Below are 131,097 nucleotides of genomic sequence, written 5' to 3'. Positions count from 1 at the left end.
TAGGTCCAGACTTCGTGCACATTCAGCATCAGCAAAAAGATGATTTATAATTAGTTGCTTAAGCAACAAGTGAAAAACATGGCTGGATGTATTGCACTCTAGTTTGTGTTTCAGCTAAAATTGCATCACTGTCCTTAGTCATCTAAGGCATAACCTGCTGGGATCTTCCATTTAAGCACTGCAATGAGTCTCATCAGGCAGAGATGCTGCATCTTTGAAAATCCTGCTCCCCCTCCCCAAAGATTGGCATGTAGTAGATGCTCACTAAATGTTTATCAACTGAATCTCTAAAGACTAAATACTCTTTGTACCCTTCTCCCTTACAAAATAAGATCTTATAATCCAAGAAGCAGGTTTGGCATGGAGGTGATATCTGTAAAATTTGGCATAAGAACTCAGTGAGTCATACCTTCACTGTGGTGTCCAGCTCTGGCTTTGTTGAACTCTGCCTGCGGCTGGTAACTGTATGTCATGACTACAGAAGCAACTGTATAGATAGTGGAAGCACTGTCATTGAGGTACGGCTCAGCTGTGGGACAGGAAGTGGCCAATGATGTGTGAATGAATGGAGTAAACACAGTAGAGGATAGAATCTGAAAAGGAAACAGGGCTGATGGAGGACAGCCAAGAGCTGAGCTGAGCAGTATGAATTCAACCCTAGAGAAATCAGAGGCTTCCGCAGTTCTTGAAAAAGACTGTAACAGTGTTCCTAGAAATTCAAGGGATCACAGGTGGAATAAGTGGTACAAGTCATTTTGAAACCAGTCTGGTCCTTCTTAGGAGGTTCAACACGTTCCTACCATGCAACCATTAGTCCTAGGTGTTTGACCCAAAGACGTGGTAACAGTTCACAAAAGACTCATTTACTTATATATTCCTGTTGCTTGGAAGAACAGACTAACTCTCAAGACATGCTGGCTTCTGCTTCAGTGTATAACTTCACGGTCATGGACAATTGTCCCCATCTGTCGGATGAACTTTTAGGTTCTGCTATTCTTGGAATCTAAAGATTAAAAAAAAAAAATGACTTAGTCCTGTGCTTTTAGCTTTCTTTAAATAACACTTTTAAAACATTTTATGTTTTGTCCACACAATAGCTTATAGTTTCTACCAAGTGTGTCAGGCTTCTTATTAAGAATTGAGTTTATGGGAGGGAATAAGGGAGAGGGATACAGCTGGGATACAGAGTTAATAAAATGTAACTAATAATAAAAAAAAATAAAATTAAATAAAAAAGGATTGAGTTTAAGTCCCGTTTACATTACAGTCTGTTTCCATCATGCATTATCTAAGCTTTATACAGCAGCTAATTTTTAGGGCATGATTTTTTCGTCAGTGCCACTGTAACTAGCCATCTGGGTGTTTAGTAGCCACACTTAAAGGCCTAAGTTTAACAGAAGAACAAAAAGGACAGCCAGGAGTTTAGTCCTTGCCCGCCAAGGTCAAGTAGGGAACCATGGTATGTCTTGAAAGGTCCTGCAATACAGCTCCAACTAGTCACCTGTCCTCTTGAGCAGGACGGCCTTGGCATGCAGATTCAGAAAGGACACTGTAACCCTGTGGTTCCCAACCTGTGCTGTGACCCATTCAGGGTTGGATGACTCTTCCATAAGGGTCACCCAAGACCATCGGAAAACACAGATATTTACATTACAATTCATAACAGTAGCAAAGTTGCAGGTATGAAGTAGCAACAAATGGTAAGGGGTCATCACAACATAAGAAACTGTATTAAATGGTGGCAGCACTAGGAAGTTTGAGAGCCACTGCTATAATGAATGCACATTCTTCAAAGGAGAGAGACAATCCAGAGAGTGTTCTCTGCAAGAAGGCCTTGGCTCATCCCAGCAGATGGCACACTAGCAAAAGAAAGACTAAAGGAACCAGAGGCACTTACCAAGCCCAAGGGATCTCTGAGGACCAGACCTTAAATGCCTTTAACAAAACAAAACAAAACAAACCTAGGTTTTGGCTATCTACATGGTTTTAAATACCCAAGTAACCAAAGATTAAAATTATTGGTAAAAATATAAAACAAACAAAATCTAAACCAGACTTTTAAAAAGACAGCTAATGATATACGTCTTAAAGGCTTCCCCATTAAACCTTGTGTGGGGGCTAGCTGACATGCTGGACAGAGTTATCAGCCTCCCTGGATGTAATCAGATTACTGACTCTTTTGCCTTTCCTAACTGTAAAACAAAATGACATTTGTAATGTTTCTGGTAATTCTGCTAATATCTCCTTTGTTTTTCAACATCTACAAAATCAGGCCGAGGTTCCCCGGAATACTATCTACCGTTCTATCAGCAAACAGCTTTGGAGACAGAGGTCTGGATTCTCACCTGGAAATGAGTTACATCTGTTATAATTTTAATAGTGATTGTATTAATCTTTGGACCATGTGCACTTAACACTGTTTAACTTTATCTCTTCACTCTCCCATTCAGATGGTCCTATGACAATCCAACTCCCACTATCTGGGTCCCCTTGACTTCCCTCCAAGGCTTGAAAGTCCACAAGAATGGTAACCCTAAACCTTTCTGCACCCCAAATTACTCAATGCAAACTTAATCCTCACTCCTTTCGCTTTGACTCTTCTTCCCTCATACCTCTATCTAAGCACCAGTCACAGACTTCTCTTCCTCACCGCACCTGGGTTTTATTCAAATAAAAGCACCCACATACTTTCAATGCTGGTTAGATGCTCACTTAGATAGGCATTCTTCCACACACCCAACAACTCTACCTAGCAAAAAAAAAAAAAAAAAAAAAAAAAAAAAAGCCAGATGTGTCATCATCTAAATCCCTCCTAGCAGACAGGGTTACCTTTTCAGAGAGGGAATGATGAGAAAAGGACACACAAATGAGACAGGCAGTTTAGGGAGAAGGGCTTTCATTCGTCTTTGGTCTGAAATGTCAGACCAAAGCCAGAAATGTCCTCAGTACTGTCCTGACTGAAGGCCAGAAATGCCAGAAGTATGTCAGAGCTCTGCCCCCCTGCCCCAGTCTGGTTCTTGCATGATTATTGGGCTTCAACTCTTGACAGGGTAATAGTTCAGAATGTACCCCTCTCCCTCATTGTCAGCTTTGGACTCTACCTCCCATTGCCTCTTGTAACTCCAGAAAGGTAAATACCAACTTTGCCCCTTCTTAGACTTTAACTTACCCATTGTCTCCTCCTTTTAAGAGTTAATAATAGTGGCCCTGACAATCACTTGACCACATCTATCCTTCAGTACCTAAAAATAGGCTAAAGAAGGAAAGGATTAAGCATCCCTTTAATAAGGAAATATGCTGGTCCTTTCCAGAAGCCCCTCCCCAAGGGCAGTTGCTGAAGGAGCTTCCATCAATGTAGCATTGCAAAATCTGCCCATGTAAAGTTTCCTTTTTCTTTTATCTCTTTTTCTTTGGGATACTAGCCTAGAGTCCAAGCATAATTTCTCAGACACTCTTGTCTTTCTCATACTTTATCTGAAACCCTTTACCCTCCTCTTGTGCTATGCGATTGCTTGTCAGCATCAGTGGAAAAGGCACTCTTTTCCTCTCTTTCATTTCCCTCCTCTACACAGCTGCCAAAATTTATAACGTGAATAATCTGTTGTTTTTCTCTGGAAGTCTAATAAATTTGTCCCTAAGCTTCATTCTAAGTTAGTTATAAAGTTGGTGGGGGTTTTGTTTGTTTGTTTGTTTGTTTTGTTTTTGTTAATGAGACTAAGAGCCCAAATGGAAACGTTAGTTTCTCAAGAAAGTTTTTTTTCCATAATTTTATTTTTCTCATTAGTTACATTTTGTTAATTCTGTATCCCAGCTGTATTCCTCATTCCCTCCCCAATCCCACCCTCCCTCCCTCATCTCCTCCCTGCCCCTTTCCAAGTCCACTAATAGGGGAGGACCTCCTCCCCTTTCATATGACTCCCTTTTGTCAGGTATTTTCAAGACTGGCTGCAAAGTCCTCCTCTGTGGCCTAACAGTACTGCTCCTCCCTTGGGAGGTGGGGAGGTCAAAGAGCCAGTCATTGAGTTCCTGTTAGAAATAGTCCTTGTTCCCCTTACTATGGGAAACCAATTGATTACTGAGCTATCACGGGTCACATCCGCGCAGAGGTTCTAGGTTTTATCCTCTCATGGTCTTTGGTTGAGTGTCCATCTCAGAAAAGACCCTGTGCCCAGATACGTTTGGTCCTTGTGGAGCTCCTATCCTTTCCACATCAAACTCCCCTTCTTTCATATGATTCTCAAGAAATAGTTTTTAATCCGTAAAACTAGAAACACCCCAAGCCTCCATGTTACGGTCTGTAATCCCAGCATTTGGAAGGCTGAGGTAGAAAGATGGTTGTGAGTTTAAAGCCAATCATGGCTACAGAGTGAGACTGTGTTTCAAGACGAAACAAACAAAGGAGACCTGGGTTGAGGTGTTTATGATTTAGGGACGAGGTCAGACACACTCATGTCCTCACGTTGTAGGACAGAATGAATTAAGCGGCAACAAGACATATGTACAAGAAGAAGAGGAGAGAAACAGAAAAAGAGAAGAGAGGGAGGACAAAGATGGGAGAGAGAGCATTTGCTTCTTGTAGTTACTGATACATCTTTTTTTTTTTTTTTTACGATACTTCGTTTTGATGGAGGTCTCTTGATCCCACTACTCCATGAAGACCTGTTCGCTTTGTCAGCGCTCATGTTGTTAGGCCTTTCTCCTTTCCCTCTTTTAAAAGCACGTACTAAGTTCTGTCTGCAAATCTTACAGTTTCCTTCACAAACTGCTTCGTGTTACTTAATTTTAAAAGTACTTATGCTTACTTGCAACAGAAGCAAGAGACCTCGGATCTCTTATAGGTCCTTCACGTACAACTAGGCAGGCCCAGGCGTTCTTCAGTCATCTGGATTGTCAGTTTCCAAAACGGATCTGGGTAAACAATTCAGAAGTAAGGAGAAGCTATCTACAACTCTATAGCTCTACTTAGGCACCAAGGAGGGGGTACTGTAGATTCACTCTGTTTAACTGGCAGAACATACTCTCAAGCACAGCACCAAGAGTCTCTTCAGGAAGTGTCTTTTAGAGAAAAACTGGTGTTGGTGTAGGAAGTTACACAAGGGTTTTGCGTCTCTGAGCTCTCTTTTTTTCCAATAAGGCATTTCAGCCAGGGCAGTCACATTTGTATTCGAAGCCTGCCATCTCTGACCAGAAATCGGGTCTCCATTTAAAGACACACCTTGACAAGTGGATTAGATGTTCTAGTGAAAAGCAGATAAATGTCACTCATGTCACTAAATAAAAGTCAGGGCTGGCTTATCAGCTTGTAGGGTTGAGGTCTTACCTTCGACATTTTTCAGAGTGCTTTACACTTGATTATCCCTTAGCCGAGGTCTTTTCCATTGAGCTTCTTCCATTTATACCACAGAGGGAATTACACCGTTCAGTCTTAGCAATGTGTGATTTCTGTCAACTTCCTGTCTTCCTTCAAGAGACAATACAACCTGGGGCCTTAAATGGAAATCTGCCAGAATTTCCTCCAATGTCATATTACAGAAAGGGATGGAGTAGGCTCCTTTCATTGTACTGCATCTAGGGCATCTTGCACCTGCTTTACAAGCAAATCCTGTCATAGCGGGCTCTGATCACTTAGCTTATAGTTTAGACTCAAGCATAGGATTTGTCATCTAAACCTATGTAGTACCAAGTATGGATTTAGGTTTCTGGGTTTGATCATATCTTTCTCTATAAGATCTAGTACATGTAGCCAAACTTTCTAAATGTGTCAGTAGTAGCGGATTCATATATATATATATATATATATAGCATCATTTCTCAAACAGCTAAGGAATGCAAGTGTTTTGCACAAAGAGTATTCTCACTGTCAGAGACATTTAGAGATTGACTAAGGTGACACCAGAAATGTAATCTGCTTAGTTCCAAGTACCAGGTTATTTCACATACATTTTTTTTTCTCACAAACTTTAGACTACATTACTCATTGTTATGTTTTTGTGGCTGGAAATGCTATGCAGTCTTAATTGACTTAAGCTGTGAATGTAAACAGTAGAACCTTAGAATTAAATAATCGCTCTGATTAAATGTATTAATGTATACTTACTGAAACTTTAAAATGCATCTTTTAATTATCTATATTTCTGTACTACACTTCTGTTCTTATATTTCTGAGCTACATTGTAAAAATCAATAAGAATAGAATTGTATATGAACAAACATGGTCTGAATACTTGCTCTCCAAGGTCATTTTTATTTTTTTCTTTGAAGTACACTTGACAATTATGATGCTTAATCTTCATTGTCACCTTGGCTAATCTTAGAATCATCTAGAACAGTTGTTCTCAACCTTCCTAATTACTGTGACCCTTTAATATAGTTCCTCCAATTGTGATGATCCTCAGACAAAAAATTACTGCATTGCTACTTCATATCTGGAATTTTGCTACTGTTCTGTATCATAGTGTAGATATCTGATATGTGACCCCGGGTGTCATGACCCACGGATTGAGAACTGCTGATCTAGACTCCATACTTTCAGGACTGTCTGTGAGTCAGAGTCTTGAGTGGTTTAACTGTAGAGGGAAATCTCAGCTTAAATGTAGGTAGTAATTCTCAAAGGCTGAGGGCCCACTCTGAATAAAGAGGCAAAAAGGCGAAAGCCCAATGAATGCATTCCTCTCTCTCCACTTCCTGCACTGCCCAGATGTAAATGCCCCCAACACAAGGCCTTCCCTGCTCTGATAGACTGTAACTTCTCTTCTATTTTGGTTGTGAGCCTAGTCTTTAACGGCTAAGCCATCTCTCCAGCCCAGGACTATAATATCTCCAACTATAAATAAAATAAATCCTTTCTCCTTTAAGTAGTTATTAGGATTTTGTTGCCAAAATGAGAAAGAGACTGAGTGCTGTCAACTACACTGAGAAGTGGCATACTCACATGAGAAGCCTGACCATGTGCTTCACAGGGCTGTTGGTATAATGTTCTTTTGGAATGCACACACCTTACCCTTGTTCGTTCAAATGCTGATTTCTCCCCCACCTCTGGTTTCAATCCGGACACTGCATTGTGATACTCATTCTAAGCGTCACCTGCCTCAACTTTGTGTAAACATCCAAATAAAGCAACCAGCCACACTGTTGAGCAAGAGAAAGAGAGGGAGGAGCCAGAGGACAGGAAGGTTGGAGGCAGAGGAGAGATGGGAGACAGAGGCAGGAGGAGAGATCATGGTGGTACATTTCTGTAATCCCAGCTCTCAGGGAGGCAGAGGCAGGTGGATATGTGTGAGTTTGAGGCCACCCTGGTCTACACAGTGAGCCCAAGACAGCCAAGGCTACACAGAGAAACCCTGTCTCGAAAAACAAAAATAAAACCAAAAAAACAAGTGTTTAATTGGGCTTATAGTTTCACAGGGTTAGAGTCCAGTATGATGGGATGAATGTGTGGTATTAGAAACAGCTGAGAGTTTACATCTTGATCCAGGGACAGGAGGCAGAGATCACACTAGAAATGGCAAGAGTCGTTTTAAAGCTAAAAGCTTGCTCCCACTGACAGACCTCATCTAACACTTCCATTTGTTTGTGTGAGAATCACACAGACAGCTGGTCAAGGTAAACAAGTTTGACTTCTTGATGAACCCCTTCAATGTACTGAAGTGCTTTGCTCTGACTATAAAAAGGGATTTTGGAATAAACCGGAACAACAGTTTCTACTGGCAGTCCTCTCAAACAGATCCCATGTGTAATGTGTTGGTTTTTAAATTTTCTTTCAATCCTCACTCCCTACTCAGGCACTGTTTGACTCTGCTAGCGGTTCTCTGGCACGCAAGTGAAAGGGAAAGAAGAATGATGTGATAGTGGAAAGTTTCCAGCCACATATCACGGCTAAAAAACCGAGATACCAGGAGTAGGCCTGAATGTCTCTGATGACTTTGGAGTCATGATGCTACCTATCAGACCAAGGTTCATTTCATACTGGAACTGAAACACTGTTCATAAGTCCTCAACTCAACCAGTATGCTAAGTCATTAGCAAGAGAGTCCTGTTTTCTACTGTGATACCAAGGAGGTCACATGTTTTCTTCTGAAATATATAGTTCATAAGGATAAAATACCAACTGTGGAAAAAAAAGAGAAAAATTGAAATACAAAGGCTGGCATGGTGGCACAGGCTGTTAATCCCAACACCCAGGATTTCAAGTTCAAAGCCAATCTGGTGTGTGTGGGGGTACTGCCTCAATAAATTAAAAAAAAAAAAAAAGCCCAAAGAAGAGAAGAACAGTTTGCCAATGCCCTAATCTCTACCATCTCAGAATGTGAATGTATTTGAAGATAGACATCTACTGAGCTAACTCAATGGGGCCATTAGGTCTTAAGCCATTATGCTTGGCTTCCCTAATAGAAGGGGAAGTTTGTTGCTGGATGAGGTAGAGCACACATGTAATCCAAGCAACTGGAGTGGCTGATGCAAGAGGTTTTTGAGTTAGGTCTGCCTGTGCTATACAGTTATACCTTGTATCTTTAAAAAGTCCCTGAATTGGACTCAGACACCCAAGAAGGAGAATGGCAAGATGTCATAGGAAGAAAAGAGCAAGGAAGAGAACACAGAGACAATACTTATTAGCACCTTGATCTTGGACTTTTGAAACTGAACGAAAAAAAAAAGTAGCTGCATTAATTTCAAGAGTATTTTGCAGCTATGGGCTGGAGGGATGGTGAAATGGTTAAAAAGAGCACAGAAGATCCATGTTTGGTTCCCATCACCCATATCAGACAGCTCATAGCCATGTATAAGAGCAGCTTCCATATATCTGAGGACAGTTGCATATACATACCTCTCCCCCCACACATACACAAAATTAAGATACTTTTTAGATCTTAAGGAAGAGAAAAAGAGTGTATCTCACCTGGAAATAGTGGTGTATGCCCACAATTCCAGCAGTTAGGTGAAAGGAGGAGGACCAGAAGTTCAAGGTCACTCTTGCTACAAAAGATTTTGTGTCAGGCCTGGGCTACATGAGACTGGCAAACAAAACAGAGTATGCTCTGGAGATCTAAACTGAGCAAAGCTGATAAGGATCAAGAAAGAAAGAAAGCGTTCAATAATCTAGAAACCAATAATAGGCAAAAACAAATAAAATATTTTCTATGATAATTACAATGTTATGGGAATTAAAATCAATTTTTAAAATGTTCATGAACCTTTCGGGGGTCTATTTCCACCCAATCTCCTACGTCCAGAGAACTCAGTGATCTGTCCTTCACGATTTGCATTGCTTACAAAATCCCCCCGAAAAGCTGGAGTGTTCATCTGTTCTGACATGTACTGTGGTAGCTTTTCATCTTTAGTCTGTTTTCAAGAGCTGCTCCTACTTGTCCAGTCAGATGACTCATCCAGTAAAGGTCACTCTTGCCAAGCCTGAAGACCCAGGTTTGAATCCAGGGACTCTATGGTAGGATAACTTGTCCTTTGACCTCCACACAAAAATTATGGCATATACACCACCTCAAATAAATAAATCAGTGTAATAAAAGAGTTGCCTTTGAGTCAAAGGCCCACTTCCCAGTAGTGGGGGCCACTATGATGTGGCTGTGCAGCTGTGGCTGGCCAGCTGTGCGTCTATTGCTGTGCAGCTGCAGGGGTCTGTGTTGATGTCTGTGGCTCATCTTACCACCAAAGGCCATGCTGATGTCCCTGGTCTGGGCTGCCACCTGGGACTACCGATCGAGGACGGTTTGGAGCTGGTCCCACCCCCAACTAGCTGCACCACTCGGGTAGCACAGTAGAGCTGGCAGAAGGCAGGGGGAGGTGAGCCTGTCCTGAGGGTATGAGATGGCTGGCCCTGCCACTCATCTGCTGTGTGGTGGTGTAGGAGAGGGAGAGATGCCCTCCCTCAGATTCAACCCTTGCTGCCTGTGGCAGGCAGGAGAGCTGGCCCCACGGTCATGAGTGAGGGGCATGTCCCTGCCTCTTGCTGGCTGCAGCATTGGACATTGGGTGAGCTAGCCAGGGCCATGCTGGAGAGCTTGCCCTAGTGTTGTGGGTATAGCAGAGCTGTCAGGTTCACCAGCTCAGCTACTATTCAGGCCCAGGTCCAGGGCTTTGAGTTAGCCTACCCAGGATCTCCATGACAAAGGGCAACAACAGGATACCCATTATTGACAGTGTGGCGGAAGCCAGAGGCCTTGAACCAGACCAATGACTTACTGCAATGAACATTTACAAGTAAAGATGTGTGGACAAAAGGGTGTACTGTGGGATACACTGTGACATATTGTAGCTTCTACGACAAGAGGGTTTTTGTTTGGTTTGTTTTGCCTTGCTTCATGGGAAAACCTTGTTATTCCCACCACTGATCAGACCACATAACACTTCCACTCTTCACCCAGAGCATCAGTAACTACTGTGGTCGTGTGCTTCCCCTAGAACATACTGAGCTTAAGTTTCTGACAGCCCATGGCAGGGAAGCAGATACTCAACTCTATCTTGACAGCTGACTGCCTAGGAGGCATCTAGGTTTAAAAAAAAAATAAATTTTTTTTGTGGGGGAGGTGTTGTAAGGGTGGAGGTGGATACAGAGGGATGAGGAGATGAGTTGGATTGGGATAATGTGAAATTCACCAAGAATCAATAAAAAGTTTTAAAAGTTGCCTTTATTGAGTTATATTCTGAAAAGTATATTTTCATGGCAATTTTTCAGCTCCTGAAAAAAAAAATCTAGATTTATATGGTATAATGAAAAAATACTGTTCTATATATTATCCTTTACATTAATATAATTGGATGTTAGCTGAGAGCTTTCGCGTGAAGTCTAGGTGAATGTTTCAAAACCTCTGGCTTCTAAATCTGTAGACTACAGACTTAGTTAATATTTCTGTGTACTTTCAATACTCAAACTCTCATAACCTCTTCTGTTCCTGAGCTGTAATGTTGCCTACACTTGTGATTCCAGACTGCAGTGACTCAACATGAGACTCAATTTATATAAGACAAATCCAAGCTTGAATATTAAAAGACTTCATAGGACACACTAGGCTGAAGAAAGTGTCCTAACACTTAGGCCATTCCCTCCTGCCACTGTCTGGATTCCATCTCTTTATTTTCTCCACTTTTTTTTCCTGAGTGCCAAACACACAAATTTTAAGGAGATTTATTAATTTTTCTTGTTTTATGTGCATGGCTGTTTTGTCCACATATATGTCTGTGTACCACGTTCATGCCTTGTGCCTGAGAAAGTCATGAGGACACTGGATCCCTGAAACTAGTGAGGATGTTGGGAACTGAACCTAGGTCCTCTGAAGGAGCAGTTCAGTGTTCTTAACTGCTGAGCTATTAGTCCAGCTCCCAAATGTCCAATTTTTCTATCTCTTCTATGTAAACCATTTCAATATGCAAGTGAATGGGCTAGGTATTTCCCTAAATTCTGTAACTGGTTTGTTAGGAGAGGTCTTTAGAACAGACAGGAACTTAGCACAAAATTGCTTAGGGTAAAAGTGCTTTTTTGCTTATGTGTGTGGGGTGATGTGGAAGAGAGAGGTTTCTAGCTGGGTCTCAAAAACCCCTGGAACCAGATTTAGGCCTGTTGCTCCTACTGTAGACTAGCAGAAGTTTCTCTGTTTTTCCTTTGTTTTTTGAGACAAGTTCTGACCAAGGCTAGCCTCCTGCCTCTTCAACCTCTTCAGTGCTAGGATTACTGGTTTGTGTCTCCTTGCCAGACCAGGAAGTTTCAGTGCTTATCATCTTATACAGCTTTGACTGTCTTTACATTTCAAAGTTCAAAACTGTCTGTGATGGACTCTGGTGGGGCTCAACATAGCAAGCTGCCTGATCCTAGCAAACTTCCTATGAATTTATGTTCTTATAAGAACATAGCACATCCTAGGGGAACCAAACTCTTGAGAAGGGGTTATTTCCAATTAAAATGAGAAATTCACCACAGGCATTAATGTATATATATAAATATATATATATTTACTATCCTTAAGTTTAAACATGGGCTAACAACTTCTCTACGTTCCACACTAGTATTTAAATGAAGTCATTGAACCACTGGGGAAGGGGCAACATTTACTGCCTGACTGGTAGCAGAGAAACTGTTTACAGAGGACTCTTAAGGTGAGCCTTTGGGATTGAGTGTGCTTTATCAGGCCAAGGGGGATTCAGGGAAAAGAGACCTCTAAGCTAGAGCAAATGGGCACAAACAACTCTTTCGTACGATAGAAGCTGGGGAGGGGGAAGATGGCAAGCCACCAGAAAACAAGTGATAAAAATATCATGTTACCTGAAGTGAAACAGAAGCTGAATGAATAAGCAAGCGATTTAACCCTGACAACCTGACTTTATCTCTTGTTACAAAAATGGTACAGCAAGACCGCAGGATGGGTAGAGTTGTTACACTGTTCCTGCTTAGGGCAAACAATCATTGCCTCAAGGTCAGGCGGTTACTTGCTCTTGTAGAAACTGGCTCCCACAAAAGCAGCTCTTTACAGCTTTTACTTTGTTGCCTGCTGCATGCACTGAATCTAATAAACTGTTTTTTTTCTCTCTCTCTCTTTCTGGAGAATTCTTTCACATTGGAGTCACCAGCCTGACACAGCCAGCCAGCACAGAAGGCTCAACTAGTGATTAAATAAGACATGTCCCTCGCCTTTGTAGGTGTTCAATAAGTTCTAGAACGTGATATTAGCAAATGCTGATACACTGAGTATAGCGGCAAGGCTGTTTAACATCAAATTTTTCGCTAGATTCTGCAACTATTTTAAGTGACTTTTTGGGCTGAGTAATGCATTCATGCTGCTTTTCCAAAGGAGGAAAGTTCAGTTCCTGGTACAGCAGTTTGACTCCAGCTCCAGAAGATCTGACGCCTCTGGCCTCCAGAGGTACCAGCATTCGTGCACATACCCACACGTAGACATGAACACATATGCATATTAAAAATAAATCTTAAAACATACCATTAACAGTTGCTCATGAAAGCAGAATGTTTTAAATTGTAAAACATGTTATGTTGCTTTTTCGTAGTTCTGGTACAGCAAGCATAAAAATGAGAGAAACCAGGAAATGGAAACTTAATGTAAGCACTTCTGTTAAGCCCAAGACCGATCTGTGAGAAAGAAAACAAGATAGGCCACGCCCTTCCAAAGTCGTGACCAGAGGCAAGGACCTGCTGCCGCCGGCCGGCCTGCTGTGCCCCGCGCTCGGGAGACTACCGCGAGCGAGGGCTCTCCGGGGGAGCGCAGCACGCCGGGTCTCACCACCCAGCTCTCCAGCCTGCCCAGACCGACCACCGCTCGTGTAGTCCAGGCAAACCCTCGCTTAAGGGAGCGCCCTTCCCGGCGGCCCCCGCGGTGGGGGGAGTGACGCCACTTCCGGTCCTGAACGCACGTGGGAGGAAGTGCTGGTGCCCGCGGCTGCCGCTCCCGCCAGTCTCGTTGGTTACACTCTCTCGCTGACCCAGCCGCTGCCCCGAGCCGCCCGCTGGTCATGGGAGTCCCGGCGTTCTTCCGCTGGCTCAGCCGCAAGTATCCGTCCATCATTGTCAACTGCGTGGAGGAGAAGGTGAGGAGGCGGCCGGTACGCCGGAGCGGGGACTCGGCGCGCCACGTCTAGGCCTTGACCCTCGGGCCCGGGCGCGCGCCCCGGGCAGCCTCGCGGGCCGCTTCTCTGGTTCGCGGTTCTGGAGACGGTCTGGGCGGGGCGAGGGCGAGTCGGGGGTCCGCGGGGTCCTGGACGGCTCCTCCCCCGCCTGATAAGCGGGGCACCCCAGGCTCCGCCCACGGCTTTGTTTCCTTGGCTGCCCGCGCAGTTCTGGGCTCGAACGGGCGCCCTGGTTGGGCAGCCACCTAACGCGGGCTGCAGGGTCGGCAGGGTAGGGATTGCTTGCTGATGCTCACGTTTCGCATGTTTTTCACCCGAGCCTGGCCATTTGTTGCAGTTAACTGTACTGGGATAGCGGCTTGGACTAGGATTGGGGAAACGGTCTGTCTGCCGGCCGGCTCTGCTGTACGGGACAGCTCGCTGCTTGCTAATTTATAGGTAGACTTTTAGCCGTTCCGATTCGTGAGTTTTGCTTTCATCGTTCTCGTAGTTTTGTTTGAGTTCGACTTCGTACTCTCAATTAGAATTGCTAGATTGGAAAAGTTCCGGGCACATGTGTCCCCTCCCACTTCTGGCTTTAGAACGAGTACCCTGTCTGTCTCCAAGAACCTGCTTCTCGTTCTTAGATTTTTACTCTCTTCCTGTTTTAGAAGAAACCAGAAGCTTTGTTTTGGTGACATTCCCAGTATTTTTTGTGTTCTCAAACAAATTGCCAAGCTAAATCATTGTTTCCTTTGTAAAATTTAGCTTACCCCTGGGCCAAAGGGAAAGGTACAGTTTCTCATTCTGTCCTTGCCCGTCCTGTCTTCTCTCCGAAGATAGACGCTTCAACCTGTTTTGGTTCGATCTCGAAATATGCTTAAACTTGATTCTTACTGGTTTTAGGTCTGTCTCGTTCTAGGTAGAAGAATTAGACATTTATTCACCACCGCCCCCTCTTCCTAATGCTAATCCATTTATTGTTAAATTTTGTAACTTAACAGAGAACTTCTTTAAACTTTTATCGCGTCTAGGTGTGGCACATTCCTTTAAACCCAGCACTTGGGAGGCAGAGACAGGCTGATATCTTGAGTTTGGAGGTCAGACTGGTCTACATAGTGAGTTCAAAGCAAACTAAGGCTTTACATAGTGAGACCCTCTCTCAAAACAAAAATTCTGTCGCCTATACAAACTATCCTTTTCTACTTTCTAAGACTGATTTTAGCTGCCACCCCCAAGCTCTTAGGCCCCCCTGTACTTTCTAGTTCTCATTCAATCAAGATTGTCAAACTTTGACGGTAGAAGCTTCGAGAGAAGTGGCACTTGTTGACCGTTACACACATGATTCTAGTTTAGGCTGCTTATCTTTTATTAGAGAGTTATCCCCTCCCCATCCTACGCCGAACACACACTTTTGGCCTTCCTGCTCCGATGGAAAGGTGTCCTGGGAAGCCCAAGCACCGCACAGCTGTGAGAGGAAGCCTCAGCAGAGGTGAGGAGGGTATCCCCAGCTGAGCTGAGGAGCTTAACCTCGGCCTCTCTTCCACCTCCTCACTTCCCTTCCCTGCTTCATACCTTCTTGGCTTCTTCTGATGAGAGAGTCACACCAGGTAGCGAATCTCATGAAAAAGATTTATTGGGAGGGTCTGGGGTTAAATATTAATTGTCAGTTTGCTGTTAAGACAGGGTCTCACTGGTTGGCCTGGAACTCAAAAGATTCTGCCCGCCTCTGCCTCCCAAGTGCTGGGATTAAAGGTGCTGGTCTCTAGGCCTGACAGTTTTTGTGATATAATTGAAACAGGGTTCTTTAAATTATTTTTTGATTTTTTTGAAAAATTTCAATATTTCTGGACAACTTACCCCACTTAATAAATGTCAGTATCAGTGTGAAAACTAGAAAGGTTATGCTTCTAATTTATGATCCTTCCCTTTCATTCTTTTGGCGTTGATCAGTTTTTTGATTGCATGTGTTATACATAATGTTTTCTTTTCATACATTACATAATATATGTAGATCCCATTTACCTTTCCTATACTTTGTCTTGCTCCCCTCCTGCTAATCCCTTTTTTCCCAACAGGCTACCCTTCTGCTTTGACTTTTTCTGTGGATGAACTGGTCACAGTTTAATTAGTGTTTAGAAGAGTGGGTGGGTAAGAGCTTTTTCTTGTTTGTTTTTTGAGACAGGGTTTCTCTGTGTAGCTCTGGCTATCTTGGAACTTGCTTTGTAGACCAGGATGGCCTCAAACACAGTTCCATCTGCCTCTGCTTCCTGAGTACTAGTATTAAAGGCATACACCATCACCACCTGGTGAAAGTTTTTGAGTATGTATATGTATGTGCGGACACAGGTGTGTACCTGCTCTCAGGACAGGAGTGGAGGGACAGTGACATGTATGCATGTGTATGGAGTTCAGAGGACAACTTTGGGAAGTCAATTCTTTTTTCATTATCATATTCTCATATGTGTGTATGCACTTTGCTCTTTACTCCTTCCCATTACCTTCTTTCTGCAGAGGTCTAAAAGCTTCATATGAGAATCCATGCATTATTTGTCTGAGTCTGGTTGTTTAGCATAATGATTTCCAGTTCCATCCATTTTTCTGCAAATGGCATAATTTCAGTCATCTTTATGGCTTAATGTTCCAGTGTGTGTGTATGTACACATCTTTCTTTTGTGTACATGGAATTCTTAGGCTATTTTTATAAACTAGACACTGAATGTTAATAATGTCTCAGTAAATATGGATGTACAAATATTTCTGTTAAATGCTCACTTGGATTCCGTCTAGTATATATTCAGGAGTATACTCTAGCTAGATCATATCATATGGTAATTCTGTCTCTTCCTTCCTTCCTTCCTTCCTTCCTTCCTTCCTTCCTTCCTTTTTTTTTTTAAGACCCTTGATGCTCATTCCTGTAATGGCTGCAGCCATACACTTCCCCCCTAGTGTGTGTCACCGCTTCCTAGGATCTCTGCCAGCATATGAGGCTGGATTTTTTTTTTTTTTTAATGATAGTTATTCTCACTGGAGTGAAATATCACTATAGTTTTAATTTGCATTTCTTGATGACTAAGGATACTTGTTCATATTATTGTTCACTTTATCTTTTAAAAGGTGTTACTTAACTTTCTTATTAATTAGATTGTGTGTGTGTGTAAAATTTTCATTTCTTAGTGCCCTGTCGGATAAATAGCTGGTAAGGATGTTTTTCATTCTGTGTGCTCTCTTATTACCAGTTACTTGCTTTTTTATGAAGAGACTTAATTTCATGGTATCTCATTTGTTAATTCCTTTTTTTTTTTTCTTTAAATTTTATTTTTATTTGTGTGTGCGAGTGCCCTCTGAGGCATTGGATTTCCTCAAAAGCTGGAGTTACAGGCAGTTGTAAGCCACCTCATGTTGCTACTGGAAACTAAACTTAAACTTGGGCCCTCTAAAAGAGCAAAGCATATTCTCTACCACTGAGAGTCTCTTCATCTTCTCATTGGTCTGTTTTTCTATAAATTTCCTGGACAATTAGAGTCTTTGCTTGTGCTTTTATCTTGAAGTGTTTTCCTTACATTTTCTTTTCGTAGTTGAGAGTTTCAGGTCTAATATTTAAAATCTTGGTTCTTTTTTGAGTTTATTTTGTGATGAACAGGGAGAGATCTATGTAGTTTGACTCTTTTGCATGTGAATATTCAGTTCTGCAGCGTTGTTTGTTGAAGGGACTTTCTCTGGCATGTTTTTAGCACTTTTGCCAAATGCATGATGGTTATTGCTGTTTATTTCTGGGTCTTCTATATTACTTATTGTTTACATGTCTTTTTGTGGTCTATAACTGCTGTTTTTGTTACTGTGGCACTGTGGTATAATTTGAGATGGAGTGTAGTGACAGCTCTGGTGGTGTTCTTTTTGCTTAGGATTGCTTTGGCTTTTTGTATGAATTTTTTTCTCTCCTAGTGGAGAATGTCATTGGAAATTTGATAGGGACTATATTGAATCTGTAGGTTGCTTTTGGGCTGATCCAAAGCATGGGAGGTTTCTGCCTTCTGCTGTCTACATCCATTTCTTCAGTGTTTTACTGTCTTTTTTTTTTTTTTTAAAGATTTATTTATTATTTATACAACATTCTGCCTGCACACCAGATCTTACTATAGATGGTTATGAGCCACCATGTGGTTGCTGGGAATTGAACTCGGGACCTTTGGAAGAACAGCGAGTGTTCTTAACCTCTGAGCCATCTCTCCAGCCTGTTTTACTGTCTTTTATTTGGGGATTATATGCTTGGTGCATGCCTATAGAGAAAAACATAAGTATCTTCCTTCTTTTTTTTTTTTTTTTCCTTCCAGCCAGGGTTTCTCTGTGTAACATTGGCTGTCCTGGACTTGGTTTATAACCAGGCTGGCCTCAAACTCACTGCATCCCTGAGTGCTGCGATTAAAGGCATGAGTGTGCCCCTCACCTGGCTCTTCCTTATTCTTTTAGGACAAGGTTTCTCACTGAACTGGAAGCTCATTTATTAGGTGAGGCTAACTGACTAGCAAACTTCCAAGCTGTCCGTGTCTCACTCTCTCAACTCAGGGTTACGGGCACGCATAGCCATGGCCTGCTTTTTACATACAGATCCTGGGATTCACACTTACATGCTCAGTGCTCACAGATCAAGCACGCTTATGTATTGAGGCATCTCCCCAGCTTTCAACTTTCATTATAGAGTTCTTTTTACCTCCTAGATCATATTTGATATAGGATGGCTTTTATTGTTTGGTTGGTTGGTTGGCAGGCTTTGTTTTTGAAACTGTTGTGAATGGGATTTTTTCCCTAGTTGCTCAGCATGTTCATTATTTGTATATAGAAAAACTGCTATTATTTGAGACATTCTTGTTCTATAGACCAAGCTGACCTCTAACTCACTAGAGATCTATCTGCCTTCCTAGTGCCTGGATGCATTTGCTACTTGTCTTGCTTTGTCTTTTTAAATTATAAGTCACTGACTGAGCCCATTTAGGGCTGTTCACTTATATGGTTGTTGGGCTACCCATTGGAGCACTAACAATGTACTGGGGGCTAACCCCCCAAAGAATATTGACTCTTTGCTAGCTAGGGGCAGGGCTTTGTGACTTCCTCCCTTATTCATGCTCAGTGCTGACTGGCTTGATTTTGTGTAGGTTTTGAACAGGTAATCCCAGCTTCTGTGAGTTCATGAGTGCAATAGCCATGTCATGTCCAGAAGACAGCATTTCCACTCTTTAGAACTTAGATTGTTTCTGCTTCTTCTTCTATGATCTTCCCCCAACACTGGCGTGGAAGTTGATACAGATGTTCCATTTAGGGTTAAACAATTACGGGTTAAAAATGTTCTTGGCTGTTGCTGATTAAAAACAAACTTTATTTTGTATGCATATCTATGTGGGGTGTGCGTTGGTGTGCCTGTGGAGGGTATTTTGTGTGCATATCTGTGTGGGGTGTGCGTTGGTGTGCCTGTGGAGGGTATTTTGTGTGCATATCTGTGTGGGGTGTGCGCTGGTGTGCCTGTGGAGGGTATTTTGTGTGCATATCTGTGTGGGGTGTGCGCTGGTGTGCCTGTGGAGGGTATTTTGTGTGCATATCTGTGTGAGGTGTGCGTTGGTGTGCCTGTGGAGGGTAGAGAACAGATCTGGTTCTCTCCTACTGTATGGGTCCTCAGGCTTGTTATAGTTACCTTTACCCCATGAGCTGTCTTGTTGGTCCTTTTACTGATTGTATTTTAATGTTGATTTTTTTTTTTTAAATATCATGCTACTTCACTGAAAATGTTTATTAGCTCTAAGGGTTGGTAGAACAACTGAGCCTGTTCAATCAGGTTAGGTGCACCTAGGGGAGGGAGTGAAGATTGAGAAAAGACAAGATAAGAGAGAAGAAAAGAAAAACGAGACAGAGATTGGGAGGTTCTCGGCCAATGCTGAGACAAGTTTATTTTTCCAGTCATCTCTTTATACCCAACAGCCCTTACATAAGCTTTTTGTAGGAGTACACTTAATACAATAAGTAAAGTCAAAGCCAAGATGAAAAAATGTAGAACTGTATACAGAAAATTAACCAACTTTCCTATTGCACTTTTTATGATGCGTCTTAAAGTCTGTGGAGTGTTTCACTCTGTACTTTCTCAGGCAACAAGAGTAGGCCAAGAATCAATCTTCTCATGTGTAAAGGCAAATGATTCGTCAAGCCTTCAATAGCTCTCATATTATTTGAACAGCTTCCAAACGGTAGGGTCTTTAGGGTATTGTTGTAGGTGGCTATTAATATTTACTATTGATATATCTTCTGGTAAAGCTGCTGTTAATCCTAAACAGCTCTATACCCAAATCACCACACAGACACTGGGATTTATTTAATTAACCTAGAGTACAAGGCTGGGCAATAGTTAAACCATCCTAAACCTGCAAGCCCTCATAATTTCTTAACAATTAGATTTCCCACATTATACTTGCTTTTAGTGATATATTGGGTCCAATCCATCTCTCCATGTCATTCCAAGACCTTTCCTCCTGCTTCTGTCTTCCAGCTCCCCTCTGCCCCTCTCTCCTCCTCCTCTGCATCTTACCTTCCTGTCCTCTGGCTCTTCCCTCTCTTTCTGCTTACTTTCTATTGCTCAACATTGTGGCTAGTTGCTTTATTTTGGCATGTTTACACAAAGTTGAGAATAAGTATCACAATGCAGTGTCCGGATTGGAACCAGAGAGTGGGGGAGAGAAATCAGCATTTGAATGAACAAGGGTAAGGTGTATACATTTCAAAAGAACATTATACCAACAGAGTATTCTTAAAATTATTTGTTTATGTATGCCATGGCAATAGCTTTTATCCACTGAGCCATCTCAATTAACCTATCCCTAGAATATTTTAAGTACAAAACATTCAGTCTGCAAATAGGAATAATTTACTTCTTTTCTATTTATACCAAGTTTCTCTTTCTCTTTTGCCTTTTCACTCCAGCTAAGAGTTTCAGTGCTATATTGTGGATAAGAGTGAGTAGAGTAGATATTCTTGTCACATTTCTGTTTTTAGAGAAAATGCCCAACCCCAGTTTACTATTGGCTGTGTTGCTCATACATGATATTTCATTATGTTGAGGTATGCTCTTTCTATTCCTAATTTCTTGTGGGATTTATCATAAAGGAGTGTTGAACTTTGTTGGAGTCTTTTCTGTATCTAAGATCATGTGGTTTTTCCTACTTTGCTCTATTTATGTAGTGTATTAGATTTCTATATTAGATTTCTGTATTAGATTTGTGTATATTGAATAATCCCCGTGTGCCTGGAATTGAAACACTTAATTATAAGAGCTTTTTAATGTGTTGTTGAATTTAGTTTGAAAGTGTTTTAATGAGAATTTTGTGTCTGTTCACAGGGAGAAATGATCTATCTGTAATTTTGTTGTTGTGTTCATATTCCCTTGTGGTATCATCAGAGTGATAATGTGTTTTTGTTTTGTTTTGTATTTGATCCCAAAATGTGTTTATTGGGATGGTTCCCACTCAGCTTGAATCAGGTACTTTCAGTGCTGCTTTCTTCTGAAGGAGTAGCCTTCTGTCAGCCTTGCTTTTTTGCCTGTAGACTGACAAGGAACAGTGGGTCAGCCAACACACAAGACTGTGCATGGCTAAAGACCATGGTGATTTTAAAGCATCCTGAGCATTTCATATCCATAAAGTAGGAATTGGGGCTCTGCACCAGGCCCTTTTTCTTGTGTTTCCTCTTTTCTCTGTGGAGGGATGAAGGAGAGAGAGCCTTTGTGAGAGGCATGTTCTCTTGTAGGAAAGTTGTCACCACTGGACAAGTGATAATGTTTTTTGAGAATGAGGTTGTTGTTTTTAAAATTTTTATTATTTTTAAAAAGTTTTGGTTTTGCAAGACAGGGTTTCTCTGTGTAGCCTTGGCTGTCCTTTGTAGACCAGGCTGGCTTTGAACTCACAGATAATCACTGCTTGCCTCTGCCTCCCAAGTGCTGGGATTAAAGACTGCACCACTGTGTCCGCCTTGTCTTTCTGTTTTGTGGAACAGTTTGAGGAACACTGGTGTCATTTCTTATTTAAAGATCTGGTAGAATTTTAACAGTGGAATCTGTCCTGGCCTGGCTTTTCCTTTTATCAGGAGATTCTATTACTGCTTCACTTTCACTGTGCATTATAGTTCTGTTTAAACATAAATTTTAAATTTGGTAGGTCATATATGTCTAGGAATTTTTACACTTCTAGGTTTTCCAGTTTACTGGAATAGAGTTTTCAAAGTAGTCTCTCATGGACCTCTGAATTTCATTAGTATCTATTTGATGTGCTCTTTTTGTTTGTTTGTTCCTAGCTTTATCAATTTGAATCTTCTCTCTTTTGGCTAATTTGGTTGATCATTCTTTTGCTGCGGTTGTGTAATCCAGCCTGTTTGACTTTGAGTGCATGCTGCTGCAGCAAGCATAGGATCAGCCAGTCTGGTTAATCCTTTCAAGATTGGTAGCGTATTGTTACGGCTGAGGTTTTTCATTCTCAGCGAGGAAGACTGTTAGAGAAAGCCCAGGAGCATCTGTCTACATCTTGTGTCATGGACACATATACTTCTATTTATGTGTAGAAATCTAAAGTGAAATGATGAGATTATGTTGTAGGCTCAGGGTTTAGCAATAAGATCAGTTCTCCAAGCCTATGGTTTCAAATAAGGGTGGGTCACTTTGACTTCAGCAGTACGTGAGAGTTCTTAGGTGCTTCCCTTCATTACCAATGATTAGTGTTCCGAGGTTTAGAGACTCTAGATATTCGAATAATGTTATTTGAGTGTGGTTTCTGGTAACAAATGATAGTAGAGCACTTTATCAAGCTTTATGTATCCTCTTAGGCAAGAGGTCTGTTCCAATTTTTTTGACCATATATGAATTAAGATTATGTTCAGTTTTATTTAGATATTCTAGATAGAAGTCCAGGTTGATAAATATTTGTACATACTTTCTGTTAATTTTCAGATTACTGTCTTGAAGAATATCTTTTAAAAACTTGTCATTTTAATTTTATGTTTTGCTTACATGTCTGTGCACCATGGGTGTGCAGTACCTGTAGACACCAGAAGAGGGAGTCGGAACCCCTGGAACTGGAGTTACAGAGTGGAGAGCCCCATGTGGGTGCTGAGAACAAACCCAGGTCCTCTGAGGGAGCCCAGTGGCCTTACTTACTAAGCCTTCTCTCCAGCCCCTTAGATTTTTAAATTTCAGTGATGGGTTTAGTAAGCTTTTTCTTTTGATTTTCTGCTTTTTGTTGTTAAAGTTAAGTTTTGCCAAGGTCATTTGAACTCTTTTCAAGTTTTCCTAAAGAAGTTTTAGTCTTCGTTTGTTGATTTTTATTTATTTTTTAGTGTGTTAAACCTTCCATTCCTTGAAAGACCCCAGAGATCATGTTGTATTGGAATTTTTTGGTTTTTGTTTTGTTTTAATTTTTTTGGATTCAGTTCAGTAAATTTTTCTTTTTACATATATATTTACAAAAAAATACTTGTAGCATTCTTGCAATGTCTTTTAGTGGCTCATTTGTATTTTATTTTTTGAGATGGGGGCCTCTCTTATTATGTAGCCCTGGTTGGCTTTGGTATTAGTATGATAAACTGAATTGATTTTTGAAGGTTAAATTGAATTTGCATTCTTGGGCTAAATTTCACTTGGTCCTGTTGTTCTCTCTCTCTCTCTCTCTCTCTCTCTCTCTCTCTCTTTCTCTCTCTTTCTGTATATACGTGTGTGTTTTGCTGGCTTCATTTGCTAGTATTTTGTTGAGGATATTTGCATTGATATTCCCCTGAGGTGCTCATATGTAGCATTTTTCTTGTTATGGTATGCTTTGTCTTGATTTGATGTTAACATACACTCGCCTTGTATAATGAATTAGGAAGTATTGGAAAGGGTTGATGAATAGCTTCAGTTTAAAAGTTTATTATGTGTGTGTAGCATAATATGGCGACTGTGTGTCATGGCATTTACATGGTGGTCAGAGGACCATTTTTCAGAGTTGGGTCTTTGTCTACCTTTATATGGTTTCTGGGGAATGAATTCAAGTAGCCAGGATTGCTCAGGGAGTGCCTCACCCTCTGAGCCATCTCACTGGCCTAAATGTTTTTAAATTACATTTATTTTATTTGCTTGGGGCTATGAATATATGCCATGTTGTCCATTTGGTGGTCAGTTTTCTCTACCATGTGGGTTCCAGAGGTTGAACTCAAGTCATTAGGCTTGGCAGCATGGCCTGTCCCTTCTGAGCTGTCTTGCTGACCTTAATCTTCATTATTTAATGATAACTGTCCTCAATTCCTAGATAAAAGTTTTCTTTGCTTAATACTTTTTGTTTCTATATTATCCTTCTTCCCTGAGAAGTAAGGTGTTGAAAGTTACTAAGCATTTACTATTTATTTATTTAAATTTTTAGATTTAGTATATTATGTGAATGTTTTACTCTATGCATGCATGTGGTGCCCTTTGGAGTTCAGAAGAAGGCATCAGATTCGCTGCCATGTAAGTGCTAAAAATCAAATCTGAGTAATTCCTACTTTTCCCCCCTCACAAAAGAACACCAAGCCACACAACCATAACGTATATGCAGAGGACCTATCTCAGACCCATATGGGGACTGTGATTGCCACTTCAGTCTTTGTGAGTCCCTATGAACCCTGCTTAGTTGACTCTGTGAGCTGTGTTCTCATGTTGTCCTTGAGCCCTCTGACTCCTACAGTCCTTCATTCCCCCTTCTGAGGGGTTGCCCTGGCTCCACCTAGTGTTTGTTTTTGGATCTATACATGTGCTTCCATCAGTTGCTGGATGACGCCCCTTTGATGACAGTTGGGCTAGGCACCAATCTATGAGTGTAACAGAATATCATTAGGAATCATTTAATTTCATTTTATGTTTTAAATTTGGCTAGTCATGTTTGGTTCTATACAGGGTCTCTGGGCTGTCCTGCCTCTGGTTCCTGGCCATCCAGGCAGTAGTGTCAGGCATGGGTTCCCTCTCAAGGCATGATCCCCAGGTTGGACCGGTCATGGGTTTGCTATTTGCACAAGTTCGGTGCCACTTGCCACCATTGCCCCAGCACATCTTGCAGTCAGGGTGGTGTGGAGGCTGAAGGGTTTGTGGCTAGGTTGAGTGTCCCAGTTTCACTGCTGGGAGCCTTACCTGGTCATAGAAGATGTCTGGTCCCGGCTTCATATCCCCATTACTAGGAGACTTCTCTAGGATCACTCTGGTAGATTTCCAGGGAGTTTCCATTGCACTAGGTTCCCCCAACCCCCACCCTCATATTGCAGTTCTCTCTCCCAGTGCTCTCTCCCCCCATCCTTCCCGCATTGTGTAAAATGTACCGCATTTTCTTTATCTGGCCTTTGGTTGAGGGACTTCTCAGTTGTTTCCAGTTTCTGGCTGTTAGGAATAAAGCTGCAGTGAACATGGTTGAACAAGCGTCCTTGTGGTACAGCTGTGTCTTGAGGTAGATCATTTTCCAATTTTCTGAGAAACTGCCATACTGATTTCCAAAGTGGTTGTACAAGTTTGCACTCCCACCAGCAATGGAGGAATGTTCCTCTTGCTTCATATCTTTGCCAGCATAAGCTGTCACTTGTGTTTTTGACCTTAGTCATTCTGATGGCTGTGAGGTGGAATCTCAGAGTCATTTTCATTAGCATTTCCCTGATGGCTAAGGATGTTGAACATTTCTTTAAGTACTTAGCTATTTGAGATTTCTCTGTTGAGAATTCTCTGTTTAGATCTGTACCCCATTTTTTAATTGGATTATTTGGTTTGTTGATATCTAGTTTCTTGAGTTCTTTATATATTAGCCCTCTGTCAGATGTGAAATTGGCGAAAACATTGTCCCATTCTGTAGGCTATTGTTTTGTCATATTGATGGTGACCTTTGCCTTACAGAAGCTTATCAGTTTCTTGAGGTCCCATTTATTGTTGATCTTAGTGCCTGAGCTGCTGGTGTTCTGTTCAGAAAGTTGTCTTCTGTACCAGTGTGTTCAAGGCTGTTCTCCACATTCTCCTCTTTCAGGTTCAGTGTGTGTGGTTTTATGTTGATGTCTTTGATCCACTTGTACTTTAGTTTTGTGCAGGGTGTTAGATAATAAAGATCTATTTGAATTCTTCTACATGCGGACATCCAGTTAGACCAGCACCATTTATTGAAGATGCTCTCTTTTTTTCCATTATAATAATTCTAGCTTCTTAATAAAAAACCAGGTGTCCACAGGAGTGTGGGATTTACTTGTGGGTCTTTCATTAGATTCCATTGATCAACCTGTCTGTTTTTATGCTATTGCTGTGTAGATTTTATTTCAGTAGCTCTGTGGACAGCTTGAACTCAGGGATGGTGATACCTCTGGATTTTCTTTTATTGTACAGGATGCAATATATTTAAAGAGGATAATTTTAGTATTTGTTCGTTGAATATTTTTTTCTGCTCCATCTTTTTTCCTTTCCTTACTATTATATGTATGTACATTTTTCATACATCTTCATGGGTTTCCTTGGTAAAGTTACTGTTTGTACTTAGAACAATTTCAAATTTCAGACATATATATATATATGTATACACACATACATACATACATATATTTATTGTTTGTTTTTTTGAGACAGAGTGTTTATGTGTATCTCTGGCTGTCCTGGAACTCTAATTGAGCTCTCTTGATTCAGCATATATCTATGTAGAACTGTCTAAAGTTCTCTCCTTCCATATCCCTTACCCTCACTTACAATATATATTGAGGCTTGTTTTCATGCTCTTCCCTCCCTCTGGGTAACCACTTTTCTGAAGTAGTGTTTGTCATCATTCCCTTGCTAGTCTCTGTGCTTTCAATGAATGTGTATTCAGCCCTGAACAATATCTAATTAATGTGTATTTTCTGCCTCTTAAATTTTTTGTTCAGTGGTATTTTTATAACTACTCAGCTCACTTTTTAGATCTTACTTGGCGTGGCAGGCCAGTATATAGATATACTACAGTCTTCATGAGCGTTTTCCTCACCTAACTTAGCTTCTGAATTTTATTCTTAAATAGCTTTATTGGAATAATAACTTTTTATTTGCATATTAAGTACACATGATAATAGGCTTCACTGTGACATTGTCATACATACAAAATTATTTTGATCATGTTCATTCCCTGTAGGTGCTACTTTTAAACTCTCTTTTACTTGGGGTTCCTTAAGCCTCTACTTCTCTTCCAACCCCCAGCCCTAGGTATGAGAGAATGAAGATCAGAAGGGACAAAGTTCTGCCTGGCTAGGGTCATTGGGTTCTTTGGGGTCATACCACTCTCAGTCATCTGGATATCCAGCAGCAGACTTCTTGCTTCTCCAGCTGTCTCCGTGAGCCCCCCGCTCCCCCTTGGAGTCTCCTTGAAGCCTCCTTCCTCTATCTGGGCTCTGGTATTTATACCCTCTGAGAGTCCTCAGAATTAAACTAACTGCAGCTGGCAGTTATCAGCTGTGGACAAACTAAGGCAGTTCACATTTCATGCTTGGAATTAAAACAAAACCCTGTTTGTAGAACATAACTGAGTTTTTAAAGAAACCAAAACTTTCACTACAATTCCCCATTCTTCTTGAGGTATAAATTCTATATTATGAAATTTACATTCTTGAAATACCACTTTTTTGTTTATTTGATTATTTGCTATGCAGTCTTGACTGGCCTGAAACTCACTACATAAGACCAGTCTGGCTTCAGATGGGTAGAGCACTACCTGTCTCTGCCTCCCACATGCTGGGACCAGTGGCATGCACCGTTGTGCCCAGTAGTGTCAGTAGTTTTTGTGTATTATAGTTGTGTGGTCATTGCTGTTATGTAATTTTAGAAGTGAATACACATCAGTAGTCACTTTTGTTTCTCTCACCCTTTCCCGAGCCCTCAGCTTGACACAACCATTTTCTGCTTTCTGTTTCTACAGATTTCTAGAGACTTTTTCATATAATCTTAGAGGATGTGGTCTTTGGTAACTATTATCTTTAGCATAATGTTTTAAGATTACCCATGACTTAGCATGTACATGATGGGCTTTTAAATTATGTCCCCTTTTTTTTTTCCCTCTCTTGCTTTGTGTGTGTTTAAGGATTCATACTATTAGTAAAACAAAGACTGGGTCTTGTGCTAATCTTTTGCTGAAGCTCTGGAAGAAAAAGGCAAAAAGCACTGTCATTATAAAAGTATAATTGAGAACCTTTGAGAGTACAGCCCTACTTTTTGAAGATTCACAGTGTAGTTGGGTAGAAATAACAAATTAATCTGAAAATTATGATGATGTTATAAGAGGATAAGCAAAATTCTAAGGAAATTCAGGAAGGAAACAGTTCATGTCTTTAGGGTGATATGTTACAGATACTGTGAAGTGATTGACATTTGATTTGAATCTGGGCTCTAAAGAGTTATTAAGATTTTAGGAAGTGAGTGTTGGTAGAGAGGAAGAACACTTTCAACCAAAAGGTGTAATAGAGAGAAATAGTGAGATGACAGTGTTTTCTTGGAACTTTTGTTTGTGTTTTGTTTTTAGGTGTTCTTTTGAGATGGGGTCCTACTCTTATCACTGTGGAACTAACTATCTAGCCTTGAACTCTGGACACTCCTTTCTCAGCTCCTGGGTGCTATGCTCAGGTGTTGGCTACCATTCCTGGCCTGTAGGAGCTTTTGAGAAATGAACTGGGGCTCTGTAATACTGTTGCAGGTCAGGCTCATTGTTTAGCGGTTTAGTATGGGAATCATTGGGAAAGTAGGCAAGGCACAGATGCTTTTGTGTTTTACTGAGTCATCTCTGGACTGGAAATGAGATGGTGTGACAGTAGTTGTGACTTTCTAGGTATCATGTGATAGCATGCTCATGGCAGGGAAGGAGATGAAATAGAACTTTGAATGATATGGGAAGTGATGAAGATGACTCCCTTCACCTTACTTGGATACCTCAGTGATCTCACATAATTAACTTTTGAACTAGAAGTTGTTCACATTTTAATGGGTTAAGGGTTAATTTGATTTGCACTTGAAGTGTTTTATTTCCAGTTTTAAAATTAAATTGGTTTAAACTGTGCTTAGTAGTTGCTTTGTTTAGATATAAACAATCAAACTATTACTTATCACTTCTTCATAGCCAAAAGAATGCAATGGTGTAAAGATTCCAGTTGATGCCAGTAAACCTAATCCAAATGATGTGGAGTTTGATAATCTGTATTTGGATATGAATGGAATCATTCATCCTTGTACTCATCCTGAAGACAAGTATGTATCTATTTTTGTCATTGATAGCACCAGTCACAAAAGAAGTACTATATTCTATTACATTATTTGCTTATCATTATAGACCAGCACCAAAAAATGAAGATGAAATGATGGTTGCAATTTTTGAGTACATTGATAGACTTTTCAATATTGTAAGACCAAGAAGACTCCTCTACATGGCAATAGATGGAGTGGTAAGTGCTAAAATCATTTACAAGTCCCTATTTTTGTTCTTGCTGTTTTCTGACTCAAGTTAAGTCTGCTGAATAGTAAAAAATGTTGACTGTGGTTATTTTCAGGAAAAAAGGCTCATACTTAAGTAATTCATTGACATTGTCTTTTAATACTTACTCTGATTCATTTTCTGTGCAGTGCTAGGCTTATTGATGATACCCCTTTGGAATGACAGACCAGTAAGCGAATTTAGTTACTTAAAAGTACTAGGTGATACATGCAAAGGTGTTGAGAGGAGAGGCAGTTTGAATTTACTATGGGGATAAAAGAGAATGTTGAAAATAATGTATAGATTTGTTGTGAATATTTTGAAAGCATTATGTAAACATGAGATACATGTTTTTAGGCACCACGTGCCAAAATGAACCAACAGCGTTCAAGGAGGTTTAGAGCATCAAAGGAAGGAATGGAAGCAGCCGTTGAGAAGCAGCGAGTCAGAGAAGAAATACTTGCCAAAGGTAGGGAGAGTGTATCTTTAAGTTAAACCTTTTCCCTTTCTCTGCAGTTCTCAATGCTTTAAAATTCCTTGGTGCATACTAGGTTACAGCTAAGTCTCAGAGAAGAGGAAAGTGGGAGAAGGAGGCTGAGGCCAACTGGAACTGGTTCCTCCAACTCAGTGTGTATGGGGTGACATTTGATTGGTTTTATCAGGTTTATTTGTTTGTGTGTGCTACCCACAGCAGTATAATAGAAAAGTCATGATTTTTTGGGGGGAGGGCAAAAGGGGTCATAAAATTGCTTTTTACATCTGTTGAAAAAGATGTGATGGACCTGCATTTTAAATTTTACTATGCTATCTTAATTTGTTTAGAGGTGTGAAGTGTATAAGTGTATAGTTATTTTAGCTATAGCTTATAATTAAGACTTTCCCCAACCCTCAGGGTTTCTCTGTAGCCATAAACTCATTCTGCAGACTGGCTGACCTCACACTCAGAAATTTCCCTGCCTCTGCCTCTCGAGTGCTGGGATTAAAGGCATACACCACCACAGCTGGTTGTAATTAAGACTCTTACAGCTTGTTGATGATAAAATATTTTAGTGATTTATTAAGAACTATTGTCAGAATTAAAACTATTGACCAATGCTTATGCTATTATAGAGGAAGGACCTCATGATTTTTGTTTCTGTGTTGTAGCATCTTTTATATGCTATGTATTGTAAGACAGTCTTGTTAAAAAAGTGGTTCTGAACCTGTGGGTTGTGACTCGTTTGGGGGATTAAAAGACCCTTTTTCAGAGGTCTGCATATGAGATATTCTGCATATCAGATATTTACATTATGATTCATAACAGCAAAATTACGAATTATGAGGTAGCAATGAGAATAACTTTATGGTTGGGGGTCACTACAACATGAGGAAATGTATTAAAGGGTCGCTGCAAGATAGGTTGAGAGCCACTGTGTTAAAGCTTAATTTAAATTGAAAAGGGAGGAATGCTATTTTCCTCTCAGAGAGGGTGTGATCTTTTTCTTAGATGAAAACATCTTTTTTTCATATTTGAATTTTCTTTATTACCGTTTTGCCTTAATTTTGATTAATTTACTTCACTTTTTATGGGGAAAACAAAACCTTGCCTCTTTTGTCTAGGTGGCTTTCTTCCTCCAGAAGAAATAAAAGAAAGATTTGACAGCAACTGTATTACACCAGTAAGTAGTCTCAGGCTTTGCTAGCTATTGCTAACTCTTAAATGATAGGTTAATTTCTTTCTTTCTATCATTTTAGGGAACTGAGTTCATGGACAATCTTGCTAAATGCCTTCGCTATTACATAGCTGATCGTTTAAATAATGACCCTGGGTGGAAAAATTTGACAGTAAGTTTCACACTTTGGTACTTCAGAAAGATTAGAGTGATCATTCGAGGCTGTACTTTGATATGGCTGATATTATTTATCCCTTTCCTCTATAAAATGCTAGTTGACTGTCAGAGAAAAGTGAAGGTCTCCAGATCATTGGACTTGGGCTATCTTGCATGGTCAGGTTTATATAGCTGAATTTTCTCTTAATGCCAATTTTGGTCTCTTACCTCACTGTGAAGCTGTAAAAATGGGACTCATAATTTTTAAAAATACACATAAAAGAATAAAGTTTTAACTAGAAAGTAGGTGTGTCATCAGATATCAGAATGTAGCAGATTTAAGTTATGGGACTGTATTTACAAATGGATATTTCTCAGGAAGATATAAGTAAAACTTGAGTGAACTTTTCTGTGATTGTAGCTTAAGGTGTTTCCCTTTAATTAGCCTTTGTAAATCTTTTATTGATAGTTCTTGGGGTTTGAATGATTTGGTACTGTATCTTTGATAATACAAAGTCAGAACTTAGGAACTGGTCAGTAGCACTAATGCCATCTGACTGTAGTCATTTTGTTCTTTCCCATTTTGTGTGGTAACTTTGTTATCAGTGGTGTAGTGCTAGTGTTTAGCACACACCTTCTTTAGACATTGTTTTGCCTACTAAACCATAGTAATGAAATTGTCTCTTTTTTCTTAAGTCAGTCAGCTCTTTTCCTTGTTCTGGTAGAAACTGGGGAGGTGAACTAAACATACAAACCTTTTTTAATAGGTTATATTATCTGATGCTAGTGCGCCTGGTGAAGGAGAACATAAAATCATGGATTACATTAGAAGACAAAGAGGTAAAATTCAAAAGTGTTTGATTGTATGGTCTGTTTTAATGAATACAACTCAAACTGGGGATGTAGCTTAATGGTAGAATATTTACTTAGCACATGGGGTACTTTGGGTATTATTTCCACCGCTGCCTGACAATGAACAGGCCATTAGCTAGAAAACTACATGGCAAGTTGTGGTACTTCTGTTGCATATGGTATTTTTCTATAAATATGTATTTCTCTCTTTTTTAGCCCAGCCTAACCATGACCCAAATACGCATCACTGTTTGTGTGGAGCTGATGGTAAGTGTCTTCTTGAGGATTTACTATTCTTGGGTTAAACGAGAATATGTTGGTGGCTTGTTGTCTGGTGGGTATTTCAGGGATGATTGATAATTCTTGGATGCCTTGCTTAAGATTAGAAGGAACTTCTGCTGATTTGATATTTTACCCTGGTCAGTGATCATCTGTCAAACTTTAGAAAACATGTCATTGACTTTACATTTGGCAGTTTCCCACATACAATTCCTGAGTGGTGGTTTATTGTAGGTCCATGTCTTTGAACTACTTTGTAGACAGAACTACTGCTAGGCTGGACAGCTTTTTTATTTATTTCTATGCTCTGTGATCAGTAGGGCTTTTTCTTGTGTCATTGTTTAGTAGTTCTTTGATTATGGTAAAGGACGCTTCCAAAGTACCATTCATTTGTTGTTTTCTTATTGATTGATAGCTGATCTCATTATGCTTGGCCTTGCTACACATGAACCTAACTTCACCATAATCAGAGAAGAATTCAAACCAAACAAACCCAAACCATGTGCTCTTTGTAATCAGTTTGGACATGAGGTCAAGGATTGTGAAGGTTTGCCAAGAGAAAAGAAGGGAAAGGTAAGAGCTTTAAGATGGACATTTCCCTATTTGAAAGATCTGTCATCATGGGGAATGTCCACTGCCACAAGGTGTGCATTCCAACCACTTTAAAATGTGCCGTTAACCACTGAGTCTGGCCACACCGCCTCATAAAATGTTTCACAGAGACGCGGCTTTTGAATTAGTGCGGGATAAACTTGTGTTCACAAGCTCGTACTTGTTCATTCCTTCTACTTTATGTTTCTCCAATGTAATTTATGTTTTTGTTACACTAAGTTTTTAGCTATTGATGCTCATTGAATGTGAATTGTTAATGGTAGCTATTTTGAAAGATTAGTTTTTTTAAGGAACTACAGATATATTAATCATATACGCTAATATATATTAATCATAATACTTGTTTGTTTGTTTTTTCCTGTTTTCTGTTTGTTTGAGCTTATGTGGTTGATTGTAGTACCTTCTACTTGTGTTTTTACTTAAGAATTTGGTGCTTAGGGAAAAGGTGAAAAATATTAAAGTATAGTATACTATATGATTTCAGGCAAGCATTTGAGTACGTGAAGTATACATGTATCTGAGTGCAAATGCTCACAGAGAATAGTTATCAAAATACTAATATTGAACCAGAGGAATAGTTATCAAAATACTAATATTGAACCAGAGGAATAGTTATCAAAATACTAATATTGAACCAGAGGAATAGTTATCAAAATACTAATATTGAACCAGAGGAATAGTTATCAAAATACTAATATTGGCTGGATACAGTGCTGTATTGGCAAACAAGTCTTTCATAGTGACCTATGAAAGATTTTCTGCTTTTCTTTAAAGGTTTTAATTTGTGTGTGTGTGTTTGTGTGTGTGTGTGTGTGTGTGTGAGAGAGAGAGAGAGAGAGAGAGACAGGCAGACTGGCTGACTGACTGACTGACTGGAGCTGGAGTTCCAGGTTGTGAGCTTCTTGGTGTGAGTGCTGGAAACTGAATTTGGGTTCACTGAAAGGTCATCAAATGCTCTTAACCACTGGGGCATCTCTCCATTTTTTTTTTAAAAGGAGTTTAAAATTATTCTAGAACATGAAAGAATATTCATTTATATGTGTCATCCCAAAAGTAAAATATGTAACGGCTGGCTCTTCATACCAAATAATTGCTTACTTCTGGTCTAGATGTGATTATTGTAAAGTGATTTGGTGAACTTTTTAAATTTCAGTACTTAAATATAAATGGGTCTTGCATTAGAAAAACTCAAGATTTGTATGGCTGGAAAAAAAAATAGCAGGATTAGTTTGGACATGATCTCCACGGCTTTTCTTACAGCATGATGAACTTGCAGATAGTCTTCCTTGTGCAGAAGGAGAGTTTATCTTCCTTCGTCTGAATGTCCTTCGGGAGGTATGTTTCAATGGTTATTGGAACTGGCATTCCTAAAATATGTTCGTTTCATTGCTTTCATGTGAGCATTGTCTTTTGGTTGTAGTATCTAGAAAGAGAACTCACCATGGCCAGCTTACCATTCCCGTTTGATGTGGAGAGGAGCATTGATGACTGGGTGTTCATGTGCTTCTTTGTGGGGAATGATTTCCTTCCTCATTTGCCGTCATTAGAGATTAGGTATGTCTATCTGGGATGTGCCAGTGGCCCTCTTAGCCTTCTTGACTTTACAGAGCCCACTAGTCCTAATGAATAATGTTTATCTCCTGGTGGCAGGGAAGGTGCAATTGACCGTTTGGTTAACATATACAAAAACGTGGTACACAAAACTGGGGTAAGTTTATTCTTGAATAATTTAAAAACAGAAATACTTGGTTTTCTAAGAAGATCATTTTACATGTATTTTATCACTTACAGGGTTACCTTACAGAAAGTGGTTATGTCAATCTGCAAAGAGTACAGATGATCATGTTAGCAGTTGGTGAAGTTGAGGATAGCATTTTTAAAAAGAGAAAAGATGATGAGGTAAATACATTGCAGTAGCTGAAATTGTTCCTGTTTCTCATAGGCTGTGATGTACATTGTACCTGTCTGGGTGTGTTGTAATATCACTGTAGTGTGTTGTCATTCATATAACCCCAAACCTTGGTTCTTAGTTACTTTATAAAGGTTGTGCTGCTTGCTTGTGGAATTGTGTTTTTTACATTATTTGAGTTGTGTTGCAATTTTTCTTTTCCTAAACTTTTTTAGGGTATAAATCTAAAAACTTGAAGTCTAAGTTAACACTGAGATAGTGCTGTCATGTTTTATAGGAACTGTTTATATTATAAAAACAAGGTAAGCTTAGGAGTTTGTATTCTAGGAGTCCAGGTGTAGGATCTGAGTTGGATGTCACCAGTTAGGGCAATATGAATGAAGAATGTAGGCTCAGTGGAGGGTGATAGCTCCTAAGTAAATTGAAACATAAAGGAAGGAACTAAAGAAACAAAACACCTGGAAGTTGATTATGTAGGACACACAATTGCTTGTAGAGAAGTCCAGGTTTCTATCTTGGGCAATTCCGAGTTTGTTCATTACTTTCACTGAGATAGCAGATACTGTGGGTATAGGAAATTGGGGTGAGGGATAGATGCAAATTAAAGTTCACTTTGGAGATGAGTATGGGGACTACAGGATGTCTGACATGGGGAAAGGTTTGAAAACAGCTTAGAACATTGATTGATGGGAAGAAGAGATACTTGAGAGCATGAGTGGGAATGTGAAATTTTATGGGAGTTTGTTTTTTGTGTGAAAGTGGCCCACAAGAGCATGATAAACACTGACTTTTTTTTTGTTGATTTTGCTTCTTTAATATATTTTAATTGTATTTTTTTCTTTTTATTATTATTATTATTATTATTTTTATCACTTACATTTTATTAACTCTGTACCCCAGCCGTGTCCTGATCCCTCATTCCCTCCCAGTTCCTCCCTCCCTCATCTCCTCCGTGCCCCTTTCCAAGTCCACTGATAGGGGGGACCTCCTCCCCATTCATCTGATCCTGTTTTATCAGGTATCTTCAGGACTGGCTGCAAAGCTCTCCTCTGTGGCCTAACAGGACTGCTCCTCCCTTCGGGGGTGGGGAGACCAAAGAGCCAGTCATTGAGTTCCTGTTAGAAATAGTCCTTGTTCCCCTCACTTTGGGAAACCAATTGGTTACTGAGCTACCACAGGCTACATCTGAGAGTGGAGGTTCTAGGTTATATCCATACATGGTCCTTGGTTGAATGTCAGTCTCAGAAAAGACCCTGTTCCCAGATATATTTGGTCCTTGAAACACTGACTTTTTAATAAGAATGAGGAACCAGTTCTAGAGAAGTAGAAGGATATCCCCAAATAGAGCTGCAGATTAGAATGACTTAGTCAAGTCACCTAGCGCTATAACGGGGGTTCAAAGCTTCAGGAAGCTGGTAGGCTGGAAGGGCAGCAACCTAGTGGTAGAGTGTCGATTGATTGTAGGGGGCAGCAAAGGAGACCAGAATGAGGGAAATGGGCTGATTGTAGCTTCTTACAGAGAAAGAAATTCTTTTGTAAGCTGATTTTATAAAAAGAACACATGGCTGTATTGAGCAAAGAGCAAGTAATAATTATATTGTTTCTGTTTCCTTCAACTTTGTATACCACAATTCTGCACTCTTAGTTTTAGGACTTTGGACCTCTCTTATATAATATTATGAATTGACTAAGTAGCCCCCCCCCATTTTCTTCAGTACTTAGTCTTTTCTTCAAGTATCTACTGGAGCAGCTGTTTTGGAATTGGTGTGTGTGTGTGTGTGTGTGTGTGTGTGTGTGTGTGTGTTGACTGTATCTTTAACATTTACAGTGTTTTCTTTTTATTGATACTGATTCTTAATAAAATATTTTTTTTTAATTAATACTGATACTATGTTACAGCTTAGTATAAAAATCCCTGTAAGGGCAATCTTTATGTATGGCTTTGGCAGGTGCTATAGCATTAAATATTGATGATTACTTAGCATTAAAGGGGAAGGGATTTGATTTCTACCTCAGTGTTTCAGACTTAATATGGTTTCTGGCTGACCTATCGGAGAAGTTGTTTTAAGCTTTGGTATTTCCAAAGTCATATTGTTTTTCTCCATGACTGTACAACAGGGGAAACATTAGAATTTCAGCATAAAACTTCTAGAAAGTATGTTTGTTTGTGGCTTTTGGCAAATTTACAAAGGTGTTCACAGCACATAAAAATTAAAGGCCACTAAGGTTCACGCCAGCAGTGTGTTGTTCTGTTTGTGTGTGACTACCAACCCTTAGAGCCAGGTATCCATCAGGCAGCAGAGTGGAAGGCTTCAGAAAAGGATGTGTCAGGAGTTATTAAAATGGAGCAGTTAAGTCTTAAGAGCGTTGGTAATCCTTACTATGAGCCTAGCACTATATGCCAGGGTTGATTGCCAGTGATAAGGCAGCAGACAAAAACTAGACAAAACTTTCTACCCTCTGGAAGCTTTCATTCTTTAGGGGAATATGCACAACAAACATAGTAGCCAGCTCACCCTTGTAATGTGGTAGAGTTTTAAATGCCATTAAGGTAAAAACCAGCTGAGACAGTATCTGACAAAGTGGTAATGGCAAGATTGCTGTTCTAGAAAACACAGCAAGAAGGCCTTACTGACAGATGGGTGTGAGTAAAGACATGAATAATATGAAGGCATATGTCTTGTAGATAGTTAAGGAAAGCACTTAAAACCCAGAGAACAGCAGTGCCAAGGCTTATGACAGGAGCTGCCTTGTATGTGCACTGAACAGCAAGGAGCCCACAGTATGTGTCAGGAGCAGAGGCGGCAAAGCAGCTGAGGGTATTGGTATGAAGTTCCAAAAAGTGATGGAGGGTCAGATCTGGGAACCACTAAGGCTCTTTTAAGAACTTTTATTATACATCAATGGAGGGTTCTGGGTAGAAAATTTACAAGATCTGACATTTCTCCTACCTAGTTTTGATTAACTATGGAGGGCATAGGTTCATGCAAATGAAGCCAGAGAGGGATTCTGAACATGTTTTGGAAGTAGTGCCAATGGGGCTGACGAATGGGGTTGGTAAGAGAGAAATAACCCTAAGAGTATTCCCAAGCAGTTAGAAAACATTTGGACCTGCTCCTCTAAAAAAGGTTATGGTGAAGGAAGGTTTTAGAGATAGAAGTGAGAATTCCATTTTGGACATAATATCCAGATATATATCCAGATGGGGATTTGAAAGAGGGAGAGGTCCTGGTTGTTAGTATATAGATAGTAGTGTTTAAAGCCAAGAGATCAGTTGCTCATTCCCTTGGGGAGAGAGAAGTGAGGAAGTCCAAGTATTTGGCCCAAAGGAACAATAACATTGAACAAAGGTAGGGAGCAAGAAGAGAGGAAAGCCAGGTGAAGAGTGTGATTCTAGGAAGTTCTGAAAAGAACTGACAGATTTCATAGTCTGCAGATGGCTGAGAGAGAAACTTCTTTGACGAGAGAGTGGGGAAAGGCTTTCTTAGTGAAACCAGTGAGGGAGCCAGCTAGATAGCTCAGTGGGTAAAAGCACTTGCTGCCAAGCTCCGTGGCCTGCATCTGACTTCTGGAACCCACATTCTAGGAGAGAACAGACTCCTAGAAGTTGTTCTCTGACCTGCTTGTGTGCGCATGTACACACACACTACACATCAGACACACCCCTCATCCTTCTCCCTCTGATACAAATTAAGAAAAGAAGTTATTGAGAACTAGGGATATAGCCAAGTGTATAGAATGCTGACATCATGTGAGAAGCCCTAAGCTGGATTTTCAGAACCACAGAAAGAAATCAAAGAGAAGAAACCAACAATTTCAATACCATTGGAGGTTTCATAGACTCATCCTCGGGTATGTTTGTTAAACCCATTTTCTGAGCTGGGTGTGGTGGTGCACACTTGTAATCCCAGCAGAGGCAAGTAGATTTCTGAGTTCCAGGACAGCCCGGGCTACACAGGGAAACTCTTGAAAATCAACAACAAAAATGCTTTGTTGACAAGAAAACACCAATTTCAAATCTCATTTAAGTTTTACATTGTGCTTGGCAAGATGCACTTAGAGATATAAGTGCTGAGGGTAACCAATATGGTACCTGCTGGCTTCTATTTTAGGCTGTAGCAGCAGCCAGGACCATTTTATTTTAGCTCTTGTTTCATGGGCATGGGCATGTATTTGCAAACCTGTGGAATAAAACATTGTTAATGGGGAGCAATATCAGCCCCAAATTCTGGAGAATTGAAATCATGGCTATCCTTTGAGGACAGAGAAAGAACCCTACCTAATACATTAACTTGGTCTAGAATAAACAGTAAATCTGAATCCCTTTTTTTCCTGTTGATTTCTTTTTGGAAACTAGGGGTTAGTGTGTGTGGACTCCCACTTGCCATTCATACTAGAATTAGGAGTGATTAGGCTTTAGTAATGTAGCTCAGTGTCTTTACTCCACTCTTGTGGAGGTTTTAGATGGCAATTATATTTTACAACTTAGGATTTGTTGTTTTCTTACTTGCATTTTCTCTCTCCATATTGAAAAGCTATTCAAGGTAAAGCTAAGAGCTTTGTCATCACTCTTATATTTTCCTGAAATGTATTTTTAAGATCCTAAAACTTTCAAGAAGAGTTCATTTGTATCTGGATTCAATCTTTGTGCCTATGTAGAGTGCTGATGACAGGACTGTGCATATATATAGTGTGATACCTAGTTTAGTCATGTACCCAGATAAATGGTCTTTTGAATTACTCCTGCTAATGTTTAACTCTGACATTTTTGTGTAATTATTTGACAGAATATGTGGATTTTATACTTTTAGGACAGTTTCAGAAGACGACAGAAAGAAAAAAGAAAGAGGATGAAGGTGAGTTTTAATCACATGAGATTGGCTGTAGTTTAACTTTTTTTTTTTTTTTTGAGGATGCTATTCATTGCAGCAGTTATTCCTTATTGAGTCAAGAACATGTGTATCCATCAGCTCTCTTGGAACTGGCAAAAGAATACTGGAACCCCCACCCCCTCCCGTGTTTGTGTTTATGTGAGTTTGTTTGAGATAGGGAATATATGTATCTCTGTAGCCCAAGCTGGTCTTGAGCTCTTAATTCTTCTGCCTCTGTCTCCAGAGTACAAGGACTCTGTCACTCTGTGCCATCATCCATAGCCTGTAGTTCATTTTTTAAAGAAGCCCTTCCTAAGTGTTAGAATCAGGGGTTCTACCTAATGGATGGACAACACATGAGTATTAGACTTGTTTGTAAAACTTAGGTAGTTTTTGTAATAAAAACAGTTGGCCCTTTGCATCTTCTTGGAAGTTACTGTACTCACTTTCTCTTCCTTCATCATTGTTAGGTTAATCCTTTTAGAATATTACGTTCTGAACTGTGTTTCTTGGCTCTGAAATCTCAAACTCCTTGTTCCCTTCAGAATTCAGTTCTCCTTGGCTTTGGTCTAATCATCCAGCTTACCCCTCGCAGTGTGTGCTGTTGAGTGTTGCCTTCATTTGCACTTCCCCTTACACTCCTGCCGTTGCCACTCCCCCACATACACATGACCGCCTTTGTTGGTTTAGTCCTTTCCTCCTCCTTGTGCTGCTTCTTTCTCCCTGTTTTGTTGATTCTGTATTTAATTGCATAATATTTTATAGTTACTTCACTCTACTACTTTTTCTTTTTTATCTTTTTTTTGTTTTTAACCAGATGGATTTTCAAATGAATTACCTTTATTATGTTTTATAGGGATAGAGTTTTATCTGGAAACTGAAAGGGAGAAATCTTAAGTTGCTTGCCATTGTTTTTGGGTTCATGAGCACTATCTTAGCTTGGGTTACTATTGCTGTGGTGATACACCATGACCATAAGCAACCTGTGGACAAAAAGCTTCATTTCACTCACTGTTCATATAACAAAAGCAGTGAGGCCAGGAACCTGGAGGCAGAAGCTGATGCAGAGACCTGAGGAGTGCTGCTTACTGTATTTTTCCTCAAGGTTTGCTCAGCCTGCTTTCCTACAGAACGCAGGACCACCAGCTAGGGATGGCATCACCCATAATGTGCTAGGCCCTCCACCATCAACCACTAATTAAGAAAATGCCTTTCAGGCTTGCCTACAGATGGATCTTACAGAGGCATTTTCTCAATTGAGGTTCTCTCTTTTCACATGACTCTAGCTTTTGTGTCAAGTTGACAAAAAACTAGCTAGCACAAGTATACTATTATGTGTACTTTAGGGCAAAGTTGTTAATTTATTACAGACTGTTGCTTATAAGGTGTAAGTAACCCTGTAATATTAGTGGAAATCCTTGTGACTTTCAATGAGTTTAGTAGTAAAGCACCTAAAATGAGAAATGTTCCATTATCCTCCTTGCTTCCTGTCATTAACTGTGTTGTAATATAATTTTACTTCCATATTTGTTAGAGAGATCAACCAGCTTTTACTCCTAGTGGAATATTAACACCTCATGCCTTGGGTTCAAGAAATTCACCAGGTTGTCAAGTAGCCAGTAATCCGAGACAAGCAGCCTATGAAATGAGGATGCAGAGTAACTCTGTAAGTGGCCTACTGACTTCTGTGTGCTGTTGAGTGGTTAATATTAGGTTCCTTTTGGGATTGTGTGTGTATGGATTTTATCATTTCACTTAAAGGTTTTGTTTTCCAGGTTTTTCCCAATGTCTTTGTCTTGGGACTCTTCGAACTGTATTAAATCTACCTTTGTCAAGGTGAAAATCACTAAATGAAGCAAAAGAAAAGTATGTGGGGTAGTTGGTACAACACAAGTGGATATAAAGAGATAGGCTGTAGTATTACCATAATACAGATGGGTTATGGCTGCTTGTCTCTATCCTGAAGTGCCAAGTGGTGGGTGGTGCTGGACACATGACTGGGATACCTGAATGTCTCATGGCTGCAGCTGGAGAGGACGGTGACTTTTGCTCTTTTATTTTCCCTTTTTCCTCCTAGGGTCCAGTTTTGTGGGCTTGCCATTTGGTTCTTACCTTTACAAATACACTCAGATTCTGAGCATTTAGTCAATGAGGAATATCTTTTTCTAAAACAGGGTTTCTCTGTGCAGCCCTGGCTGTCCTGGAACTCAATCTGTAGACTAGGCTGGCACCAAACTCAGGTCCACCTGCCTCTGTTGTGTGTGGGTTGAACGCAGGTGGTCATGCCTATGCAAGTGCTTCACCACCGAGCTGCTTCCTAGCCTTGGGGATGCATTGTCCCGAACAAAAGTGACATGGTTCTGTGTAAAGCATAGCTGATCTTGTCCTGGTATATAGTGTGGACTGTTGTCATGCTAAGGTTTTGTTTTAGTATCATTAAAGCCTTGAGAGCCTCGTGAGCTCTCAATTTTAAAGTAATTCAGTTTACTTGAGATAGCTAATCTGCTGTGATTAACAGAAGGAAAGTGTAATTAGGAAAGTATTTTCTATTATGACAGTTTTGGTTATTTATCTTAATTATAATTGCAAAATATTTTAAAAAATTTTTAATTAAATGTTAAAATATTTAGGATCCTGTTATTTTTTTTTGAATTTGATATGAAGGAAAAACTAATAATTCAAAGTATCATCCAAGTTTTAGCAATACTAATAGAAATTTTCATTTTTCTATTTTATATGCTGAATTTTAAAATAATACATGTAAAATAATTTAAGAGTTTTCAAATGGAGTCTCATTAAATTCTTTCTAGGGTGGTTGGGTATGGCTAACTACTTACTTTTTGATTGCACTCTCATGAGCTTTCTCTGGTGAGTGTGAGTGTGTGTGTGTGTGTGAGAGAGAGAGAGATTGTTACGTATTAACAGATAATACATGTAACCGCATAATTTTTCCTTTTTTCAGAGTTTTTTTTTTTTAAAGAACTCTGCTGTTTGATAGTAGAGAATGATTGTGAATTTATGATACCAGAAAACTACCAAAGAAAATCAGATTTAAGTTGAATAATTTTCTTATGTCTGTTAAACTATTTTTCTTTTGAAACAAGTTTTGTCCTAATAATTCTTTGGAGTATGAACATAGGAAGCTTGGTACATTGTTGGTTTCTTAGAGAGGGGACTGGTATGGGAGAATGCTAGTCTCTTTTTTTCTAGCTGTGTTTGCTCTCTCTGTTTAATAGTTTTGAAAACTGTTACCATGAAACTTGCTAAGTAAGTGGTGGCTGTTGGCTGTACCTTCTTTTGTAAAATGAATAATGAAATCCTTTTGTAATGTCATAATTGTTTGCAGAGTCCTTCAATATCTCCCAATACAAGTTTTGCATCTGATGGCTCCCCATCTCCGCTAGGAGGAATTAAGAGAAAAGCAGAAGATAGTGACAGTGAGCCAGAGCCAGAGGATAATGTCAGGTAAAGCCTTTTTGGGTAGTTTTTTTTTTTTTTTTTTTTTTTGGTAGCACTTTGTTGGCAAATTGCTGAAATAGATGTGGTCTAATTAATGCTATTTTAGCTTAGAGCAGCAATGCCATCAGATACTTGCCTGTGATCTTTTTATCCAGCAGTAATTAATGTGGAGCGTTAGAATAGTCACTAATTCCAGGGAGATGTGTAAGCTATTGCTGTTAAACCCAAGTATCTAGATTAGTATGCAGGCAGCTTTCTGTCTTCCAAGCCACTTTCCCTCAGAGACCAAGCGCTAGATTGGCTAGGCACAAATGTTTAGCTCTGGTGATGTGATCTGAATGTTACTGTTTGGAGATTAAATTTTCAGGTTGCTTAACCTAGAAAATTCAGATACATTTGGACAATAAAAAAGTCTGCGTTAGTATTCTCAACCAAAGAGGTTCCTCCTCAAAATGAAATGTGCAGAAATCAATTTTAAGAGATAATTTTTTTTTAAAAGACCTGCAGAGTTGCATATATACAATTTTTATTGCATGACAGGACTTTACTTTTAATGCCATGCTTAAATTTTATAGTGGGAAACTTTGATTCTCTAATGGGTTCAGAGACTGGACTTGGGATCATTCTATAAAGACATTAGTAGTCTATCTTATACCTAAGTCCAGATCACCCTGAGCTTTCTGTACAAAGGAAAATAATTTTAAAAATTGTAGCTTACTAAGAATTTAGGAAAATGCTGTGTTTCAAAGTTTAGCAAGGCATGCTTCTTGTATAGAAGGTAGAGTGTGGGAACTTCATGTGTATGTCAGATAATGCTTTATTTTTCTAGTATCCCCATCAAATCAGAGATTAGCCATGAGATGAACATTTATTTAATTTAGCTGTAGTTTCTGGCCCCCTCTGTCACTCTTTGTTTCCATCATAGAAGGATTCATTTTTATTTGATTTTTTAAATGTATTTTAGTCTGGATGTTTGTCTGTGTATGTGTGTGCCTGGTACCTCGAGATCACAGAAGAGGTTGCCAGGTCTCCTGAAATTGGAATTACAGGTGGTTGTTGGGTGCTGAGATTTGAACTTGGGTCTTCAGGGAGAATAGCCAGTGTTCTTAGCCTCTGAGCTATCTCACCAATACCCTCTGCCCCACCGCCCCCCCCCCCCCCCCCTTTTAAGTCAAGATCTCACTGTTTAATCTTGGTTTGTGTGGAACTTGCTTTGTAGACCAGGCTGGTCTTGAACTGATAGAGATCTTCCTGCTTCTGCCTCCAAATGCTGGATTAAAGGCATGTGACATTTTAGCCAGCTAGCTTATTTTTTTGTTTATCATGTAGCCATCATGAAAAACATAGGTTTAATAGGTAACTTGATTTGTTCAGTAATTTATTGTTTATTACTGTGCTAGGGATAGTCGGTGCCTCTATCAAGAAATGATTGAGACTTTTGGCGTTTGTTTCATTTATACTTTTATGTAAAACAGTAGAGACTATTTCTTCTAGTTCTGTGAATCCTTTTGGTTTTGGTAGATGGTTTGGGAGGGTAGTATGTTCTTTACAGTTATTTTGTTGAAGTTTTGCACTTGTGCAAAATTCCTTTATGAAGAAGGACTTGATGTTCTTGTTCTGTCTTGATTCTTTTAAAAGTGTTTTTCAGTTTATTCTTGTTTTTTGAAAAAATATTTAAATCTTTTAGAAAATAAAAATAGAAAACAAAACACATTTTGGGGTTAAAAAATTGGATTGTGGGCTTGAGAGATAGAGGTTAAGAGCATGGGCTGCTCCTGTAAAGGACCTGGGTTTGGTTCCCAGTACTCATGGCAGCTAGCGGCCATCTGTAATTCTAGTTCCAGGGGATTCAGTGCCCATGGTCTTGAGACAGGCTGTGGTGCTCAGTCATACATTCAGGAACATAGACATAAAGTTTAAGATATGATTGTTTATTTTCAATGTTAATGATAATAAGTGCATTAATGATAGGTTATACCAGAACATAAGTAAGGAAAGTAGGGACATGAAGGGAGACAATGTGTAAATAAATCTCTGTCTCCTAGTAAGACATCAGAACTCTTGGTCAAAAGAGGGATAAGACAAGCAAGGATAGAAAGAAAATCTCTCTCTGGATTGTTTTATGTGTTTTTGTTTTTAAACATTTAACGTAACTACCATTTTAAAAATGACTTACTTTTTTCATATGGTTTAATATATTAAGATCTTTGAAATATAAAATATCTTCAATTTTAAAATTTTAGAACATAGTTTTAAAATTATTGCATAATTAAAAGGAAATACGGGAAGCAATATTAAGGTTGGAACAAACAAGGTTCATGTATTTACTCAATAAATGGTTATCCTCTCTTTTTTTTAAATGCAGTTTTATATGGCCTTACCAGAATCAATATTTGCATTTCTGATGCTTAATCACCTTTAAATTAATAAATGCTGAAAATGGAGTGTTTAGAAAGTTAAAGGAATCTCTGTTAGCTTTTCTATTCATATCCTTCAATTTCCCATGCATATTAAATAGAAATTGATTTAGATTGGGAATCAGTAGCCAGTCTATAGTAGCAGATGTATTAATTCTCAACACAAACTCTACCTTGGTTTTAGGTTATGGGAAGCTGGCTGGAAACAACGATACTACAAGAACAAATTTGATGTAGATGCAGCTGATGAGAAATTCCGACGTAAGGTTGTTCAGTCTTATGTTGAAGGATTGTGCTGGGTTCTTCGATATTACTACCAGGTACCAAAAGAAGTTTACCTCCTAAGTTTTTGGCTAATCAATTTAGAAAACCAGTAATTTCTGTAATTGTACATACTATTGAATATCTTTAGATGAAATCTATACTTACCATTTTAAACTTTCTACTAAAAATTGATTACCATGAATAACATTTGTAAAGACTTGAAGGTTCCTTAGGAATTACTCTGTCAATAAAATTTGGTTTTGTGGTGTTAAAGGGTTCTAAGGATCAGAGTCTTTGAGTTGGTCTTTCAGATGATTAAAGTTTAACAGGGTTTTGGTTTGTTTAAATAGAATTTTAAAATAACTCAGTATTTAGCAGTCACTAAGTAACGAAGTAAAGGATACAGTGTGGCGCATACCAATGAAAGTTTGAAAGGGATTTGATTGTAGCAGTTCTTTTATAATACCATGTTACCATGAAATGACTATGAATTGAACTAGTTTATATCTGACTTGAACTTTTTGTTAATTGAGGTACCAGGTTGGTGAGACATTAGGTAGACACATGTAAGATTGTAACACTGATGGACAGTAACTGGCTTCATGTTAGAGAGAGTAAACTTGTTTGCTGTCACCTGGGCCTAGATGAAGTGGGTCAAAATGTAGATTGCACCAAGTAGTGACGGGTAGAGATCCTTCTTTCTGTTTTGCATCTCAGTAGAAAGGCATCCCATTTTCCGTGAATATTACTTGCTCTTGTTTTGTTTTTGCTGTCTTTATTAATCCTTTATAGTTATTATACATGGAAGTATAACAAATTTTGGTTGTTTAATTCTCAAATACTATTGATGGTCCCAACTACTACCTGCTCAGTAAATCTGTGGTGAAAACTGCCTTTAGTTTTATTTGATGACAGAAGCTCTGAGATTGGAAAGAAATGTCATCAAATATATTTTAAGGATAAAAATCTTAATGAATTTGTGTTTGTGCATATAAATTTCGATGTTAACTAGTGATTATTCAAGAAGTTTTGCAAACATTTTTAAGTAAAGGAACCACTGATAGGAAGCAGTTAAATAATATTTTGAACTATGAAAAATTAATAAGTGGAGTATATGCTAGAAATCATATTTTAGGAATAGGATATTATAGACTGGTAGTGATAGTCTAACTTATTTTACTGTGTTCATCATTAAGAGTGTTTTGCTTTTATTTGTCGTTGATGACTTTAGGGCTGTGCTTCCTGGAAGTGGTATTACCCATTCCATTATGCGCCATTTGCCTCAGACTTTGACGGTATTGCAGACATGTCTTCTGAGTTTGAAAAGGGCACAAAACCGGTAAGCTTCGAGTTGATGAAAAATAGGAATTTGCATTAGGTAGTAATTGGGGGTCTTTAACCCTTTTCTTTCTTGCAGTTTAAACCACTGGAACAACTCATGGGGGTTTTTCCAGCAGCAAGTGGTAACTTTCTACCTCCAACATGGCGGAAGCTCATGAGTGACCCTGTAAGTCTTTTTGTTTGAAAATGTGTTGGTTAACATTAGTCAGTGTTATTTTTGGGCATCACAGTTTAAAAAGCTGAAGTACAGAAAGAATGTGTTCCTCTGTATATTTTTTTACTGCATAATGTGTACTTTCTTTGACTGTGAGTATCCTACCTGGTAAATAAAACTGATTTGTTTTCAATCTACATGTTACTTTTTTGAGATATAGTGCTTACTATATATCCCTGGAACTCCCCCTGTAGACCAGGCTGGCCTTGAACTCACTGAGGTCCACCTCTAACGCCCCAGTACCAGAATTAAAGTTGTGAGTCACCACACCCTGCATAATTATTTTTATTTATTTTAGCCCTAAATAATGGCTTCAAACAATCTGCCTGACTTACGTAAAATTACTTTTAAGCTTTTTATTTTTTTTTTTGACTATTTAAAAATTGAGACCAAGCCACCAGGAAGTATGAAATGTTGAATAACTAAACCTTTCACTGCCTGTGTGTAGCCCATAATACTAGTTCTAAAACTCCTTTTCTCTGTGTAAATAAAGTTGTTATTTTACTACATCTGATATTAGGGACCTCATACCTTAGCATTTAGAGAAAATATATCTCACTTCCTCATTGAGGCTTGATGAATTGAATAAAAGTCCTATTATGTTTTGTGACAAGGTATGTGGTTTTTGGCTTTGATTCTTTTACTTTCTTCCTGAAACAGGATTCTAGTATAATTGACTTCTATCCTGAAGATTTTGCTATTGATTTGAATGGAAAGAAATATGCATGGCAAGGTAAAATTTAAATATTACTCCTTTTTGTTTACCTTTTTGTTTTGTTTTTTTTTGGTTTTTTTTTTTTTTTTTTGTTTTTGAAGACAGTTTGTCTGTAGACCAGGCTGGGCTCTTGACTCTGAGATAACTTCTGCCTCTGCCTCCGCCTCCTGAGAGCTAGGATCAAAGGCATGCGCCACCATGCTTGATTTTTTTCCAGTTTTTAATGAAGCTGATTGATCATTCATGACTTAAAGGAAAGAAAAATTCTGAAAACCACATTTATTTTTATAACTGTGTGAAAAGTTAATATATCTGTCCAATCCATGATTGTCATGTTCTATAGTAATTTTAATAGTAAAATTTTGGTAACTTGTTGAAATAGATTAAAATTGGAGGTGTAGTGTTCTTTGTGGCATTTTTCTTTAGTCAGTAGTCCATTTTCCTTTTAATTTTGTTGAGAATGAAACTCACTCATGCTCATTTGGAGTTGTGGAAACTTAAGACAAATATACTAGAAACTTAATAGTTGGCATTTGTTTGCTTTGCCTGTTTTTTAAAATTCCTTATGTAAATTATCTAGAAAATTACATTAATCATTTAGACTCCACCCACAGTAAAGAAGTTGTTGTCAGATTTAGTACTGTTAAGAATTATATTTTAAGACACAAATTTAAAACTAGTGGAAGCAGTGTTAACATATTACTTGGAAAAGTTCTTGCCTGGCTGATTAAATCTTAAAATGGTAGGAAGAGAAATGTAACTGGACACTTTAAAAAACAAAACATTTTTGAGTGTATGTACTTTTAGAACATTTGTAACTTAATAGCAATATTATGATTTTACACAATTTGTTATATATGTATCAGTTTTGATTTCTTTTTGTTTTATAAATGAACAGAAAACTTAGGTAATTTTCTCAAAAGTTTGATAGTGGCAAAACTAAGATTCGAAGCTAGCGTGTGTGACTCTAGAAGAGGTCCTTTGGAATGACTGTGTCTGAGCCGACCCACTGGTGTGGGGTGAATGAGAGGATCAGATGAGGTCATGTGTGGCTTGCAGGGTCAGGGAAGAGCTATCTGCTCTTGTCGCTTCTCCACCACACACTGCGGATATCCGTTTTCTTTCTCCTCTAGCTAGCAAAGGTGCCTTGCTCCTTCGTGGTTTCATCTCTGCAACTTGTAGTGCAGGTGACACTTAAAGTTGTTTCCTGATTGGATTCAGCTTCTGGAATTAATATTGTAGGAAGTTCTATTATAGGAAAGTCTTATAGGGCTTTCTTTGAATCCTGAGTCAAATGGATAGAAAGTAAAAGCTAAATAATGATTTAGGTATTTGTTGGTATATTTCTCCCAAGTGTATGACTGAATAAAATTTGAACAACTCCTTTATTACCCAGTTTGCCAATAATTGAATTAGCCTTGCCTAGATAACAGGTAATTATGCTGATAATTTTGAGATCACTTTTTGGCAGTGCGAAATTTATATTAGAACTTAGATTTTTATATTGCAGTGAAATCAAATGCTTCCTTACTGAGAAAAGAATAGTAATTAGTAATTTTACTTTGGAAGATTTTTCATTTCTTAAAATTTTCAAATACAGTGGTTTAGAGTTATTCCTTTTAGAATTGTTTAGTTCTGCTTCACATTTGTTGCTATTTATCTTTAAGTTTTATTTGGCAAAAATGCTATTGTTTTCTGTATTCTAGCAGAACAAAGATATGCTTTTTTTTTAGTATTATAATAGATACTATATTAATGATAAGCTTCCTTGAAAATGATAACCATGGGATCAAGTAAAATAATGACTTTAATTGAGCACTCTCTGGGGGCCATTTCCAGCCTCCAAGTGAACAGTCTGTTCTGTTTCCCACTAAAAAGTTATTTAGGCAAGGCTCTAAAGGATGTTTGCATACAAATTAATCAGACTGAAATATAAACAGTGCTATGGAAGTTTGGAAGTTGAAGAGACTTCATGTAGTTCAGAAATAGAAATTTTGGGTATATTAGGTAAATAACCTTATTTTACAAAGAATCAGGAAGGACTAGGGGACAAGCTTAAACTCTAGAAAGATGAGCTCTTGGTTGCCTGAGGACATTAGTAAGGGGACAGGGTTGTAAGTATGAAAAATATGGGGACTTTTTGGTCATTACCACCACATATGAAAATATTTGCATTTGAGTTTTGGCTATGTGACAAAATAGAGCTCAATACCAAATGTCTTTGTGTCAGCGGAGACACTTTACTAGAACGTTCGTTTGAACCAATGAAAGTCTGAAATGGGTTATTTCTAATAGTCAGGTGGTGCGTTGTCTTCCCCAGGTGTTGCTCTGTTGCCATTTGTGGATGAGCGAAGGCTGCGAGCTGCCCTAGAGGAGGTGTACCCAGACCTCACTCCAGAAGAGAGTAAGAGCCACACTGCACTTGCTCAGTGCTGAGTCTGTCCAGCCTGGGCTTCAGTTCTCTATAAAATTAGACTTTTTCTACTTGTCACATTACTGATACAGGAGGCATAAATTATTGATTTACTTCTTGATAACAGACATTAACTTTGCTTCTTAATCAGTTATCTGTAAATTGAGTACTAAGTAATTGTAATTTTTAATCCGAAAGTATTTTCTGAATTTATTAAAGACTGATGTTCAACTGGGTTTTGAGGGGGCTAAGGCAGGAGGATTGTTAAAAGTTTAAGTTCAGCTTGGGCTACAGTATGAGATCCTCAGAAAAAAAGTTATGCTTCAAGAATATCTCTTGAGGTATTGCAAGCAAGTGGATGTAGGAAACATGCAGATATTGTGTCTGACAATGTATATTTCAAGCCCAAACAAGTGAAAACAGATGAAGATAGTCACTTCAAACTGATTAAAGAACAGTCATCAAGAGCATGCTAATATTCTAAATCCTGAACACAAGTGAATCCATTTTGATAAAACAAGTACTGCTAGAGATAATATCACAAACTCGAGCAATTGACAAGTACTCAACAAATATCTGCATTAAATGACATCCCAGATGAAATTGACTGAGCAGATAATTTATAGAACATTCATCCCAGAGTACACACATTTCTTAGACCACAAAACTATCTCTGAAATAAATCATATAATAGGACATAAACCAAGTTTTAGCAAATAGAGGAAAATGGGAATAATTCCTTATATTCTCTGATCTTGCAGGAATAAGACTATAAATCAACAGTGAGAGAAACCCTAGAGCATCCACACACTGTGGAGATTAAACAAGACACTACAGAACAATGACTGGTCCTTGAAGAAACTAAGAAGGAAATAAACATTCCTAGGTTAATTAAAAAAAGAAAGAATACCCTTTGACTTTTGATTCTTAATGACATGCCCCACAAAAATACTCCTGCCTCTCACAAAGGCATTACTCATTTTCTCCATCTGCCTTCTTCCTATTATCATTCAAAGGATTAACTTTTCTTGAAAGAGTTGGGTAAAACAAGCATTTACTCCTAGAGGACTAACTTGAAACTTATTTTGCATTAAAAGTAGCATTTTATGACTAAGGAAGAGTATTTAGATTGTGAAATCATGAAGCTGAACTCAGTTTTGAAAATTTTAGTATCAGTATAACAGGTTTAAGAAATTTGTTTCATATTTGTCGTGATGTGGTTTGTATTTCTTTAGAGAATGTTATATCTTTTACAAGAAGTCAGCTACTTTATAACTAAGAAAGTCTTGTCCTTTATCTTGCAATGTATCCAATTATGACTCATCAATGACCTTTTTTTAAGAGTTACTCATTGTTGAAAACTCATTTCAGAATATTATTGCTTCCATAGAAGCACACATGACACATTTAAGCTTGTCACTTATATTTTGTAAACACTGTGCTGGAATTAGTTTCAGAAGGTGCTTTTCTTTGTTACAGCTTTATAAAAATAGGTCTTATTAGATATAATTGCTTGACTGTGGTCTTATGCTTTTTTATTTAGACAGGAGAAATAGTCTTGGAGGTGATGTTTTGTTTGTGGGAAAACTTCATCCATTGCATGACTTCATTTTGGAGCTTTATCAGACAGGTTCCACAGAGGTACAGTATACAATTTATTTAATAATTAGGAATACATACATGCTGTATGTGTGTGTGTGTGTGGCATTTAATTTACTCTTTTTTTAAGTATAAAATTTTGTGACACTGAATGTATTTATACTGTTGTACATGTAGCACCATTGTGTGTCTGTAGAACTTTTCATTTACCCACATAGACAATATTAAACATCTTCCCATTCTGTGATTCCCAGAGTCAAGTATTTATCTTTCTCTATGAGTCTGATTATTCTTGGTACCTTGTATAACTGGATTCAAACACTGTGAAAATCCTTATTGTCTGTCTCATTTCACGTGGCATATGAAAGTTCATCCATGTTGTAGGCATTACCAAAATGTCATTTCTTTATACGAATGATTAATTTTCAATAGGAAGCAAATGCCACACTTTATCAGTTCACCTGCTGATAGATCCTTGGTTTGTTTTTTGTCTGTCACCCATTAGTGGTTTTGAATAATAGTCCTCAGAACTTGCATGAAGGTGCACAAGTCTCCACTGTGCCCTCATGTTCCATTCATTCAGTTTTTATTATAAGAATGCATTTTTTCACAGCCCATAGATGTGCCACCTGAATTGTGTCACGGGATTCAAGGAAAGTTTTCTTTGGATGAAGAAGCCATTCTTCCAGATCAGTAAGTATCCACTTGAATATCATCGTGACAACTAGAAGGAAGCTTAGTCTGCTTTTCCTTTTTGCCTGCTGTCTTATATTCTAGTAATAGTGTGAAAATTATACCTAAAACAAAATTCCGCTAGACTAAAATAAGGACATGGATTCCAAAGCCGAGTTCTATCATCTAACAGCTTTGCTGCCTTCTGTGGGCCTCTCTGGGTTCCTGATACTAAGGTACCTGCACAGTCAGAGCTGGTGTCATATCACTGCTATTTCAGTGTCACTTGTTTTTTCCCTTCTTTTCTTTAATACACAGTGTTTTCAGAGGCAAAATATATAAGAAGCAGATGACTGAAATAAATAAGCCAGATGTTTAGATTTAAAAAAATGTAACAGTGATAGTGTTGATTTTAAAATTGTATTGTAGTTTATGTCTTAACCTGGCTAGCATCCAAATAATTGAGACTGAACTAGTATATTTATTTAACAAGCTTTACAGCACAACTGGGTAGTATTAACATATTTTAACTCTCTAAGCTAATGTGGCTACCTTCCAGCTGAAATCTCTGAGATACTTGGGTTTTATGGATTTCTCAGCTCCAGCTGCTCTCTCATGAGGACCTCTCATCCTCTCTCCTGGACCTCTCCCTGTGAATCCCTACTGCCTTTCTCTTCTTCTCCCCTAGCTGACAGAAAGTCAAGTCATATTGTTTCCCCTGTTTAGTCATTTGTTGGCTAGTAAGCTTCTTTATTGACATATCCGTCAACAGTTGGGGAGCAATGTTTACATAACATTGAATCAGATTCTCAGAACAAAGATTGTAACCAGATATGGGGGTACAGAACAATGCACAATAACATGACTGCAAGTGATAACTCTCGATTGATTGGTTTGGTTTTGTAAAATAGTTGTTTTACATTGAGATAGTATTTATGCTAATTTAGTATTTTAAAAATGAATAGACACTTAGAGCCCACATAAAAGTACTTTGAGATCCTTCATAATTTTTCCATCTGGTGCGTGTACCCACTGTGTGCATATGTTCGCTTGTGTAGAAAGTCAGCAGCTATATTGGATGCCTTTCTCATTTACCCTTTTTTTATTTTCCTTTTCTCTTTTGAATCACGGTCTCTCTTGATCCTTGAGCTAGCATACACTGTTTGGCCAGCAAGTACCTGGGATCCTTCTCTATCTTCTCTATCCTAGTATGACAAGGATGGTTGCCATGTTATGTTTAAAAACATGGTGCTGGGAATTAGTGCTCAGGCCTAAATGCTTGCATAGCAGTTTACTGACTGAATCATTTCCCCAGCCCCACTGCATAATTTTTATGACTGTAAACGAATTCTGAGACCAGAGTTTTTAGATAGCTACTCAGGGCACATATTGAGGAGGGTTCTTACTAGTCGTAGAGTGTGTTATTTCAGAGCAAGGATGTTTCAGAGTGGCAACAATGTAGCATCATCACAGTGAGTAGTAGTTTGTGAATCTCTTGATACTAGGTCCTTGAGACATTGTCATATCTTTTTTGTCAATCTGCTTATTAACCTTTTGTGGTTTACAGTTGTATTTTTCTGGTTTTAGTGAGATTAAGTATTTTACAGTTAGTGACTATTTGGCCTTCTTTTTTTTAAATAATTTTTCTTTTTAATCATGTGAATTCTTGTCTATATGTGGAGAAGTGTATGTGAGTACACATAGTTTTGGAGACCAGAAGGCATCAGAGTACTCTAGAGGTGGCATTATAGGAGGTTGTGAGCCTTCTGACCTGGATGCTGACGACTAAACTTGAGTTCTTTAGAAGAGCTGTATTTATTTATTTATTTTTAAATCTCTTCTGACCCTTTGGATTAATTGGGGAAGAGGGAATGTGTTTTGTTGTTCTGTTTTATGAGTTCTAATATAAACCCTTTGCCCATGATTGTTTTATATTTTAACAATAAGCAGAATCATCTTTATATGGTTTTTGTTAGTGCATTTTAATGATTTATTTTTTTTTAAAAGCCTGACAAAATAGCATGTCTTACTTGCCCACAGAGTGTCAGTGCGCACACAGGTGATTTTTCTTGTTTTCCTTTAGAACAGTATGTTCCCCCGTGCCCATGTTACGGGACCTGACACAGAACACTGCAGTCAGGTAAGTTTTCTAGAATTCAGAGTATTAGTTCAGGGTACAGCTTAGAATTTACAAGTGAATTTTAACCGATCTCTAATTTACAAGGAAATGGCAGTGTTAATTTACCAGTTCTTTCAGATTGAGAGTCCTTGTGTTGCAGACCTCAGAGCAGAGCCTCTTGACTTTAAATTATGTATATTGTTACGGTGACTGATTTAACAAGCATGCTTATCTGTTTTCTGGTTTCCCCTGACAACCTCTGATTCTCTCAGGATTAGGAAAGTGGGAGATGGAAATGGAGGTTGTGGGTAGCATGTCATATAGAAGCAGACAGACCTTTATGCCCAGTGGCTCACATTGTTTCACTCGTAATTATTGCTATAATTGTGGTCCTGCAGAATTAAAAATAAAAATATTATGTAATATATTTTACTTAAGGTTAACTTGAAATTTTATCCCTCACTTTAGCATCTTCCATTGGGTTAAAAAAAAAAGGAAAAAAAAAAGGAATGTAGCTATTACAAATAAAAGTCAGCATACTGCTTCTCTCTGTGATATAATTGCAAATATTGGTGCCAGAATTTATGCTGTTATTTTTTGGCAGTGTTTAGGCAAGACTAAAGCAAACATATTTAAGAATTTGGTAAATGCTTGATAATTCTAAGTCTTTCTGACCCATTGTTAAAATTGCTCATACTTTTGGGAAATACTTTAGATTTTATTTAAATTTCTCATTTGCAAAATATTACTAGTTTATTTCCTGGCTTAGATGGACTTAGTAGCTAATTTCCATTCTAGAAGGGCTTATTTTTTATATATATTTTGCTGTTCATCTTTATACAGTTTGTTCTGAGTCTGTGTCTTTTGTTAAGGGTGAAGTGCAGACTTTAAAGCCCTGCTTATAAGCCCATCTCAAACAATCTGGCTCTGCCGCATGAAGTGTGGACGCTGCATTAACTTGTGTCTCTGCCTCACGCAGATACTTCACGCCAGTTAATTACACCAGTTTTCTTTTTGAATTGTCACATTTTTGTGTGTATTCCTTGGGTTTCCTGCATTTTTCAGAGGCCTTTCTGCCTAGCCCTCTAGTAATACTTAATTCTGTTCAAGCGTCTACTTAGGATAAAGAAGTTTGCCCAGAAGAGAGTTACAGATCAGTGAACAAGTCTTGGAGTATTTTGGGGTGATAGATGCTGCTGCTTCTGGTGATGGGGGTAGTTAACTGTTTCTGAACGTGAAGGGCCCTGTAATGTTTGATACAAATGTGTTTACTGTGCTCATTGAGTTTACAAAACAAATTCAAGGTCTAGGTGCAGCTATACATTGAAAGTGTAACTTCAAACATGAAATTTTTTGAGTTAATTTTAAAAAATTTGTGGAAAACTCAAGCTAATTTTTATATTACAGTGTAATTTTTAGCATATTTTTTAAGAGATGATGTTGAGGCCAAGATTCAGTTTTCTGCAATGGTGTGCGTAAATGTGCAAATTGTTTTTTCCAATTACATTTGTTTGATGAATGAAGATCAAAAAAATAGAACCTTTTAAGTCATTTATTTATTTGTTTGTTTTTCGAGACACGGTTTCTCTGTGTAGTCTTGGCCTTCCTGGACTCACTTTGTAGACCAGGCTGGCCTCTTCCTCCTTGAGTGTCCAGCTACCTAGTTATTTATTTTGGCTCTTCATATTTTCCCTCAGCCAGTGTCTCCTTCAATTCTTGAGAAATTCTTTCCTCAGATTGACTTGGATTAGTTCCTGTCATATTTGATCTTGAGTTTTAAGAAAGTGTATTATTTCACAAGTTAGTGTTTATAAAAAAGACTAAGCAAATCTCCCTGTATCTTGGGAGATCTTTTATTTCTTTCTTACTGATTTCCTAAGCCATTCAGTAGCTTAACTTTGAATATAATCGAGTGAGTTCTTTCCTTTAATTGCCCTCATTTTGGTTCTTTTTCACTATTTTCATTTGTTTGGCCATAGTATTCTTTTCTGTTAATTCCTTGCTGATTCTGAATATATAAAACATTCTATATATGACTTAATTATTTAAAAAAGTTTATCTTCCCAGTGTAGCAGCACACTTGGCTGTTCTTTTGGAGGGGCAGGAGGTGTGCAGACACACATTACATGTGTGCTTTCCAGGCCTATCATGATTTAGACTAGTAGTTCTCAACCTTCCTAATGCAGTGTCCTTTTAATACAGTTCCTCATGTTGCGGTGACCCGCAACCATAAAATTATTTTTTCTTGCTACTACATAACTGTGAATTTGCTACAGTTATAAATCATAATGTGGATATTTGATACCAATGAATAGGTCATTTGTCCCCCAAAGCGAGTTGTAACCTACAGGTTGAGAGAACTGCTGAATTAGAAGAACCTTGGCTCTGTGGCCTGAATCTCTTCTTTCTCAAGGTTACCTCCTTGCCATTCTGCCTGGTCCTTTCAGAATTACTTTGACCTTTATTTCTTTCTTTCAGTGCTTGAAATGCTCTTTTCTTCTTTATCTGCCTGTCTGTGACTAGCCTCCATTGCCTTTTTTTTTTTTTTTTGACTTGTTTTCTGTTAAAATGTAGAGCTTGTGTAAATTTCATATATTACATTTTCAGCATGGCATTTTTTTTTCGTCAAAGAGGTTTGTTTCTCAAACGTAACTCTAATCACCTTTGAATAAATGAGTCAAAGAATAGAATATTTCACCTCTTCAGGAAGGTGTTTTTTTTTTTTTTAAATTGTATTGGTGTAAATGGAATTTTAAATGTAATGATTACCACAGTATTTATAAAGCTCACAGCTGTCACATAGGTAATTCTGAATCACAAGCCTGAAGGAAGTGGAATACACACACTCAACAGCAGATTTGATGGTGGAAAACACTTGGGAGGGTTTAGCTGCCACTGCCTACAATCCTATGTAGGACACTAACTAGTTAACCTCTCGTGATAGAATGTCACAGTTCTACAAACTCTTTAAGTGGTTTAAAATGTCAGGTTTATGAATTGGTAAAACTTTTGCCAGAGCATTTACATTGGCATGCTGGTTTGGCATTCAGTATAGAGGGGAAAAGGTAGAGGAAAAGTGCAGCCTGCTATTGGGAGTTTTCTCCCTGCTTTGAAAAGCAAGCAACCATTCTCAAACAGTAATGTTGAAATAACATGTCAGAATAATTCTTTTTTTGTCTTAAAAATTGTTATTAGGCATGCAGGTTCATGGTACACACACACGTGCACACACACATATACAGAGAAAGAGAGAGAGAGCATGAGAGAGCATGTGGCTGTCACAGGATAGCTTTGTGGAGTTGGCTCTTTCCTTCCTCTTTTATGAGGGTTCTAGAGATTAAATTCAGGTTGCCAGGCTTGTGCAGTAAGTGTCTTTACCCTCTGTACTGTCTCGACAGCTCCTCATAATAAATCTTTTTTTAATATAATTTTTTATTTAATACAGTTTATTCACTTTCTATCCCAGCTGTAGCCCTATCCTCATGCCCTCCAAATCCTGTTCTCCCTCTCCCTCCCTCATCTCCTTTCCCAGTCCATTGATAGGGGAGGACCTCCTCCCCTTCGCTCTGAGGCCTATCAGGTCTCATCAGGAGTGGCTGCATTGTCTTCCTCTGTGGCTTGGTATCTGCTCCCCACTCAGGGGGAGGTGATCAAAGAGCAGGCCAATCAGTTCATGTCAGAGACAGTCCCTGTTCCCCTTACTAGGTATCCCACTTGGATACTGAGCTGCCGTGGGCTACATTTGTGCAGGCATTCTAGGTTATCTCCATGAATGGTCCTTGGTTGGAGTAGCAGTCTCAGGAAAGACTCCTAGGCCCAGATTTTTCTCCTTGTGGAGCTACAGACCCTTCCAGGTCGTTCTGATCTCCCCTCTTCTTTCATAAGATTCCCTGCACTCTGCCCAAAGTTTGGCTATGAGTCTCAGCATTTACTTTAATACCCTGCTGGGTAGAGTCTTTCAGAGACCCTTTCTGGTAGGCTCCTGTCTTGTTTCTTGTTTTCACCTTCTTCCAATGCCTATCCCGTTTGCATTTCTGAATGAAGATTGAGCATCTTACCCAAGATCCTTCTTCTTGATAGCTTCTTTAGGTGTACAGATTTTAGTTTGATTATTCTATATTATATATCTAATATCCACTTATGAGTATGAGTATATACCCTGTGTGTCTTTCTGCTTCTGGGATCCCTCACTCAGGATGATCTTTTCTAGTTCCCACCATTTGCCTGCAAAATTCATGACTTCCTTGTTTTTAATAGCTGAATAGTATTCCTTGTGTAAATGTACCACAATTTCTGTATCCATTCCTCAACTGAGGGACATCTGGGTTGTTTCCAGCTTCTGGCTATTACCAATAAAGCTGCTATGAACATGGTTGAGCAAATGGCCTTGTATTTGAGCACCTTTTGGATATATGCCTAGGAGTGGTATATAACTGGATCTTGAGGTAGTACTATTCCTAATTGTCTAAGAAAGTGCCAGATTGATTTCCAAAGTAATTGTACAAGTTTACATTTCCACCAGCAATGGAGGAGGGTTTCTCTTTCTTCACATCCTCTCCAGCATGTGTTGTCCCTTCAGTTTTTGATCTTAGCCATTCTGATGGGTGTAAGGTGAAATCTTAGGGTCGTTTTGATTTGCATTTCCCTGATGACTAAGGACTTTGAACATTTCTTTAAGTGTTTCTCTGCCATTTGATATTCCTCTGTTAAGAATTCTCTGTTTATCTCTGTACCCCATTTTTTAACTGGATTACTTGATTTGTTGCTTTTTAACAGCTTGAGTTCTTTATATATTCTGGATATTAGCCCTCTGTCAGATATAGGGTAGCTCTGGGCTGGTGACTTGAGCGCTGGCCAGGACCCAGGAACTCTTCTGGGGTTTAGCTGGGTGACCTGAACCTGATTGGTTCCCACACCGTGGGGTTTCCTCTCACCTGGGAAACACAATTGCTGGTGTTTCAGGGCCCAGAATTCCGTCTGTTGGTCACTGTGCCGTCCCTGCTGTGCAGCTGGTCAGAAACAGTGTCCTCCTGGTGCTGCCATCTTGGATCCTTGTTAACAATTTTTTTTAAAAAACCTGTGTCCTGAGGATTTCATATTTTTGGATGAGCGTTGGTTCTTTAACAAGTTGTAATTCTCAAATTCAGATTATAACTTACAACATGGTGAATTAGAAATGTCATAAGCATCGTAAGTAAACTCTTAGAAATAGCCATTGCTGAGTCAGAAGGCAGAATTGGACATATACCTAACAATTTGGGGGCTAGATAATAAATAATTACCACTACCAGATAGGAATTTGATTGAGCTACTCAGTATAGTTTTAAGTGTTAACCAAGATTTTTAAAGCAGGGTGTATGACTTCAGCTATGATGTTTAGTGAGGCTCTTAATGTTTGTTTCCCTTCGTAAGTTGCTGTCTTAGGGTTTTTATAGCTGTGATGAAATACCATGATCAAAACAACTTTGGGAGAAAAAGGTTTATTCAGCTTACACTTCTGTATCACTGTTCATTATCAATGGAAGTCAGGACAGGAATTTAAGAAGGGCAGGAGCCTAGGAGCAGGAACTGATGTGGAGGCTATTGAGGAGTGTTGCTTTCTGGCTTGCTCAGCTGGCTTTCTTATATAACCCAGGACCACCAACTCAGTAGTGGTACCACCCACAGTGAGCTGGGTCTCCCCTTATCAATCACTAATTAAGAAAATGCCTATAGGCAAGCCAGAGCTTATGGCGGCATTTCCTTAATTGAGGTTCTTTCCTCTCAGATGACTTTAGCATGTGTCAACTTGTTATAAAACTGTTCAGAACAGTTGCTTAGCTATTTGTGTACACATTTAATTTTTATATTTTGTTATAAACTTTCTCAGCTTTTCCAGTATTGTACTGGGAATACTTAAGAATTGGGATAATGTCTTATTATTTTTCTGTGATCATTTACAGTTATCTAGAACCTGGCTCTTTCTATAGAGAAAGTTACCTGAAGACAATGCAATAGAGATCAGAGGTAGTTTGGTAAGGAAGATATTTAACCATTTGACAAAATCATTGTCTAAGATAATATTTTGGACGGTTTTGAATTTCAGTTATTCTGCTTAGATATCTTTGTTTAGTATCTTTGCTACTTTGAAAATTAAAATCGTAACACCATCAGATCATTAAAATTTTCATTGTTCTCTTCCAGTATTAATTTTAAAGATCCACAGTTTGCTGAAGATTATGTTTTTAAAGCTGTAATGCTTCCAGGAGCAAGGTAACAACAGTAAATTACGTACCTAGTTGTGTGCTTTGTGACAGCAAGCATCTCTGTATCCTAAATAGTGTATTTTCAAATGATCAGGAAGCCAGCAGCAGTTCTGAAACCTGGTGACTGGGAAAAATCCAGCAATGGGCGGCAGTGGAAACCCCAGCTTGGCTTTAACCGGGACCGGCGACCTGTTCACCTGGACCAGGCAGCTTTTAGAACTTTAGGGTGAGTTTTGTGATTCTAGTTTGTATCTTGTACTTTTTCCCTCCTGAGTCATTCCATAAATAAGTCTTTCTGCCACAGATATCTAAGAGATTATACAGTACAACTACTTTGTATCTATATTAGTGATTTTGATAGTCTACTCCTTTTCTTTTTCTTCTTCCCCTTCCTCTTCCCATCTGTCTGTCTGCTAGCCTACCTGCCAGCTGCTGCTGCTGTTGCTGCTGCTGCTGCTGCTTCTTCATCTTCATCTTCATCTTCTTCCTATCTCTCTCTCTCTCTCTCTCTCTCTCTCTCTCTTCCCCCTTTCTCCCCTGCTTCCCTCCTCTCTGTCTCTCAACAGGATCTCTGTGTAGGCCTGGCTGGCCTGAAACCGCCTATGGGTAGGCTAAACTAGCCTCAAACTCACAGAGATCTGCTTGCCTTTGTCTCAGAGCACTAAGGATTAACTTTTCTTCATTTTAGATATTCACTTTTATATTTCTGTATGTATTGCACTATATGTTCCATGAAGAGTTTATTCTCTTAATGGATGTTTTTTCTAGTTTTCTAACAGACAAGGGGGGGGGGAATCCAAGATGGCGGCCACCAGTGTGTACCTGAAATGCCAAAATTGGCAACTGTTTCATAGTAAAACAAATTGGACAAAAAGAAAGATTCACTGGTATAATGAAGGTGTCCACAGTGTAAGGGCAGACTCTAAGGGGTGCCATCTTTTAGAGTTTCAAATTCATTTAAAAGAAGAAAGTCTAAACTGAGAGGATTCCCTATTTCTCTAAAGAACTTACCTACATAGTTCTTTCCCTGGGATCTAAAGACAGATAATGAAACAGCTGGTTTCAAGGGGACTATGCTGACTCTGGCTGGTAGAACAAATTTGCTGTTATTTTATTTATAGATATGATAGATGAAAGACTGATTGGAGTGTAAATTTTGCCCTAGTTTCTGAGAGCAACTAACTACCAGCATAGTAAGGGGGTTTGAGGGTTTAGAGTCAGCAAGGAATCCGTGAAATGCATTTGTATCAGGCTGTGAAGATGAAGCCTATGTTGCCATGCACACTATGGGATGTTAGAGATGCCAGGACCAGAGGGACTTCTACCAGTGAGCAGCTGTCATCAGGAGGGGGAACCAGCGTACTAAAGTAGGTCTATATGATGCAGGTGGAAGAGCTAAAAGGGCTGGAGTCCTGTGCCTTTTGGAGTCTAGTCAAATTGATCACTAGCCCCAGATGTTAAACATGTAGTTGCCATGTCTATCCTGTTTGCCATTGGAAGGAAAAGACAAGGAACAGGACAGGAGCCTTTCACAAGTGGCCTCTGAAAGACTCTACCCATAAGGGTATCAAAGGAGATAGCCAAACTTTGAGCAGTGTGCAGGAAACCTTTTGGAAGAAGAGGGATTTAGAAAGACCTGGAGGGAACAGAAACAAGAACAGAGCCAATAAACCTGGACCCAGGGGGACCTACAGAGACTAATACTCCAACCATGGACTATGCATGGCAATGACCTAGAATGCCTAGTAGAGGAAGCTCATAGGCTGCTCCATTTCCAAGTGGGTTCCCTAGTAGGGGGGCAGGTGCTGTCTCTGATATGAACTTAGTGGCTAGCTCTTTGATCACCTCCCCATCTGGGGTGCAGCCTTACTAGGCCACAGAGGAAGATGATTCAGCCTTGATGAAACCTGATAAGCTAGGGTCAGATAGAAGGAGAGGAGATCCTTTCCTATTAGTGGAATAGGGGAGGGGCATTGGGAGAAAAAAAGAGAGGGTGAGTGTGACTAAAGGGAAACAAGGAAGGGGGCTATAGCCAGGATACAAAGTGAATAAAGTGTAACAAATAAAATTAATTAAAAATAATCATGGAGTTGCAAAATAAAAAAAAAAAACATAAAGGAATGAAATACTGTCTTTTTACTGGTGAGAAGCTTTGAATTTGTCATGCATCACTACAACAGAGTATCTTTATGAAGTGTTAACCATTACATCAATACACAAAGACTCTCTAGGCTTTTGGATTTTTGTTTATCTATGCTTGAAAGGTAATATCTCGTTGTTTGACTTGACATTTTTCTGCCAGCTAAGAAAATGTTTATTTAATCATATGTATTTCCTTTATAAATTTGTGGGTTTTTTCCCCCCAGACAGGGTTTCTCTGTGTAGCCTTGGCTATCATACACTCACTTTGTAGACCAGGCTGGCCTCAAACTCACAGGGATCCTGCCTCTTCCTCCTTGAGTGCTGGGATTGCAGTTGTGTACCACCATGTCTGGCTTGTGGTTTTTATCTTTGACCTTTATTAGCTATTGAATTGTCTTTTTTCCTAGTTATAGAAGAAACTGTGTTTAGAGGACTTTGAAACAGTGAAATTAAGGCTAGGATAAAAAGAATGATGGGTGTGGTAGCATATGCCTATGCCTATAATATCTGCAAGGCTGAGGCAAGATTACAAGTTGGAATCCAACCTAGGCTACAAAGTGAGACTCTGTCTCCAAAAAAGAAAAACAAAACAAAACCAACAAAAATACTTGCTGGAGGAAATGTTAATAACCCATAATTCAGGAATTAAAATAACTCATTAACAGGTATTTTTTTCTATTTATGACACATCTAAAGATTGAAAAGGTAATTTAGGCAGCATATAATTATATATATTTAAAAATGTGGCTTAGAGGTTAAGAGTAAAATACAGTCTTTTTTTTTGAAGTTTCTTCCTAAACTTATAAAAGTTACTATCCCACTCTGCATCTCAGTGTACTCATGTGTGAAGTGGACAGTGGTTGCACCTGCCTTATGAAGTGCCGGTAGCTTCACAGTGTACATGTGACGATGTACAAGTCAGCTGATCCTGCCACTGTTTGGAAACTTCATTTTTATAATAATAAAAGAAACAGCTTTAGAATAGACTCAGTTTTGCATCTTTCTTAGTCTTTTAGAATGAAGTTCTTTTAGAAAGAAGAACACTGACGTTCTTGTAAGAGTTCTGAGCTTCAAAGACGTTTTTAAATCTAAATTCTTATTACTTGGAGCTTACCTTGAAAATAGTTTAAAGGAACATAGCTGTACACCTTGTTTATCAAAATCTGTAATGTTAGCATTAAATGAGAGAAAAGGTTTAGTAAAATATGAGACATTACCATAGTGAAGTAGTCTATAGATTTCATGCTATAATTATTAAGAGTAAAGAAAGCCACAGGGTAGTGTTTGATATGGTAGATTAAAACAGCAAATATAGAATAGTGATTAGTAGTGACTTCAGCAGAACAGATCCTTAAGGAAGAAAGCGAACCCATAACAAAAAAGATTTGTTGCCTTTTACCTAAGTAATGAAATGCTTAGAGGATTATGACATCTTACTGTCACCATTGTGTACTGTTTTGAACTTTAATCACAACTCTTATTTTTATATTAATCAGGTCTGACAATAAGTAGGAAACACTAGTGTTTGATGTGTCATCTTAATGTATTAATATATTTCTGTATGTGGCTCTCAATGTTTTTTCTTATGTGAGGGTCTCTTTTACAGCCATGTTATGCCAAGAGGCTCGGGGACTGGTGTTTACAGCAACACTGCACCACCACCTGCCAATTACCAGGGGAATGTATACAGGCCACTGTTGAGAGGGCAAGCTCAGATTCCAAAACTTATGTCAAGTAAGTTTTTACTGATTGGTTGTTTTATATTCTAAATGCACTATGTCAGCAAAGGCTGGTTTCCTTCTCATCCTCACTGCCAAAAGATTGGTTGTTTTCATGTAGAGAGAATTAAACATTGTTAAAAGATTTGTAAAAGAACACTTTGTGAAAAATCTTTCAAATACTTTCTTTCTTGTTTCTTTCTTTCTTGTTTCTGAGTTAAGGTAAACTGAATTTCTTTCTTTTGTTTATTTATAAACTTATTTCTGAGTAACCTATGCAGAAAGAGGTATAGGTAATCGATTGCTGTTTAACCATTGATACAAGTATTTAAACAGTTAGATAGGTTCATTAGATAGGAAGTAGTAATTACTTAGATGCTGAAAGACAAAGTGTTCCTGTCTTGGTCCACATTATATGTTAGTTCTCCCGAACATGAAGCCAGGCATTGCTTCAGGTAGTAATAGCTCTCATGTGAGAGAACCTTGGCTTTTCTTTTACTCCTCAAAACCAGTTTAATAAAAGGTTTATAATGTTAAACACAGAAGAAAAATATGATATTTTGATTACCATAATAAGGGTTAGAAATAGTTGAGTGCTGTGCATGCTAGGTTTACCAGTGATTTTAATTTTATTCCCACTTAATGTTATTTTTGAGCTCCATGGCTGTGCCTATTCGTTATGAAAATACAGATCATGTGCTAGGTTCTCTAAACTATCTTCATAAAGTCCTTACTATTTCATTCCTGGTTATCTGTTTGCTATTCAACCAGACAAGGGCAGCATGGGGGAGAAGAAACATTTGTTAAGTCTGAGGTACATTAACACTTAAGATCTGTTTTTTAATATTTGTAATATTTTATAAAATTAAATTTCAAAAGAAGGATGAGAGCTAGGGGTGTGCCCAGCAGTGGATCTCTTGTCTTGCTGGTCAGTGTCCTTTGTTTGACCTCTGCTACCACCTGGAATAAGAAGAATGCTGCTCTAGTGCAGAGGACTCACAGAAATCTTTTAAACCTCTTCCTGTTCCCCTTCGCTTCTCTTCCCTTCCTGCTTTCCATCTCAATTGTTTTGTTATTATTGTTGGTTTATTTTTGAGGTAAGGTTTTGTTTGCCAGTATGTAGCTCTGGTTGGCCTCAGACTTACAGAAATTCTGCTTTAGCATTCTGAGTGCTGGAACAATTGGCTTGATCTACCACAGCAGACTTAAGCCACTCTTTCTCGATCCAGATTGTATCTTACTACTATATACTGTGGAGCCAGGCATTGCTTTAGGTGTGCTATGTAGTTATTAAAGTGCCAGGTAAAGTGGGTGATTGTTAGGTGGTGTCTGTGCTCCAAGCCTATGACAGTTTTAACGCAAGTTGACACACCATTTTCTAACTTGAAGCACAGATTTTCTGGACATAGTACATAAGAAGAAATGGGTTCTGAAGCTCTTACTCTCTCAGGGCCCACTTGTTATCCGGTACACTGTCTGATAGTGTGACTTTGCTGTGTTGTATGACTTTCTGAAATTGAATCAACATCATGACTCACTTCCAGGCAAACTCTGTATCTCAACACTTTTTTTTTTAAGATTTATTTTTATTTATGTGTGTTTGTGTGCATGTCATATGTATATGTATGCCACATGCATGTGTATGCCACACGTGTGCTGCAGAGACCAGAGAGTGAATCAGATCCCCTGGAACCGTAATTAACAGGTGGTTGTGAGTTATCGGACGTGAGTGCTAGGAATGAGTGCCCTTAAGTGCCGCCGCCTCTCCAGCGCCTCACTGTCTTCTCTGTGGCGCAGAGGGCAGAGCGCAGCCTGGGGAGACTGTAGAGCAGTTGCTTCTGATCTCAAGCAGGCGACACCTGTGAGTATTTCCTTATCTTTCTTATTGGTGCCTGCCTTGTGCAGTGGAGGGCTCCAATCATTCTGAAAGAGCCCATCTGTGCCCTGAGGTTTTGCTAGTAAGTAATGAGAGCATGTCCAGCTCATTTTCAAAACCAGATCTTTATTGACACATTCTTTATCAGTTCTCCTTTTCTTATGGCTCTTTACCATTTATTTCTGTCCATAATGGCACTACATAAGAATTGAGATGTAAAAATGCTAGTGCCAGTGTAGTCTTAGTTTAGCTACTGCTTCTTAGGGTGATAATTATCAGGATAATAATTACCTATTATTCTTAGGTATAGGCATTGTATATTCTTCCACAGGAATAAGGAGGTTTGAGCAGCAAAGGTAAAAGCATGTGCTCACAATTAAGCAGTTCCTTTCATCCCTTGTTAATGAAATGCCTATGGTGGGGTAACTTAAAAAGAAATTTTTTGTTGTTTTTGGTGGGGTTTGTTTTTGTTTTTTATTTGTTTATTTGTTTTAGAGACAGTTATGTAGCCCTGGCTGTCCTGGAACTTGCTCTGTAGAACAGGTTGTCTTCAAACTCACAGAGGTCCACCTGTCTCTGCCTCCCATGTGCTGAAATTAAAGGTGTGTGCTGCCATTACTGGGCCCAAAACAAGGATTTTATTTGTGCTCTTCATTCTGAAAGAGCAGGGTTGAAGGGCTTCATGCATTGCTGACCTTTTCATTGGCAGAGCCCTAAAGCAGCAGGGAACAGCACATAGCAAGAGATGGGGGATGCTTTCTCCCTTGACTTATAAAATTACCCAGGATTTAATCATGAGGGATCTACCCTGATGAGCCTAGCCTAACTCTATTCAACTCCCTTCCCCCCACCATCCTCTTTTCATAGGCTCTCCTTTCCTTTTTGTTTTTGTTCTTGCAGATAAGATCTTAGTATGTTATATAGGTTTCTCTTTTGGACTAAAGTGATCCCTACTCAAAACTTTAAGTAGCCTGGGACCCTAGTCTCTGCCATCATTCCTGGATCTCTACCCCCGTAATACCTCACAGCAGGAATCAAAATTTTAACACATGATCCTTGAGGAATACTCGAGCCATAACTAACCCAAAGCATTATATTCCTAAGTTCCAACAGCAGCCTGCTACCACTGTGATCTCTTTATATAGTGTCTGGTAGATACTTATCTTTAAATCTTCTTTTTACTCAACTTAAATTCATAAGTTATATCATTGTTACAACATGAGTTTAATGTGCCTTTTAAAAAAATGTACATCAAGGGCTGGGAAGATGGCTCAGTGATTAAGAGCAATAGCTACTCTTCCAAAGAACCTGGGTTCAATTCCCAGTACCTGATGACTCTGAGCTACCACATAACTCCTGTTCCAGGGAGTCTGACATTGTCTTCTGGACTTTGAGGGCACTGCATGCACATTGTAGACAGACATTGGCAAGCAAAACAACCATAACATTAATAAAAATGAATCTTTGACAATATACACACATACATCAAAATAAAGGCAGAATTATGAAAATCTATTGCACTGGGTATGCCAACACACATCTGTAATCCTCACAGCATTTGGGGTGCTAAGGTAGGAGGAGGATTCCACAGATTTGAAGCCACAGAGGGAGAACCTGTCTCAAACCAAAAAAAAAAAACACAAAACAACAAAATCTAACATACTCTTTGGGAAATGATGGCCTAGGTCAAGTGGTACTTGGCTTAACAGGAGCGTATAACCTGTAGAAAATCACTCATTATAAATTTGAAACTTGAAGATTTTGTCAGAAACTTTCATTTTATTAAATTGAAAACGAAACCACTTAATTTTTCAAAGTGTTTTTCGTGCCGTAATTATTTTCTTTACTGACAGTGACAGTAAAGTCACTGTCAGCTGTCTGCTCTCAGTGTCTCCTCTTGTTGGTCTTTCGTTTGCCTTTAATATGACAGTTTGCGGCTATACTTCTTTGTGTTTTTTTGATAACTTTAGTTAGAGTCAAGTGTCACCCTTAGCACCATTCAGTTTCTGCATCTTAAAGAACTTGGTGCATGGCTTCTCTTCATTTTGGTCAGTAAACTTGTCAGTTAGCTGCATTTGAAAAGTGATTTGTGATTACTGCAATAAGTAAACATGAAATCTTTTCTGTGATTGCCACAATGATTAAATAAATTGTCACTTGAGAACCTATTGGAGAACCTGGGTTTATGTGGCCTTAGAGCTCTAGAAAAAGGGATACATTTTTAAAGACCAAAGGAAAAAATTAACTGTCTTTTTTTTCTCCCTTGTGCTTGTACCTTCTGAAGTGCAATTCATTGTCTCACAGGTTTTTTTTTCCTCCCACTCAAAAAAGATCTTCTGTTAGAGCCGTACAAATGAATGGTAATAAGTTTGTTTTACTGTCTACTTCATTACTTAGCCTGGAAATATTTCTGCTTTGTGAATACTTAAGGGCTGTGTGTATTACTCAGAGCTCCATGAAAAAAGTTGTTTAAAGGTATCTTTGAAAAAAATTTGGTGTGTGTTTATTTATTTATATTAAAAATGAAGAATGTTTAGTAAGTATATGACTGAAAATTTGTAAGTTTTATGTGATTTGCTCAAGTTTTAGCAAAATGCAGTATGTTTGCTAATACTAAGATTATATGAATAAGGGTTGTTTTGAAAGTGAGAATTAAATATGAAAGTGCCTGGTGTCCTGGAAACGCTGACATGGGAATGGATGTTATCATTTTCTAGCACTTAAAGGTAGACTCTTAGGAAGTGCTCACTCTATGCTTTATTGTATTAGTTCTTGAAAATAATGTTTTGTTTAATGTGCAACATGTTTGGATTTAATACTATATTGTTGGTGGTGATGGCATTACCCTGCAATTATACAATTTCTAGGAGAAAAAAACATTTTCCTCCTTCATTTTCAGAAAATATTAGGGTAAAATGCTCTGGAAAGTTTATTTTAATATGCATTTGTCTTTTTCATTGTCTTTATTTGATCTTGAATAAATCGGGGTTTTTGTATGAAACTTTTCCAAGTACCATAGAGGGTATGTATTTCTGTGGTTATTAGGAGACACTATGGAACCAGACTTAGAGAATTAAGTCTTAATGATAAATAGAGGCATGTTTCCAGGGTGAAGAGCTGAGGCATGCACAACAGAGCTAACCAGGGTCTGAATCTGAGTCATTCTGTTGGTTGTGTTTTGTTTACTTTTGTCAGGTTATTACCTAGTTTTGTACATGCAAAACATAAAAATACGATAGTTTTTAAACATTTAAACTGATCCTTATAATTTTTCTTTATCATCTGAATAGGTTAGTGGTCTTCAAGTTTAACAAAATAATCAGAAAAAGTACAAGTGCTGATTTTTATTATCAGTAGGCTTTTCTGATAAATTGCAAGTCATTGAAAATTAAATGTTTACTAAATGTCTTATATTTTCCATTTAAGGAAGCCACACAAGTGAAATAGTTGCTGTTCTTACATGAATTTCTAGGCTTTACCAGGTTAAGATTTCTTTGGTGTTAAGTTTAGCTCAGCTGCTTGAGTGTTTGTCTAGAATAAAGCCATGAGTTCCATCTCCCAGCACCATATGTAACATGCATAAGACTGGTACTCACCTCTACTATCCAGAAAGTGGAAGCAAGAGGATCAAAAGTTCACTAACATCCTTGGCTGTATAGTTTGAGACTGGACTGAGATACATGAGATATAGTCTAAAAAAATAAGATAAAATACAGATTTTTCCTGGAAACTTATAGTTTGTAGTGATTCACTGGGCCCAGAATAGGCAACTTTCTTCTCTTATTTCTGTGAACTTTGTAATTAGCTTCCAGAATTTCCATTGAGGTTTTGAACCGTAAATCATATATGATGACCATTGTGTTGTAGCTGAGCTTTACTGCTAGTAATTTCATTTTTAAGCAGTAAGACGGGATAATTCAGCTAGAGAGACTACTTGGCTTTCTGATAAAGGATTTCCTCTATTTTTGAAATAGGAGTCCCTAGTTGGGTGCTGGAAACTATGCAAGTTGGTATGAATCTGTGAGTAGTATACCTCAGACTTGACGCCTCGGTCCTTTGGAGATGAGCAGAAACCCCAAAGCAGAAGAGGCCAGCCATGTCACGCTACTACAATTGTTTGTTGCCACGTACTTTACTTGCCCCATTTTTGCTTTATGATTTTTTTTCCCCCAGACAGGGTTTCTCTATGTAGCCTTGGCTGTCCTGGACTTGCTTTGTAGACCAGGCTGGCCTTGAACTCACAGAGATCTGTCTGCCTCTGTCCCCCTGAGTGCTGAGATTACAGTGTTTGCCAGTGCCCAGCTGCTTTATGAAATTTTTAAAAGCATTAATTTTTTTCATTTTTTTTTTTTGTAAAATCAAATTGTACATTTTTTTGGTTCTTAACTAGGGCTAAGCTTTCATTTCTTCTTTCCTTTAAGAAAGTAATTTTGAAAAGCCTGGTTTTGGTTTGTGTTTTCATTAAAATGAGAGCCTGAATAAATATGTCATGGTAGGTTGTGCTGTCCTTGCTCTTTGCAGTCTGGAGATGGTTACTGTCCTCCCCTAGTGATATACAACTTCTGGATTCAGCTGTTTTAACTAGGTACCAGCAGAGCCTGCTAAAGGCAGATAATAACTGCAGCGCTGAAGCCAGGAGCACTGGCTGCTTGATACAGCCCCTTTGAGTGCTTTAAATGTGAATGCCATGCCTGATGAGGAATGGATGGCTCTTTACTTCCTTTCAGTGCTTAGTTTATGTAGAACAGCGACAGCCATTTAGTTTCTTCTAAGTAGATAAAGTTGCCAGTTCAGCTTTGTGATAATGGCATAGGGGAATTGATGACCAGGAAACTATAGAAAAATAGGTGGTTCTTTTATTACTTTTTCTTGATGGTTGTGTTGAGAGATTGTATGTTTTCCATTTGATGGTGCTGCAGTTGGCACACTCATGAGTAAAGTGTTATAGTCCTATTTAGAGTTATTATTTAGAGTCAGTGTACCATCATGAAAAAGGCTGAGATCCTCTTTTTTTTGTGTGTGTGTGTGTAGCATTTAAAGTACACATTAAAAAGTGTGTGTACACACTACAACAAGTGAGAGAAAAGTGCAGGTATGGCCAAGGTTACCAAAATCACCTTGTTAGCAACAAAAATATAATCAACAAAAGTTTATGCTGATTCTGTTGGGTTTTTTGTTTGGTTTTGCTTTATTGTTTGGTTTTCAAGACAGGGTTTCTCCGTGTAACATTGGCTTTCCTGGACTTGCTTTATAACCAGGCTGGCCTCAAACTCACTGCCTCCCTGAGTGCTGGGGATTGAAGGCATGGGTGCACCACCATACTCTGCTCTACCTTATTCTTTTAGGACAAGGTTTCTCACAGATTAAGCTAACTCTTTTAAGTGGGGTTAACTGATTAGCAAACTTTCAAGCTCTCCCGGTCTCACCTTCTCAACTCAGGGTTACAGGCACGCACAGTCATGACCTGTTTTTTACGTATAGATCCAGGGATTCAACCGAAGACTAGGCTGGCCTCAAACTCACAGCAGTCCACTTGCCTCTGCCTCCCAGAGTGCTGGATTAAAGGCATGAGCATATCGCCAAACCTAGCTCTGTTGGTTATTTTTACTTGTTCATGGTTGGTTCTGATTCTAGCTCACTTACTTGGTTTACCTTGTGCTGTCTCTTTTTTTTTTTTTTTTTTTTTTTTTCAGGAATTTTGAATTAGAAACCATGTGGGCAGGTGATAGAGATTACTTTTACAAGCATTTTGTGAACTACTCACATTTATTTTACAGATATGAGGCCCCAAGATTCCTGGCGAGGTCCTCCTCCTCTTTTCCAGCAACAGAGATTTGACAGGTAATGCTAAAGTGAGCATGCTGTAAATGCTTCCTATGTTGATATCTGCTTACAAACAAAAACCTACCTGGTTTAAAATAACACTGTTTTCTATCCTAAATAATTTTTCTTGCATCTGTTTTTAGGAATTATTGTAGTTAATACTTTGAATTAAAATGCTCGTGTTTATATAGTTTCCTCCATTTCTTGGTTCTCTCGGACTTTATTGAAGCTTTGAGGTACTCTAAAAAATGCAACATAGAGAGCTTAAAATTGTATTTTGTTTTTGTCAAGCTAAACAAAAATTTTTTAGCAGGGTTGTGCAGTTTAATGAGGCATAACTAATGGTGTTCCACTTTTATCATGTCTGCCAGCCGCACAGCATTAGTACAGAGCAGCTATTGATTCTTACCACAGACCTCTTCAGGTCCTAATCAGCTTCTTTGCTACAGCTTTTTCAGGGCTGACGGGCCTATTGTAGGGCAGTGTCACTGTAGGTCAGTAGTTATTAGTTGCCACTGAAAACAGTTTCTTTAACTACTTAAGACTGAACTGAATTAAATGCAGAAGGGACTCAGAAGAGGATTATGGGATCTGCAGTCTAATAAGTACCACGGACTAGGAAGAATGTGACATGGTTTAATAACAAGGGATGTTTGACATGTGTTCTGTCATTCATAAGTTCTGTGTTCCTAAGTCAGATGAACGGGCCATGAGAAGTCAGCTGGGCATGTTATGAATACTTATACTAACATCTGTAGCTGATTAAAAAATAGTATAAAGGAGTCCCACCCATGACAGTAAACCTTCTTTTTCCCCCTTTCCAGTTATGATTGTTTTTACTTTGCTGAGTTAGCAATTTTAATCTGTTCACATCTTCAATGAATGGAGTGCATTAACAAATGGCACTAGAAATTGTGGCCTTCTTGAACAGACACTCAGTAGCTCTTGAGCCTCTCCAAAATTGCTTTCTGTTGTTCTCTTCAAGATTACTACAAAGATTTGTGTAATACACTGTTTATTGATAGTGGCAGCCACCTCACGCAAATCATTTTAAATTTAATGTAACTGGTAAGTATATGTTGATGTTTCCAGTGTATATGCTCAAAGCATGCAGCATGTATTAGTTAATTGTCACTGAAGTTGCCCAGGCTGCCCTTGAACTTCCAGTCTCCTGCCATAGTCTCCCAAGTTTTGAAAGGAGGAATTGTAGGTATGCAGCTCCTCAACCAGCTTAACACCATTTTAAAACAGAAATAGAGGTATAAATTCTTCTAAATTATTATGCTTGGTTTCTTCATACTGTTGCTCACTTCTTTGCCATTTTAATAACAATTTTTAATGCTTTTCTTCAGCTTAAGAATTACCAGCACTGTTCATATCTTTTCATAAATGTGACTGTATGTTTCTCTGAGCAACCTTTTAAAGTAGATGCCATTAACTTTTATTTTTACAAAAATTGAAACACATACTTCAGTATATTATCCAAGGTTGCTTTTCCATGTTATTCTTTATCAAGAAACTTTTTACTACAACAGAACTCCTCAGAGTATTCACTCTGAACATAATATAAAGTCTCACCACATCCAAGGAAATGAGGGATGGGATTGCACTTCTGAGGCTCTTTTTGCAGTTGCAGTGGCTTTCCTTCCTCTCAGTAAACATGTAAAGTTTTTCTAGGACTGTCTGTGCCCTTTCCCTTGCTCTGCTGTGTATCATTTTCTTGTTTTTATTTTACCCTCACCAAGTATACTTATTATCCCGACTGACTTTGAACTCAGATGTTAGGAACAGGTTTGTTTGTTTGTTTCTTCTGGGTTGTTTTAGATAATTAAAAATCATTCCTGAAAGAAAAAGTATCCTTAACTCATGGTTATTTGGGAAATGAAACTCTTTACTTTTGGAGGTAGAGTGCTACTATATGGCCACATTAGTCTACAATTTTTATTTATTTTTTTTGTTTTGTGCTTCAGCTTCCCAGCTACTAGTAAACTAAACCATTTTATTCTCCTAAGCCTCTTTAGCTAATAAGTGGGTACTGTCCATTATTCATTTTCATAGCCCTTGTCCTTTTCATAGCATTGTCTTACAAGACAGGAGGAACCATTTTTACTTTACCAAGAAGTTATAGATCATAGATGGTGATAATCTTATGAGAGCCAAGTTTTTGTAATTTCTAGTTCAGAGCATTTTCAGTGCACTATTTTTGAGTGTTGAGAATCTTATTAGAACATGACTTTTGAATGTATCTTCTTTCCTAAGCTGCAGTATGTTGTGTTAAACTATTTCTTTCTTTGGGATAGTACTTTAAGTCTGTATATCCCATTGACATACAGTGAGAAGACTGGTGAGAAAGCTCAGTGGGTAAAAGCACCAGCCACCAAGCCTGACAACCCAATATTTATTCCCAGGACTCTTATGGTGGAAGAAGAACTGATTCCTGAAAGTTGTCTTCTGACCTCACACATGTGAACATGTGCATATACAAAAAATAAATAAATGTCATTTCTTTAAGAAAAATCCAGTGGGAGATAGGCATGGTGGTATATGTCTGCAATCTCAGCACTGAGGAAGTTGAGGCAGAAGGATTTGAGTTCAAGGCCCACCAGGGCTACCTAGACCCTGTCTCGAGAACAAACAAACAAACAAACAAACAAGCTGTTTTTCCTCTCCCCCAAACAAAATAACTTTGTGTTAATCATGCAAGTGTTCAGCAGAGCCAGCCAGTGTTTAGTTTCCTTCCCCCTACACAAGGCACCGTTTACTTCATCTTTACCTGTGAGTATTCAGCTCAATGACGAGAAAAGCCTTTAAAACTGTGACTAACCATAGTACAAATTTAAGTTACCCAGATTGTTGAGTTGTAGTTACCAGCTACTCTCCAAAGCAGTAGTTTGGAAACTAAATAAAGAGTATTGTTACCACTGTGGTACCAGATAGTACCTAGGCTTGTAAGTTACCTTAGTTTATAACCACCATTCATTCATTCATTTATTCACTCACCCACTCACTCACTCACTCACTTATTCATTCATTTGTTATTAATCTATCTATTTATCTATTTATTTATTTTGCTTTCTTGAGATAGAGCGCTACTTTCTGGCTTTGGCTAGCCTGGAGCTTGTTGAGGAGACCTGGTTGGCCTTAAATTTATGGGGATGGCTTGGTCCTGCCTCTAGAATGCTGGGATGAAAGGTGTGTGTCGCCATGCCTAGTCTTAACTACTAATAGTTAGGGTAGGCCAACTGTAGGGTTTCCATCTCAGATTTTACAAATACTTTCTCAGATGAGTTTCGGTTTGTGTATGTTTGCAGACTGATATAATTAACAGAGGATGGTAGCACGTTCGCTACCGCATTGTTCTTTCTCTAAGTCCTGTTAGTAATAAGTTTTATCGTAGAAGTTATCTTTGAACAAAAACATTTGATTATTTTGAACAAAAAGAAAAATTGTATGTTTTACACTTCGGCTTTGCCTTCTAACCTATTTTTTAAATATAAAAGTATTTTAAAATTGTGTTTATAGTTTACATTATTTATACCAACAAATTTTCCTGAAACACAATTCCATGAAATTCACTGTAAGAGTGAAAAGAAAAATTAATCACAGGACAGTGTATATGAGTTGCAGTTTTGGCTTCTGGGCTTTTCACATACCTCCCAACATTGGGTATCTTGATCATAACCCATTACCAGCTCCCTCACCTCTGCAGAGGCCAGAAGAGACCATTCTTACGTGTGCATAGAGCTATTTTTAGGAATCTGAGAGGGTATTCTTACAAAAATTTGTTTGTACTGATAATTACCTAAAAAACAATTCTGAGTCCTAACCATAAGTTTCCAACTCTAACTCTGAGTCGACCCTGAATTGTAGTGTGCTATATCAGGGCTCTGGTTTCACCACTATGTATAAAGAGTAGCTTTGGCCTTTCTAGAGTCTTCAGAAAGCTGTTGTCTCTGAACTGTTATGTAAGAATAATTACTTTGCATTTTTGTTGTTGTAGTTTAAGAAGCCTTGTTGTAAGTTAAGTGAGAATAGAGAGGATGGATTCAAATTTGAATAGCTTGCTTTAAGAACAATTAGTCACCACCCAATGAGCCTAACCTCAGGCTTTTAACCCTAAGATTTTTCTTTCCCATGTAGAAGTGAAATTCATATGCTGATATTGTTATAGTGAATATTGGCTAGTTAGAACCTTAGTGAATGTAAAGATTTTACTGAGTTCTTCCTGGCATCATCTGTGGCCCCAAAGTTTGTAATATTAGAGTACACATGAACATTTGTTTCTGTTTATTCTTTTTTGTGACTGTAAAAAAATAAGTTGAAAGTGTCTTATTGAGAAATTTCCATTTTAAATGGTGATTATCACTTTTAGAAAGATCTTTGCTACATTGTTTATGTGACAAGTTTTAATTAAGTTATGATTTAATGCCTTCTACCTATGGTTGTATATCTAAAAGTTAAAATAGGTACTTGAAGACAATTAAAACATGTCTTTCAACTGGTAATCTGGGACAGCAAACTGGGTTATAATAGCTGTTGAATCTGTGTTCCCATGTAAACTGTACACCGAATGCCAGTCAGCCCATGCCAATTAGTGCTCATGTTGCTAGGTCACCATGGTCAATTGAAAGCTGCATCAATAGAACTTGAAAAGGTTTCTTCACGATCAGACCTTCTGACATATTGAGCAGAATAATGGATGGGAAAAAACAGCCAAGTCCCCTACCCTGGATTCAAAATACTCAGCAGTAAGAATTCACTTGCAACCTGCAATTAACTAGAAAGAATAGCATCTAAGAACGAGTCTGGACATTTTTGAAAATAAAGCCTCTTTCTCCTACTTGTACACGCTTACTCTTTGGACAGAATCATAAATGTAATCAGCCTGCTGATTGCGATCCAGAGCTTCAAATGATGAAAAGAAACTTCACATTTAAAATTACAAAATATTTTGTAAAAGTTAATCAGCTGACTTTAAGCACCCTAATTAGAAACTGTTTATTATTATGTGTGCACACTAGTGTGGTGGGTTGTGTGTGTCAGAGTTGCACATGTGGAGGTACCAGCTTGGGTCCTGGGGATTGAACTTGGGTCATCAGACTTGTAAGGCAGGCACTTGGTCCCTCTGTGCCATCCTCTACTTGTAAACATCCCTTTTAATAAAGTTTTTTATGAAACTTGGAACCAGGACACTACACTACTTATGCGAGACATAAATGCATCATACTGCATATTCTGTATAACAAATCTAGGTAAATTAGATGGTTCTAAAATTTGGAGGAGATGACCTGCCCATTTTAGGCTTGTGCTGTAAAGCAGGCTTTCACTTCTGATATAAATATGTCTTTCTGCAGAAGTGTCGGAGCTGAACCTCTCCTGCCTTGGAACCGGATGCTCCAAACCCAAAATGCAGCCTTTCAGCCAAACCAGTACCAGATGCTGGCTGGGCCTGGAGGATATCCACCCAGACGTGATGATCGAGGAGGGAGACAGGTAATAAATACAACGTGGGCTGCAGAGGAAAAGGAGCATACTGCTTTCTGTTAAGTTTGCCTCTTAGGAATGAATATGTTCTTAGCAGTATTTCTGGAGAAAACTGCATTAATAGAGTAGCTTAATTGTCATCATTAAAAATGCATTTAAGCCAAGTACCTCACGTAAATAGTTTATACATGGACAATCCTAAAGAACCCCAGCTAGAAGCCCTGTAATTGTGCGTTCAGTAGTGATTAGCAGGAGTCAGTGTTAGCGCAACACATGGGGTGACTGGGACGACATATTTTTCTAACATAAACTGGGTCTGTCTTTAACAAATGCAGATGGCCTGGAAGTTGAAAGTAAAAAAAACAAACAAAAATAAAACAAACACAAAAGTACCTGTTAACCTGTTGTCATTATTCATCCTAGAATTCTTTCAACTGAAGTCATTGAGTCCCTCCTTGTAAAAGCAAATTTCTCTTCAAAGATAATTCCACACATTTTTCTACTAAATGAAAAGTGCCATGTGACATGAATGAGCACTGTAATTAATTCATAAATAGAGATGATGTAGATTTGTTTTCTTAATTCCATCCTATCTAAGCAACATTTAAGGTTGAAGTCTATTTAACATAATTTCCCCTAGCAGTTTGATCCCATGGGTAGAATTTATATGCACTTTAATCCAGTCTTTGGTAAAGAAGAGGACTCGGAATGCTGCACAGTTCAGAATGTGTAGTGTTCCTGGAGTTTAGCAGTTGCAGTGATATGAAGGGGTTTTAATTTTTTTTTTACCTGGTACTGCATGCCGGCTGTTTGCAGTACTTTGTATATTGGTTTTTTCACTTCTGTCTTAATTTGTGCCCCCTCTTTAATCTGAGATCTTTGACATCTTTGACATCTAGGTATCTTTTTGATACCTTCAAAGTATGTTTTTCTAAGTCTGTTTCAACCTTATAAGAAAGTAGTTGCCTTGATTGCTTATAGTTAATGCCTTTTGAAAAAATTTTGTTTTAATTCATTAAAATAATTTCATAGAATTTTAAACTTTTTTTTCACCCAACACTGCTGAAACGACACATTAGGAAATTACTGCAGTCTGTGCTGCTGGAGTTTAGATGGTACTAGGCAATTAAAGTAACAACATTTAAAAAATAAAGACATTTCAAACTGAAGAAACCTTGGAGAAAGCTGTGTCCAGTCACTTCATTTTGCAGGCAGGAACTGAAAGCCTGTGACTTCATAGTTTGGAGGCAGAGCTGAGGACACTGAGCCTCAGCTCATCTTCTTGCCTTTGGAAGAGGCCAAGATTTTCCCTTTCAAGGGGCTCTACTGTTAGAGGAGTTGAAATTCTTCTCTGAGAGGTTGGAAGATTCCTTTGGAAATACACTCATTCTTTTCAGTCTTATTTCCATTTAGTTTTTGTTAAGTCACAACTTTTGAAGTTATAGTTAATTGTTATAGTGAATCATGCCTTCATTTTATTTTTAGTGACGCTGATATGTATAAACAGGTCCCTATGTGTAAACTGTTTAAATGACAATATGGAACCCTGTGGTCCGAAATAGGAATTTCCTCCTTTTGGAGTCAAACCCAGTGCCACATTCACCCAGCAAATGCTCTTACCACTTGAGCTATATCCCCAACCTTTAGAAAAAATAATTATGAATTATTTTTATATAGAATTATTTTTGCAAGCATAATTATATAATAACTTTATTACTTAAAGTTATGTTTTTTATCGAATAAAAAATACATCCCTGAAAATAATTGGTTATTAGGCCTTAATAAAGTCTCTTGCTTTGGTTAAATAAAATGACTTTACTACCAAGATCTCAGAATGGTGGGACAGTTTTAAAGTACTGTCTCTTACAGCATGCACAGTAGCAGACAAATGCAGACCCAGACCAGACAAAATTCCAGAATGGAGAGAGGAGGTAGACACACAGTCCCTTCCTTAGTTAAGGCGCTGTTGGCAGCTAATAGCCAGTAGGAGAGACAGGGAAGGTTGGAATAGTTTTTGTTGTTTGCTTGTTTTTTTAAGGGTGTAGATCCTAGTAGGTTGAGCACTCACCAGTGAAGGCCACACAGCTAAGATTATATGGGCAGTATAAACTTAACTTGATGAGCTAAATACATACATACATACATACACTCACAGAGTTGGGTGGTTTGAGAAGAGTAGGGGAAGGAAATGAATATGACCAAAATACATTGTTTGAAATTCCCAGAGAACTAATAAAAAGGTGAAATTAAGACCCACTATATATATTTATAAGAAGTATTTAATTGTTCATCTGTCTACATTTTAGGGAATTTCTTAGATGTGGTTACTAATGCTTGTTAGGTTAGTGTTCAGTAATGCAGCCTTTGTAACAATCTTTGTTAGAGATGTGGACTTAAATCACATACTCATGAAGACTTCCCATGTGATGTACCTTTAGAAGCAGTCCATTTCTTCATGATGTGCTTTTCCACAGCAGTGTAAATTTCTTTATTAGGGGTATTAACCCAGAAAATAAATTCTTTCTTTTGTTTATTTTCAGGGATATCCCAGAGAAGGACGGAAATACCCTTTACCACCACCTTCAGGAAGATACAGTTGGAATTAGGCTTTTGTAAAGCTTTCCAAATCCTTTCTCCATTCTATATAAACTATTTGTGGAAAGATTTCTTTCTCAAGTAGTAGTTTTTAATAAAACTACAGTACTTTGTGTATTTCTTTCAACTGTGTGTATTTTTACTGATCTGATCTCACTGTTTCATGTTGCTTTCCAGAGATGTGCTGCATAATACAGTGAGTGTGAATTTCTTGCTTGTGAACACACCTGATGAAATTAGGAGGCCTGGGTTTTCATTATGGTAAAATCAAAACAGCTCTATGCTGATTTTAATGCACATGAATAATTAGGTATGAATATTTGAGCTGCACGTTCAGCAGACTAGAGTATATGTTGCTCAACATTTTTTGGAAACATTTCATTAAAGTACTTGTCTTACAGAAATTTGTGGACTTTAGTAAAAAAAAAAAATAAAGCTAACTTTAAAAGCTCTGGTTTCTTTGTGGTCTTTGATTGTTTCAGCTCTAAGTCTTGACTTGGGTGCCTATTTTTGTAAGTCAACTTTTATAGAAATCAGTTCCTACAGTTAGATGTCAAAAGCAAGTCAGAGTCTTGATAGTTTTTTTTCAAAAGAGATAGTCAGCACTTTAACATTTATTATATTAGCATATTATTAACACATCTTTGTGAATGTTTACATTTTACAAATTTCATACTTATTTTCTAGTTTTAAGAATATCTAAATCAAGTTTGGGGATCATTTAAAAATTTAAGTTGAAAATTTATAGTTAAAGAATATATGCTCAGCATATTTTAAATGATGTTTAACAGTAGAATTCAATTTGGGCTTGTTTCCGTTCAATTGAGTACCTAATTCCTTGTTTGGACACACACAGCATTTTCATCTAATTACCAAAATAAAGTTGGAACACCTTTCTGTAAAGACTGAGGCTTTGTCTCAATTTTTCTAGTCTAAGACATTTGTTAATTTTTGCTTACGTGGGGAAAAAAATCCACCTTATCTTTGAATAAACATGCATTTTGAAGCTGTTGAGTTCATTGCTGATGCTGGTGAAAGCAGCAGGATCCTTTTATTGTTGAAACATTCTCCATTAGGAATTGTCAACCTTTGTATGTTAACTTCATTTCACATTATAGTAATGAATCCTATTAATTTCATTTTCCAAATATCAAAGCTTTCTAGCCCTCTAAAATACTGTATATAGTCCTAAATAAAGTATATAGTTTCATGGGTTCTTTAAACCCACACTAATGCTTTTCATTTCCCCAGTCCCTTGGTTTTGGCTGAAGGGTCCTGAAGATGTCCAAGTGAAGGGCCTAATGAAGTTAGCTGACAGTAGGTTCCCTCTTGTGAAACAGATGGTTGAGTCTTGACACATCTGCCTGGTTCCTGTACCCTTAGATCCTTCTCTTCCTCTTCTCTTACTGTTAGAATAGGAAAATGCCATTATTTCAGATAATGCTGTTTAAAGCTTTCAAGTGGGATATTTGCGGGGGAAAAGGTCCCTCAAGTTTTAGTGTTGCAGTCAACAGGCTAGTTTTGTTATTTGTATTTTGTTGTATTACCTTTGGGCACCTTTTTCAGGAACTCTCATTAAAGTGGTGTTTTTTTTTGTTTTTTTTTTTTTTAAGTCAGTGCCTGTAAACATCTGTTAAGGGGACCTAGTAAGGAGAGAGCCACTTCCTTAGCTCTAGAGCCCCAAAGGGTTGATGTGAAAGTACAAAGCCTTCTGCAAATGGATATTAATTGCCATTTAGCTTTTCAAAGGCAAATAGGGTGTAATGACCAGTAGGCTAATTTTCTTGTGAAGACCTGGGCATAATAGCAGGAATCCTCCCACCTCTGGATGGAGGTCAGATGCTCAGGGCAAGGGTTGGGACACACAAGGACTTTGCAGCTGAGGCCAAGCTGGTGGAAGTGCCTCAGAGCAGCTGACTGGCAGGGTTACAGAGGTCGAGCCACCCCTCATAGTCAAGGTTGTGCTGTCTGTCCCAGTTAGCCTCCCTGGGAAGTTGCAAGTCCGGAAGCTGTGGCCTTTGGCCACCGGTCCGTGACTCCCCTAAGTCCAGGATTCTGAAGCCCCACAGTCTCGAGGACCCAATAACTTACATGGAGTAGAGTGGGTGTGGGGCAACCTCAGACCTTTGACCTAGGGGGCATCACCTCTTCACTGCCTGGGTGCAGCCCCTCAGTCTTACAATTCGCTAGGCAAGTGCACATGGCTGAACCTGTAAGAAGATCAGAAACACACCTCACCCTGCCCCAGATTTCTCTTTAATAGAAATCTAAAATCTAGACATTCTCTAGAGTCAGTCTGTCTCCACATTAAAGGCTGCAGAGTGGCTTCACCACTTGGTCTTGATTCTCAAGACTTCACTCAGAAAACCAAGATGCCACCAACCTTTTCTATTTCCAACCAAGAAAAAGATCAAGGAACTAACAAAGTAACAAGCACCCATTCTTGAAACATGCTTCCTCCACTCCACATTTATTCCAACAGATGTCCTGTGGCTGTTTTTCTATAACCTATTTATGGAAGTGGGGTAAGAAGACAACATACTTTTAATTTGTGAAATGACATTAAAGCTAATCACTACTGCAAAATTGTGCACTTTTAAGATTATAGTGTATTAACGGTTAATTTTTATTAGAAGTTACCTCAACAATTACTGAGGTTACAGAGATTTTTTTTAAACAGCATTTCACTCCATTTCAGATAAACATTCTAAAAACTAAAAGCAAAACCCCTCTGTCAGAAACTTCTATTACCCTTAGACTTGGAAAAAAGTAACCTGGAGATCACAGAGAACTCTCCACACTCGCTGGAGAGAAGGCTGTGGCTGACACGTGCGTGCAGTTCTACTGTCTGGGGATCCCTGACATTTCCCCAGACACCAGTTCAAGCAGCGAAAGGCTTCTCATGCTTTATAAATGTATTGGTTCTCTGTCTCACTGGGCTTGAAGACGGCAGTCACAGCATTTAACAAAAACTAAGGTTCCATAACATACAAGATACTGTGGCATTAAATGGCAGGGAAATATCTGTGCTTTAATCGTGTCTGAACTGGGATTTATATTGCTACCATATAATGCATTATTTTCTCATACACAAACTTATATCTAAAACCAAAATCTATACACTTTTAAATAATCGGGGTCTCTTTAGAACCATTACTGTTCAGTGGAGTTAACAAAGCAAGCATATGGAAGGCATTTGCACTTAGTGAACAGGATTGAGCCTCTGATTTGCTTTAAATTCAAAGTAAGCAGCTACTAGGAGAACAGAGTTTGAACACATCTGTGTTGATTACTTGTTCTGACCTTTAGATTGTGTTCTAAGCAAAGCCTTAAATAGGACAACTGGGTTACACTCTCACCCTTGCATATACAAAACATCCTGTGCCCTTCAAAATTGCACACTCTCATACTTCAATTTACATCCTAATGAAGATTACACGGAAGTACCTGCATTCCCTGCCGTTACTCTCTGCAACTTTCATTCCGCATTTTGATTTCCACGCCTCCACTGGAAAAGATTTTAGACCCCAAAATATATTGCAAAATGTCACATGTGCAGAGTTAGCATTTCTGAAAGCCGGTTTTGCTATGGCCTCTGCTAAACTTGGAGAGGGCTTTGTCCACCCAGCCCCTCCTGCTCCAGTTCTCCCTCTGTTGTGGGGACACTTATCCTCCTCTTCAGTTAATGAGTTTCACCTAGTCTAGCCGTTTGTGTTTTCATAAAAGATCTGTGAAGCACCAACTGCAAAAGAAGGAAAAGGCTTTTGCTTTGCATTAATCAGAAAGTGGAATTCTATAGTAAAAAACATCTCTTTTAATGTTTCAGGAACCAAACCTTTCGCTAATGTTAGGATGTGCTCAGTAAGTCTCAGGGTGTAGAATATTAAGGCCTCTTCAAGTTTGGGGTTTTTACTCCTTATGAAAATGTTGAATGGAGAAAGATTGTTTGCTTCTGGTGACATTATTTTCAGTAGAGTTCATTTAATTGAAAAGATTCTGTGTCTGGAAATAAGCTATCCAGGAAAAAAAAAATGTTACTTTTTTAAAGGTATTTTCCTGGGTACCTATGGACCATAACGCTGTTGTTGTTTTTGTAAGTGCTGGTCTGTTTAAAAAATTATTGCAAACGGTGTGGATTCTTAAAACATATTTTCTAAAGGTAATATAGTCAAACTGATGAAAACAAAGCACTTTGAACTGCAATGCATCAGCACTAGCTTTGCCAGTGAGATTAACACTGGTTTCTAAAGTCAATCTACCAGTAATACAAAAACTCAAGCAGAGAGATTTTTCTGTATGTTTATCACATCATTTTTAGACTAATATGTCCACTGAAATTATATAAAATGCCTTTAAAATTAAATTTCATCCTCAAAAATTGTACAATGGTGATTTGATAAGACTATCTCTGCTCCACGGTCCCCTCCCTTTTCTTGCCTTGAAAGGAATTCGGTTTATTTATTTATTTTTATTTTTTAAAGAGGATTTACTTTAGAAAATACATTTTGGAGAAAGTGCAAGTTTGACTTCTATGTTCCTTCCTATGCAGCCACTTTGAATTTTCCAGGAAAATGTTCAAACTATGAAAGGGAACGCCATGTTTCAGCTCAAATTTATGCTTCTAAAAAACTTGAATGCAGACGAGGTTTGGGGTATCTGGTATTTTGATTATTTGAAAGTGTGTTTGCCCATCTTATTTCTTTACCTTCCATCGGCTCTATAAGTTCACACTATTCAGTCAACTCTATTTTTTTCCAATATTTCCTTTAATAATGAGTAAATGAGCTGTGTTGCCATGCTCTGCCAAAATAAAAGTAAAAATAAAAGAAAGAAAAATCCCTGCAACACTTAAGAAAAAGAAATAACCTCTTGAATTTTAGGGGGGGAAAGTACTTGAAGTCTTTTAAGTTATATTTAAATATCCATTTGAAATACTGGAAATATAAATCGGCATATTAAAGACTAAATGCATTTATTTATACAATAAAACACCAACAAGATTGGTGTAACCCCTATTAAGTTCTAAATATGGTGGAAAAGCATAATTATCTTACTTTTTCTGTATATCTTGATAAAATTCAGTAAATCACCTTATTCCTCTTGACATGCTTTGAAATAGATTGACGGTAATACTGGCAATTTTACTTGCTTGTTCTAAGACTTTGTCGAGGAGTTCAAATTCAGAAACAAATACTAGGACGAGAATAAATGCCATGTTTTGGAAGGAAAGGGTATGTTTATCAGCTGATTTGGAAAGACCAGATTTTATATAAAAAAAGTACTTTATAAGCCTTTTAAAAAAATGATGAGCTGCATCTTGGGGTAGAGTGGGGATTGTGCTCTTCTAGGACAATATACAATTACTTGGTTGCCTAATAATGAACAAAAATATCTTAAAATCAGCATTTAAATGTAAAAACGGTAACGATCCATATAATTAGGATTTCGATTTTTATTCCATTGCGCTATTTTACCCAAATGGCAGTAATTCCTCGGCAATCATGTTGCTGTGTATATGATCCACTTTGGGCTACAATTCAATTTACTTTCAATCAAGCATTAACGAAATTGCACTTAGGGGAGGGGCTTTGCAAATTAATCTCCCAAAATAAATTCCACTTCAAGGATTCATCGTGAAAGCTGGTTGATTTATAGAGATACAAACACCAACAAAGTTTCCGACTTCTAAAACTCTGAGAGCTTTGGTTAGGAACGTGGTGAATGTGGATTCCGTCAGTTCTTCGCATAACTTAGGAACTTCTGAAAGAAGGGAAATCACCACCTCAAAGTGTGGTGTCACATTATTCGGTCCGGGGCCGTCGCCTTCTCCCACCCCCAGCAAAGAGGCTCAGAGCCTCCCGACCCTCTCCGCGACTCGCTCCTTCTCATCTCCATGCACTAAAGGGTCAGCTTCTGTACACTTTCCCCATTCGTTCTTGCAGTCTCCTGGCAAACGCTGCGAGCCGCAGGCCGACCCCGGGGCTCATCACCACGTCCTGCCATAGAGCAGGTTGGTGCCCAGCACACCTCCGCCGTAGTCCCCGGTGGCCGCGTCCAGGGCCGCCAAGCCGCCCCCGGGACCGTGCAGCGCGGGCGGGCTGGGCGACAGTTCCTCCAGGTCCGGCGCGGGCGTCGGGGCCTGCGGCTGCTGGCCGCCCTGGCCGGGCGTCGGGGTGCCCGCGCCGTTCTGGCACGGCTTGCCGTCCTTCACCAGCACCGGGACCGCTACGCGGCGCGGCGACGGCGGCGGCGGCGGCGGCGGCGGCGGGGGCCCCAGGCCGCCCTCCTGTTGCAGCTGCTGCGCCGCCTTGTCCTTGGCCTGGCGCTTCATCTTGTAGCGGTGGTTCTGGAACCAGATCTTGACCTGCGTGGGCGTCAGGTGGATCATGCTGGCCAGGTGCTCGCGCTCGGGCGCCGACAGGTACTTCTGCTGCTTGAAGCGCCGCTCCAGCTCGTAGACCTGCGCCTGCGAGAAGAGCACGCGGCGCTTCCTTCGCGGCGCGGCCGCGTGCAGCGGCGCCAGCGACTTGGCGGCGTCCGCGATGCCGGTCAGCGAACCCATGCCGGCCACGTTCACGCCCGCCGACGGCCCCATGAACCTGGAGACTGGGGAGGGGGCCCAACAAGGACGGCCGGTGAGCCGCGGGCCCGCGGGCCCCGGCCCCGCCGTCGCCCCGCGCGCCTCACGCGGGCCCGCGGGCGCCCCGCTCCCCCCGGCACCCGCCGCGCCCCCCAGGGCGCTCCCAGGAAGCCCCGCGCCGCCCCGGCCGAGCCCCAGGACCCCCCGCGCGCCGGCCCTCGGGCGCCGCCGCCCCGGACGCGGCGCCCTCGCGCCCCGGCGGTGGCGGGAAAAGCCCGCGCCGCCGGCTCGCCCTCAGCCCCGCGCTCCTGGCCCCGCTCACTTGACGAGTAGCGCGGGTCCGCGTTGGCGCCGTACCAGCCGCCGGCCGCGGCCGCCGCGCCGCCCCGCATGCCGTCCGTGTAGGCGGGCAGCTCCCCCACGTTGCCCAGGCCGCCGTTGCAGTAGCCACCCATGGCGCCGTGCGGGAACTGCGAGACGCCGGGCGGCATGTGGTAGGTGGCGGCCGCCGCCGCCGCCGCCGCGGCCGCCGCGGCCGCCGCCGCCGCGTTGTGCCCGGCCATGGCGTGGGGCGGCTGCATGCCCGCCACGGCCGCCGCCTGCGAGGAGGGCCCGGCCGGCGGCGCGCGGTAGGCGGAGGCCCCCAGGGGCGCCCCCAGGCCGGGAGGCGCGCCGTCCATGCCGCCGCCGCCGAACTTCTTGTAGGTCTCCTCGATGGGGCTCAGGATGTCGGACACGGAGAAGGGCGTCGTGTGCTTGGGGCTCAACGACATGGCTCGGCGGACGGCCAGGTAGGGGGGCCCCGGGCGGGCGCGGGCGGGACGTGGCGGCCGCTCGTCGCCCGCCACCTCGGCCCGGCGGCAGCGCCAGTGGAGAGCTGTCCGCGGCGCGCCGAGCCCCCGAGCTGCGGGATCTCGGGTTTATTTTAGTCCAGCGCCAGGTTTACGACAGACTCGGGGGGCGGAGCAACATCCCCAACGAGCAAACAATGGTCATTGACATCTTTTTCTCTCGCCCCCCTTCCCCATAACGGAGGCAAAATAGGTAAAGGGCCAGTGGGGTGTTTCTTGAAGCCATCACCCCCCTTTGCCATCTTCGTCCCTCGCTCCACGTCTATCCGAGTTACCTTAGCCTTCGAGAAATAGAAACTCTGAGGCCAGCGAAGGACCCCCTCGCTAGTTCTATCCAGACTGGGAGTTTTCCTAAAGAGACTTTGTTGCAAAGTTCAGTAAAATGTCGAGGGCAGGGGGAACAACCAGCCGCTAAGTTTGGGAGGGGGATGATTTGCGGGACTCACCTCCTTTCTAGCTACCAGCCCCTCACTGGCTCCATCATCTAAAGTGTTAAAAAAAAAGGGGGCTCTTGGGTCCCACCATAAGAGCACATAAAGAGAAGAGGTACAATGACCGTCCTCTGCCATTGTAGGGCTCTCTAATTTATGCATCGCTCGATCCTTTAAAGCATCATTTTGTAGGCAACCTAACGGACACTTCCAAATTAGCTCAAACTATCCCAGTCCAAAGAAGAGAGACAGCACACACAGAGATACTGCCTAACAGAGATGCTGGCTTGTAAGTATGCTGTTTCTACTCTCAGGGTGGAAATTGAGCAAGAGAAGTGTATTTGCTAAAAAAAAAAAATGTTTCGTATTTTATTTGCACCTTCATTACTGCTATCTTTTCTTTGTTCCCAAGGCCAGAATCTGACTTAGGATTTATTCTTCTGTCACTACCCTGATATGAAAGGAAAAAGAGAGAGAGAGAGAGGTAGAGAGAGAGAGAGAGGGAGAGAGACCCAGAAATTTCAAGTATTTTTACTTGTTTATAACGGATCTTTTTGGTGGTGTTGGGAAAAATAACCTGTTTAAGGAATATGAAAATCTTTGTGGATGTGAAAAGCAGGTGAAAATGGTAAACTCGTAAAAATGCAAAGCTTTTGAAAAATGCAAACCCATAAGATGGTTTTTAAAATTCGTCATGTCGTGGTTTACAAATGTTCCTGCAGAACAAAGAACTTACACCTTATGAACTTACACTAAGTGCTGAACAAGACAAAAGACAAAGGAGTGTGCAAGCGTGAGCAAAATCTGAAAACGTGGGGATGAGAGGGTAGCAAAGACATTCGTAAAGTTTTGCTGGAAGCTGGAGCAGAAGAAAGAAAATTATTCCTTAAGTGAGATTTTACTGTGTCTAAACACAAAAGGATAACCACCAAAATTTAACCTGGATCTCAGAACAGTTCAGCGTTACCTTTCTCTTGGTTTTTCTTGGTTTCAGTCCTGTGGTTTGAACGCCATTGGTGATTTTGTCGTATTATTCTAATCAGCAACTGGACTCATTTCAGCATCCTTATGCAAAGAAAATGGAAGAAAACCATCTGAGCACCCACGAAAAGAAAATGACAACCAGAGGAGTGGATAATACTTTACAAGACAGACTGAGGGATGAAATGCCAGGTTCTACCAGTTGTTTACAGACATCAGTTATTGTCTTAACAGTATTGGTGTTGCCACAGGCTGACATGACGCCACTTTTACAGGTCATTCCTGAACTTGAGGCACTTGAGCTAGGTCCCCTGCACTGGAACTGCCCACTTATAATTTTCAAACTAATGTTACACAGAGAAGCCTTTAGGGTGAAGGGCATTCAAATGCTGGGATCATTTTACAATGTGGTTTTAAACTTTGTTTTACTTTAAATTGTATTTCTTACTACTTATTAGCTTGATATCAGCAGAAAGTAACCTTAAACTTTAATCAAAGGTGAGATAAGTAAATATAGTTGTCGTAATGTCTGTGACTATGAAAGCCTCTTGCCAACCATTATATTTTTCAAGTTTAGACACATTTAAAAAATGAAACCGTTACCATAAACTTTATGTTAATGAGTTGTCCAAGCCAGAAAAAGTGCTTGTATTTTTTTTTCAGATGACTGTTACTCTGCTTTCAAGTTATCCTTTTTATCTTGCGATATTTTATTTGTAGAACGCCAATGTGGCAATTTTATAAGTGGTTATACTCTATTTTGTTGTTCAGTTTATCAGTGTGCTCACATCTGGAAGTTTCCCATCTTTAAATGAAAAACAAAACAAAACAGAATCTCTGCCAAAATTTACTTTCTCACTGCTGAGGAACATCATAAGCCAAGCAGAATTCCTTTCCTAGACATGAAATGTTCTGAAAGAAAAAAAAATCGTAAGATCTTCAGCATTTTCTTATATCAATTATTGTGTCTTTCCCTGGCTGTTTGAGTCCTTTGAAATGTAAGTGCTGTTTGGATGTGCACAGATGAGTTTGGTGGCACTCTGGGGAATGTGTACATGTGTATCTAAAGAGAAAATAGTTTGAGACTCCTTTGAAGATTTTCATCAAACTCATTTCGTCCAATTATTTTCTGCTCAAATTGTGAATGGAAATTTATAGTTAGTAGGTTGGTAAATACTATTGACTGTACGTCACAAAAAATGTATTTCTCGGGAGTTTTCTTAGTAGTCTCTGTCCTCGTGTTGGTACTCAGCAGAAAGAAAGGAAGAAAGAAAAGAAAAAGAAAAAGACAAATACTCAAAGGAAATACAGTAGTGAAAAGAGATGATTCTCCCTCTCCTACTCTAGTCTCCTCTCCCATTTCCTCTCCTCACAACACTTGACATTGTTATTCTGCTAGAATTGGCTCCGCATCTTGGAGCACAATACTACTTTACATATGGGGGGCAGCGTGTAGTTAGTTTTTGGTGCCTTGACTTTTTTCATAGTTTAGACTCTTGTAGTTTTATACATCAAACAACACTGGAAACTTACTAAGATAGCCTATAGCAGATAAAGAAAAATTTGTTAGACAAAAAGATTCAGTAGGTTCTCCTGGCTTCTTAACAAAAATTGATGTTTATTGAAAATGTCTGATATGTTAGTTAACCTTAGAAAGAAAAATGTTGGCAAGAAACTAAACTAAAATCAGAAGAAAGGGCCTTCCCGTAATTGGTATTGACTGTTGTCATGCAGCTCAGCCCAGACGGGCCTGAGAAGAGGGGAGAAATCTTGTGACAGACCCCCTTTGAGGTGGAGTTCTAGCCACAACCAAGAGGGAGACTTTGTCTTTCTATGATGGCACATAGGTTGTCGATGGCTCCTTAATTTCTACATCAAGGTGAACTGTTCTTGAAAATATTACTCTCTGCTGGGTAATCAAGAACATAAGTGGTGTTTAGAAATGAAACGCTTGGTGTGCTTGTAGTTAGTTTGAAATACTTGTAAACTTATTTGATTACTGACAGTCTCATGTTGGAGAAGTAGCTGTGATATTACAATTATGACCTTTTTGTACTTGTAAAGGAGTAAATCAAGTCAATAACACTAGTTTTGTGCAGCAAAGTTTGGAAGTATAAACAAAATCCTAGGGAGACAAAACAAAGTTTATTTTAAATTTTTGCTAATTTTATCAATTTCTGGAATTTAGTTCCCATTTTTGTTTTTAGTTTTCCTAAGTGCTTTTAGTTTTCATAGATTATTTAAATTATTTTACATTTCTTCTGGCAATTTTACTTCTATATTTATTACCTTCTCTGTTACACAATCCTACTTTCATATTTTCTTTATAAAATGCAAAATCCTTGTGATTAAACTACTGGCAAAAAGTCTCTTGAATCCTTGCTAAGATTTGGATATTTTTAGATGGAAAATTGTTTTCTGCTTTCTCACCAATTGTAAGTCTAACCAATGAGTTTCTTTTACATTTGTACAATTATTGATAGTACAACTATTAGTACAGCATGAGAACAAATAGTAAATATCAGCAATATTATCTTTGGCAAAATCATAATCATGAATTTCCAATATGATTTTCCAAAACAACACCAAAGAAACAAAACAAAACAAGCCCTGTAGAGACAAATAATATAAAACAACCCAGACCAGACAATGCACTTCTTCTGATATTATAGGAAAGCTGTAATATTAGTTTTTAACTTGCAGCAGAAAATGACAGGATATATATATATAACACGAAGTAAGGATACATCTACATTGCAGTTCTCTTAACTTAGGAATATAAGCTTGAGCTATACTTTGCTCATTTGCATTTTGCATTTTTCTGTAGTTTAACAATATTAAATGATATTTTTGTTTCTGAATAACAAGTTTACTTGTATATATTGTTGCCATAGAAATTTTAAAACTTTGTTATTTCCATTTGTTTCTTTCACAATTGTTCAGAATGTCATTAAATGCCTGTTATAAAAAGAATACTTTGAAATTCAAGAAAAAATAATTTCTATTATTTTGTGCAGGAAACAAATTGTAAATGGTCTGTCTCTATACAACCTTAATAGGAGTGACTACACATAGCTTTTAAAAATATATACCTTATAACGTTCATATGCAGTCAATTTCTCCAATCTAAGTTAGTTCAATGATTTTAATGCAAATTATATTAATGTTGTATCACCTTAGCTTTGCAAATTAGCTTGCAATGATGAAAGGTGTCCTTTTTACATCTGAGCTGGGTAGTTAGGATATTTGTTGCCATCACTTACTTGAAGGAGAACTCCAATTTTTAATGTCTGGTGACTTGATTATTAGATTATTGCATTATTATTAAAGTTTTACTGTATACACTTTGGAAGAAATAGCTGGAGCAATATTACAATTAGAGAATAATTTCACCATTTTCCCCCTATTTTGCTAATGTTGAGATGTTATTTAGCAGCTGTTTATTTGTGTATCAGTCTGAATTTCAGATTGATAATTGTGTTTACAAGAAAGAGTCTACCTCTTAAAACAGTTTGGCTAAATTTCAAGCAATTTAATTATTAGCTCAATAATGCATTAAAAAGCCTGATGCAAAACAGTTTAATTATACTATTCATTGTGAATACCATCAGGAAAACCTGACAGATAAAGTTGCCTCATAAGATCTCAAAAATAAATAAATCAAGTTGAGTGCTGTGACATGTTGGTAATCTTAAGTCTCTTGAGGCACAAGAATTGTGAGTTCAAGGCTAGCCTATGTGTCACAGTGAATGTGAAGCTAAGTAGGGCTCCAGGAGGAGACCTTGTCAATAAACAAGCAGACAGATAGCAGTGGGATTTTTAATGCTGTTTTAGTCCTGCAGTGCTAAGGATCAACCCCAAGGCCACGTGCTGTAAACTGCACCTTCAGGGAAAGTCAGCGTCTCAGACCACAGAATGTTTGTCAGATGGACTTAAAAAGTATTGCTCTAACATAGCTGGCTGTGAGGTAAACTAAGAATGAGGTCTGGCCCTTTAACAAACCTAATGTTTAGTTTAAGGTTCTAAAAAGTGAAATACTAAGTGTAAAATTTGCAATGTAGGAAGTAACATAGCAACAATGATGGAAAAGTGCTTAAAACTATTTTTGTTTGTTTTCTTTCCTTTTAGAAAATAGAGGAATTTCACAAAACACAAAAGTATCACAAAGCACAGGGCATTGTAAATCAGTCTAAAGTACAAACAACTTCAGAGAAATGGGATTTGCCTGAGAAATTCTGTACTAGTTTAAATGAAAGTAATTTACTGTTGGTATGCAGTATGTTGTTAAGAATATGTAATAATCTAAAGGCAAAAGTGGCAAATTAGCTTTTCCATAATGAAAAGCTTATACAGAATAAGTTCTAAAAACAATACTAATTCAATAATAGAAAATGGTGACCCTCAATAGGTGAAGACAAATTATGAAATAAGGATTTTAAAAATCTAATTGATATTTTAATAAAGTTAACTTTTAGACAATATAAACAAATGTACAAAGGATATATTATATTTACTTATTTAGATATTTATATGTGCTGAAAGGTCTGAGTTTTGTCTTTATATAAATAATCTGATAGGTATGTGTTCTAGAGTGATTTCTCTTAAATATAGTATTTCTTTAGGGTAATCAGTGATAATGAATATATGATTGAGCTTCTGTTGGCAGACTGCCTTGGCATAGCTTTTACTAACGATTTGCAGAGATTAAAAGGGTAGAGAAAATGATGGGTTAGAAATTTCCTTCTAAAGACACTGAAAGATAGAAGGGAAACCTGGGGCTTCCAGTGATCTCTGAAATAATCTGAGCATAAAAACAGGTTTAGCAGAGACAAGTGTCATTTTTAAGGCCCTGTCATGAAAAAACAAACAAACAAACAAACAAACATAAAGAGATTATTTGAGCCTGGTTCTTTAAGGACAAGCAAGTGGGTATATGTTCTATAACTATACCATAAAAGGAGAATATTGTATATACTCAAGGTGTTCTCTGTGGCTGAATTTATCCTCGTAGAGCACAAATGAACATCAGTAAGCATTCATGAAAAGTCATCACCTTTCATGACCACACAAGTTTAATCATGAAGGTAGGCATGGTGGTACACATCTTTAATCCGAGATGAAAAGAGGCTGAAAAAAGGAAGATGATGGGTTTGAAGTCAGCCCTCGCTTGTTAGTGAGACCTCATCTTTAAAAAAGGAAAGCTAACCACAAACTCTATTTAGTTTTCCTTACTTAGATTGCATCATTTGTATGTGCTCAAGCCAGATGTATCTCTCACACAGATATTTTGACACCCAGAAGGAAATGTATGGGGGAAAATACCCTTGTAGACCTGATTTGTAGAACTATAAGGCAGTTTATCAAGACCTCACAAATAAGAACTTTATTTAAAAAAATAGGGTGAAAACATATAATTATGCAGACTATAAAGCCTCCTAAGCTTATCAGCTTCTTAGAACACGTCCTGCTTGGTAGATGGAAGTAGATTAAAATTCTAAATGCCATTAATACTTATTAATGTCTTATAACATACTCAGTGCTGCCATGAGTGTATGTATTTGTCGAATTTAAATGATACGTAGAACTTAAAAGTGTTATTGACTTGGGAAAAAATTAAGTAAATACTCTGAATAGAAGAGGAAAGGAGAGCTCAGAAAATTGTACATCACTTTCTTGAAAGTCTGCAATGGTAATAGGTCAAGATTTATGCTGTCTTTGTGGGTTGGTTGTTAGAGACATAATAATTACCTGATGACTTTGATAGCTGCTTAGACCAAGTTAGTTAATACTCCTATGGATGTTTGTGTCCAGATGGATACAAATGGATATTCAGATGAATACGTATATGTGTGTGTGTGTATGTTTATATTGTGAGCACAAGAGAAAGTTTCAGGTGTCTAAGTGGTTAATGAGTGAAAGATGTTTCTTTCCCACAGATCCTTAAGCAATAAAATAATTCCCTCAGAAAATGTAACAGTATAGTTTCCCATGTTATAGTGAATTTACTATACATGGGAAATTTACAGACCATTGTTATCAATCATTGATATAAAGTTGGTATTATTAAGATTATAAGTAGTAAAAAGAAGCTTGTTTTGAATCAGTTCAAGCACTATAAAAGTGTATGTACGAGTGTGGCATAATGGAAATATTAGGAACATATGCAACTGAAAATGCCCGAGGGGGTAGGTTGTACCTAACTCAGTATATCCCAAATATTATTTTCATCCATGAAATTCATTTTTAAAGATTTTTTATGTTTGTTTTGCAAGCATATAAGTGCAGTGTGTGTGTGTGTGTGTGTGTGCAGTGCCTGTGGAGGCCAGAAGATGGTGTTGGATCCCCTGAAATTGAAGTTACAGGCAATTGTGGGCAACCATGTGGGTGACTGGAACTCAACCTTGGTACTCTGGAAGAGCAGCCAGTGCTCTTAACCACTGAGCCATTTCTGCAGCTGCTGTAGGAAATGTTTCAAGGTTGGGTGTTTTTTTTTTTTTTTTTTTTCTTATTTGTTTATTGTTGATGTGCTAGAGTTTTGCGTTTTTATTCTTTACTGTGCTCCCAGCTTGGAGTAACTATAGTTTAAGGGCTTAGTGGCCATGTTTCATTCATGGTTATTGTATTGGGAGGCAGTGCTCCATTGTGGCCCATATTTTGCCTAGCACCTCTTTCTGCATACCTCAGGTATTAAATTGGTTCTACTTTTTTTTTTTTAAGATTTTTGCTAAGTAGTTCTGGCTGATCTGGTATCCACTATCCCAGACTAGCCTCAAACTCATGGTAGTCCTCCTGCCTCAGCCTTCTCAGTGATAGGATTACAAGTGTGCACCGCCATGTTCATCTCTTAAGTCAAACTGAATATTATTCATCTCATGGGAGGACCCTGATTTTATAATTCAGATTGAGGTACTCCACCAAATGTAGGATTTGATGGCAAATGTTACTTAAGCCTTTTAAATCTCACTGTTCTTAACTGTAAAAATGTGACAGATAAAATGGGTTAAGTTGTCTGTTATAGAAGTCCCCCAAGATGTTTACTTTATTCTTCATTTCACTCCTTTATAAGAACAATAAAAGAATCTATTTCCAAAAATGCCTTTTTATTGCAGATATTTGGGGTCCAAACTGTAAATGGTGAGAAATAATGCTAATATATTTATAAATCTAGATGTATTAAAAGATGTATTTCCTCAAGGGGTGTCATTTTACTGTAATCTCATGATACTTCTCTTTCACTTATAATGTCCTTTTGTCACATGCCACTCTATAGCATGTGGAATTATATCATATTTGTTAGGAGAATATGTATCTTTGGGCATAAAAGAACTGCCTTCTTGCTTTCTTTAATCTATCTATCTTCATCATCATCATCATCATCATCATCTACTCTTTTTCTATTTTTTAGAAGAAAATGGACTGTATAATCCTCGAATCAGTTAAACTTTATTAAGCAAATGATTTGCAATGGAAAATTACATGCCAAGGAATAATAATGTGAGAGTTATGTTTTAGCAAATCATAGATGATAACTTTATGAACTTTATAGGTCAAGGAGATAGAAAGTGGAAATCATATTCCAGACAGAAGAGCATTTCAGGAGCATTTATAGAAGGCATGTATATATATATATATATATATATATATATATATATATATATACACACACACATATAGACCAGCTCAAAAATGGCTGGCCTAGAATTTATTATGTAGTCAAGGCTTGCTTTGAACTAACAATCCTGTTTCAGCCTTTTGGAAGCTGGGAATACAGGCATATATCACCATATCTGGTAATTTAAATCAGTGATTACTTAGACAATTTGTGTATGATTTGAGTGTCCCAAAGCTTCATATGCTGAAAACTTAGTCCCTGTTAAGAGGGACAATGACTGGGGTGCATTTCAGTGGTAGAGTGCTTGTCTAGCATGCACAACAATGCCCGGAGTTCACTTTCCAGCCCCCCAAAATGGAAGGTGGCCTAAGTAGTAAACAGGAAATTTATAGACCATTTAGGGCCTTGCCTTTGAATGGGGTTAATGCAATTTTCTTGGCACCTTATTTATCACTTCTTGTGAGAGCATTGTAACTAAAGCAAGGCTAATCTTCATTATTGACTTCTGCTAAATGTGACAGTTTCCCTACTATATTCTGATTACAGATAAGGGAGCCTTCACCAGTGGTCAAAGAGATGAGACCACTTAATCTTAGACTTTCATCTTCCACATTAGTTAAATAAAGCTCTTCTTATTATAAAATTATTTCTTTATTATACAGAATATACAACATGGACATAAGCAAACACCAATTTCTGATTGTTTTATTATATATCAAGAGGCGTTTAAATTAATTTCAGTTTAATTTCCTTATTTTATTAATTCAGGGCAAAGTAAGCCAACCACTTTCCTAGCTACGGTTAATAATACAAACGTAAATGACATCATTTCTCCTTTTAACTGGTTTGCCATTTAATAAAGAAGATAACCAGACAAACTGTTTGTGTGGTTTAGATACAGGACAGAATGGAGTCTTTCTGATTTACAGTGCAAGCAGAGTTTACTATGCTACAGACGGGTGAATAAAAACATGCCATTGATTCTTGGTGGACTGACCTGTAAGATTTCATGTAGTTACCATTAATGTTAAGAATTAAATGAGAAATAAACAAGGGCAAGTGGAAGAAAGATTGGAAAATATTCTGGAGTTACAGATCATAATAAAACCAACCATTAAGACATAAAACTATATCGTGTTTTCATAAAATAATAATACAGAATTGTAGGGAGATTTATTTTTATTATAGACTAGGGTTATATAATGAGAGATGCCTTTATTTTTCCAGGTATAAACAGAAACGCTATAATCTCTGTAATCAAGTCATTCTGTCAGCTTTCCAATCAGTACTACCCCAAGGGGACTAAGCCATTCACAAAATCACACACACACACACACACACACACACACGCACACACTCACATGTACTAGTAAATAGTCTAAACACTTACATACTGCAGAATACTATTCTGGGCAGTTGTAAAACTTTTTTTAATAAGTGTGAGGCTTTGGATACCTCAGTATAGAAAAAAAAAAGACACATTCCATGCTCTGGAAATTGTACAATATTTAGAGAATGACAGATTGTTTTATGCAAATGGAGCATAGCTACAAACTAAAAATCAATGGGAGGTAGAATGTAAAGTTTGATAAGATCCAGATTATAAGGAACTTTGTTAAACATTAAGTAGTTGGGAATTTATCCACAAAGAACAAACTAGATTTATGTTTTGGGAAATCGTGCTAGCATCAGTATAGACAAAGAATTCAGGAATATTAATGCTTGAGGCAGAGATTCAGTTGAAGATTGTTATAAAAAGCCGCACAAGAAATGTGAAGTTTGGACTTTTAGTCTAGAGAGGCCCAAAATGCTATAAGCAGAGCTTAAAGGGCGATTCTTGTAGCTCAGCAGACCAGAATGCTGGTAGAATGTGAACAGTAGAGATTATGAGATATCAAATAGCAACACACTGGAATTGTTTTTCTAGGTTTAACTACCCATATACTTAAAGGTCACTGCAATCCTCGTTCAGGGAGGCCAGCTATTGCAACATCCATATGATGCTGCTTCTGCAGACATGCAGAATGCACATTATAGAGTCATGGAGGCATCTGTATTTTTAAAGGAAGGCCTAGAAAGTAGACAGTGTGTCATGTTCCCTTGTAAGGAGCCCGTGAGAGGTCAATGAATGAAACTGAGGTTAAAGTCTAAGTTGTAATGAAGACACTAGGATATTGGACAGAGTAGGAATATGGAATATCTGCCAAGAAATCTATAGGCAACAAGTGAACCCAGTGTAAGGAGAACTTTATGGGCTATATAGAGTAAAACCACAGGGATGGGACTGCTCACGTCATGTTCTAGATGTGTTATATAAAGTTATGGATTTAATCACCTACGGGATTTGGTGGTCCTTTGGTCCCATCCCTCCTTTCTGTGTCCCTATCTCTCCACCCCATCCCTCCACACATTTGGTTTCAAACTTGTTTTTTCCAGCTCTGCTGTTCTGGGACTCACTCTGTAGAGTAGGCTGACTCCAAACTCAGAGATTTACCTGCCTCAGCCTCCTGAGTGCTGGGATTAAAGATGTGTACCACCACCACCCAGCATCCCATTATTGTGTTAAGAAATGGAATATTAGTGCTGAAAGGATGGCTCAGCAGTTAAGAGCATTGATTGCTTTTTCAGAGAACCTGCGTTTGAGTCCCAGTACCATATGGTGTTTCACAACAGTCTGTAACTCCAGTTCCAGGGAGTTTGATGCCCTCTTACGTCATCTTTGGATACTGCATGCATGTGGTATACAAATGGACTTGGAACCAAAACACCACTACATATAAAATAAATAATTAAAAAACTATTTATTAAGAATAAGAATATTTATTTTGTGTCACTGTATACTAGAAATATGGACTACTTTATTTTCTTTTTTTCTTATTATCATTTATTACAATTTATTCAGTTTGTATCACAGCCCCCTCCCTTGTCTCCTCCCCATCTCACCCTCCCTCCCTATTTATTTTATTTTTTATTTATTACAATTTATTTACTTTGTATCCCGGCTGTAGCTCCCTCTCTTGTTTCCTCCCAGTCCCATCCTCTCTCCCTCTTCTCCCCCTATGCCCCTCCCCTAGTCCACTGACTCTAGCCTATCAGGTCTCATCAGGACTAGCTGTATTGTCTTCCTCTGTGGCCTGCTAAGGCTGCCCACCCTCAGGGGGAGGTGATCAAAGAGCCGGCCACTGAGTTCATTTTACATAGTCTCTGTTCCCCTTACTAGGGAACCCACTTGGAGACTTCTTCTCTTTGGTTCTTTGCATCAGGAGTTTTGTCACACAACGAGTAAAGGACTCATCTTACTTGCTTCTGTAAGCCTTTTGGGAATCTTTGCTTCAAAGATCCATCCTTGCTTCTTGATGCCCAGACTGGCTCAAAATGACTTGTGAGAGAGACAAAGCTGGTATCTCTTCTGTACCAAACTAGGGGTGTCTTCGTGTATCTTGAAATCAATGTAATGGCAATATTTCTATTACAGAACATTGAAAACCTACAAGTTGGGGTACTTTTGTTTGCTTGCTTGTTTTTGTTTTTTTTTTTTTTTTGAGAGGCAGGTGACTAGTATACCAGCAGGATAATTCCTGGTAGGGTAAACTATGCAAACAGATCCATGTGGAGTGGTTGCTTTTCCCCTCAACTCTTCACAGTGCTCTCAGCTCATATCATGGTGAAGGTGCTAGAGTGGCATTGGCATGGCATCCCCTACTTCCTTCCTGTTCACCACATAGAAGCTAAAAGTCTACATATTTCTTTGAACTCTGAAGACATGAATGCTTTCCAAAATCATGTAATGTTCTGTCAGTCAAGAGTTTTAGTGTACCCTGAGGTAGGATTTTAATCTGTCAAATAGCATGAATTTGGTCTAGTTTTCAAAGGAGAGACATTCCACACATTTAAATTTAGAGTAAGCATTGTCTGTTCTTCATGGATGTGCACTTGAGGTAAAGCAAAGGAAGTTTTCAGAAAGGAAATTAGTGAAATAGCATGCCAGGGTGAGTTTGCTCAAGACACGGCATAATCAAATGACCAAATGTAACTGAAAATTTGATTGTTTTTGGAGTGAACTCCACCAGACTTACTGAGTGACACACTGACTCTAAGGATGCTTTTGGGACAAAGTTACCAGCTAAAACACTGCTTCAATAACATTTGGTGTGTGTTTGTGTGTTTGTTTGTTTCTAGAACTACATTAAAGGAGCAGCCATGGGGGTGGAGAAGGACAGATATGAAAGATACTCAAGAAATGGGAATATAAGGATCTAAAAATCTAAGAATCATCATACAAGAATCTTACTCTTATTTAAGTTTTAGATAGAAACAAATTCAGCCTCATATAGAAATTCATGCCACTAATTTACATTTAAACCTTTGTAGTATTCACAACTTGTTTTTGTTTCAGGAACCTAACTTCAAGTAATTTATATAAAGAGAGAGCTCATTTGGATGCTACTGGGAATCGTCTCATAGATAAGAAAAGGTTAAACATACAACTAAGTGTCAGGTACAAATGCAATTAGAAATTCACATTACCAGTAGGATACTCATTTTTTTGTTTTCTTTCTGCATGTTGGTGTCATTTTTTTTCCTTCACAGATTACTCTCCCCCATGTAGCAGAAACAAGGCCAGCAACATTGTGTCGGATGTGCTACACCCTCAGCTCCCCGACCTCACACTTTTTATTTGTAGCTCTCAGGCTGCCTGCTTCCACCAGGCTTCTCATGAGCCCAAGAAAACCTTCACAACCTTATCTTTGTGCCGTCCTCCACCCAACAGCCCATATTCTGTTTATACATCAAGGCCCAGCTCAGATTCTTTCCTGTGGTGCCTCTCCAGACAGGCTTTATCCCTTTGATCTTTTCTAAGATGCCACACTCCGTTTTAGAGGGTTTTCTTTCTTCCTTCTTTTGGATGACATGAAAATTGCTACAATATTTGGGTTTCAATGATGGTAAATTTATCAATTACATTAAACATTTTAATTTTTTATTCATGAGCATTATGAAGAAACAGTGGTATTCTGATGGAATACTAGGTAGGAATATAAAACTGCGCAAGTGACTTGACCTGAGTTGGTTTATACATGTGTAGCATGGTCTGGATTTGCTTTCGGAAAACATCACAGGTTAAATTACATAGGAGTTCAAAATCCCACTAAGCAAAATGTATCACAAGCAAGGTTAAAAGACATATGATGGGGGGAGGTTGAACTAAAAGTGTAAGTCCCCAATTCATGTTTAAGCTAGCTTGGTAACTCTGGCCCTTAGGAAACCTAAGATATGATCTGGATCATTATACAGGTAGGGCAGCCCAGCCTAGGCCTTGGCTCTCACTAGGCCCCACCTTGGGTTATTGAGGTATCTCTATCAACCAATCTTGTAATTAGTTCATGAGAAGACGAAAGACATCAAAGAAAGCATTCCCCTACCTGCAAATGTTTTTGTGAAGACTGACAGGACAATTGAGCTCAAGATTAAACCCACTATTTCCTACTTATTAAAGATGACTGCTGGAATTTAGAAGGGTGCCTAGCAAACAAGGAAGGAGGAGGTAGGTCTGGTGACATTGAAGCACATATATGAGATAATTTTTTTATGTCAAAGCTAAGTAAGGATTATGCTTTTTTTTCATGCAGCATGTTATCTATTATGTCACTAGCTTTGCCTGTTCTCTGGGCATTTGTGGGTGAAGGACCTCAATGCAGAAGAGCAGATTTGGCAGCTCAGGCAAAAGCTGCTAAGAAGTGATTGCAGTCTTCCATATTCTGGAATTTTGAAGAAAATGCCAAAAAGGGGGCTGGTTGAGCAAGCTGTGACACTCTCAAAAAAATATTTATGATGGAGGGAAATGTATACTACTTTTGTCCAAAAAAAAAAAAAAAAATGATATTGCCACTTATAGTGGCAATGCCTTCAAACAATCCAGCAGAGAATAATTCACAAACGGTATAGGATAATTCACCACCTGTCCATAGTATGAAGGACTTGCAAATAAAATATTAATGAAAAGACATTCTTTGCTCCCGGGAAAATCTGCATTATACACAGAGCTAGAGAATATAAAACCACACAGGCAGGTTGCTGACAAGACTGTGAAGTAATGCCTGGAAGTTTTACATGAACATCTCTTTATCTAGCAAATCAGTCTCTGGGAAAGTATCTTGCAGAAATCATTGGACATGCTTACACATGCTTCTGGATAAAAATTATCCAGATAGCACATTCATAGTATATGAATACTCTGTATTTTCATCAATAGAATGATTTTAGGAAGTCACTGAAAAGAGCAAGAGAAGGCTACATTCATCTACTTTCATAGCCATTAAAGACCACAGTGATACTGTTGAGTTAAAAAAAAAAAGTTAAGGGGTTGGAGAGATGGCTTAACAGTTAAGAGCACTGGTTGTTGTTCAGGAGGACTTGGGTTCAATTCCCAGGATCCACGTGGTGACTTATAAGTTCATATAAAGTGCCTGAGCTTTCTTTTTCATTTAATTCATCTAAATGTCTGTAAATATTACATATTTTGAACTAACGTGGTTAAGACATAACACTATTATCAGTATTTCTTTACTTATTAAATCAGTGACATGCAAACAAGATACAAAGAAGGACTGATGACATAGCCCAGCAGGTAAAGCACTTGCTGCCAGGCCTGACTGATGACCTGGGTCCAATCCCTAGGATCCACAGGGTGGGAGAAGAGAGTCCTGTAAGTTGTCTGCTAACTCCCACACGTGCTCTGTGGTGTGTGCATAATGCCACCCGCAACAAATAACAACAAATGTAAACATTTTAACCTGAAAAGCAACTCTATATTCTCTATACAGCTTTTACTTTTTAAAATGCCCTAGGCATCCATATTCATTGACATTTATATCACGGAGCCAAAATTAAGAGGTTACACTTGTATTAACACCTTCAATTCTTATATCCTAAAACTAATTATGTTGCCAGAATAATGAAATGAAAATGTTAACATGTTTAAACTTGTCATCTGAAAATCTTTTCAATAATGAAATTTATGTCATCGTGGTCACAGGTTGTCAAAATCCCATAGTTACATTCCAGTTTTAGAAAAATCTGTTTCAATATTAAAAATATTTAAGAGTAAAACATTACTGAGAGTAGAGCTGTATCTTTGAACGTCTGATAAATGATGTTTTTTTTGTTTTTATTTGCATGTTATCAAAATGAATTTAAGTTGTAAGGATGTGCCTCAAGATAGGAGGGACTCCAGCTTCCCCTTGCCTATGCCTGAAGCAGTATTTGTGGTTTTAATCAGGCCTGCATTATGCCAGGTGTTTGGCTTCTAAACTAATACCTCCCTCATGCTATACTTAGCTATAGATAGATGTTTGTTTCTTGTTGGCAGTGCAGAGAGCTAGTGATAGAGCATCCACTACTAAACACCTGGGTTTTCTTTATTCTGCCAAAGGTTCTCAATCACTCTGAACCTCACCATGACTGAGGAAGGAAATGTGTGTGTGTGTGTGTGTGTGTGAGAGAGAGAGAGAGAGAGAGAGAGAGAGAGAGAGAGAGAGAGATTTGATATATGTTCTCTCATTCCTCAGTGATTCTTATCTTTAAACTATTTCTGGGTGGCAACAAAAGCTACCATTTCTGTGGTCTTGGAAACTTTCATTTGTCTTGATAAAGTGAACACTGTTACTCATGACTTCGCCTCTTAACTCTGTTCTGTGCAATAACTGAGCACCTGACTCCGACGGTTTGAGCTTACAGACAGAAACATTCCCTGCACCTGCTGAAGGTTGTATCAGGTGGCCTTCACCACACATATGTGTAACTTGTGCTTACCAGACACCCAGACCCCTTCTTCTATTGACAGCTTTCAAAGTCTGCTTTCTCTAGCAACTCGTTTTCTTCATGTCATGTCCCTCTATCTCTGACAAAGTCAGTTGCCTTCTTTATTACATCCTGTGCCACAGCAGAGCACGACTTATTACTCCATTGAGGATTGGTTAACAGGAGTTTCACAGAACTTTGTTATATCCCTGTGCTCTGGCTTTTTTCCAAGATTACAACTTACCCTTCCATTTCTCTTGAGGACATTACAACCAGGAATAACAACCTGGGTGGTGGTAAATAAAATGTGTCTGTTTCTCCTGATTCAGCCACTCACTTTCTTTATCCTGATGATTTCTTATTAACTCCTGTACCTGGAAGCCCCTATATCTTTAATGTCCCAACTCTGGGATAAAAAGCCATCTGGAGCCAGAAAAGAGGCTGAGTTCACATGTAAGCTCTATGTCTTGCCTTGCTTTCTGTATCTCAGTGGCACAGGGGGAACCTGTATAAAGGATCCCACGGCATTTAGTTATGCCTCTCCTTAGCCTCTTCCCCAAGGTATGATTATCAGAGTCAACCATTTAAAAATGTAGTTTTCTATGTCATCTTATATTCTGTCTTCATTTCCCCCTCTCATATAGCCCGGGATAGCCTTGAATTCTTGATCCTCCTGCTTCAGCCTCCAAGGCACTGGGATTATAGGTATTCACCAACACCCCCAACCTCTCTCTTATCTTTCTTTCTCCTTCCCTCCTTTTTCTCCTTTGCCCCCAAGATGAGACACAGACTGTGGGCTCCTCTGTCTACATACTTGATGGTATTTTCCACATCCTCTGATAACATGAAGTTCCTGAATAGGAATAGCATTGTTCAGTTTATTATATCTTTATTGAATGATATTGATTAAACTTTCAAATATTGCAAACAACAATTCCGTTGATGTCACTGTATGAACATCTTTGCACACCTGAACGGTGATTTACTCTGAAGGGAGCACCCACACTGGCTGGCCCACAGCTGCTGTAGTTCCAGTTCCATGGGGATCTTATTCCTCTGGCCTCTGTGGGAACATGCACATACCCTCTTCACAACGTGGGTAATCAAAAATAATAAAAATGAATTCTTTTTTAATTCTTTATGAAACACACACTCTCACACTCTAACACTTTACCCTGTGTATATATTGCAGACTTTTTCTTCAATTTGTCTTTAAATTTTGATTGTATTGTCTCTTGTGAACTCGACTTTAAAGTGTTTATATAGTTATTTTGTAGCTTCTGGCTTCTCACACTTTTCTCAGATATAAAGGTATTGAAATGTATTTATTCTTAATGCTTTTTTAAAAATCTAAGATTTTTAAAAAGATACAAAGGATATGCCTTGTTATGGGAATGCTGAATGGTGGGATGGAGAAGGGTAATGTAATATGAAGTCACTCTAAACAGGTAATGATACTGGACACTGATTCTCAACTCTGGGTCATGACCCCTTTGGGGGTTGAACAGTTTTTTTCACAGGAGTCACATATAAGATATTGACATTATGATTCTTAAGAGTAGCCAAATTACATTTATGAAATAGCAACAAAAATAATGTATGGTTGGAAGTCACCACAACATAAAGAACTATATTAAAGGATCACAGCATCCAAAAGGTTGAGAACCACTGACCTAGAATATTATGAACACCTAAAGATAACATAGGACCAGGAGTCCAGTTTGATTGTGTGTGTTCGCACATCATTTCCACAATCATTCCAAATGTTCCATAAGCAAATTAGACATGGGTTCTCTTGACATTAAGTTGACCATTTTTGTTTTGTCTACAGCTGTCACCAAGTCTATACTAGCATTGTAATTTGTAAGCCACTAAACCAGTAGTCTGGATTTTTCTGAATAAAAGAAAAATCCATAGGAAAGAATCCCTATTTAGTAATACATTATGAACTACTTTGTTACCACGGGGGAACAGAAGGGTACTTCTTCTCAAACTCAGATGTTGATACTAGTAACATGACATGTACATCAAGAAGGTATGAAAAAGTTTATTACATACATGATTAGTTCTGGAGAAAGCAGAGTAGGCATTCCACGCATATCTGAAATGGATCAAGAAAAGCAAGAAAGGATTGCTTAGGCTTTACCCTCACCTTGTCCAGATGTGAAGACAACTCATAGAGAAGGGAAAGCTCGAATGCAGATAGTTCATAGGCTCCCCTAAATGATGGCAGATGGGAAAAGGATTCACTCCTTCACAGGTGAGTTAATACTCAAATATTCTTACATCGTTGCTAATAGCCAGAATAACCAACTAACTCCCTTAAAAATATTTGTGTGAGTAGGTCCCAAGATCATGTTGTGGTTATTAATCACACTCAGCTTGAGATAGCGGGGCAGCTCAGACATTTATGTTGAGACAGGTCGTAAATGATTCTCACCATATGGGTGCACAGTGACCTTATGTTCTTCTAATGGTAATGCCTCAGTCTTCTGAGTTTCTCCATTATGTGGTGATTTAGTTACTAATGTTCTATGAAGCAGATGTCAGCAGTGCATTTATTTCTAGAATATTGAGTATCAAAGCTTTGATAAACTGGGGCTATTTTCCTTTGTGAAAATTCTATTCGCTGACATATGATTTTCTCATTTCCTCCTGAAATCACTCCATCATTGTCAGTAATTTCATTCTATTTCTTTAGGCAGCAGTTACTGCCCTTAACTGCTTGCTTTTCAGATTTTCTGTCTGTCTTGGTAACCACTTTCAACACTACAAACTGATATAATAGAGATTTTTTTTTCTATAGATATATCTGCTTTTGTGGAGTGTAAATGGCCATTTGATTTCAGTGTGGTTTTTTGACTTGGATAAGATTTATGTGTGAGTCTGTGTGTGTGTATATATATATGAGAGAGAGAGAGAGAGAGAGAGAATTTTTGAGATAAATTTGACTCACTACTGTGTTTTGCCACTTAATGCTATGCAGTTAATTTTTGTATTCTGTAAAAGGTTGTCATGTACCAGGCTTTTGAGTCATAAATACTTCTTGTAGTTTTTTTTAAAGGTTAGTTGCCTGTCTTTTGTTTTATACTGTATCTTTTAAAATCTTATCTACAAAAGTTTGCTTTCTTTTTCAAAGCATTTATTAAACACACATTTCACAATAAAACTCCTTTGTGTTCTTTTTCTCAGAATTCCAAACCCAAAATTTCTGACAATTCAGTAGGATAAAGTTCATGGAATTCAAGGATATTTTGCTGGGAATATTTGGTGAAAATGAAAACTTGATAATATAGGTACTTTAAAAATTAAAAATAAGGGGCTGGAGAAATTAAGCAGTTGAGAGCCCTTATTGCTTTTCCAGAGGATTTGAGTTTGGTTCTGAGTATCCCTTTTCCAGGTGCTCACAAATACCTGTAACTCCAGCTGCAGGTTAACTGACACCTCAGTCCTTTCCAGGAACCTGAACTCACTTACACACACACAGACACACAGACACATACAAAAAGATAATTTTTAAAAAATAAGGAAAAACAACCACTGATCTAATTTTGGAAAGATGTTAGGCAATGTGTCACATAAGACGAAGGCAGTATTCTAATAAGAACACTGTTGGTTTACTGTACTTAAAACTAGAACTCAAAAGTAAAATGTGAAGAGATTATAATTTTTCTTATTATGTCAAATAGAATTAAATCAGCAAACTCAAAACTCAAGAAATTTCCAGCATGTAAAAACTTTTACTGTAACATAGCCAGTGATCAAAATTGCTGTCAGCTTATCAACACAGTGACCTTTGAAAGAGAAATTGTCTTCCTGTTCATGAAAATAAACATAATTCAGTGATGAAACCGTGATGTAAAAGTGTAAAACTGATGTTAACAGCTATAGTCCCAGGAAATAATCACCTTTTCTTTGTTTTTTGCATAGTGGGCGGTATAAAAAGTCTCATAAACTGTTAACTTTAATACATTATGTTCCTCCAACATTGCTAGTCAATGTTCTAAGTTCTTAACATAATATGGTTACAGCAAACACTGTTATCTTATTTACCACTAGAATTATTTCTATCTTCTTTAAAGAGATTTGAATGAATTATGAAGAATTCTAGGCTGCTCCTTAATAGTTATTTTCAAGTGACTCAGATTTCAGTGTGGAATTGTATGGTACTTTAATGCATTTGGAAAGACTGGACCTGGGAATAGAATGATGCTTTATGTTTCTAGTATATAGAATTTATACCAAAGAACCTAAAACTTCCCATCAGAGAGATGCAAATCAAAATGACCTTGAGATTTCACCTGACACCCACCAGAATGGCTAAGATCAAAAACTCAAGTGACAACACATGCTGGAGAGGTTGTAGAGAAAGGGGAACCCTCCTCCATTGCTGGTAGGAATACACACTTGTACAACCACTTTGGAAATCAATCAGGGGCTTTCTCAGACATTTAGGAATAGTAATTCCTCAAGATCCAGCTATACCACTCCTAGACATATATGTTGTTCAAAAGATGTTCAAGTACACAACAAGAACATTTGCTCAACCATGTTTGTAGCAGCTTTATTCGTAATAGCCAGAACCTGTAAACAACCCAGATGTCCCTCAGTTGAGGAATGCATACAGAAATTGTGGTACTTTTACACAATGGAATACTACTCAGCAATTAAAAACAAGGAAATCATGAAATTTGCAGGCAAATGGTGGGACCTAGAAATGATCATCCTGAGTGAGGTATCCCAAAAGCAGAAAGACAAACATGGGATATACTCACTTATATAGACCTACAAGATACAATAAACATACTGAAATCTATACACCTAAAGAAGATAAACAAGAAAGAGGACCCAGGGTACGATGATCAATCCTTACTTCAAAGACAAATGGGATGGACATTGGATGTAGGAGCAAACAAATAACAGGACAGGAGCCTACCACAAAGGGCCTCTGAAAGACTACATAGCAGTGTATCAAAGCAGATATTAAGACTCATAACCAAAGCTTTGCCAGAGTTTAGGGAATCATAAAGGGGGGGGGGGGCGGGGGAGAGAGTGTTAATATGACCTGGAGAGGACAGGAGCTCCACAAGGACCAAATATGTCTGGGCACAGGGGTCTTTTATGAGACTGTTTCTCCAAAGAAGGACCATGTATGGATGTAACCGAGAACCTCTGCTCAGATGTAGCCCTTGGTAGCTCAGTATCCAAGTGGGTACCCTAATAAGGGGAACAGGGTCTGTTCCTGACATGAACTCAATGGCGGTCTCTTTGACCCCCCACCCCCCGGGGAGGAACAGCCCTGCTAGGCCACAGAGGAGGACTTTGCAGTCAGTCCTGGAGATACCTGATAAACCAGTATCATATGAAAGGGGAGGAGGTCCTCCCTTATCAGAGGACTTGGAAAGGGGCAGGGAGGAGATGAGGGAGGGAGGGTGGGATTGGGAGGGAAAGAGGGAGCAGGATACAAAGTTAAATAAAAAAATAAAAAAAAATCTAAAACTTCATGATAATTAATTGCTTATATCAACTTAGCTAGATCACAGTGCCAAGTTGTTTAGTCAAACACCAGTCTAGGTGACAGGGGGAAGCCATTATTTAGATGTAATTAACATTTAAATTAGTGTACATGGATTCAAACAAGTCACTCTTCATACCTTGGGTGAGTGACAGTTTTAAAAGTAAAGACTGCCGTCTTTAGGGAGTGAAATTCTGCCTTGCAGATTGCAGGTTTTCTAATTTCTAAAGTCGTAGCAACCAGGTTCCATATATACTGTCAACTTTATCTACCCATGAATTCCACATTTGTGGCTTTAACTATACACTAAAATTGTTTTCTAAATTGTATAGAATATTGTTATTATCCTCTAAACAGTACAGTATAATAGGTATTTAGGTAGTGCTGACTTTGTATAAGACATAGATAATCTAGAGATCATTTGAAGTATGTGAGGTAGGGAACTGGTGGTAGAGCTCAGAGATAGCATTCTTCCTTCGTGTACATAAGCCACAGCTTTAATCTCTAGAACTACAGAGAACACAAAAACAGTATGAAAAAAAAAGAAAGCAAGAAGTGTAAAGATATGAGAAAAGAATGGACTGCATGTATATGATATGGCATGTCCTGTAAGAGATGAGCAGAGCAAGGGATTTTGGTATCTGAGTGGTCCTACAGCCAATCCTTAATAGAGGGGTGATTGTATTTTTACCTCTTTTGGTTATGTTTCTCCCAAGAACCCTCACTAATACACCTGGTAATTTTAAAATGAATATTATTTTTCAATTTTTAATTAATTAATTAGAGTTTATTCACTTTGTATTCCAGCTCTAAAATGCAGGCTTCACTTGCCATAGTGGCATTGCCTCACAATGGTTTTCATCTGAAATCTGCTGGCCCTTCTAGTCCAAAGAACATCTTAGAACTTGATCACTCGAAATTATTTTCTTCCTCAACAATTCTTTCTGGTTTTGGTACCTATTGGATATAATGCTATTACTGAAATGGAAAGATAGATTTTTGTAAGCATGCAGAGAGAAATCAATGAGGGAAGAATATGGCATTAATTATTTACCAGAAAATACAAGATAAACCCATTGTGAGACTTCCTCCATGTGTCTCTTGAAAAGACACAAAGTGAATGTTCCTGTTATACAGGATAAATTATTCTGCTTATTTCCTATTTACCCTTCCATTCCAGCATATTTTTTCAAATTAAAATCTGCCTAATTTCTAAGAAAAAATTAGTCAGTAGAAGGACCATGTAGTCTGATACAGGTATGGAAGCTAAAAAAGGCAGCTGTAGTAGCTATAGCGAGAACAGTGCTGACAATATTGTAGGCCACAGCTTTCCAACCAATACAATGTCACTTTTGTTTTGCTCACTTTTCTGTTAAAATTTTTTCATTCACTTTTTTTCTTTGATCTAAAAGCAGCTTTTGTTTTTTAACAATGTAGTGTCCTTTCTGTATTTTATTTGATTTACCCTTATTCTTTTGCTTTAGTTTTTGCTGATTACTTACAATTGATTATTATAATTAGAACAACACTGGAAATAATATGCTTTTACTTATCATTTTCTATAATCTAATATTTGGTAAAAATTTGAAAATGTTGCCTAGATGCTGTCTAAGAAAGTAAGTTCAACTTTTAAATTTAAAAGCATAAGTCTATAATTTTACTTACTAAGTTTATGTATATGGATGTTTTGTTTGCATGTGTGTCTGTGTACTATGTGCTTGCCTGCTGTTCATGAAGGCCAGAAGAGGGCATTGGATTCTTGGAACTAGAGTTACAGAAGATTGCGAGCCTCCATGTGGACACTGCAACTTGATTTGGTCCTCTGGAAGAGCAGACTGAGCTCTTAACCACCAAGCCACCCTCTAGCCTGAAAGGAACAAGCTGTTTTTTATGTCACCTTTTGCCTTTGTATTATTTAGATTCTAGTGCTTCTGGCATGGTTTAGAAGAAGCATACCAGAGCAATCTAGGGAATGGATGCCCGGTTCACCTCTCTTCCATATATTCCCATTCTAATCCAGTGGTCTTCATGATATTCTAGCTCCCTCCTCTTTTTGTTGAGAACAGTACTGTCATTGTTATGAACACCATAACGGCTATTAGCTGCTTTGAACTTAGAGCTAAGTCTGTCCTAGAAATTGAATTGTCATTAGTAGAGTGATTAAGCCTTTCTGGGGTGCATTCTGCTCCTAGATACTGATAAAGAAATGCAAAGGTTTTCTAGCCTTCCTTCAGTGGGGACTTTGTTTTGAAGATCCTGCCAGCTCCAGAGCGCCTGCAGGATCTAAGATGTTTACTGTACCTGCAAGCATAGTTTAGGTTCCCTTTGTACCAATCAGGTTTTCACCATTCCCTCACAAGTATTAGTTCTAAGAGTGCACCAATAAATCTTCTGCAGGTAGTAACTGTCTCTGAGTCTCTTTCCAAGGAACCTGACCTATAAGAATTATCTTTTGCTTAGTTGATCTTCCAGTGACAAACCTTCAAAGATTATTTTCCTTGTGCCTTTTCTGCCTCTTACCACTACTGTTCATATAAAAATTTGGTATTGTTTGTTCTTTTTGTTATTGTTATTTATTCATAGTTATAAACAGTTCTGCAATCCAGTTAGACGTAGAAGGGAATGAGTATACACTTCCCAGCTACAAAATAAATGGTCTGTTTGTTAAGATGAATACAAATCAAAAATATTAAGAGCTGCTATAAGTGGCAGCCATGATCTTGTTAGCCTTGGCTATTTCTGGACTTAAAATGTGCATGTCTTCTGTAAGACTCCTACAATCTTTTATCTTCCCAGAGATCCTATGCTTGCATCCAATTACTCAGTCTTGTTAGTGCAGATGACAAACTGGCCAACATTTGTGTTTTTTTCAGCATCTGCCTGGAATAAAATGTTGGTATACTCTGGTTGAAGTTTTCATTATAGATGGAATTTCTGTTATGGCATATGAACCACCTTGGCACATGAATCCTAGAATAATTCTATGAAAGAAAGAACCCTTATAACCAACTCCCTTCTTTAGTAGAGAACAAAACTTTTCTACTTTCTCTGGAAATTGGTCTGCAAACTGCTCAAAGAATATGCAAAAACTCAAATGCAGGATATGAATATGTACATTTGTATATCTTAATGTAATTCTTCTTAGAAATTATAACTTAATGAATCTAATTAATTTTGAAAATTGTATTCTTTTTTTCGCTTTAATATCTTTGCCCAATTAATGTTTGCCCTAAATTCTTATCTGTTTGGTATTAATTTTGTAACCTGATTTTGTGTTCTTTGAATTGCCTGATTAATACTCACCTGACCTTTTGGTCTTTTTGATGAGACATTGTTGTTACTGAATCAAGGGATTTGTCTTTTAACATATTTTAATTATTGTTGTAATTGGTGTGACTTACCTTGCTTTTGGCTTTCTGGTTTTTTTTTTCCTTTTCATAAATGGTCCTATGCATTTTGTTTGCATTTTCAATGGTCAAAAAGACATATTCCTGTCTTAAATTTTACTAGTGATTACTTTCATACTTTTCAGAAATAATTTTTAGCCATTACATTTGTAATCTTCAGAGATAAGAGAAAAGCAATATGTTGAAATATCTTCTATTAGTTAAGAGATTTGGTACAATTGTTTTTCTCTCCTCTCATGCCTGTTATTTTTGTAATCAAGTTTTATATAAAATAATGAAACATTTTATTCTTTATTTTATAACATTTATAAAGTTAGTATAATCTTACTTGAATTTACAGTTTTGTTTTTTTCAGTTTAAGGAATATATTTTGCGAGGTGTGATGTCATGCAAGCCCCTGCACTTAGGAGGTGGAGACATGAAGATTAGGAGTTGAAGGCCAGCTTCAGCTGTAGAGTAAATTTCAGACTAGCCTAGGCTACAAGACATACTGACTCAGGCAAGCGCTTTATAAACAAAACTATGCCGTAGCCCCTTTCTAGGTTTTAAAGTTTTTTTTTAATTTAATTTAATTTTTTTATTACTAGTTACATTTTATTAACTCTGTATCCCAGCTGTATCCCGCTCCTTATTCCCTCCCAATCCTCCCCTCCCTCCCTCTTTTCCTCCCTGCCCCTTTCCAAAGCCAATGATTGGAACGGCCTCCTCCCCTTTCATCTGACCTTGTTTTATCAGAAATCTTCAGGATTGGCTGCAAAGTCCTCTTCTGTGGCCTAGCAGGACTGCTCCTCCCTTGGGGGAGGGGGAGGTCAAAGAGCCTGCCATTGAGTTCCTGTCAGAAATAGTCCCTGTCCCCCTTACTATGGGAAACCAATTGGTTACTGAGCTACCATGGGCTACATCCGAGCAGAGGTTCTAGGTTATATTCATACATGGTCCTTGGTGGAATGTCACTCTCATAAAAGACCCCTGTGCCCGGATATATTTGGTCCTTGTGGAACTCCTATCCTTTCCACATCATAGTAACTCCCCTTCTTTCATATGATTCCCTGCACGGTTTTAAAGTTTTAATCTCATTTTTAGATTATAGAGACATTTGTGGTTTCTTGCCACCCCTCCCCCTGATATTCCTTCATGTTTTTATGCTGAAAAACTTTTTTCTTGAGGTGGGGTACAGTCTATACTTCAGGCTGGCACTGAATTCACTATATAGCCTAGAGTGGCCTCAAGCTTATAACAGTTTTCCTATCTTCCTGCCTCAGTCCCCAAGTGCTGAGATTACAGGCACACACTGCTACTGCACATTATAGTGAAATCACTGATCCATTTAAAATTCTCATGGTGTAAGGAGTGGGTAAGCCCAGCCTTTTCTGTATAATCACCCACTTGTCCTAACATCTACACCTCTTTTCTCCTGAGGTGGCTGAGATGCTGGCCCTTTATTATTTAGTGTGTGCTGGTGTGAGGGGTGTGTGGTTTATGTATGGGGGTGGTGTTTGTGGAGTGTGTGTGTGTTTGTGGTGTGTGTGTGTGTATGAGAGAGAGAGAGAGACATACATATGAAAGTGCAGGTACCCACACTGTGTGTGTGTGTATGTGTGTGTGTGTGTGTGGTGAGTGCATGTATGTGTGTGTGTCTGAGTGTGTTTGTGATGAGTGTATGCATGAGTGTGTGTGTATTTGAGTGTGTGTGTTAAGTGTGTGTGTGTGTTTGTAGTGAGTATATATGTGTGTGGTGACTGTATTTGTGTGTGTGGTGAGTATATATGTGAGTGTGAGTGTGTGTGAGAATGTGTGTGTCTGTGTGGTGAGTGTATGTGTGGGTGTGTGTGTCTGAGTGTATGAGTATCTGTGTGGTGAGTGTATGTGTGGGTGTGTGTGGTGAGTGTATGAGTGTGTGTGACTGTGTGTAGTGAGTGGATGTGTGTGTGGTGAATGTATGTGTGTGAGTGTATGTGAGAATGTGTGTGTGTGTTGAGTGTTTGTGCATGCATGTTGAGGCCAGAAACGTCAGATATCTTCCTGTTACTCTTGCTCATTGCCTTGAGACAGAGTCTCGCTGAGCAGAAGCTCCCCACTCTGACGAGGCTGGCTGGGGAATTCTCTGGGTCCACCTGTCTTAGTCGGTCAAGGCTGGAGTGGTGGGCATTCACATCCTGCCTGGCTTTCCACATGGGCGCTGAGAACCCAGGCTCAGCGCAGTCCTCATTAGAGGGCAAGCTTTTTACCCACGGAGGCATCTCCCGGCTCAGATGCTTGCCTTTGTCACTACTACACTTCAATTTATAGGTGGTTTTGTGTTTGCACTTTTATTTATGTCTTTTAAAAGATGGGCATATAGATGGTAGATATTGTAGGATATCATTTGTTGTTTCAGTCATGCTTACAGTGTGTTGTGTTCAAATCAAAATAAATAAGTAAATAATCTCAACAAATTAAATAGTAAATAATAGTAAATAGTAAATAATGCTACGCTACAAGTCACTGTACAGTCACTGTGCTATGTAAGAGAAAAACAGAACTTATTTCTTAAGTATAGAATAGTATCCATTAACCAGTCCTAAGGAGAAGTTTTGATGAGAAGCAGTCAGGTGTGAGCTTCAAGTATCTTCTTAAAGATGGCTTATTATTAGGAGAAAGTGGACACACCTTGGTCAGGTGATCATAATTAACAATACCAAAGAGGGGCAGATGCTAATGAGTAAACATTGTGTGCCTTCAAATAAAATACTGAGCAAGAGATGACATTACCTGAGCATTTTTCTAGCTGAGTATTTATTAGCTTGAATCCAAGGAAACATCAGATACTTAAAAGATGAAAATTATATCTAAAAGAAAGACTTACTTCCTGAAGAACCCAAACCAAAATGGTCCTGCTTAAAGACCTTATTATAAAATGAGAACCACACCTTCACATTAATGCTTATACAAGTAAACTCAAATTAGGCATAATCGGGCCTTTGTAGTTGAATATACTTCTTTTAAGCACTGAAGAAGACATTTTACTTTGGAAATGACTGATGCATTATTTGGAAGATTCACTGTTGAAAAATAAAAATAAAGCATAGACACACGTCAAACATAATAAATAGAATGCTTACATGAGCTCCAGGAAGTGAATATTAAGTAAAGATGAACCCAAAAGAATATAGTTTCTGTTTCTTTGACTTTGAATTCTAAAAACAGAACAATACTGACGCATACTAGGAAGTTTGAATATAGCATGCTTTGGATTTCTTCCTAATCACTGCTTTCTGTCTGCCCTGCTTTCATATTCAGAAAACTGAAAATGGTAGTTGCTTACATACACAATCAGACGCTTAAAAATAATCCCAGGAAAATTATCCTTATCTTTGTTTTATAATGAACAATCAGGTCAATGGAGAATCTTAGGTGCTGCTGAGAACTACCAATTTTGTGACAATCATTGAAATTGTGCTGCATTACAGCCTCTTTGAGGACATACAAACAAACCAGGATGTAAATAACCCTCTTCCATTTTCTCGTTTCAGCTCTTTTCCCCCCATGTTAATCAAACCCAATGCTGTTGAAAACAATGGAGTATAGAAAACTAGATCTGATTTTTCCAGGTGTTTATTATTTTGCAATTATCTGGCAAAATAAAGACTGATGTTTAGTTAGTTCTCATATGTGAGACATTGTCTTTCTGCATTATTTACAATACATGAAAACCTACTTAGCAAACATAGAAAAATATAATACATTCAGCAATCAAAAATTGAAACAATGACTGGCTCTAGATAAGATGAACTAGTGTTGTGAAACGGGCTTTCATGGGAGACTGTTTCAGCACTGTGAGTGATGATGTGTAAAGCTCTCTTCATAGGGATGATGAAAAGTGAAAACACAGTGGGCTCAAAAGGCTGCTGCCAACTGCCTAGATGACCTTGAACAAGTTTGCTAACCTCTCTTGAGTGTCATTGTTTTGGTCTGCAAGTTAGAATTTCTATTAGCTGCTCTGTGGTGTGTCACTGGAGCTTACAGGGCATCCCAGTGCAGAGCCCTTCACCTGGTAGGGTCTGAGGAACGGTGACAAGACTGTTAGTAAAGAAAGAAGGTTCCATTTTGGGTGGTTTATAGTTTCTTAAAGAATTTTAAAAATACACTAAGAGAACAATTTTATTAGATTTTGAAAGAAAAGCAACAATATAGACAAACTAAAAATCCCAGCAGCTAGCAGAAAGGGATATAGAGAAAAAGTCATGCCTTTTAAATTAGCCATGGAGATCGGAGAAACAGAGGGAGCCTAGAAAAGCGTGTTTAGGTGCTGCAAATGTAAGTTCAGAGGACATTCGACCTCAGGCTTTAGATCTAGAAATAGAGAACTCCCAAGAATAAAAGTGGACTAAGGAGTTGAGAAAAGCAGCCAAAACAAACAAAACAAGACAAAACAAAACAAAACAAAACAAAAAACCATTCAGTGTATGGCCTTTTATAGTTCCTTTCCCATTAATAGTTTCCCACCCTCTTGTTCACTGGATTTTCATATATAATCTTGATGTTCTATAGTACAGTATTCTGTCACAAGAGAACAGTATAAAAGTCTTTGAAGAGAATTGAATTGTTAGCTCTACCTGTCCTTGTAAGTCAAAGTGTGACCCCACCTCTTTCATAAGAGCAAATTTCAGAAAAGAGGGCAAACCTCCGTTGGCATATACTTATAACCCCAGCTCTTAAAAGGCTGGAACTATAGGATTAGACTTGGACTAAGTTTCAGGTTAGCCTGGCCTGCATAACAACAGAATAGGTGGGATGGCTAAGGGGGAGGGGGAGGGGGAGGGATGGTAAGAGGGAGGAAAAATAAAAAGGGAGGGAGAATACCCACAGATGAGGGTAAGAAAAGGAAGATGGATATCAGTACAGTACAATGATGCCTGATAGGACAGTTCGGAGATAAAAAGTGAAGCTAGCGATAGGGGTGAGCTATGATTGTTTTATCAACAAAAGCACTTGAAAATAAAATTGGCAGGTTTAGCTAGAATGTCTCAGGGCAATTGGCATAGTTGTAACAGGAAGAAATAAAAGTCATTTGAAACATTTGTTGACAGCTTGCCATGTGCTTCGGAGTTGCTAGAAAAAAAAAAAGAATTGGATCAATAGGTAGCCCTACCTTCTAGGAGTCAAAAATGTGGAAGGTGAAACAGGTCCACATGCCATGAACCAGTCATAGCCTGCAGCTAGCATCTAAAAAAGGTTCAAATCAAGTCATGGTGGAGGTCCAGAGAATTAAATCTAGTTCGGTTAAATAGAGAATGAAGGATATGGAAAGATTTATGATGGAACTATTATTTAAACTGGGCCTTGATATAAGATGGAGGGCTAAGGGAGGGGTAAAGAGAACAGCAAGCACGTGGAAAGGAACAAGAGAGTGAGGCCATGTGATTTACTTAGTGAGAAAGCAAGTATGAAGAGAGATGGGGCAGTGTTTTTGGGGACAGAAGTTGGACTACCCCTGGATCAGCAAGGGATTCAAGGGGCTTCCACTTGACTTTAACCACACTCTGTTAAGAGGCTGGATGGAGACAGTAATACTAGCAACTCAGGCAGGCCTCAAGTGAACTAGGATAAGCCCTTTTAGAGAGGAAGAATAAAGTAGACATATCAGCCCTGCATTACTGAGCTAGAATGAATGGTTAGGGATTTCAGTGACTGAAATGTAAGATATGGTTTGAAAAGGGAGAGATCATTAATTTTTTCCAGTTTGGAATATCTGTGAGAAATATAGATTGACTGATAATGTAGTCCTGGAATTCAGGAGTGGCCAAGGTTGGATTCAGGTATCTGACAAAAGAGTGGCAAAAGAAGGACACTTAGTGTACTTGTTTAGTTTCTGTTGCTGAGACAAATGCTTACAAACTTGGGAAAGAGAAGAGTTTCTTTTAGCTCACACTTTTAAGCCCCAGGCAATCATTGAGGGAAATCAACACAGGAATTCAGAGAAGGAACTGCGAGAACTGACAAACAGAGGCCATGGAACATTGCTTACACTGCTTGCTCTTCAGGACTTAGTAAGCCTGCTTTCTTACACCATTCAAGACCACCTACCCAGGCATGATACCACCTACAGCGGGCAAGGCCCTCCCACACCAATCATTAATCAAGGAATACCTCCATAAACTTGCCCACAGGATGGTCTGATGTAGGCAGTTCTCACTGAAGATTCTTTTCTCCAGATAGGTCTAGTTTGTGTCAAGTTGACGAAAACCAACTAGTGGTGAAATAGTGAACAAACAGAAAGCAAAGAGAGTGAAGATGGGTCTTGAGAAACAGCCACTAAAAAAGAGCATGGGACATACCAGGGAAGATAAGAGTGTAAAAGGAATGTGTTGTGAAACACAGGTAGTTACAACTTTACAGTAGAGCAGTTAGAGATTTTTCAAATATTTTTTTATTAATTACACTTTATTCACTTTGTATCCCCCTATAAGCCCCTCCCACCTCCCTTCCTGATCCCACCCTCTCTCCCCCTTCTTCACGCATGCCCCTCCCCAAGTCCACTGATGGGGAGGTCCTCCTTTCCTTCTTTCTGATCTTAGTCTATTAGTTCTCATCAGGAGTGGCTGCATTGTCATCTTCTGTGGCCTGGTAAGGCTGCTCCCCCCTCAGGGGGAGGTGATCAAAGAGCAGGCCAATCAGATTATGTCAGAGGCAGTCCCTCTTCCCATTACTATGTAACCCACTTGGACACTAAACTGCCATGGGGCTACATCTGTGCAGGGGTTCTAGGTTATCTCCATGCATGAAGATGAAAAACTCGAGTGACAACACATGCTGGAGAGGCTGTAGAGAAAGGGGAACCCTCCACTGCTGGTGGGAATGTAAACTTGTACAACCACTCTGGAAATCAATCTGGCGCTTTCTCAGACAACTAGGAATAGTGCTTCCTCAAGATCCAGCCATACCACTCCCAGGCATATATCCAAAAGAAGCTCAAGTACACAATAAGGACATTTGCTCAACCATGTTTGTAGCAGCTTTATTTGTAATAGCCAGAAGCTGGAAACAGCCCAGATGCCCCTCAACTGAAGAATGGATGCAGAAATTGTGGTACACCTACACAATGGAATATTACTCAGCAATGAAAAATAAGGAAATCATGAAATTTGCAGGTAAATGGTGGGACATGGAAAGGATTATTCTGAGTGAGCTGTCCCAGAAGCAGAAAGACACACATGGTATATACTTACTCATATAGACATGTAATATAGGATAAACCTACTAAAATCTGTACATCTAAAGAAACTTATTAAGAGAGAAGACCCTGACTAAAATGCTCAATCCCCATCCCGAAAGGCAAAGAGGAAGGACATCAGAAGAAGAAGAAGAAAACAGAAAACAAGCTAGAAACCCGCCACGGAGGGCCTCTTGCCCTGCAGACTATCAAAACAGATGCTGAGACTTATGGCCAACTGTTGGGCAGAGTGAATGGAATCTTATGTAAAAAGTGGGAAATCGTAAGATCTGGAGAGGACAGGAACTCCACAAGGAGAGCAACAGAACCAGAAATTTGAACACAGGGGTCTTCCCAGAGACTCATACTCCAACCAAGTACCATGCATGGAGATTTTTCAAATCTTAAAGGTGGTCGATATGTTTAAAAGTGAAAATAGGTCATTAGGCTAGGATGTGACATGCACACGCGCATGTGCGTGTGCTGTTTAGGATTGGGGCTCTGGGAGATTTCCCACTTTCATGTAAGCTTGTCGGTTGGTGTTGTCTTTGCTTGAATCTTGCTTAGACAGCCATGTTTATGAGACTTCCCTGGCATTTTTAGTAGACACAATCTCATAACTGACTTCCTGTTCCTCCAGCTCTTAGACTCTTTCTGCCACCTCTCTCATGTTTCCCTGAAAGTTGGGTGCAGGAATTGTGTTATAGATGTGTCAATTTGGGCTGGACATTGCAGGATCACTTGCTATCTGCATGTTGTTGGTTGCGGTTTCCTGTAATGGTTACAAAGAGAAGTTTCTTGGATGAGGGGTTAGAGCTACACTTATATTTAAATATTTTGGGTTAGGAGCCACAAATGAGAGAGAGAATGTGGGACATTTGTTTTTTCTTGGTCTGAGAATCTGGGTTACCTTGTTCAATACAATTTTTCTAGTTTCATCCATTTACCCACATATTTCATTATTTCATTTTGCTTTGCAGCTGAATAGTATTTCATAGTATACATGCTCCACATCTGCATTATCCATTTATCAGCTGAAGGACATTTAGGTTGTTTCCATTTCCCAGCTATTGTGAATAGAGCATGGATGAACACAGCTGAACAGTATCTGTGGAGAAGGATGCCAAGTTCTTTTTGAATATGTAATATTTTATTTCATCTAAAAATGTTGCAGTGTAAAATGAAAGGCTGAGAACATTCTTCAAGGTATGATAATAGAGCAATGTTGTTTCTTGGTCTTATTATAGCATTTTATTATTTAAAATATATACTTTAGAAAAGCAGCCAACTATCCAAAGAAATGCTCTTACGTGTGATGGGACAGAGGAGGTTATCACAACCAAGGGTATTTAAGGTACAGAGAAAGAAAGAAAAAAAAAAAACCTGCTCTTGAATAGAATTTTGCCCAGGTGAAATTCTGAAAAGCAATCATAGATATTCGAAATGGTATTGATCAATGCGGCAAATGCTGAAAGAAGATTTGGGATTTTTAATCTGATGGAGAGCTGTCTATCGAGTTTTCACAAAAGCCTCATGTGGGCTAGGCTCTTTAAGATTCTTCAAAGGAATTACTTAGTCTGTTGAATGAAAAATATATAATTGAGCTTCTACCTGCCAAGCCATGTAATAACCAGAGTTTAGGTCAGATGGCTTGATGCTCAGCTCTCTCCAAAGCAGAGATATGATCAAGACCCTATGAGCATCCTTCAGAACACATTTGCTATAGGGATGTAGGAACTGATACAGAGACAGATTACAAAGCGTCTGAAATGGAACTTAAGCAAACCATTGAAAAACTTCAAAAATCACTGACTACAATCAAGTGCTTAATCATGACAGAGCTATAATTTGCTGAAATTCTAGGTAGAAAATTCAAGTGTAGATGCAGAGACATGTGGGAAAATATTTGTATCATTTAAACTCCATATATAAAGTTATGTAAACTATATTCAGGATTAGAAACTAGGGTTGCCTGTAAAACATTTGTCTGGTGGACCATCTTAATTATACCATTTTTAAAACTTTCACATCAGTTTTCGAAAAGTGTTCTGCACTTGGGAGACAGTTTTTCCTAAGTGAAGATAATTAAAAGTTTCTGGTATAAAAAACTGATAACACATTTTCTAAAGTAAAAGTATGTTTGAATAGATAACTTTTAATGCAGTTAATGTACCTGTTCTATAAATAAAAGCAATAACACAGATTGTCAGTGTTATTGACAAGTGGTTTAGTTCTCCATAATGAGATGTGATCACCAACTGATGTCCAAATCCAAGAGAAATGGGTTACCCTGAAACAAAATTAATTTTGAAGATTATTTACTACACTGAAATAGCAGCAACCACACACACACAATGTTCTGTTTTCATGTAGATAGCTTCTTTAGAGATAAAGCTGTTCTTTAGTGACTTTAATGTTAGGAACCATATGAGCTGAGGCTTGCTTGTCACATTCAGTTTAAACAAGATAAAATCCAAATACTTTAGAAACAGTTTGACACAGAAATAATTACCAGGAACTGAAGATATCATTATGAACACTATTTTAAGCAAGCACTCTGAACATTTAACTTTTCATATTCTCAGACATGTCTGTATCAAACTAGAATGAAGTTTAGTCATTTATTTAAAATATCTACGTCTTAGAGAAAGTTGAATTTCAATACCAATAATCCAGATCAAATAAGCAGTATTCTTCCTTCATCTGAAATGTTTAGTTTTCCAATCATGAGTTTATTCATTCATTTTATATTGTGTGTATGGACAAAACTTAAAGGAAACAACTATGACGTAGGTGAAATTATATGGAAACAAATGCATTCTACCCAGGAAAGTAAACTATCTGATTGTCTTGAGAAACTGAAGACTATTCATACAATATCTAATTTGTAAATATTCCAGGCAACTGGATAGCACACTTAAGATAAAAATAAATATAATTTTAACCAAAAACCAAATAAAAATAAGAAAATGAAACAACAATAAATAATTGAATAGGTGTCATCCACCCAAAGAGCATCAGACCCATCCGATACCTTTTTCTCAGAGGCGGGACCTGGGGCATCAACCCGCATGCAATCAGACATGCCTAAATGAACATCGGTACAAAGTCCCAATTTATTTCTAATATCAGAGATCAGACCTCTACTCTTGCCTGATGCGTCTAAAACAAAAAGGGGGAACTGTAGAGAGCTGCGTAATGCCGCGCCTTAAAGATGGAGCTGGTTTCCGCCTTCCACCTTCCCGATGGTGAGTGCTCTCTATCATGAACAACTCCATATTTGGCTAAGGCTGAGGATCTGGCTTGCTTCCATGTATGTGGACCTATCTGCATTGCCCACGTGGCACACTGGGGTTGGCTACCCAGAGGCTATTTAAGCTGTGGGCTGGCTTTCCCCAGGGTCAGATGATTGTTCAAGGTTCCTGAATAAACTGCATTGAGAGAAAAAAAAAATTGAATAGTTTTGTCAAAGGTTTGCAAAACTTCATATTATGGTCCAAATCTTCTCAAATTAGACAAATTCATTTAAGGCATTTAAAGATTTGTTTTTGAGGACCTTAAGAAAATTTCAAAGTGTACCAGAGAAAGAAAAAAGAAGGTATTACCAAGCCAATGATACCCATTATCCCTTATAAAATAAACTATAAAAATGTGCTTTTTAAGCTACATATTTAAAGCAATGATTATCAAATAAGAATAATCAAATGAGCATATTATAGCGTCTCTAACAGATTATGTTGGTATGATGTTTTTTCAGAATGTATACAATTTACTCTTGTTCATTCAAATGCTGATTTCTCTACCCCACTATCTGGTTTCAATCTGGACATTGTATTGTGATGCTTATTCTAAGCGTCACCTGTCTCAATTAAACATGCCACCATTTATTCTCTGTGTTGTCAGTTAAAACAACCAGCCACAATGCTGTGCAATGGAGAGAAGAGGGTGGGACATTCTGGTGTGTGTGTGGGGTGGTGGTGGAGGGGGAAGAACTGGAAGCGAAAGGAGGGAGGAACAGAGGTCGGCAGGCGAGATCTTGGAAACCATGAGGAGGGATGAACTGGACCTAAGATATGACTAAAAGCAAGTGTAATGGGTGAAATCTGAATGTTAGAAAAGTATGCAGGCTTGGAGGTTTAGGATGCAGTAACTATTGCCCAGCATTGTGCTCTAGGTTAATTAAACAAATCCTAGTTTCTGTGTGGTTATTTGGGTGTACAGCTGATTTAGGAATAACCACTGCTTAACTAAAAGATAAATCAATAATAAATATTATAAACCCACAACAGATTGTAACTGTCCATTGAAAAGAGAAACATCGTGGATAATTGTGGAGAGCAGAGGAAACCTTGAGTGAATGTGGAAAGAATGGATGAAATCCTAAGTGAATGCACATTGTTGATATGGGTAAGGCCATTTTAAGAAACAATGCTGCAGACCCATGGGAAATTGCCAAAGCCTTTCCTGTACAGGTCAGGCTGGGAATTGGCAAAGCTTTCCTCTGGTCCTAGTACAAGTGTTGACAGAGTATTTATGTACAGTTGTCCAGCCCATGCAAAATTGTCAACTGCAGCTTTCTACTCCACAAAGTTTGCAGCCAAAGACTTCTCATCTACAGAGACCTCCTACTGAACTAGCAAACTCCTTCCCTGGGCTGTGCATAAGGCACTGGTGTTCTGGGTTGTTGTCATTCCATCAGAATGAACAGAGTTCATCTGACCCCAGCTTGTCTATCTGTCCTTCCTTCATTCTCTTCATTGCTGTTGGAGGATGTTTTGGGGCATTGTGAATTCATATGCTGATTTTTGTACCCAAAAATCTGGTTGCAGTCCAGACTTTGGTATTGTCATTATTATGAAGCATCTCCTGACTCGATATTTTGTGAAACATTGTTCTCCATTATCTTCTAGTTGGTCAAATGAAAATCTGAATGACTAATAGCTGATCTGGAGAGTTAAGGTCAGACTTCTGGTGCCAGAGAGAGAAGGAGGTTGTTTCAGGTGGTAACCACAGGAGTTGCCATCAGGACAGGGATGAAGAAGGAGCAGCTAGGGTGAGATGAAGACTAAGATGTGTCTGGGTAGGCAAGGCCAATATTGCTGGGTTAGAATAACTGAGTATCTGTCCGACTACAGTGCCTGAAGCTTTTATTAAATACAAAGGTCTCTGTGTCATTATTCAGAGCTGGGGTGGGGCATAGAAAGTCCTTATGATACATATTGCCGCTCGTCAGGTCAAGGCCTCAAAACACATAGGACATGCATGGTAATTGATAAATTTACCATGCAGGTAATTGATAAAATTCAGTATCTGCTTTCAGAACTTCGGCAAGCTATTTGAATTTTCCTTTCTGACTTTGGTCTTAGGCTCAAGATGTCTCATAGAAAACTGCAGATACATAAATACAACCTTCTCAGTCTGCATGATGTTACCTGCATATATGTTTTCAGGGCTGACCATTTGGTTTTGGACAACCAATTGATATGTTCTTCCCTAGAGAAAACTTTCTCCTGCTCTCAGCATTCCTTAGTTGTCGGTAGTTTCTTGTGTAAGCCTGAGGAGTCATAGGCTTTTTCTTGACCACATTAGCATGTCTGTGATTGTCCTTACTGAGCTCATGTTTAGACAGTCATGTTGGTGAGATTTAATGGGTGTAGCATCTTACATTATTAGGAGACAATCTCACAACAAACTCCCTGACTATGATTCTTGCAATCTTTCCACTACCTCTTCCACTATGTTTCCCAAGCCTAAGTGCAGGAGTTGTTTTGTAGCTATCTGTATTGGGACTGGGCTCCAAAACTCTGCATTTTGATTGGTTGTGGTTTTCTATAATGCTATCCTCCATCTGTTGCAAAAAGAAGTTTCTTGATGATGAGTAAGAACTATACTTATCTGTGGGTGTAGGGATAAATTTTTAGATTGCACTTAGGATTTTGCTGGCTTAGTAAAGTGATAGTTGTAGGCTCTCCTTCAAGATCCATAACTTCACTATCCCTGGGTAGTTGGCTAGGTTTCAAGTACCAGTCATGATTTCCCTCTTGTTCAGTGATCTTAAGACCGACTAAAAAGCTGTTGCTTACAACCAAGCTATATGTGCTACTACTTATTCTTAGGGTTATTATGAGTAGCTGGGTAAGACTATTGCTTGCTTCCCTTCTTTGGAAGCCTACATGGCACCTTCTGGTACCACAAAAACTAGTCCCCAAGAAGGAGATATTCGGAGGGGCAAGATGGCAGAGCCAGGAGGACTCTCATTCTGAGCAGCAGCACAGCAGGACCAGCACAGTGACAAGCAATCAGAACTCTCGGCCATAAAACACAGTCATTGTGTTTCCCAGGTGAGAGGATACCCCACGGTGGGGGATTCAATCAGCTTTTAACTCACCCGGCTAAACCGCGGAAGAGATCCCGGTTCCGCCAGACGCTTGGCTGCCGGCCGCCAGCCCCAGCCCCAGCCCAGAGCCACAAGCCAGTGTCTCTGGTCACGGTCCCAGACTGAATTGTGGGCACCACACTATCAGAGACTGGAATTTTCAGTCGAGAGATAACCCCAGAGTACAGGAAACGATTGGGACTGGCCTTAGGCCACCCAGACATCCCCTGGAAAAGACTCGGGTGGGTTCCATGGGCACCCCAGGAGCCAGCCCGGAGCCAGAGCCGGGGACCCACGTTCCAGCACAGAGCCCTGCCTGCCTGCGCGCCTGATTCGCCGCCGGAGATAGAAACGGTGGGTCTGATCTCAGAGCACTCAGCTCACCCCCAACCTGAAAAGGTCCCCGGAAAATTACCCAGCTTAGGGAGCCACTCAGGCTCCCAAAAGCCGCAAAGGCAGACACAGGCAGTTTCTGCGCACCAGACAGCTGGCAGAGACTGAGCCGCCATCACACAGCTGTGCTCCAGACACAGGCAATTTCTGTGGCCAGCCAGCTGGCGGACACTGAGCAGTGTGCACCAGGACAAAAAAAGACACTAGGAGTCCCTGTCTTCAGAGAATCCACGGGGAAGGAAGGAAACTGTACTGATCTAAATCACCCAATCCTTCCCTAGAAAAAGTCTAGCAGTCTAGTAGGGCCGAGGCGCCAGCACTCAGCTGTGCTCCAGACACAAGCACAAACAGTTGAGGCGCGCCTGATGTCCAACTGGGTCACAGCAGCTGATCATTAAATTTGCAACAAGAAACCCAGAAACAGGGCAGCTGCCCTCAGGACTTCCCTGGGTGAGAGGAGAACCCTCTCGACTAACAAAGACCACAGTTACCACTCAGGTCTATATCCCTGAGGTGAGCAACTCCTGAAAAAACACCAGCCATCCAGGGACTATACCCAAAAAGCTGAGAAGACATCCTTCAGGAAAAACCAGCTTTCTGCAAAGGGGATTCTCTCCACCACAGGATCCCCAGGAACCACCAGAAAATAACCCCAAACACCTAAGATAACACAATGGGTAGAGGCCAGCGTAAAAGCTCAACCAACAAAAGACAGAGCAATATAGCATCTCCAGAACCCAGTTACCCAGGGGTAAGTAGCCCTGGACACCCCACCATAACTGAAATCCAAGAAGATGACCTAACAAGTATGCTCATGAAGATGATAACAGAGGAAACAAATAAGATTTGTAAAGACATAGAGGAAGATAAACTCAAACAGAATATTGCCATCCGTAAAGAAATAGAGGAAGCTGCAGCCAAACAGTTTATGGCCTTTAGAAAGGAAATGCTTAAAACACTGAATGAAATGATAGAAACAGAGTTGAAGGAACTAAAAGAAAAACAGGAAAGTACAATCAGACAGGTGAAGGAAGTAAATAAAACAACTCAAGACCTGAAGATAGAATTGGAAAAATTAAAGAAAACACAAATGGAAGAAATAATGGAAAGGAAGAATCTAGGGAAGAAAACAGGAACTACAGAGGTAAGCATAACCAACAGACTACAAGAGATGGAAGAAAGAATCTCAGGTGTAGAAGATACAATAGAAGAAATCGATGTATCTGTCAAAGAAAATGTTAAATCCGAAAAATTCCTGACACAGACCATCCAAGAAATGCAAGACAATATGAAAAGACAAAACCTAAGAATAATAGGTATAGAGGAAAAAGAAGACTCCCTTCTCCAAGGCCCAGAAAATATTTTCAACAAAATCATTGAAGAAAATTTCCCCAAGCTAAAGGAGAGGCCAATTAGAATACATGAGGCCTACAGAACACCCAACAAATTTGACCAGAAAAGAAAATCCTCCCGCCACATAATAATCAAAACAGTAAGTATACAGAACAAAGAAAAAATACTAAAAGCTGCAAGGGAAAAAGGCCAAGTAACATATAATGGCAAACCCATTAGAATCACACCTGACTTTTCAACAGAGACTATGAAAGCCAGAAGGGCCTGGACGGATATCATGCAGACCCTAAGAGAACACAGATGTCAGCCCAGGCTACTATACCCAGCAAAACTCTCAGTCCTCATAGATGGAGAAAACAAGATATTCAATGACAAAAACAAATTTCAACAATACCTACAAACAAATCCAGCATTACAGAAGACACTGGAAGGGAAAATACAACCCAAGAAAGCTAGCTACATTCAAGAAAACACAGGAAATAAATAACCTCACTTCAGTAAAACAAAAAGCAACCAAGCACACAACCTGATGACCACAGCCAACATCAAAATCAAGAGATCTAACAGCCACTGGTCATTAATCTCTCTCAACATCAATGGACTCAACTCTCCAATAAAAAGACACAGATTAACAGAATGGATACGTAAACTAAACCCAGCAATCTGTTGCATACAAGAAACACACCTAAGACACAAAGATAGACATTACCTGAGGGTAAAGGGTTGGAAGACGACTTTCCAAGCAAACGGACCCAAGAAGCAAGCAGGAGTAGCCATTCTAATATCTGATAAAATAGACTTTCAACCAAAATTAATAAAAAGAGATGGGGAAGGACACTTCATACTCATCAAGGGAAAATTCCACCAGGAAGACATCACAATCCTGAACATCTATGCCCCAAATACAAGGGCACCCACATTTGTGAAAGAAACATTGATAAAATTTAAAGCACATATAGATCCACACACATTAATAGTGGGAGACTTCAACACCCCACTCTCAACAAAGGACAGGTCAACCAAACAGAAATTAAACAAAGAAACAATGTCTCTGACAGAGGTCATGAATCAAATGGACCTAACAGACATTTACAGAACTTTACACCCAAACACAAAAGAATTTACCTTCTTCTCAGCACCTCATGGAACCTTCTCCAAAATAGACCACATAGTGGGTCACAAAGCAAGCCTCAACAGATACAAGAAGATTGAAATAATCCCATGTATCTTGTCTGATCACCATGGAATAAAGCTAGACCTCAACAATAACAGAAATAACAAAAAGCCTACACACACATGGAAACTGAACAACTTGTTACTAAATGACAGCTGGGTCAGGGAAGAAATAAAGAAAGAAATTAAAGTCTTTCTAGAAATCAATGAAAATGAAGACACAACATACCCGAACTTGTGGGACACAATGAAAGCAGTGCTAAGAGGAAAGTTCATAGCACTAAGTGCCTTCAAGAAGAAATTCGAGACAGCTCATTCAAGCACCCTAATGGCTCACTTAAAAACCCTAGAAAAAGAAGAAGCAGACACACCAAGAAGGAGTAGACGGCTGGAAATAATCAAACTCAGGGCTGAAATCAATCAATTGGAAACAAATAAAACAATTCAAAGAATCAATGAAACCAAGAGCTGGTTCTTTGAGAAAATCAACAAGATCGACAAACCCTTAGCCAGGCTAACTAAAAGGCAGAGAGACACCACCCAAATCAACAAAATCAGAAATGAAACGGGGGATATAACTACAGACACTGAGGAAATCCAAACAATCATTAGGACTTACTTCAAAAGTCTATATGCCACAAAATTTGAAAATCTAAATGAAATGGACAATTTCCTTGATCGATTTGACTTACCAAAGCTGAACCAGGACCAGGTAAATCAACTAAATAGACCTATATCCCCCAAAGAAATAGAAGCGGTCATCAAAAGTCTCCCATCCAAAAAAAGCCCATGGCCAGATGGCTTCAGCACAGAATTCTACCAGACCTTCAAAGAAGAGCTAACACCAATTCTCTTCAAACTATTCCACAAAATAGAAACAGAAGGAATATTACCAAATTCATTCTATGAAGCCACAGTCACCTTGGTACCTAAACCTCACAAAGACTCAACAAAGAAAGAG

General features: G+C 38.8%; 2 protein-coding genes and 1 pseudogene across 5 annotated transcripts; 1 reads left to right on the top strand and 2 right to left on the bottom strand.

Annotated features, from left to right (window-relative positions):
* Positions 1–13,353: 13,353 nt before the first annotated feature.
* Xrn2 (5'-3' exoribonuclease 2) lies at positions 13,354–80,924 on the top strand. 4 transcript variants are annotated; one of them, XM_060383127.1, is made up of 30 exons: positions 13,354–13,548; positions 28,695–28,822; positions 28,905–29,016; positions 29,403–29,514; positions 30,645–30,703; positions 30,780–30,869; positions 31,621–31,693; positions 31,922–31,972; positions 32,400–32,557; positions 33,857–33,931; positions 34,017–34,150; positions 34,247–34,304; positions 34,388–34,495; positions 39,317–39,361; positions 40,911–41,042; positions 42,723–42,841; positions 45,437–45,572; positions 46,748–46,855; positions 46,934–47,023; positions 47,732–47,804; positions 50,107–50,190; positions 51,743–51,840; positions 52,412–52,491; positions 54,554–54,610; positions 60,773–60,841; positions 60,929–61,060; positions 64,583–64,710; positions 72,348–72,411; positions 77,748–77,886; positions 80,418–80,924. In XM_060383127.1, the coding sequence occupies exons 1-30, from the start codon at positions 13,474–13,476 to the stop codon at positions 80,481–80,483; spliced, it is 2,853 nt and encodes a 950-aa protein (XP_060239110.1). In that variant the 5' UTR covers positions 13,354–13,473; the 3' UTR covers positions 80,484–80,924. The 4 variants fall into 4 exon arrangements, with proteins under 4 accessions (XP_060239110.1, XP_060239111.1, XP_021501968.1 ...); XM_060383128.1 differs by lacking the exons at positions 34,017–34,150; positions 34,247–34,304; positions 34,388–34,495 and having other exon boundaries at positions 13,360–13,548; XM_021646293.2 differs by lacking the exons at positions 33,857–33,931; positions 34,017–34,150; positions 34,247–34,304; positions 34,388–34,495 and having other exon boundaries at positions 13,360–13,548.
* LOC110553979 (small ribosomal subunit protein eS27-like) lies at positions 21,092–21,339 on the bottom strand (annotated as a pseudogene).
* A 4,584-nt stretch (positions 80,925–85,508) lies between the features above and the next one.
* Nkx2-4 (NK2 homeobox 4) lies at positions 85,509–88,053 on the bottom strand. The gene is made up of 2 exons (XM_021646292.2): positions 87,375–88,053; positions 85,509–87,078 (listed from the first exon to the last, which is right to left on the bottom strand). The coding sequence occupies exons 1-2, from the start codon at positions 87,823–87,825 to the stop codon at positions 86,459–86,461; spliced, it is 1,071 nt and encodes a 356-aa protein (XP_021501967.1). The 5' UTR covers positions 87,826–88,053; the 3' UTR covers positions 85,509–86,458.
* Positions 88,054–131,097: the final 43,044 nt, after the last annotated feature.

This window comes from Meriones unguiculatus, chromosome 4 (genome assembly GCF_030254825.1).
Source record: "Meriones unguiculatus strain TT.TT164.6M chromosome 4, Bangor_MerUng_6.1, whole genome shotgun sequence".
In the NCBI taxonomy this organism is placed as follows: Eukaryota; Metazoa; Chordata; class Mammalia; order Rodentia; family Muridae; genus Meriones; species Meriones unguiculatus.
The sequence above is the reverse complement of the archived record's forward strand: the minus strand, read 5'-3'. Positions and strand labels throughout refer to the sequence as shown.

Coding starts and splice junctions, on each gene's coding strand:
- Xrn2 (XM_060383127.1), top strand. CDS start 13,474: ATGGGAGTCCCGGCGTTCTTCCGCTGGCTCAGCCGCAAGTATCCGTCC. Junction 34,151..34,246: donor TTGCCGTCATTAGAGATTAG/GTATGTCTATCT, acceptor TCCTGGTGGCAG/GGAAGGTGCAATTGACCGTT. Junction 47,805..50,106: donor AAAGAAATATGCATGGCAAG/GTAAAATTTAAA, acceptor TGTCTTCCCCAG/GTGTTGCTCTGTTGCCATTT.
- Nkx2-4 (XM_021646292.2), bottom strand. CDS start 87,825: ATGTCGTTGAGCCCCAAGCACACGACGCCCTTCTCCGTGTCCGACATC. Junction 87,079..87,374: donor GGACCCGCGCTACTCGTCAA/GTGAGCGGGGCC, acceptor CCCCCTCCCCAG/TCTCCAGGTTCATGGGGCCG.